General features: G+C 38.7%; 1 protein-coding gene across 1 annotated transcript; it reads right to left on the reverse strand.

Moving 5' to 3' along the window:
* Window positions 1-33,819: 33,819 nt before the first annotated feature.
* On the reverse strand, window positions 33,820-116,148 carry LOC131197488 (collagen alpha-6(VI) chain-like). Its single transcript, XM_058181607.1, has 36 exons — window positions 116,082-116,148; window positions 114,164-114,772; window positions 112,723-113,337; window positions 110,898-111,461; window positions 107,271-107,828; window positions 103,700-104,275; window positions 102,421-102,987; window positions 100,892-101,235; window positions 100,717-100,795; window positions 97,913-98,058; window positions 85,781-85,873; window positions 85,599-85,652; window positions 84,594-84,665; window positions 84,461-84,487; window positions 82,270-82,314; window positions 82,079-82,132; window positions 78,255-78,317; window positions 74,456-74,521; window positions 73,592-73,645; window positions 72,074-72,109; window positions 68,155-68,217; window positions 67,333-67,395; window positions 66,476-66,538; window positions 56,281-56,343; window positions 55,545-55,595; window positions 54,505-54,540; window positions 53,629-53,691; window positions 53,077-53,139; window positions 51,534-51,569; window positions 49,815-49,851; window positions 45,787-45,798; window positions 42,911-43,404; window positions 41,097-41,193; window positions 35,199-35,873; window positions 34,373-34,469; window positions 33,820-33,953 (listed from the first exon to the last, which is right to left on the reverse strand). Exons 1-36 carry the CDS (start codon window positions 116,140-116,142, stop codon window positions 33,950-33,952), a joined length of 6,600 nt encoding a protein of 2,199 aa, XP_058037590.1. The 5' UTR covers window positions 116,143-116,148; the 3' UTR covers window positions 33,820-33,949.
* Between the last annotated feature and the right edge of the window lie 5,748 nt (window positions 116,149-121,896).

Below are 121,896 nucleotides of genomic sequence, written 5' to 3' on the forward strand. Positions count from 1 at the left end.
AGGAGCAACCCTATCCCTGGCCCTCCAGAGATCATCCACCAACGCGACCAAAGCCGTCTCAGTGCTGTAACCGGGCCGGAAACCGGACTGGAACGGGTCTAGATAGACAGTTTCATCCAGGTGCAGGGGAAACTGATATGCCACCATATTCTCTACAACCTTCGCCGCGGCGGGTTGGAGACCGGACGATAATTACCTAAAACAGCCGGGTCCAGGGAAGGCTTCTTGAGGAGGGGCCTCACCACCGCCTCTTTCAAGGCGGCCGGAAAGACTCCCTCCAACAAGAAAGCGCTCGTAATCGCCTGGAGCCAGCCTCGTGTCACCTCCTGAGTGGCCAGCACCAACCAGGAGGGGCACGGGTCCAGTAAACACGTGGTGGCATTCAATCTACCCAGCAGCCTGTCCATGTCCTCGGGAGCCACAGGGTCAAACTCATCCCAGACAATATCACCAAGACCGCCCTCAGACGCCCCGTCTGAATCGCCGCAATTTTGGTCCAGACCGTCCCGAAGCTGAACGATTTTATCATATAGATAACCGTTAAACTCCTCAGCACGTCCCTGCAACGGGTCATCCCGCTCCCCCTGATGAAGGAGGGAACGGGTCAACCGAAACAGGGCAGCTGGGTGGTTATCTGCCGACGCAATGAGGGAGGAGGTGTAGCAACGCCTCGTTTCCCTCAGTGCCACTAGGTAGGTCCTAGTATAGGATCTAACTAGTGTCCGATCAGCCTCTGAACGGCTGGACCTCCAGGAACTCTCTAGGTGTCTTCTCCGGCGTTTCATCCCCCTCAGCTCCTCGGAGAACCAAGGAGCCGGTTGGGATCTGCGCTGGGTCAGAGGCCGCAGAGGCACGACACGGTCTAAAGCCCCAGCCGCAGCCCGTTCCCAGGCTGCGGCTAGTTCCTCAGCCGTGCCGTGAGTCAGACCCTCAGGAAATGGCCCAAGCTCCGTCCGGAACCTCTCCGGGTCCATCAGGCGCCTGGGACGGTACCAACGTAATGGTTCCGTCTCCCTGCGGTGTTGGGTAGCGGTCAGAAAGTCTAGGCGAAGGAGAGAGTGATTTGACCATGACAAAGGTTCTGTGACTATATCTCTCAAGTCCAGATCCTTCAACCACTGACCAGAGATAAAAATCAGGTCCAGTGTGCCTCCCCCGATGTGAGTGGGGCCATCCACTACTTGAGTCAGGTCCAAGGCCATCATGGAAGCCATGAACTCCCGAGCCACTGTTGATGACGAGCCGGCAGATGGCAAGTTAAAGTCCCCCATGACTAAAAGTCTGGGGGTCTCCACTGCTACCCCAGCAAGCACCTCCAGGAGCTCGGGCAGGGCAGCTGTCACGCAGCAAGGAGCCAGGTACGCGACCAGCAAGCCCATCTGACACCTATGACCCCATCTCACAAAGAGGGATTCACACCCGGCAATCTGAGGTACCGTGGTCTCCCTCGGCTCTAGACTCTCTTTAATAACAACCGCCACCCCGCCACCTCTACCCTGGGCCCTCGGCTGATGAAATGCACGGAAGCCCGGTGGGCACATTTCGACCAGGGGCACGCCCCCTTCAGTGCCCAACCAGGTCTCCGTAACGCCTATAAGGTCCGCGGCGCCCCCCTGAATAAGATCATATATTAGGGGGCCTTATTTGCCACGGACCGTGCGTTGCATAACATAAGCCGAAGGCCCAGGCTCTGAGGGTCTTGACCATCCGGGGAACGGGAGAAGTCAGAGGGATCGGGGCACGCGATCGCCTGCAAACATCGAGCGCGTGCCCCCCTAAACCGATACGATCCCCCCCTTCCGCCATATCTGCCCCTCCCACTTACCGTGCAAATAGAACCACCCTCACAGAAAGGAACGCATTCTCCCCCCTTAATCTTCGAACCCATTAAATAGTCGCCACGAGCACGCGCAGGAACTGGTCTCCCTCCCGACGGGCTACCCCCAACCCTCCCCCCCCGCCCCCAACCCAAACCCGTCGGTTTCCCTCCCCCCCTTAGAATTTCCATTAAAACTCCCACTTAAAAACCGGTTAAAACAATTAATTAAAAATCCCCTAAGCCTCCTAGATTTAGCATGCCAACTCTCGGGGTTCCAAAACCCGTCCTCAAGGTGGGCCCTCGATAGTGAGGAGGGCCAAACCTGCGAGAGAGGGGAGTCTCACAGGGCAAGAAGGTCCACAGTAGAAAATCTCCGCATAATAAAATTATGGTGCGATTAGCAGCCCATCCAGCCGGTCCAGATGTCATTACAGCAGAAGTTCCACGACTAGCAGAGTAGGCCATGGCTCCAGATAAGCTAGCCACTCTCCTCCTAGCCAGTCCGTTCAGCCTAGATGTTAAAAAAGTTAATGTAGGCCTTGATGTCGAAAGACGATATGGACCAAAAACTCCATACCGAGCTACTCTGGTTCTTCAGGATTTAGTCATAGTCTTAGTCTCAGTCTTAATGAGGGCCACCGCTATAATTGATTTAAGGAGGAAGAATACCATTGTACATAAATGGTGAGGAGGTGGAGGAGGTTAGTAGTTTAAAATTTCTGGGCATTTATATCTCGGAGGACCTCTCATGGACTATGAATGCTAACATGCTTGTGAAGAAGGCACAGAAGAGGCTGTACTTCCTGAGAATGCTCAAGAAGAGAAATCTCAGCATCTACTTCTGTCCTACTATTGCAGCACTATCGCAGCACATACAGCATTCTTGCATGGTATGGGAGCAGCTCTGCAGCGGACATAAAAGCTCTACAGAGAATTATTAAAATGCCCAGAATATCATCGGGCTCCAGCTACCAGTCCTGGATGACATCTTTGCATCTCACAGTTTGAGGAAGTTGCATAACATTCTCAGAAATTCTTCCCATCCTGCTTACAGTCTTTTTGGACTATTGCCTTTTGGCAGAAGATACAGAACAATTAAAACTCAGACCACACATTTTCTGAATTGTTTTTATCCCAGAGCTATAATTGCATTCAACAATGAACTAAAGGGCCACCATCAGTGAGCTGTTGGACAGCATTACTTGGTCTGTTGTGTGGATGCTTGGCTGGTTTTAGAGGTGGGGAATTTTTGGTGGGTAGGAGTGTGTCTGGAGATTGTCATGTGAATTGGGTCTCTGGGTGTTATGTGAATATTGTTGTATGGATATACTGGGTATACACAAACAATGACAATAAAAATCATCATCATCATCATCATCATCATCATCATCATCATAATTATTATTATTATTATATTTACACAAAATGACAGTATACACAGCAAACAAGATAACTATGCTGGATTTCGTATCACAGATCACTAGTCGAACACTTCCCAAGTGTTTAGAACTGCGTGAAGTATCGGCAAATTATGTGAGCAGATCCCAGTAAGGTGGCCTTCTGCAGCTGACCAATGGTGATCTTGTCAGCGCCAATTGCTTTTAAGTGCTTGCCTAGGTCTTTAGGCACAGCTTCCAGTGTGGCGAGTACCATTGGAACCACCTGCACTGGTTTATGCCAGAGTCGCTGCAATTCGATTCTCAAATCTTGATATCTGGTGATTTTTTCAAGTTGTTTCTCATCAATTCTGCTTTCACCAGGTATAGCAATGTCGACTATCCACACTTATTTCTTTTCCACAATCGTGATATCCGGTGTATTGTGTTCCAAAACTTTATCAATCTGTATTCAGAAATCCCACAGTAGTTTTGCATGCTCATTTTCAATCACTTTTTCAGGCTTATGATCCCACCAGTTCTTTGCTACAGGCAGATGGTAGTTGTGACACAAGTTCCAGTGGACCATCTGAGCGACTGTGTTGTGACGTTGTTGGTAGTCGGTCTGAGCTATTGTCTTACAACAGCTCAGTATGTGATCAATGGATTCATCTGCTTCTTTGCAGAGTCTGCATTTGGGATCATCAGCAGATTTTTCTATTCTGACTTTGATTACATTTGTTCTAATGGTTTGTTCTTGGGCCACAAGAATTAGGCCTTCTGTTTCTTTCTTCAGTGTTCTGTTGGTCAGCCATAACCAGGTCTTTTCCTTAGCTACTTTTCTTTGGATCTTTTCAAGGAACTGTCCATGTAGTGCTTTGTTATACTAGTTGTCAGCTCGAGCTTGCATCGCTGTTTTCCTATATTGATACTTGGTTTGCTGTACTTTTAGCAGCTTCCTCTTGTTGATCTCCATCATCAGTGCTTGGAATACTTTACCTGACTCTGTGGTCTCTTCCCATAATCCTAAAAGCTTTAACCAAAAACTTTCTACTATTGACCTCACCCCATTCCTAAGAGGACCATAAGGGGCATGCATAAGCGCACAAATGTGCCTACGGTTCCTGTCCTATTGTTTTTCTTTTCTTCTTCCTATATATATATATGCTTATACCTCCTAATATTTACTCATATATATGTTTATATACTATATAATCTTTTTGTATGATACTTACATATATTGCTGTGACAAAATAAATAAATAAATAATAAAAAAAATAAAGCTGGTTCAACACTGTCTTTCACATAATCTGCCAGAGCATGTTTCTCTTCTTCAACTGTCTGCTTCACTTGCAAAAATCCTCTGCTGCCTACCTTTCTGGGCAAATATAGCCTGTCAATATCACTACGTGGGTGCAGTGCATAGTGTATGGTCATCAGTTTTCTTGTTTTCCTATCCAGGCTGTCCAGCTCTGCCTGTGTCCAGTTTACAATTCCAGCAGTATATCTGAAAACGCGTATGGCCCAGCTGTTAATAGCCTTGATGGTGTTACCGCCATTCACTTTACTTTTTAGAAGTTTCCTGACCCTTCGCATGTATTCTTTGCTGACCACATTTTTCACTTGCCCATGTTTGATATTGTCCAGCTGCAGTATGCCCAGGTATTTGTAGGCTTCGGGTTGGTTCCATTTGATGGTTTGTCCATTGGGCATTTCAATTCCATCATTTTCTATTTATTTATTTATTTATTTTTGTCACAATATTATATACAAGCACATATAACGAAAGAAAACAATAGGACAGGAATGGTAGGCACTTTTGTGCACTTATGCATGCCCTTTATAGTCCTCTTAGGAATGGGGTGAGGTCAATGGTAGACAGTTTTTGGTTAGAGCTTTTGGGAGTTTGCGAAAAGACCACAGAGTCAGATAGTGTGTTCCAAGCGTTAACAACTCTGTTACAAAAGTCATATTTTCTGCAATCAAGACTGAAGCGGTTAACATTAAGTTTGAATCTATTGTTTGCTCTTGTATTATTGTGATTGAAGCTAAAGTAGTCTTTAACAGATGTAGTCTTTGCAATAGATGATTCTGTGTGTTAAACACAGGTCATGTCGGAGTTAGCGGAGTTCTAAATTTTCTAATCCCAGGATTTCAAGTCTGGAGGTATAAGGTATTTTGTTGTTTACAGAGGAGTGGAGAACTCTTCTTGTAAAGTATTTCTGGACTCGTTCAATTGTATTAATGTCAGAGATGTGGTATGGGTTCCAGACAAGTGAGCTGTATTCAAGAATGGGTCTTGCAAATGTTTTGTATGCTCTGGTTAGTAGTGTAGTGTTTTTGGAAAAGAAGCTACACAAAATTAGGTTTACAACTCTTTTTTTTTGAGCCTTCTTTGCTATGTAGTTGCAATGGGCTTTGGCACTTAGATCATTTGATATGAAAACTCCAAGATCTTTTACAGGGTAAGGGTCATCAGTAAGATAATGTCCATCAAGTTTGTACTTAGTGTTTGGGTTCTTTTTTCCAATATGTAAGACTGAGCATTTGCTGGTTGAAATTTGGAGTTGCCAAGTTGTAGACCAATCAGATACAAAGTCAAGGTCTTTTTGAAGGGTAGTAGTATTGTTAGTGGTGTTAAATAGTTTAACATCGACAGCAAAGAGAACACAATAACTTGAGATGTGGTCACAGAGATAATTTATGTATAGTATGAAGAGTGTTGGTTTGAGAACGCTGCCTTGAGGAACGCCACTTTTGACAGGAACAGGATATGATAGAGCATTGCCAATTTTGACCACTTGCTGTCTGTTTGATAGGAAAGCAGTTATCCAATTGTGAAGAGGTCCTAAAATGCCATAGGATTTTAGTTTTAGGACAAGTTTATTGTGTACTACTGAGTCAAAAGCTTTGCAGAAGTCTATGTAGATTGCATCTATTGCTTTGCCTTGATCAAGATTAGTAGTCCATATGTTTTTTCAGTGGATAAGTTGTAAGTTACATGATAATTTTTTTCTGAAACCAAATTGTTTATTAGAGAGTAGGTTGTTTGTTTCAAGGTGGAGGGTAATGGATTGGTTGATGATAGATTCCATTATTTTGCAGGTGACGCAGCATAGAGAGATTGGTCTATAGTTTTCAACTAGTTCGGGATCTCCTTTTTTGAAGATAGGGATGACTGTGGCTAGAGACCAAAGTTTGGGAAGGGAACCAGTCGTGAAAGCTTTATCAAAGATTATGCTTAGGGGTTTTGCTATATTAATTGAAAGTTTTTTTAAGAAGTATGCACATAGTCTATCAGGCCCAATAGATAATGATAATTTCAGTTTGCAAAGAGCTTTTGCAACATTATCTTCTGTGAAGTCTATATGTGTTAAGTCATTGTAATCATTGTTGGTACGATTGGGGAATGTCGGATATGTGCCATCACTGTTAACGAAGACTGAGCCAAAGAATGTGTTAAAGAGGTTTGCTTTAACAGGTTTGCTGTTTCATCGTTACATTCTTTGCCGTTAGATTCTTTTAGTGGTGGGATGGAGCTTGATTCTTTAAGTTTATTGTTCACAAAATTATAAAAAGCACGATTGGAATTTGTGCACAGAAGGACTTCTTCTTGCTTTGTGTGGTAAATGGTGCATTCAGTTTTTATTTGGTTGCAAATATTTCTGTAGGGGTTTTTGAAGTTTGCTACATGGCCCTTTTTGTTTTTTCTCCAGAGGGATTTCTTTTTTGGATTGAAGTTTTTTTATTGATATGGGTAATTTGTTTTTTTTATTTTGTTGGTGATTTGTGATATGTATAGTTTGATGATTCTGTTGATTTCAAGTAGGAAAACTCTGTAGTGGTCTTCGGCAGTGATACAGGTTGAGAATAGATTTTTCCAGTCAAGAGATGAGAGGTCGATGTTTATAAGGTCATAGTTGGCTTTTTTGAAATTGTAGTTAGGAGTACTATTATTATGATGATTTATGTGAGGGCGTATATTGAGACAAAATTTATCATTTTGCAGTGGTCACTATTGGAAAAGGGTTCTTTTATTTGTAATCCATAAATTGAGTTTGTGTTATTGCAAAAGATGAGGTCAAGGCAGTTGTTGAGGCTTGTATTGTTAGTTACTAGTTGTTCAAGACCTAGGTCTGTAATGGCCTTGTATAGAGTAGTATGGATTGGTTCAGTTGTACATTCATTTGTTATCCAGTTAATAAAAGGAAGATTTAGGTCACCCAGGAAGATGAGAGGATATGGGCAAGAGGTGGCCCATGTTAGCAGTGTGGTTAACATATTTGCGTGAGCGATGTCGTAGTCAGGGGCTCTGTAGCATAGTAAGAATTGAAGTGTGGTATTAATGGACAGGTCACATCTATGATCTTCCCTTTCTTCAGTGCCACTGTGGTGCATTTGTCCAGGCCGAACTCCATGCTGACGTCAGTGCTGAAAACTCGAACTGTATTGGTCAGTGACTGGATTTCAATTTCTGATTTTCCGTATAGCTTCAGGTCATCCATGTACAAGAGATTTTCTGTGAATTTTTAGCAGTTTGATAACCCAGGTTAGTTTTCTGTAAAATTGTTGACGGGAATCATAGCAATGATGAACAGCAGAGGTGACAAAGATAATCATCATTATCATCTCCCGTGGTAATCTGTATCTCCTAGCATAGTTTGTTTGCACCCTGTATACTTCATCAGTGTTGTTTCTAAATTCACTTTTATCCATTTGTAGCACGTCAGCTAGAATATCTGTCATCAATTTGTATAAATCTTCTTCTCTTGTCTCTGTGATATTTTGAAACCTCAGGTAGAAGGCAGATCTTAAAAAAATTTTTTCCAGTGTTGGTGCATTCACAACTTCTGCAGGCAAGTCGTTCCACTTATTAATTGTTCTAACTGTCAGGAAATTTCTCCTTAGTTCTAAGTTGCTTCTTTCCTTGATCAGTTTCCACCCATTGCTTCTTGTTCTACCCTCAGGTGCTTTGGAGAACAGCCCGACTCCCTCTTCTTTGTGGCAACCCCTGAGATATTGGAACGCTGCTATCATGTCTCCCCTAGTCCTTCTTTTTATTAAACTAAACATACTGAGTTCCTGCAACCGTTCTTCATATGTTTTAGCCTCCAGTCCCCTAATCATCTTTGTTGCTCTTCTCTGCACTCTTTCGAGAGTTTCAGCATCTTTTTTACATCGTGGTGACCAAAACTGAATGCAGTATTCCAAGTGTGGTGTTATCAAGGCATTATAAAGTGGCATTAACACTTCACGTGATCTTGATTCTATCCCTCTGTTTATGCAGCCCAGAACTTGTTGGCTTTTTTAGCAGCTGCTGCACACTGCTGGCTCATATCTAAATGGTTGTCCAATAGGACTCCAAGATCCCTTTTACAGGTACTCTCACAGGTACTACTATTGAGCAAGGTACCACATATACGGTACCTGTATTAGACCTCTCTAATTCAAAGTGGGTAAGTCTCTGTTTGCTGCTACCAATCTCTCTTCAGTTTCTTCTAATTTCTTTTTGGTTTGTTCTGTTCTTACTGCTATCTCTTTTATGTTCTGTTCATTTTTCGCTATTGTATCTTGAATTTTTCCCATTCTATTGTCCAATTTCTTTGTCTTCTTTTACTTCTCCTAATTCACCCTTCATTTCCTTATGATTGTTTGTTATTGATTCCTACAATTTTATCATGAACTCCTGAATCATATTTAGTGAAGATTGTAGACTTTGCAGGGTTGGTGTCGGCCCTGGTTTTTTTTACTGCATGCCATATCTGTAATTAACTTTTTCCCTGCTGGAGAGGCTATCATTGGCATTGGTCTTTTTTTGCCACTTTAGTTACTGTGGATGTATTTGAAATTTTTAAATTTTTGAAAAAATTATTCCACAATACCATCAATTGTCACCTTTTTTACTCTAGACCTTCCTTACAATAATTATACAGTGTTAACATCCAATTTCTTAAACTATTATATACATATAAATCTCAGTTATAGCTTCTTATATTCTTATTGTTAACTATATTGAATATGAAAGAAAACAGTATCTTAAATATACAAAGTTTGAAGATGGAAGAATCAATATGTTTCTATGAATTGTTAAAGTTTGAAGCTAGTAATTCCATGTAAATATCTCAGTAATAAGTCTCTTTGGGATTTATCTAAGTATTTAAAGTAGACAATAAAGTATACCCTGAAATATCTAGGGTAATCACAATATACAACTGTTTAAAAGTAGATCTCCATCGAAGTTGTTTAAATTACCACAGTTCTTTGTCTTCGGTCTCTCTGCTCACCACGCAGCTTCCTTGTCCTCTGCTTTCTGAATGGCAGCTACCTTCAATTTGCACCGTCACTGTCATTGTCTTCCTCTTCACTTTCTTTACTTTCTTCCACTTCTATCACCACTGTCCCAGAAAGGTAGCATTTTCTTTCTTTCTGTCACATTCCTCCACAGAATTTTGTCTCTCGAAACACTGTTTCCAATATATGAACTGTTCAATCCACACTCACAATCACTTTCCCTCCTCGCCAATCTACAATGATTCTGTCTTCTTCCTTCTCCACTCCCACTGCTAAGACATCGCCACCTCCACCTCGGAGACTCACTTTTATTCAGTAGTTTTTGAAAAATAGTTAAAGAGATAGTTCTATGTCATATGCCTTTTTTTCTTTTCCTATCTGCCAATACTTCTGCCACTTCTTACTTTCTGCTTCCTCTTATATCTTTGTGGGGCTACCACATCTCCAGACCTCGCCTTGATAGCTGGTCTCTTCTGCACCAGTTTTCAGGGCTCTCACCCTTCGTAATGGGGGATTGCTCCTCTCCCTGTCACCCCTAGATGTTCCCCTCATTATAGCTGTCCCTTCCAAGGACCTGCTTTGCCATTACTGGCTTCCAAAATGCAGAAAATCAGGCAGGGAGAATGGCATCACCTAGAAGTCCATTTTCTAATATTTAAACCAACTTCTTATCTGGTGGTAGAGACCCAGATCCATGTGATCAGCTCACCAGACTGATAATCAGAATCATCCAAGAATGAAGCCAATGTTTATTACAATAGTGGTGTGGGTGTAGGAATTATGTACTGTTCAGCCAAAATCTGAAAATTAACTAATTTTGATGTATGTCTCTTTTGTATGATGATCTTTGTCTCGTAAAAGTGTTGTTCCTAATGTTTTAACATTATGTAAAGCTTTTTGTGCAAATGTAAGCTGCTTCTCTGCTGAAATGTTTCTCACTGTAAGAACAAGATCCACATTTAATGTTTTGGGTTGAGATTGAACAGCTGGCCATTATCATTCTGGCTCAAAGTTCTCATTCTGTTTGTTTTAGTTTATAGGCAGCTGGTTTTTTTTATTATTATTTATGTCTCTTATAGTTTTACTGTCAATCCTGACAGAAGACACAGCTGTAATAAGTCAAACTTGTCAGCAAAGGGAAGGAATTGGATTCAGAATTCAGAATTATCCCAAATGTTCTTCTGACTTGGACACAAGATCTTGAGCAGCATCACAATAAGGAAGTTCTCTCACAATTTAAATCTTTCAACTGTGTAAAATGCTGAGAAAACTCATGCCATGAGGAGGCTCTTATGGAACTCTTCATAGGTTTTTTTCATCCAAGAGTTCATTTGGAACATCACATATTAAATAGCCTTTTTGTCAGTGGCAAATGGTTCCTGCATGAAGAAGGATGTTTTTGGATCAGAAAATGGAAACTGTATCTTTCAAAATTCAAGACTTTTCAGATGATCATAATGTTACAGAAGGTTTCTAGGCATTTGATGCCACTAACTAGTAGAGGCAAACAACATTTTGGTGGTTAAGAGCATACATGTACCATTTCCAGCTCACACAAAGTTGTAATGAATTGAAGAAATGTAACAAAATTGTCATAACTATGTGATGTGTGTTGATAGAAGCAGGATTCTCTATTTTCATTTTGACTAAAAAAGGATTTTGAAGAAATAGTGACCCTTTTATATTAAAAAAAATGTTACTCTTGTTACTCATGGATGGATGAATGGACGCATGGAAACTCTCCCAATAATTTCCCACAGTTTTAAGCATATAGGCCTATCCAATGTGAAGTGTAGTCAATTCTTTTGTCTGGGTAACTCTCCCTTCTTTTCTTCAGTCATATTTGTATAACCACACAAACTGCACATTTCAATTCTTTTACTCTCTTGATGATATTGTATACTTTTGTTTGTTCTCTAATCCATGTGCAGGTCTTTCTATCTTGTCTTGTAATACTGAGCATGTATTTTTCCATGGCTCTTTGCCAGTGGTGAAATCTGAACCAGTTTGCTACTAGTTTGGTGGCCGTGCATGCATGCCGTGTGCCAAATGTGTGCAGTCTGTGCATGTGCAGTGCGCACCAAACATGCGCAATATGTGCCAAAAAGAGGCTTGGGAAGGTAAGTAGAAATGAGGGGGGAGAATCAGCTGTGGCGCACAATTTAGCTTCGCTAGAAAGCAGAATTTCCTGCTTTCTAGCAAAGCTAAATCACGCGCCACAGTTGATCCCCCCCTCGCTATTTTACTTACCTTCCCAAGCCTCCTTTTGGCACATACTGTGCATGTATGCATGTGCAGTATGCACCAAAAGGATGCTCGGGAAGGTAAGTAGAAAGCAAGGAGGGGATCAGCTATGGCACATGATTTAGCTTTGCTAGAAGGCAGGATTTCCTGCTTTCTAGTGTAAGGTTTACTTATTAATATGTCTAAGTTCATAACTGCCAATCAAGAGACTTAAACAGAGGCTTGAGTAAAATAGCATTTAATCCTGATCAGGTTCAAATGGATAGTCGTTCCAGACACATAGATGTACATACATGCAAGGAAGGAGCAACAAAGTCATGAGAGAAAGCAATGTTCTCTTATACCCAAAAGGTCATAAATCCTCAACTCTGGCATCTGCGTAATCAGGAATCTGGTTTGTGTATTCCCATAGTAAAAGTCAGTGAATGTAATCTAACTCTGGATTTACATCGGGTCACACAATAGTAAAGGTCAGTGAATGTAATCTAACATCTTTCTGTAATGTTCTCTTTCCCCCCTTTTGTCTTCTTAATTACCACTTGATTTCCTGGAGGATGACATACACATTCTCAGCCAGAGTGGGGTGGAGAGAGATCAAATGATGGGCTCTGATCAAATGATGGGTTATCCTGACGATTGCCAGAGACTGTCATTGGGGTGAGGTCCCAATAACAATTCAGGAATTTACTCAATGTGACCTCAACACTCTAGGACACCAGCATGTCTGTCTTACAGCTTCAAAGGCATAATACATATATCAGTGTGGCATGTTTGTCCTATGTCAGTGCCACAGGAAACATATATTTACACCATGCAGGTATATCTCTTCCCTTACATTCCTAATTCTAGTATTTCAGTAATATATACTGAATATATCCCTTCACTAGCAAAGCTGTACCCCACTCCACAGCTGATTGCCGGAAATACTGGTTTGCCTAAACTGGTAGCTATTTAAACTACCAGTTCACCTGAATGGGTAGCTTTTTTTTACTACCGGTTCACCCAAACCAGTAGTTTTTATCACTACCGGTTCACCTGAACCAGAGCAAACCGGTAGCATTTCACCCCTGTACTACACGTAGCTTTTGTATCAATTGTGAGGTTAGTGTACATGTTTCACTGACATATGTTGAAGCAGACAGACCACACTGATCAAAAACTCTTCTCTTGAGACATAAAATTATGCTTAGCTTGCCAAATGCTTGTCAACCACATTTAACACACAATTCAATTTCTTTTATTCTATCACCTTCCACTGAAATCCACTGGCCAAGGTATATGTAGTGGTTTAATATGTCTAGTTCTTCTCCAGACATATATTTTTTTCTTTCTTTGGTGAATTTATTAAACATAACCTGGCTCTTTTCAGGTTTATTGTAAGCTAAATCCTTCTGTTTTGTACAGCTCTTTTATGTGTCTTTGCAGCTCTTCTGGGTCTTGTGAGAAGACAACAACATCATCTGCAAATCTTAAGGGATTTAAATAGGCACCATTGATTTTTACTCCACCTTTTGCCCTTTCTAGTTTGTAAAATACTTCTTTAAGACAGATTGAGAAAAGGATAGGTTATGTTAACTTGTCGTACACTTCGTTCTATGTTGATTTCCATTTTAAGATCATTAAGACAAATGGTGGCCATTGTTTTTTCATATATTGATTGTAATAATTTTATGTAAGCCTTGGTTGAGCAATGCTTTAGAATAGAATAGAATAGAATAGAATTTTATTGGCCAAGTGTGATTGGACACACAAGGAATTTGTCTTGGTGCATATGCTCTCAGTGTACATAAAAGAAAAGATACGTTCATCAAGGTACAACATTTACAACACAATTGATGATCAATATATCAATATAAATCATAAGGATTGCCAGCAACAAGTTATAGTCATACAGTCATAAGTGGAAAGAGATTGGTGATGGGAACTATGAAACGATTAATAGTAGTGCAGATTCAGTAAATAGTCTGACAGTGTTGAGGGAATTATTTGTTTAGCAGAGTGATGGCCTTCGGGAAAAAACTAGGGGCGAGTCATTGGCCCTGATGGAGAGGGTGCGCAACTTGGGCGTTCTCCTGGATGGGCGGTTGTCCTTTGAAGAACATCTGATGACTGTCTCCAGGAGAGCTTTTTATCAAGTACGCCTGATTTGCCAGTTGCGCCCCTTTCTAGACCGGGATTCCCTATGCACAGTCACTCATGCTCTCGTCACTTCTTGCCTGGACTACTGCAATGCTCTCTACATGGGGCTCCCCTTGAAGAGCACCCGGAGGTTTCAGTTGGTCCAGAATGCGGCTGCGCGGGTGATAGAGGGAGCCACTCGTGGCTCCCATATAACACCTATCCTGCGCAAGCTGCACTGGCTGCCTGTGGTCTTCCGGGTGCACTTCAAGGTTTTGGTTACCACCTTTAAAGCGCTCCATGGCTTAGGACCGGGTTATCTACGGGATCGCCTTCTGCCACCATTTGCCTCCCACCAACCCGTGCACTCCCATAGGGAGGGCCTCCTCAGGGTACTGTCAGCCAAACAATGTTGGCTGGCGACCCCCAGGGGGAGGGCCTTCTCTGTGGGGGCTCCTACCCTCTGGAACGAGCTTCCCCCAGGACTTCATCAACTTCCTGATCTCCGGACTTTTCGCCGCGAGCTGAAGACATATTTATTCTTCCGCGCAGGACTGGCATAGAATTAGTATTAGTATTTGTAATTTTAAATGGGATTTTATGGTTTATGTATTTTAATTTAGGGGCCAAATTTAATAAGTTTTTTAGCATTGTTTTTATTTGTATTGTATCCGTGGATTGTTGATTTTATCTGGCTGTGCACCGCCCTGAGTCCTTCGGGAGAAGGGCGGTATACAAATTATATTATTATTATTATTATTATTATTATTATTATTATTATTATTATTATTAAAAAAGCATAAAAGAAATCAAATCTACTCAGTTGAATAGAAAGAATTGCTCAGCTTTGAGCAATTATTTGTTTAGCTTTCAATAGTAAGTATAAAATCATTTCTTGCTTTGCAATTTAGATGTTGATCAACAAATGTATAATAAAAATAAACTCAAATATTCAATCTTTTGTTTAACCATGAGACTTATATTATCATTTTTTTAAAAGCTTTACATATGCCTACTGAAGATTAAGAAGTGTTACTTTCTGTTCACATTCTTGCACAAACTTTTTTAAATATATATGTGGCACATATGCTATTCTTGCAATATCTTGAGGTTTAATTGTCACTGAATCTGAAAGAATCATATTTAGCAATTGTACACTATCATCCAGATGCTTACACACACACACACACACACACGCACACACACACACATACACACACACACACAGAGACATACTGATAATGTATTGTAGAAACTATGGCTTTTCAGCAGCTTTAGTGTCAGACCTGTCTCAGTCAGATGCCTTATGGAATAAAACTCTCAACTCCATTTAATTGTAGTGAAAAGGCACTTTTACTATGAGATGCAGATTGCAATAGAATGAAGTAGAATCTAAAATTCCCACATACAAATACAGAACTAAAACTTCTGGTTTCCCCTAGCCTTCCCCCTGTGGTCCATCCATGTGCAACCAATCCAGCACCACCAAGATGTTATGGCAAACATTTGTCTGAAATGGTATAGGGTTTCCTGCCTGAGCAGATCTGGACAACAAGACCTCCAAGATCCCTTCCAACTCTGTTATTCTATTCTATTCTATTCTATTCTATTCTATTCTATTCTATTCTATTCTATTCTATTCTATTCTATTCTATTCTAAATCTGAGGTGTTGGGCTGGTAAAATTCCATACTCAGGGCTAAGGGCCTTGAAGATGCCGGTGGCTGACGTGAACCAGATTCCAAGATGCTCTGTTCTTCCTCAACTGTCAATTCCTCCCTCTCACTTTCCCATTATAAAGGTATACAACTTTATTGACTATTTGTTCTCCTCTTCTTTCCACAACTAATGACTGAACATTGGCAAGGCCCCGAGCTGAAGCTGATAAATCTGCATGTATTCAACATGATAGTATTTCTCAATCTCAACAATGTTAAGATATGTGGAATTCAATTCCCATAATTTCCCATCTAGCATGAAAAACACTGGCCTTAACAATTAACAAATAATTCAGCAACATCTTAATAATTACATATTCACAGTCCCATTTAATTGTTTTTTTGATTTAATCCATCCCAGACAGACTTAAGAAGAGTGGGATTTATGAAATTTCTATTTCTTTATAAAAGAATGTCTTTTAATGTATTTTCTTCAGTGCATTTCGATATGGTTATTCTACACCAGGGGTGTCCAAAGTTTTTTGAGTGAGGGCCAAATACAGAAAAATAAGCAAAGGCCCGGGCCACGGGGGGGGGGGGGGCTAAAAATTTTTGTACCAGTTCTGTGGGCGTGGCTTATTTTGGGGTGTGGCTTGGTGGTCATATGACTGGTGGGCGTGGCTAACTCCTCATGTGACTGAGTGGATGTGGCTATGGGCATAGAAACCTAAATACATAGAGACCTAAATACTGACAGCGGCTACCAGTAATCCTTGGCTTGCAACCACTCATTTAGCGACCAATACAACAGCACTGAAAAAAGTGACTTACCACCAGTCTTTGCATTTATGACCTTCGCAGCATCCCCAGTTACATCAAAAGTCAAGCTTTTGGCAACCAGCATGTATTTACTGGGGATTTTCCGCCGTCCGTCGCGAACTCTCTTCCCACTGAGGGAGACACAGCAGCCAATGGAGGGACTCCGGGGAGGCCCAGGCAAGGCCCGCACCGCTTCCTCGCAGCCACTCAGGTGTGCCACGTGGCTCCCACCCAGGCCAGAAAGGGACGGGGCTAACTAGGGGGCGAGAGTGGGCGGGCACCGGCCCCTCCTCCGAACGCCGAGTGGCAGCGCGGCGCGGAGCAGCAGGCGCGGCGGCCAATGGGAGCGGGCGAGCTCGGCCGCGTCACGGGCTGGCACACGGGCCCGCGGCTGAGGTAAAGCGGAGCGTGTGGCGGGGTGCCGCGACGGCTGCTTCGGCGGCGCATGGAGGCGATGCCTTGCCGCGACCAGCGCGTGGTGGGCCCGGCGGGGCAGAGGCGGGATGCGGCGGCGAGGGCGGGCCTCGGCAGCTGCGCTTTGCCGACCCCGGCCCGGGCAGCGGTGACAGCCTGAGCCCGGACAGCAGCAGCAGCAGCGCCGACGGCAGCCGATGCTGCTGCGCTGGCGGGAACGGCTGCTGTGCGGGCGACGGGGGCACCGAGGAGGCCACGGCCACGTCGGCGACGGCGACGCATCACGACTGGCTGGGATCGGCGGCGGCCCAGCTCAAACTCCTGCCCATGAACGACCAGATCCGGGAGCTGCAGACCATCATCCGCGACAAGTAAGCGCCCCCTGAGCGCATGCAGAGCGCCGCGCCCGGAGAGGATCCCGCGCGGGGCTGGGAAGCAGAGCGCCTCGCCCGCCTGGCTTCCGGGGCTGCAGCCCCGCGTGGGGACGATGGGTGTCGCCGCCCGCCCGCCTCTTCCTCTGTCTGGTGGGCCGGGCTGGAGCCATGGGCGTCCTGGGCGCCCCCTACAGCCCAGTGGCGGAATGGCCGGCCCGCAGCCCCGGGTGGGCGGGGATCGCCTCAGCGGAGCCACTCCGCATCTGCAACCGGGCGAGCGGCGGCTTCCTTGGGGGCCAGGACGGGGGCCGCACCCCACTGTCCACCGAGAATTTGCTGCGGGCCAATAAAAACTGACCCGCGGGCCGCAGTTGGCCCACGGGCCGTAGTTTGGACACCCCTGTTCTACACAGATAGAACAGAATAATCATACAATCAGATTGAACATGCACGAGAAATAAGCAATAAAGCCATTTATAGATTCAAGTGTGCAATCAGTTATCTGAAACCAATAACCTAATAACCAATAAACATAAGCATAATTGATAAAAATGTGCTTTTCTAACACAAAAGAGATTATAGGCCAATTAAGAGAACTATCCTCACACAATTTGGTGTTATGTAACTGTGGCTATTTATGAGCAGGTAATGATGAGTAGCCGAAATGTAATTGGAATGAAGACATTAGAAAGGAATTCTACTGTGTGATCTTTTGCTACAAGTGCAGTTCCAATTAAATAAAACATTCTCTACACCGAATAGTTACAATGCCAGAAAACTTCTGTGATGTAGATTAAGTGGATAGGGAACTGATTTTCATTAGAAGTGTAGCAGGAACAAATGGTTAATCCTTTGGTTCTACACATGACCCCAATTTGGCTTAAGTGTTCTTCTTTACATAAACAATTCAACACTGAGATACACATATTCTCTTCTGTTGGAAAGAGAAAATGAGACAACCATCAATTCAGACCCAGAGCCTTGAGTAACTCTCAAAAACAAGGAATATATTAATGCATGTTTGCAGTGGCAAAGGGGCTGTATTTTTAACCTCTACAATGCAGAAACATACAGTGTGATCACATCCTGGACATAAACTGTTTCAACTCCTACCCTCAAAACGACGCTATAGAGCACTGCACATAGAACAACTAGACACAAGAACAGTTTTTTCCTGAAGGCCATCACTCTGCTAAACAAATAATTCCTTCAACACTGTCAAACTATTTACTAAATCTACATTAAATTATAAATCAAAAATTGCTTTGATAAAAATCAACATTTGGTTTTATTCTTCCTTTCTAAATTTCAGCCCTGTATTCGTTTTTTCACCAAAGAATAATGATTTAAAGGTGAGAATTTATATCATTAATTGGGCAAGGAATATAAGAATGCTGGTCAATCATATTACTAATTTTGGGGGGTAAGGAGTAATTTAAAGCATAATTTGATCATTTGTTTTGAGGAATTTTGCAAATAACTTTTCTACAAAAAGTTATTTTGCAGAAACCGAAGTGAGGTGAGTAAAGAGGCAAATGGACTATTTTCAGCAAAGCCAATTGGTGGAGAATAAAGAGCCAAGCCTGTAAGCAAGTGGGGCCAGCTGCAGAACAGGAAAATATAGCTGTGGGGCAGAGAGTCCAAGAACAAAGATGCAAGCCAGTGAGAGAGCAGAGCAGAGAGGAGGAGAAGAGAAGAGACACTTGCTGTGGTCCATCCAGCAAGTGAGAGGACAGAGCAGGGAGGAAGGGAAGAGAGGAGAGACAAGCTTGCTGGGGACCATCCAGAAAATCCTGTTTGTTGGTGGAAGTAATGTCCCTGGTGTGATGGACAAGCAAACAGAAGCCACGTGGCTCCAGAGCAAAAAGCAGCAGGGAGGAGACAGAGCCAGCAGCAGCATGGGGCACTGCAGAGAGCACCGGGGAAAGAGACGATGGAACTGAGCGGAGGACTGAGAGGAGCAGATAAGACAGCGGAGATGAACTGACGGAAAGCTGAATGGCAGGCTGAGACAGCTGACCAGAGTAGGGATGAGGCTGAAAAGACTCAAGCACCAAAGGACAGAAGGGAACTGGCAGAGAAAACAAGACGCCAGAACAGCAAACAACAGAAGTAAAGGTAAGCAAATTAAGTCTGAGGTTCCAATAAGCACGGAGAGAAGATCCTAGCAGAGAATAAAAATAAATACAGGACCAGGGCAGAAAATAAAAGATAAATAAATAGGCAAATAATAAGGACAAGAGTGGAAAATTAGAAATCAAGGAAGAATAGGATTAATAAAGACCAATCAAATAAATAGGCAATTTTAAATAATAAGATGAGAGGAACTGGAGCTCAATATAAAAAAATATATAGGGAAGAAAGGGATAAATAAAACTAACATAATAGTAAGCAAATAGTAAGCACGCCTTACGCACGGTCATTCATGCCCTCGTCACTTCCTGCCTCGACTATTGCAATGCTCTCTACTTGGGGCTCCCCTTGAAGAGCACCTGGAGGCTCCAGTTAGTCCAGAATGCGGCCGCGCGGGTGATAGAGGGAGCACCGCGTTGCTCCCATATAACACCCATCCTGCGTGGTCTATACTGGCTACTGGTAGCCTTCCGGGTGCAATTCAAAGTTTTGGTTACCATCTTTAAAGCGCTCCATGGCTTAGGACCAGGATACCTTCGAGACCGCCTTCTGCCGCCGATTGCCTCCCAATGACCCGTGCGCTCCCACAGAGTGGGCCTCCTCAGGATGCCATCAACCAAACAATGTAGCTTGGTGACCCCCGGGGGAGGGCCTTCTCTGTGGCGGCACCAGCCCTGTGGAACGAGCTTCCTCCGGGATTACGACAACTCCCCGACCTCCGGACCTTCAGATGTGAACTGAAGACTTTATTATTTCAGCGCGCTGGACTAGCCTAAGAATAAAATGTTTTAGTTAAATTTTAATGGGGTTTTTAACCGGTTTTTATCGTTTTTAGTGATTTGGCTATGATAATATTTAGTTTTAATTGGGTTTTTAATGCTTATTTATTATATTGTCTTTTAATATGCCTGTGAACCGCCCTGAGTCCTATGGGAGATGGTGCGGTATAAAAGTATGATTAATAAATAAAATAAAAATAAGTAAAATAAAAAAACAAGGTATAAAAACAAGCACAAAAAGGCAGAAAAAAGGATAGGAAAAAAGATACAAAACTTTTTACCCTTAAAAGAACCAGCAAAAATAAATAAACTCATGGAATAGGTGACTGATACTATTGTGGTATGCAATACATGTTCCATGTATGTGCTTATGCCTAAAGAACACCCAAATTAGCTTGGCTATGTGAACTAGTAGAGGAAAAAGTAAGAGATCTAGAGGCAGCTCTAGAGAGGGGTGTGGACCTGATGGGCATTTCGGAGACCTGGTTGGGCACAGAAGGGGGGGTTCCCCTTACTGAGATGTGCCCACCAGGCTTCCGAGCATTCCATCAGCCGAGGGTCCAAGGTAGGGGTAGGGTGGGGTAACGGTTGTTGTCAACGAGAGTCTGGAACCGAGGGAGGTCGCTGTCCCGCAGATAGCCGGTTGTGAAATCCTCCTTGTGAAGTGGGGCCAAGGGGTGCAGGTGGGCTTGCTGATCATGTACCTGGCTCCCTGCTATGTGACAAGAGCCCTGCCCGAGCTGTTGGAGATGATAGCCGGGACGGCGGTTGAGACCCCCAGACTTATGGTTATGGGGGATTTCAACTTGTCGTCGGCAGGCGAATCATCAACGGCAGCTCGGGAGTTCATGGCTTCCATGACAGCCTTGGACCTGACCCAGGTAGTTAATGGTCCCACCTACGCTGGGGGAAACACGCTGGACCTGATTTTTGTCTTGGGACAGTAGCTAAATGATCTGGAGCTAGGGGAGTTAATATCTAAACCCCTGTCATGGTCAGATCATTTACTCCTTCAGCTAGACTTTCGAACCGCTACACCGCACCGCGGGGAGACAGAACAGGTTCGATGGTTCTGTCCCAGGTGCCTGATGGACCCAGAGAGGTTTCTGACGGAGCTTGGGCCATTTCTGAGGGACTTAGCCCACTAGCTCAGCTGAAGAACTGGTCGCCGCCTGGGAGGAGGCAGCGGCCGGGGCTTTGGACCGCGTCGTGCCTTTGCAGCCTCTGACCCAGTGACAAATTTGACCAGCTCCTTGGTATAACGAGGAGCTGAGAGAGATGAAGCACCGGAAAAGATGCCTAGAGAGTGCTTGGAGGTCCAGCCACTCCGAACCCGACCGAACACTAGTGAGGTCACATATTCAGACCTACCTAGTGATGATGAGAGCGGCAAAACATAATTATTTTCCCACTCTTATCGCATCGGCAGATAATCGCCCAGCCACCCTGTTTAGGGTGACCTGCTCCCTGCTTATGCAGGAGGCTCGGGAGGACCCCTTGTAGGGGCGTGCTGAGGATTTTGTACAGTATTTGTCCGATAAAATCGCTCGGATCCAGGACAGACTGGACACTGATTGGATAGATCCGGGTGGGATGGCGGGGACAGATCTTGAGGATATTATCTGGGCTGAGTTCGATCCTGTGACTCCCGATGACATGGACAGGTTGTTGGGTAGGCTGAATTCCACCATATGTTTATGGGACCCGTGTCCCTCCTGGATGGTACTGGCCACACGGGAGGTTACACAAGGCTGGCTCCTGGGAGTTACCAATGCTTCTTTGTTGGAGGGCATTTTCCCCACCACCTTGAAAGAGGTGGTGGTGAGGCCCCTCCTCAAGAAGCCCTCCCTGGACCCAGCTGTGTTAGCGAACTATCGTCCAGTCTCCAACCTTCGCTTTTTGGCGAAGGTTGTTGAGAGTGTGGTGGCATATCAGCTTCCTCAATACCTGGAGGAAACTGTCTATCTGGACCCGTTCCAGTCCGGTTTCGGACCCGGATACAGCACCGAGACGGCTTTGGTCGCGTTGGTGGATGACCTCTGGAGGGCTCGGGATAGGGGATGTTCCTCTGTCCTGGTCCTGTTAGATCTCTCAGCGGCTTTTGATACCATTGACCATGGTATCCTGTTGCGGCGGTTGGAGGGATTGGGGGTGGGAGGCACTGTTTATCGGTGCTTCTCCTCCTATCTCTCTGACCGTACACAGATGGTGTTGGCAGGGGGGGCAGAGATCGACCTCAAGGTGCCTCACTTGTGGGGTGCCTCAGGGGTTGGTTCTCTTGCCTCTCGTGTTCAACATCTACATGAAGCCGCTGGGTGAGATTATCCATGGTTTTGGGGTGAATTACCATCTGTACACTGATGATACTCAGCTGTACATTTCCATCCCAAATCACCCCAACGAAGCCGTCGAGGTGATGGGCCGGTGTTTAGAAGCCTTGCAAGTCTGGATGGGGAGGAACAGGCTCCAGCTCAACCCCTCCAAGACAGAGTGGCTGTGGGTTCCGGCATCCTGGTACAATCAGCTTACGCCATCGCTGACTGTTGGGGGGGAAGTATTGACCCCCAGGGGAAGAGTGCACAACTTAGGCATTCTCCTGGACGATCGGCTGTCTTTAGAAGAACACTTGATGGCCGTCGCCAGGGGAGCATTTTATCAGGTTCGCCTGATTCGCCAGTTGTGCCCCTTCCTTGACCGGGACTCCTTACACACGGTCACTCACGCCCTCGTTACTTCCTGCCTGGACTATTGCAATGCTCTCTATATAAGGCTCCCCTTGAAGAGCACCAGGAGGCTCCAGCTAGTCCAGAATGCGGCCGCGCGGGTGATAGAGGGAGCACCACCTATCCTGCGCGGCCTGCACTGGCTGCCGGTAACCTTCCAGGTGCACTTCAAGGTGTTGGTCACCACCTTTAAAGCGCTCCATGGCTTAGGACCGGGCTATCTACGAGACCGCCTTCTGCCGCCGATTGCCTCCCAACGACCTGTGCACTCCCACAGAGCGGACTTCCTCAGGGTGCCATCGACCAAACAATGTCAGTTGGCGACCCCCAGGGGGAGGGCCTTCTCTGTGGCAGCACCGGCCCTATGGAACGAGCTGCCTCCGGGGTTACGACAACTCCCCGACCTCTGGGCCTTCAAATGTGAACTGAAGACTTTACTATTTCATCATGCGGGACTAGCCTAAGAAATATTTTATTGTAATTTTAAATGGGTTTTAAATCGGTCTTTGACCGTTTTAGTGTTTCGGCAGTTAAATATTTGGTTTTAATTTGTTTTTAAATATTGCTATTTATATTTGTATTTTAATATGGCTGTAAACCGCCCTGAGTCCTTCGGGAGAAGGGCGGGATAGAAATCTAATTATAAATAAAAATAATAAATAAATAAATAAATAAATAAAATAAGCTCTAGCCAAACTCCAATCTACACAAGAAAGTTATGCCCAAATTGAACCAAATAATGAACAAATAACTCCCAGAGGATTTTACCCTACTAATAAACCCTTAAAGGAAGACAAATGGAGGTATGTCACACATAGAAGGAAACACAATAATCAAATAAGAAACAGCACACATTGCCCAATTTAATCCAATCAGAAGCAGCCCCATTAAAACTGAGCAACCAATTTCTCCCCTTAGTTCAAAATACTCAGATCCACAATCTTCCCTCAAAGAAAACATGCTGCAGTTAGAAAAGAGACATCATCAAATATCCCTAAAAAAGTCACAACAAACTCACCTGGGATAAACAGAAAAGCACCCCAGACTGCACCCTCTAAAAAAGGAAGATGACTGTTGGTGATAGGAGATGCTGTTATAAAAGGAACAGAACTAGCCATCTGCAGCCTGGACATATAACCTTGCAGACAACTTTGGAGGGAACTTGAGGGGCAGCCGTAATGGACTTAATTCTTACTGTAATGTATTTGAATTTTAGGAGGGAAATTTGGGCGGGAAATTGCACGTTACTGATTGGTTGATGCCTCAGCCAAATTACTATTTAAAGAGGGTTTTTTGCCTGTCGTTCTCTGGTGAGATCACAATAAACTAAAGAGCTGTTGTCACTTGTATCGTCTCCTGCCTCTTCATTGCCCGAACTTAACATTGGCGACGAAGGTGGGATATTGAAGGCAGTGAGACTAGGAAAAGAGCTGAAGGAGCAACTTAGTTTCAAACCCAGCCAGCGATCCAGAGCGGATACATAGCAATGTCGAGCTATACACCGCCAGCGCCATTCGACCCAGCCAAGGAGAAATGGGGGTCGTATATGGCTATCTTCGAGTGTTTCCTCGAAGCGAATGAACTGCAAGGAGTATTGGATAATCGGAAGCGCGCTTACTTCCTGAGCCACTGTGGACCAGAAGTCTTTGATACCGCCAAATCGCTGTCGGAACCAACGCCTGTACAGTCGGTGTCATGGCCAGCGCTACAGACGATGCTACGAGCACACTATGCGCCGGTGCCGTCGAAGTTTGTGCAACGGTTTGAGTTAAGGCAAAGAGTTCAGCGAGAGGGCGAATCGATAAGCGTGTACATGGCCGCATTAAGGAAAGCCGCAACCCACTGTGAGTAGACTTGGAGGACACTTTATTAGAACAACTCATTTGTGGGGTCAGGGACATCCGACTACAGAGACGGCTGCTGTCGAAAAGCAACCTAACCCTGGCGATAGCCCTGGATGAGGCCAGGGCACATGAGATGTCTACCAAAGCGGCGGAAACCTTACAGAAGCCGAATGCACAAAGTCCCTCAGCGAAAGCAACGCCGGTCCACAGCGAAGAGATCCAGGCAGATTGGGAAGAGGAAGAAGAAGAAGAGGTTTTCCACACCGGGAGGCCGGAAAGAGGCGCCCGCGACGAGTGCGTAAGTTGCGGAGGCCAGCACCAATGATAGAATTGCAGGTTCAAGGACGCAATTTGTCAGCGGTGTGAAAAGAAAGGACATATAGCTCAGGCCTGCCGAGCCCCCAACCTGCCCTAGGAATGGGCATAACCGGGATCCACAGCAATGGAGTCAAACTGAAGGACGAATTGTTGAAGGAATTCGAGGACGTTTTCCAAGACAGCCTGGGCAAGTACGTGGGGACCCCAATCTCATTCAACTTAGACCCCCAGGTAGCTCCCATGAGATTAAAAGCTAGGAGAGTTCCGTTCGCTCTCAAACCCAAGATAGACAGGGAATTAGACAAACTAGTAAACCAGGGAATACTAGTCCCCATCGACCATGCAAAATGGGAAACACCAATAGTGACCCCAGTCAAACTGGACGGATCGGTCCAGATTTGTGCTGACTATAAGGCAACACTTAACAGGGCATTGCAGAAGAGCGCTTACCCCATCCCCATAGTCCAACATTTGTTGCACTCGTTAGGACAGGGACAGATTTTTGCCAAACTAGACCTGGCTCAAGCCTACCAACAACTACCAGTTGATAACGAAACGGTCGAAGCACAGACGATTGTTACACACTGGGGCGCTTTTAAATGCACTCGACTTCAGTTCGGAGTTAGTGTAGCCCCCGGGTTATTCCAAAACCTAATGGAATGGCTCCTACAAGGTCTTCCGGGAGTAGTTCCATATTTCAATGATGTACTGGTGTCAGCAGAGAACTTGGAAGAATTAGGGGTCAAATTGCGGAAGGTTTTGGGCATTTTCAGGTCTGCGGGGCTTAAGGTTAAACTCAGCAAATGTCAGATAGGAATTGAATCTGTAGAATTTTTGGGTTACTGGATCGATAAGGAAGGCATCCACCCAACGGAGAGCAAGGTGCGAGCCATTAGAAAGGCCCCACCCCCAAAAAACAAAACAGAATTACAAGCATTTTTGGGGCTTGTAAACTTCTATGCGGTATTTTTTTAAAATAAGGCAACGGTACCCGAACCGCTACATAAACTGCTAGCGAAAAAATCTGTTTGGACTCGGGGCAGGGTTGAGGCTAAGGCATTCGAAGGCGTTAAGAATCTTCTATCCAGTGACAGCCTTTTAATTCAGTACAATGTGACGTTGCCACTAGTACTAGTTTGTGATGCGTCACCCTATGGGGTAGGAGCTGTCCTCAGCCACAGATTACCGAACGGGTCAGAAGCCCCTATTGCATATTTTTCCCGCACAATGTCCGCAGCAGAAAGGAACTATAGCCAACTAGACCGGGAAGCCCTTGCTATAGTCTCGGGAGTTAAAAAATTCCACGAGTACCTGTTTGGGCGGCAGTTTGAAATAGTCACAGACCACATACCCTTATTGGGACTCTTGGCGGGGGACCGTCCAACACCGGTTGCGTTATCACCCAGGCTGACCCGTTGGACTATTTTCCTGGCAGCATATTCGTACCAACTGTCTCACCGACTGGGCAAGGATTTGGGACATGCGGACGCTTTAAGTAGATGCCCGTTGCCAGAGACTATTGAAGACCTGACCCCAGGGATGCCTGTCTTGTTAATTGACTCTTTGGACTCTGGCCCATTCACATCCACGGAAGTGACTAGGGCATCTTACAAAGACATTATTGTAAGAACTGTGATTGGTTGGGTGCAGAGGGGATGGCCTGCTGCATCGGGGGATCGTTTCAAAGAGTTTACAAAGAAGCGTTCGGAACTGTTGGTACAAGGGAGTTGTCTTTTATGGGGGGACAGAGTGGTTATTCCAGAGAAATTACGAGGGCATGTGTTGGAGCTATTGCATGTGGGCCACCCAGGGATTGTGAGGATGAAAAGCCTAGCGAGAAGTTATGTGTGGTGGCCACAAATGAATAAAGACATTAGTGACCGGGTAGGGAAATGCCAAGCTTGTCAGGAATCAAGGCCACTACCCCCAACAGCCCCCATCAGGGAATGGGAGAAACCCCAGGGTCCTTGGTCCAGGATCAACATAGATTTTGCCAGGCCGTTCCATGGGCAGACCTTCTTAATTGTGGTAGATGCCTACTCGAAGTGGTTAGAAATTTTACTCATGAAAACCACAACAGCGGAAGCTGTAATCACAGTTCTGAGGCATCTATTTGTGACACACGGGTTGCCCGACACCATAGTGTCCGATAACGGCCCACAATTCACAGCCACTCAGTTTGAGGGGTACTTGGCAGGAGAGGGCATCCGACATGTCCTCTCGGCACCTTTCCACCCGGTGACGAATGGACTTGCAGAACGTTTCATACGCAGTGCCAAGGAAGCGCTATCTAGAATTAGCCCAGGAGATTGGCAATTCAAAATTGATACCTTCCTGGCAGCCCAACATAGAACTTCCTGTGTGACCACCGATCGCAGCCCATCGGAGTTATTAATGGGTAGAAGACTCCGGTGCCCCCTAGATAGGTTAAACCCAACATACTCCCCTGATGGGTACCAAAGCACGAAGGGAAAAACCAGAGCAATGACAACAGGTGACCCGGTATGGGCACATAACTATAGTGAGGGGCCAGCATGGCTAAGGGGAACAATTGTAGGAGTGACAGGCCCAAAGTCGTACTTAGTGGACATGGGGGATGGCCGAGTGTGGAGACGCCACATAGATCAATTACGAAAAAGAATACAAAACGATCCAGAAACCAAACAGCCAGACCCTGACTACCAAATATTTGAACCAACAGCTAACTCAACCCCGAGGCGATCAGAGGACTTAGCAGAGTCTGAGGAAGTCCAGCGATGCCAACCGGCTCCTCCAGAGGACTGCAGGGACGACTCTGCCAATAATCCAGGGCCGGAGGGCCCAGAGGAGGAGCTGGGAGGAACAAACAGTCCCTCCGACCAGCTCGACTCACTTCCAGGGAATGAATTGCGCAGGTCAGAAAGAGTTAGGAGACGCCCTGTCTACCTGCGTGACTACGTGGAAAAATAACATGTTATGCAAAAATTATGTAAATATGGTAAAATGTGTTCTGGGAGGGGAGGAGTGTAATGTATTTGAATTTTAGGAGGGAAATTTGGGCGGGAAAATGCACGTTGCTGATTGGTTGATGCCTCAGCCAAATTACTATTTAAAGAGGGGTTTTTGCCTGTCGTTCTCCGCTGGGATCACAATAAACTAAAGAGCTGTTGTCACTTGTATCGTCTCCTGCCTCTTCATTGCCCGAACTTAACACTTACAATCAGAGAAGAAGTGATAGAGGGAGTTGAAACTACAGGAACCTTGGGTGAGAGTGACCATGTCATACTAGAATTCAACATAACGCAAACACAAGCAATAGAACACAACAATACCAGAGTCCTAGAATTTAAATGAGCTGATTTTAACAAACTCAGAGATAACTTGGGAAAGATTCCTTGGATGAAAATCCTTAAGGGGAAAACAACTCAAGAAGCTTAGGAAATGGAAAAATATGATCATAAAAACCCAGTCCAGCACAATACGACTGAAAAAGAAAAAAAATCCAAGGAGAAACCAGCATGGCTGCACAAAGATCTCCTTGACAAATTGAAAGACAAAAAGAACAAGTACAAAAAATGGAAAGAAGGACACATAACTAAGGCAGAATATTAGCAAATAGCCAAAATTTGCAAATACGAAGTCAGGAAAGCAAAGGCTTAGAATGAACAAAGACTTGCAACAAAAGTAAAAGATAATTTTAAAAAAGTTTCTTCCAACATATAAATAACAAGGAAAAAAATCAAGGAAGCAGTTGGTTCACTAAAGAGAGAAGACAGCAAAAAAGTAACAGGCAACAGAGAGAAAGCAGAGCTGCTTAACTCATTCTTTGCATCTTCACACAGAAAGAAACCTACCAAAAACATAACTGTAAAAGACAGACTAGGAAAAAAAAAGTTAAAATAAGCACCTGTCTGATCTTGATAAATAAAAATCACCGGGACCTGATGAATTATATCCCAGAGTTCCGAAGGAGCTGGCAGATGGTATTTCAGAACCATAGTACCATATCTTTCAAAAATCCTGGAGCACTGAGGAAGTATCAGAGGATTGGAAAAGGGCTGTAGTTCCCATCTTCAAGAAAGGGAAAAAACAGATCCAGGAAACTGCAGACCAATCAGCCTAACATCAATACCTGGGAAGATTCTGGAAAAGATAATCAAAAAACAGATCTGCAAACAATTAGAAGCAAATAAAGATATAACTAGTAGCCAGCATGGGTTTGTTAAAAAGAGATCATGTCAAACCAATCTTATCTCATTCTTTGATAAAGTCACTAAATTAGTAGACCAGTGAAATGCTGTGGACATAGTATTCTTAGATTTCTATAAAGCATTTGATGAAGTAGACCACAACTTACTTCTTGGTAAACTAGAAAAATGTGGAATAGACAACATCACCACCAGATGGATTTGTAGCTGGCTGACAATCCATACTCAATGAGTACTCCTTAATGGTACTACATCCACATGGAGAGAAGTAAGTAGTGGGGTACCACAAGGCTCCTTCTTAGGCCCCAGTACTCTTCAATATCTTCATAAATGACTTAGATGAGGGAATAGAAGGGGAACTCATCAAATTTGCAGATGACACTAAGCTGGCAGAAATAGCCAACAGAAGACAAACTCAGGATCCAAAAAGACCTTGACAGACTTGAACCAACAAAATGCCCTATCCAACAAAATGAATTTTAATGTGGAGAAAAGCAAAGTTTTACATTTAGGTAGGAAAAATCAAAGGTATAAGTACAGATTAGGTGAGACCTGGCTCAAAAAGAGTATCTGTGAAAGGGACCTTGGTGGATGATCACTTGAATATGAACCAGCAGCAGCCAAAAAAGCTAATACAATCCTGGGTTATATAAACAGAGGCATAGACTCAAGATCATGTGAAGTTATAAAACCCTTGTAAGGCCACACCTGGAATACTGCAACCAATTTTGGTCACATACTACAAAAAAGATGTTGAGACTCTGGAAAAAGTTCAGAGAAGAGCAACTAAGATGATCAAAGCCCTGGAAATGAAAACATATGAAGAATTGCTGCAGGATTTGGATTTGGCTAGTCTAAAGAAAAGAAGGGGTGACATGATAGCAGTATTGCAGTACTTGAGGGGCTGCAACAAAGAAGTGGGGGTCAAATTATTCTCCAAAACACTGGAGGACACTTAATAATGGAGGAGAAACAATGGTTGGAAACTAATCAAAGAGAGAAGCACCCTAACAATGAAGAAGAAACTTCCTAACAGTAAGGACAATTAATCAATAGGACAGCTTGCCTCCAGAAATCGTGTGCACTCCATCACTGGATGTTTTTAAGAGTCTAGACAATCACTTATCTGAAATAGTATAGGTTTTTTCGGCTTGAGTGGGAGGGCTGGACTAAAAGACTTCCAAGGTCCCTTCCAGTTCTGTTCTGTTCTGTTCTGTTCTGTTCTGTTCTGTTCTGTTCTGTTCTGTTCTATTATAATAAGAGAACAATTAAAATTGGAAATTAGACCACATGCCATACATTCAGTAATATTGCCAATATGTTAACATAGGAATGTCTTTTTATGGGATTTAGCTTTCTGTATTTTCCAATGTCTCCAAGCAACCTTGATGTGCTTATGTTATAAGTAATTTCCATTACATCTGCCAGCTAAATATTTTATATGAAGATTCATTTCTTTCTGTTAGAAAAAGATGGACATAAAAATCAATCATCTAAAAAAGAGAAATTTTAAAATAACATATGCAAACCAATCTCCATTTTTGTGATCACTTAATTATTGCCATGTTTTAAAAATAGCTGATTTACAAGTAGTAACAGTAAGACATATCCTGGCATTCAACCTATGGCACATTACAAATTGATGGGAAATGAAGAATGAAAAACCTACTCTGGCACTAATTCTTAATCTTACAGAAATATCACTGGAAGTTGTTTGTCTTTTGAGAATGATTTATATTCAGGAGAACAAATTGAATATTTTTACCTTCTCTTTCCTGAAGTATTTCATTATGATTACTTTTCAGATATTTTAAATTAATAAATGCTAAAAGTACAACAATCAGGCAGTTTCTCAAAAAAGGAAAAAAAGAGAAATACAAACTCAATATATCAGATAGATTTTTACCCAAATTGCTTTTCTATTTTTGTTATCTCCATCATAAATACATATACATACATCAATATATATTGGCTATCTGTAGCTGAGAACGCTATTGTTTCTCAGTGTTTCTGTTTTTGTGAAAACTGTTGTTAATCAAGAATTATCTCTGCTCTTTAAATAGGAATATTCCATAAAGTAATATTAGATTTCCTGTTCCTTTTCTTCTTTATCTAAACCTTGTTTTCCAGAGTCTATACTTGAATATTCTGTGGGAAGAACCATATGATCTGATTGTCTGTTATTCTTATTTTTGTCATGTCTTCTGCAGACAGCTGAATACAGTACTTACCTTTAGAGATGTCATATGATGATTTTTGGAGGGACAGAGAATATGCATGAGGAATTCTGAGGAGCCTTAACACTGATATATAAAAAGTAAATAATTACAATAATTAGCCATTAATTAACAACAATATAATATTATGTACAGTATTTGATGAATTATCCTAGGCTTATGTTAGCTTGGTATCCAAATTATTTCTTCAAGGTTGATATGACAAGTTTGGCAGCAAAACAGCAAGTTTGGAAAAAATTATAGGCTGTTTAGAATTCAACCCGTTACAGTTAATTTCATAAAGATTTATTTGTAGAACCATTCTATTGATTTTGGAACAGTGGTGGGATTCAAGTAATTTAACAACCGGTTCTCTGCCCTAATGATTTCTCCCAACAACCAGTTTGCCAAATTGCTCAGAAAGTTAACAACCGGTTCTCCCGAAGTGGTGCGAACCGGCTGAATCCCACCACTGTTTTGGAATACTTATAGCATAACAAAATAGGCTCCCTCTTTAAACTGAAAAGATTTGAAGGCGCATGTGACATGAATTTCCTCAACTTTTTCCTTACTAAAAAAACGTTTTTCCTTTTTTCTCCCTTTTTCTCTTTTTTCTTTCATCAATGTCATCAGCTTAGATCTCAGCCTAAATCTTCAAATGATCTTGAATATTAAAAAAAGTTAAAAGTTTTATGAAGTCAACAACAAGAAAAGGAGAATATTAGTAGCTCAGGATTGAAATGAGAGGTCTTTGGTGTTTTTTGAGATTCTTTTGAAGAGGTTTCATTACCCAAACTAGGTAACATCAGTGCTCAGAGCGCATTAAAAAACCCTCATTGTCAACAACTGTTGAAGAATATGCCTAACAAGCTGTGAACAGGCATTGTTGGCTATGCAGTCTGATATGGTCATTTTCCCTCCTAAGTAGTTTTCTGACTAGGATTTATTATATGTTTCTTCTTCGGTATAATCCCAAATAAAAGATCCTCCATACCAGTCTGCTACTCAGCCCAGGCAAAATCAAGGACAATAAATATATTAAATATAAACAGATGAATTGACTCATCTGTATCAATCTTGCTTGTTAATTTTTATTTATTATGTCTGGGGATGTGTCTTTGGTTTTGCACTATTCCGTTACATTTTTAAATTTTAGACTCATATTTAAATTTTGATCTAATTGTGTTAACCATTGTATATAAACATTTGCAATGTTGTCATTATGCCTTTCTTGTGCACTGTAAAAACATGTAGCTATATTTCAAGTTGATATCAATCTGAAATTAAAAGTAATCTCTCAACATGTAAAACATACACTAATGACTCTTTAAAGAAATAACCAGAACCAGAAATTAAAGAATAACAAGGAAAGTTAAATAGAAACTAATAGCTATTGAGAGCTCTTTATTATCAAAATAAAGGAGAATCCATTTATTTCCAAATTGGACATTTAGAAACACAGCAGAGGAAGCAGAATGAAATAAATCAGTTGTGTTGCTGAAAACAGGCTGAAAAAGAGACAAAATGTGAAAGGGAAAAAGAAGTAAAGAAAATAAAAATGTAACATTTTGTTGAATGCATTGCCAGAATGCATAATGTGGGATGCATAGTAAATATGTCATTGTTGTATTAGGAAACTTAATATATTGGTATGAGTATTGCTCATTATAACATTTCAAGTATAGAATGCAAATATTATCTAAACTTACTATTACACTGGAAAAGCCACTGAATGTCTTGCTGTAATAGAAAGGTCATTGAGAATCCAAAGCTTTTCTTAAAGAATGGCTATTTCTTCAAGATATTCCTGGATTAATAATACTGCTTCTCCAAAAATTATTTTACTTATAAAATGATTTGACGTCCATTAATGAGAATTACTTCCAAAGCTAATCAAAAAGTGATAACTAACTTGTCCTACATTTAACTGTGACTGAAAAGTCTGGCAATCCTTGCTTGATCATAGCTTTTAGTGAGTGAATCCCCAAATCTATTTTTGAATAAGGTCTAAAAATTCATTTCTTTAATTGTTACAGTAAACCATTTTAATGTATTTTATCATATGTAATATTATTATACTAGTTGTGAGGCACACATTCCTCAATCATATTCCATTCACATGTTCAAAAGCAAGGCTAGAATAGCATATAAATGGACATTGACCTATTCAACTATACCAGGGGTGCAGTAGTGGGTTGCTCCCAGTTCTGTCTGGTTCTTGAGAACCGGTAGTAAAATCGGCAGGAGGCTTCGCCCATCCACCCTGATGTCATATTTGACATCAGAGCAAGTGGGCAGAGCCTCCCACCGATTTTACTATTGGTTTTCAAGAACCAGACAGGAGCAACCCATCACTAAACTATACCTCTGAACAATGAAGGTAAGAACAATGTTCACAAGACATGGCTATGTTAATCTTGAAAAAGAAAGTTTTTCTTTAAAAAAGTGACAAGATTCACAATCATTCCATAGATTTTATATATTACATCTTGTTTTTTCTATACATCATCGAAAAAGACAAGTTGACACTATTATAAACATACTATAAACATTAATATTTCCTTCTATCAATTTACAGAAGAAAAGTTGTGTTTTATTGCTTCTGTGGATGTGCAGGTTCATATCATCTTCTGTCAATCATCTGAAAAATATTAAAGCACTTTTGAGTGCATTCAGCAGGCTAATAAAAATAATCCTACAAACTTTCCACATACTCAAGAACAAAGTTCAAGCTAGCCATGACAATAACAGATTAATGACTGAAGTGTCCTTCAGCAGATTCAGTAGAATATATCATGTTGTAACCGCTTAGCTCTTTTAAATAAATGTACATTTTATTTGTTTTCAAATCGCTGTGTTTGTGATTTGTATATGTTCTCTTTTGTTCCCTTGGTTTATTTCAAGTGATAATCAGAATGCTCTTAAGAAGATTTCAGTTAAATAGTTTTTATGAATATAAGTAAGTGAATTGAGCAGAAAATAATTCAGCTCTATAATGAATGGTTGATCATATAAACATTAAAGGAAACTAATTTATAATGAATAAGTAGCTTGACTTACTTATGACCGTGATGCTTCAAAACATGTCTTGATTTTTTAGTGCTGATCTTGTGACATTTTGAGCTAAGTTCAGATGGTGGATAGCTGTTGAATCCATCTATTTTGACCCCAAAAAAACACAAAGGTAAACATTTAGAATATTATAAATAGTATTCTTCTTTTCAGCATTATAAACACAGAAAACATTTATATATGAACTGGGTCACCTTTTTTATATTTAAGGTGCAAGAATTGTTTAAAATTCCAATTTTGTTATTTTGGAAAGAATTTTGGCCTTCCTTGAAAATTCTGCTTGAGTCAATAAATGAGCTAGCGGAAAGATAAGTATTTACTCCATTTATTAATTATGGTGTACCTATTCCTTCTAATATTAAAATATTAAAAAATAATATTTGATATTAATAATATCAATCTGAGTTGATCTTTCATCCATAGGTGGATGAAAGGTGGGAGAATTTGACAAAATTCCCATTGCAACTTTTGAAAAATTATACACAGCAACTATTCATGAACAGAAGTGTTCTGTATTCCAGCGGAGGATAATTCATTACCAGTTGTTCATATGTTTTCTTCCAGATTGTCGTTGCTGTATGATTCAAAATGCCAATTTTGGAAAGTTTGGCTTAAGTACTTTTTTTTAAAAAATCCCAAGTTTACATATTCCTCTATATAAAATGAAGACATAAAGAAGACGATTTGAAAAAGATTAATGCTATTAGTTTGAGTGCCATTACATATTAAAACAATAATGAAGAAAAAAACATTTGTGATAGGGAAGGCTTTGCATAGATAAAAAACAAAAACCACACTCATTACAAACACTTACTCTGAAGAAAATATAGAAAAGGTTTCAGGAACATAATGGCATAGTTTAGTTCAGGCTTGTGAATTCTGCCAAGCTGAATCAGGTGCTGCTCCAGGGGGTAACTTGCTAGTTCTTGAAGTTCTGTGCTATTATAGCTCTGTCCCACAGAAACTACCAACAAGGTATAGCCTTGGCACTTGGCTCTCAGAGACACTTTCTTTAACAGTGCTTTATCCCATTGACTTGTTCCACCCACAGATATAATAATGATAACCTTGTATTTCCTTGGGTTTGGAATGTATGAGAAAATGTGGTTAATTGTCCACTGTATAGCATGGCCAACAGCAGTTTGACCATCCAATTGTTGAACATATTCCTGGATATATTTTTTCATGAGCTGTGTTGTATTGAAAGCCACTAAATCAAATTCTTTCTTCACAGGTATCACTTGGGTTTGTGGTTTCAATGCTGGTACAGCATGGCTCACCAAAGCTATTCTGTCACCAACAGAAGAAGTTGCAGGTTGAGAGGAAATATCAAAATGGTTCAGAGCTCTGCTTAGAAATTCCTTCAGTTTCTCAAATTCTTCAGGATTTATTTTGCTTGAGCTATCCAAAATGAAAGCAGCATCCACATATTCCCATGGTGGTCTGGTTCTTCTGTTACGTTCACAGGCAGCATCTGGTTTGCATTTATCTGGAAAAAGACAGAAAATTAGCTTTCTCTTTACAAAGAACAAGATTATGCTCCAGGGACTGGTTTTATTACATACTTAGGAACAGTAGTTTCAACAGAATTGTTTTTGACCAGATGATTTGCACATATTTGCAGAATTGTGCTTGTTTTATTTTTATACCATGGTATTTTGACAAAGAACTAATTGAAGAATTCATGTGAGCCTTTTTTCTATTTTATATTCAAATGAAAGTTGACAAAAGGAATTTTCTCCAGTTCTCCTGGCAGAAGAACTACATAGAAAATTAATGTGATTATTTATTAAGATGTTGGACTGGAACTATGTAAACCTGGCTGAACTACTTCTATGGAGCTCAGTTGGTGAGTCTCCCATATATACTGCCTTGAAAAGGAAGGATACATATATAAAAAGAGTATATAATTTGGTACAAAAATAGCCCTCATTTAAATTCATTTAATTAGTATTTTAAAAAATAAAATAAGCTGGACATATATTCAGAAAACAGCTCCTCAGAAACCCAGAGATGCTGAAGATGGGCGTGGCTAGCAGCACGGCGGTATGGCATAGATTCCGGGGCTCCGGGAAAACACTGATATCTCAGCCAAACTGGGGATCCCTAGTGGATCATAGCTGTCCCATAGAGACAGTGAGGAACAGAGGTGCAGACTGGTGCAAACAGGGAAGTTGTAAGTTCCCTGGAGTACCGGCATTAGCCTCCGACCCAGCGGCATGAAAAAACAGCCATTAGGAACTGTCAAAAGTGGGGCGGCCACACAGAAGAAGAAAAGAAAAGAGAGTGAGGTGATCACCTGGGTGAGAACTGAAGTCTTGGAAACAAGATTCCTTTTATATTTTCATCTCCTAAACTTTTTTTTTTAAAAAGTTTCTTGAAAGTTATGGCAAAGAGGAGAGAGGAGGCAGAGGAATTAGACTATCTCCCCACTTCTGGAATAGCGGTGAAAAATAAAGGCTAAATTACAGAAAATTGAAAAATTAACTTAATGAATTGAAAGCAGATTGGATAAAGAGATCTTGCATGGCTAATGAATTACTTTCTGAAAATTAGGATTTTGGAGTCAGAAGCCTAAAGTGGAAAGAAGAAAAGTTTATTGTTATATTTAAAGCTATTTTAAGTAAATTGTAGTGCAATCTAGTGGTGACAGAGAAAATTAAACAGACATATTGAATAGGAGAAGATGAAAGCTGAATGACCTTGGACAATGCTTTGGAAAATGGCAATAACTTTTTGATAAGAAGTGATCATGTGATTCTGTAACAGGAGGAGCGGAAAAAGAAGAACAAACATTTTTGAAACCATTTGGATTGAGCTGTCTGCTTTGTTTTTTCACTTTTTACTCTCATTTGAGGAATTCATAAACGTTAGAAGACTTTGGAATAGTGATATTTTGTTTCTTTTCTTTTTTTCCTTTTGGCTTTTTCCTCCTGGACTAAAATTTTTGTGATTGGTATAGTTTCTATTTTTTCTTTTGGTCCTTTTTTTCTTTTTCCATTTTTGTAATTTTTCTTGGGAGAAGATATTTTATACTTTTTCTATTTTTATTGAGTGATTGGATATCTCAAAACTTTTTAATTGGTGAATTTTTATTTTTGTCTTGATTTGGCTTTTTCTTTTTTCCTTTTTGAATTTTCTTTTTCCCCTCTTTGGCCTTTTGGGTGGTTGTTAGTTTGCTTTGGATATCTTGTTTTTTCTCTGATTTAGATGTCCTAACTTTTTAAAAAATGGATTAAACATAAGTGGATTAAGGTATCAAGTACCTGAAGAATTGGATGGTTTTGAGAGTAGATTTGGAATTTGAATTTGGAATTTGAATAAAGAAATAGTTGAAATTTGAGAATTGGACTATTTGGATTACAAATTGGGTAGTGTGATTTGAAGAGACAAGATCGACAAGGGAAAAAAGCAACACAACACCTATCATCACCATCAATATCTACAAAGACAACAGAAACTATATTACAGCAAGAGAAAATTAATACAGATTTAAAAAACATGTTACAGAACATACATGAAGATCTTAAGACAACATTAGATAAGGTAGATGGAAGAATGTAAAAAATGGAACAAAACATGGAAAAAATGGAAGGAGAATTGAAAGAAGTTAAAGAGATGATAGGGAAAAATGAACAACAATTGCAACTAATGGAAGAAAAAGGGGCAACGGAGAAAAAAGTTGAAGAGTTGGACTATAGACTTACAACTACTGATAAAAATCAGGAAAAAACAATTATATCATTCAAAATGGATAAAGCTGACTATTACTTAAGATTCCAAAATATTGAGGAGGAAAAGGGAGAAAACCTACCAGAGAAGATATTAGCAGTAGTAATGGAAGAAAGTAAGGAAATAATTTTAAATGAAATTGATTAGATATATAAAGTGCATACAAGATATGCGATGAAAAATAATTTACCCAGAAAAATTCATGTCAGATTCACTAAAAAAAAACTTTGAGAACAGAGATATCGCAAATGATGATAAATACAATGATAAAGCACAAAGGGAGAGAAGTGGTGGCACTAAAACAAATTACAAGAAGAGTGAGAGACCTGAGAAAAGAATATCAATTTCTTACAAAATATTTGATAAAAAGAGGGATAAATTTTAGGTGTAAAATTTAAATTTACATTTCACCATTTAGATAATAAATGGTGAAATGACAGAAAAAGTAGATATCAGAAAAGGAACTAGACAAGGATGTCTGTTATCTCCATTGTTATTCATTTGACGCTAGAAGTTTTAAATAGAAAAATAAGACAAGATAAAAGGAATGAAAATTAAAAGAGAAGAATATAAGCTACAAGCATTTGCGGATAATTTAGTATTCATTATGGAAGAACCAATGGAAACGGGCCTAAAGTTAATGCAACAAATAGAGGAATATGGAGAAGTAGCTGGATTGAAAATAAATAAAGACAAAACCAAAATTATAGTTAAAAATATGAGAGAAAAACAAAAGAAGCAACTAATGCAGAATCTAGATATTCAAATAGTGAAGAAAGTGAAGTATCTGGGCATTCATCTAACTTCAAGATGTATTACAATGAAGGAAGATAACTAATACAAACTGAGGAACCAAATTGAAATAGGTTTGGAAAAATGGAAAAGTCTGCAATTATCGTTAATGGGAAGAATAGCATTAATTAAAATGAAAGTACTGCCAAGAATCTTGTTTTTCTTTCAAACAATTCCAATAAAATTGGAGAAGAAATATTTTGAGAGTTTGAACAAAATGATGTGGAAATATATATGGCAAGGAAAAAAAGCAAGAATTAGTATCAAATTGCTTCAACACTCTAAGACTAGAGGAGAATTTGATCAAACTGGGAACTTTATCATCAAGCAGCAGTGCTATCCTGGGTTAAAGAATGGATTTTATTGAGAAATACAAGGAATTGGAAGGACATGATTTGCAATTAGGTTGGCACGCTTTCTTATGGAATGGCAAAAATAGGATACATGGATATTTCCAGACACATTGTGTAAGAAATGGCTTGTCAACAGTATGGGAGAGAGTGAAAGAAAAATATTATATGGAAACACCAATGTGGCTTTCAACAATAAAAGCGTTGACACATCTGAATATGATTAACATGATCACAATTGTATATTTTAACTGAGAAGGGAGAGTTAAAACAAAAGCAAGATTTAGAAAAACAAGGGATTGAGACTGACTGGTACACAAGATTGCAAATACAATCAAGATTTGATAAAGATTTGAAACAATATGGTTTTAATTTGGGGGAATCAGAGTTGGATCAGATATTGACTGGAAAGGATGAAAAACTGATTAAAAGATTGTATAATTACTTATTGCAAGTTAGATCAGAAGATGAAGAAGTAAAAGAGGCAATGATAACATGGGTGAAAAAAATTGGTTATGCAGTAGAATTAGAGAAATGGCATCAACTATGGGAAATAAATTATAGATTGAAATTGGCAACTGCATATAAAGAAAATTTATATCAAATGTTTTATAGATGGCATATGCCACCAGAAAGGCTAGCAAAAATGTTTAAAGATAAATCAGCTAAATGTTGGAAATGCTTGCATTTGCCAGGATCATATTACCATATGTGGTGGATATGTACAGAAGCAATAAGCTGTTGGTTCAGAATACAGACATGGTTAAAGGAAATGCTACAAAAATATATAGAATTAAAGCCAGAGATTTTCCTATTGGGTATTTTGCCAGAGAGAGATAGTAAAGAAGATATGTATTTAATTATACACGTAATAACAGCAGCAAGAATTGTATTTACGTAAAATTGGAAGATAGAGAGAATCCCGTCAGAAGGTGAAGTAATAAAAAAGATTTTAGACTGTGCAGAAATGAATAGATTAACTTTAAGAATAAAAGATAAAGAGGAATTGGTGTATTTCAAGACATGGGAAAGATTCTATGTATGTTTAGAAAAGAGATATGAATAAAAGATGATAGATAAACATTGTTAACAATGGAAAATTAAATGAGGGAAACAACAAATAAGAAATAGCAATCCAGATATTGCCAGAGTACATGTAAAAGGGGAATGGGTGGGGGGAGGAAAGAAGATTATAAATATAAATGTACAATTATGAAATGATAGATTGGTTAAAATAGAAAAGAAACTGAAAAGAAAGCATATAATAGTAGAAAATTAGAGTTGCTTGGATACTAAAAAAGGGAAATATTATACAACAAAGAAGAAAGAAAGAAGAGAGGAATAGAGGGTAAGATAGACAAGGTGAAGGAGAGAGAGGGATGGAGGGAAGGGGAAGGAGAGGAAGATAGGATAGGGGAGAAGAGTAGAGGAGAAGGTGAGAAAGGAGGGAAAGAGAAGAGGAGTAGGGGAGAGGAAGGGGAAGGGGAAGTAGGAGGAAGGAGGAAGAGGAGGAGGAAGGGAGGACAGGCGATGAGGGAGGGAGGGAAAAGAGGAGAAGAAGGCTTGTTGTGAAATGAAGGGAAAGAAAGAGCAACCCCAAATGTAATTAAAGTGTTTTATCCTTGTGCTTTCTTCAGAAAATGTATGATTATTTATGGACAAGAGAATGTACATTTACAATATGTATATAAGAAAAGAAAAAATTAAAAAAAACTTTTAAAAAAAGAAAAGAAACCCAGAGTTGCTAAACTCTTTCAGGTGCTAAACTCTTTTCAATAAAAAATAATAATAACCATTATCTATTTCAAATATATGTGTAATATTACCATTCTTCATACCATAGCAAAGTGTGCATAGTTGGAATCTTTTCAAAAATGGTGAGTAATCTCCCCCAGTGGGAATGGTGATGACTTGAAATTGTCCAGAATCGTCCATCTAAAAATTTAAAAAGTATAAATTTGCTAGATAATAATTATTTATTTATTAAAATTAAATCATTTTGCATCAGGAGCTCCACATAATTTGCATAATTTATCTTCTCTTAAGATTTAATAATAAATAAAAAATAATAATTTATCTTCTCCTAAGATTTAAAGGGTTACTTATATTTTTCACCAGCATACCTGAGAATATATGCATATATTTTCAGCAATTTTAAAAAAAGTTTTAGATAAATGTATATTTCAATCTGAAAATTGTCTTGATAGGAGATTCCAGGTTCCTATGGAGAAACAATCTTTACAGCATCGGACTTTCCTTTCACCACCAGATGCATCCACAGCTTCACTCTTTCTGGCATTACTAGTTTAGCCCTCTGTTCTTCCCCAGTAGCATATTGGACACCTTCCAACCTGAGGGGCTCATCTTCCAGCATCATATCTTTTTTCCTTTTGGTACTGTCCATGGGGTCTTCATGGCAAAGATACCATTGCCATTTCCTTCTCCAGTGGATCATGTTTTGTCAGAACTCTCTGCTATGGCCTGTCCGTCTTGGGTGTCCCTGCACGGCTTAGATCATAGCTTCATTGAGCTACGCAAGCCCCTTCGCCACAATAAGCAGTATTCCATGAAAGAGTTATTTATTTATAGCCCACCTTTATTATTTTTAAAAAAGAACTGACGGCAGAAAACAAGTCTAATACACCTTCCTCCTCCAATTTTACATGCAGCACTGTGAAATGGGTTGGGCTAAAAGAGTGATATTGGCCTAAACCCATTTGGTTTCCATGCGTAAAGTGAACTAGGATTAGTTCTGGTTTCTAGCCTAGTGCCTTAACCTAATGCCAGAGACCAAACCGGTTTTCTGGTGTTATACTAACTAGTACTGTTTGTACCAAACTGTATGCAGGTTATAAAGACTACTTTGTAGAGGCATAAAGGCAGAGATATTAGCATGGGGCTAACTGAAAAATCACACTAAGATGGCATGCAGTCTTTCTGGATACTTATGCTTCAATTAAAGTCCAGAGACAGATATCCAATAGTTGCCTTTTGTTTTTAACAAGAGGATAGACAGCCTGGAAGGATGAAAAGCCTTGAAAGCTATGCACTGGAAAGGATCAAAATGAATAGTAAGCATAGACAAAAAATACAGACAACAAAATTTTAAATACTTGGAGAATAAAGAAGTGGTTTGGCAAGCAAGAAATGGTCTGAGTGCTGATAGTGATTGGACAGCAGCTATTTGATAGCTCTAACATGAGATAAAGAAACAATGACTCACAATCAAGGTTGATTCAGCCTTCCATCCTTTTGAGATTGGTAAAATGAGGACCCAGATTGTTGGGGGCAATTTGCTGACTCTGTAAACCGCTTAGAGAGGGTTGTAAAACACTACGAAGCAGTATATAGCTCTGTGCTATTACTATTGCTATAATTCTAATATTATATATTCTGTAACTTGTTTTATTGAGTGCACATATATAATGCCTTCACACATTTTTGATCATGCATAATATTTGTGCTCTCTTTATGATTCAAAACTAAAATTCATAGAACAAAAGAATTTCATCTCTACATAACTTATTTCCTTATTTATTTAACTTATTTGTGTTAGAAAACATCCACATGTGCAAAGTTATAGTGTCAGAAAGGCAGAACACACTTTATTACTGGATGCAAAGGAAATGAAAGGTTATAATTTTAATCTCACCAGAAAAGCACGATTGATCTCAGGTACATTATTAAAAGCTAAGATGACTGGGACAATCTCTAATGCACTGTATTCAAGGAGTGCTGTGTTGACAGAACTTGGATGGTCAGACTCTCCATTGCTGAAGAAAACAGCAATTTTCCTCACATTAGCACCTTGGATAGTTCTCTTGAAGAGATGCCTGGCAACAAACCTCATGGATCCACCAATGTCTGGTCTGCTGATTGTTCTCTGCAAAGAAAGCCTATTGAGCTCCTGCAACAACTTCTTCTTATTCTGGAAATCTACAAAACGGATCAGATAGTTGGTGTTGGAGCTGTAGGACACAACAGCCACTCTGGCTCCCACAGGACAATTGCTTTCTCTGATGTTTGTTTGGTTCACAGTCTCTGTGACAATCTTTTTCATCTGTTCAAACATCTGGACTGTGGTATCCTGGGATATATCCAAAGCAAATACTAGTTCCGTAGCATATGCTGGGCATTCTGCTGTTCCTACGACAGTAGCACAGAGTGATCATTGAACCAGACTTTTAAATAAATACACACACACACACACACACACACTTTTTTATTTTTTTTTATCTTTGACATAGATAGGTGCTTAGTGAACAATGTATTGTCTGGGTCAACTTACTTTATACATTGGGTCTCCAACCTTGGCAACTTTAGGACTTGTGGATTTCACTCCTCAGCTGGCTGAGAAACTCTGGGAGTTGAAGTCCACAAGTCTTAAAGTTGCCAAGGTTGGAGATCCCTGTTATACATGATAATACTAATAATTTTTACATGTACATAATAATAATCTTTCAACTTCTAATACTTATGTATACATAGTAATAATAATATATTATATTATATAGCAGTATACCTAATAATATTTTTCCAATCTCTAATTTCTACCTCTATTCTCTAGCCACTAATAGAAAAAGTTGCATATTAGAAGGTATTCTGTATCTAACCATCATCTCTTGCCTTTTTTAATATTTCAACTCTTGTTGATTTTTTCCACAAATCTCACATGTTCCTCCCTTGGGACCTTATTTCTCCTTACATCACTCATACTTAATCTAAGTATTTCATCTGCCTCTACTTCTACCTCTCACTTTCCAGTTTCTAAAGTAACCACCAATAACTCTTTCATCACTTCTGGGAGAGGAGATCTCCCTCTTTATCCTCTTCTATATTTTGACCTCTTAAATAGTAAATTTCCTTCTCTGTTTCAAGAGTTATTACTATCTCTCCCAGATCTTTATCTGCTTGTGTCAGTTGTTGATTTCCGTCTTCTATTCTTTCCTCTGCTCATTCTAATTTCTCCTCTATTTTCTGGATTTTTTTGTTCATTTTCCTGTCATTTGCTAATAATTTTCTAATCGCATATCTATCTCATGCATCTGTTTTTTCACTCTCTTATGATTCTTTGTCATAGTTTCCTGAATATATTGAAATATAAATTTAATTTCTTTTTGAAATGTATTTGCTTTTCCTTAATGTAACAACTTGCTTTGATTTAATGAGCTGAAAGTTGCTCAATAATAAAATCCCAATGTCCCAATTGTCCAAAACACCAAAAAGTCAACAAGAGAAGAGTTTGCTCAATCCTGGAACTGTTTTTCATAAACTATATTTATCTTTCTCAGAGTCAGTCCATTTACTTCCTCTAAATTGTCCAAATTTATAGAACTTATTTAACTTTTCTTTTTTTTCTTCATAGGATGTTCTATCGAACAGTATTTATAATCCAGAGCAGCCAATTGTTCAGACTCAAGAGCAGTTCAAAGCAATTCCAAAAAAGAGCATGTTGTTTACCATCCACACTACTTTGAAAGTCTTCAAAAGGCTCACCATTTACTCCCAAACTGCCACACAACAAATCTTATAGCTACCATTTTTATCTTGTCCATCAGTAGATATCCTCCCTGCTCTTTTCTGTTGTACTATTAATAAATAAATAAATAATACTAAGTTCTATTTAAAATAATCCATTGTTCCAGGTGTTATTTGCCTTTCTTTTCTTTGTTTCTCTTCTTTTATCAATCCTGGTCTTTCCCAACTATTTGTCTTTTTTCACCAGTAGGTGTTATCCCAGCTCTAGCTTCCAGTATTGAAACAAAGCAAAGCTGATTGTCAAATAGTCAAAAAGATTATTTTTCTTCCAGTAGTCAAAAAATATTATCTGCAAGTTTAAATCACTTTTCAGAATACTATAAATTCAAGTCTGGTCTTTCTTATAGTCTAAAACTTACTAGTCTCCCAGTACAGTTCCATTTCTCTTTTGGGTCTGTGATCTATCTCTGCATGTTAATTCATGGCTTCCTCTAAACTTTGAAGAATCTTTCTTTCAGTAATTATTTTATTTAGGGAAAGGTCTCTAAAATAGAAATTGAAAGTTGTCTCACCTAGTTCCAATATTCCGTTCACGAACAGCTCATTAGTGCTTCTTTCTTCAGTTGCCCCAGCTTTGGTCTCTCTTCTTCATTGGTCAGGAGAGTGCCTTGGATCAAGCAGGAGAGCCGCCCCTCTCCCACAATCAACAATAAAGGGTCCCTCCTTCTTCATCATCCCTCCAGGGTGATTTAAGCCCCTTGGGGCCTCCCAAACAAAGAGGAATCAGGCATGATTCACAGAGCCCCGCTATCCTCGACTGTCTCGTTGTGACACCAAACTGGAAATCCAGCCTTTTTTTAAAAAGGGGGGGGCGGGAGGTTTCAAAACATAACTAATTATCTTCAGGCTCCCTATCCTATTTTCTTTATAGCCTGCCACCTAAGTGACCACAAGCAATGCTAGATGGTATTTCTCTTGCAAACTGTTCACAATGCAATGCCACATGGTAAGTCAATACTTGAATACATTTAAATGGAGAATGAAGCTTACCTTGGTAGCAAGCTAAAGAAAAGAGAGAAAATAATATGGTATTATTGTTTAGTAAGTAGCTAGATATTTCTACTACATAAATTATTAAATATAATTTTGAGCTCTCACTTTACAGTCACACTTGGATATCAATAGCCTGAGGACTGTTTTTAAATGCATAGGTCATTCATATAAAGCAAAAATTTGTTTGATTTGAATGAATCTGATAATGACTGTAATTTTCCCCTTCCTAATGCTGTCTTATTAAAATGATTCTATTTCTTTTTTGTTTCATTATGAATGTTGCTAGCCATGAGCACTATTCAAATTATTGCTTTGTTATTCAATGTATTTGACTTTATTTTTCATTGTATTGTTCCTAATGTGCTAATTTTTAGATTGTGCAGCAATTTTTCCATTGTGTGAGGGTTGCTTTGAGATTTATTAAACAAACAACACAGGACAGCTTAGTAAAATAGTATGAAAAATAAGCCAAAAGTGATGGAAATGGATGAATTAAAAGATGATATAGTTTTAAGGAAAAATCTGAATGTTTTAAAATATCTATAATATTTATCTACTGAAAGTTTGTGCTGAAAAGTCTGATTCACTAGAAAAAATATAGTTGATGGAAGTTCAGAATGAATAAATGTATTATTTGTCAAGTGTCTAAGTCTGATTAAGTAATTTTAAATCTGATTATATTTACATCTTATTACTAAATAAATTTCATAGGATTATGTCACATACATTTATTAATTTCCCTCTTCTTTTCCAATTATAAGTTGGTAACAACTTTAAGAGCAGATACTTAAAGTATTACTCAAAGCTTTACTTGGGCTAATTTGGTTTTGAAGCCATAGTTAGTGCAGTCCTAATACAGAAAAAGAGAACCAAATTATCCATGTTGTCCAGCAAAATTCAACCAGAAAAAGGCACAAGTAGCTCTGATAACTGACTTTGAAACAAATCTGATATGAGTAAATGTTTTATCTGTAAATCCGGCAGAATTGTCATAATGTGCTATCAAAGATTTAGCTTTTTCAAGAAATTGGCATGTATATTCAGTTAGTGTGGGAACATGTAACCACACAGGAAAAAAAATGTGTAAAAACAACAGTAGCAGAAAAAAGGCATGGTGGGTTGTTTTTGGTGTTTTGATTTTTGTTTTTGCTCCTATTATTCCATCATACTGGAATAATTCACAACACCATAAAATTTTGAAGTCACACCATATAATAATAATAATAATAATAATAATAATAATAATAATAATAATAATAATAATAATAATAATAATAATAATAATAATAGTAGTAGTAGTAGTAGTAGTAGTAGTAGTAGTAATAGTAATAGTAATAATATGATACTTATTGTCATTGGGGCACTTAGTACCATGTCCAATAATTTTATAAGATACATCAACAAATTGCAGCTTCCTGCAATAATACCAGCAGAACTGCAAAAAACTGCGCTACTTGGAACATCATACATCTTAAGAAGGTACTTGGTTGATACCTAGGACGCTGGCAGCAACCCGTATCAACCATCAGCACCAGTCAATTTGTGATGTATTTTTGAATGTTCAGTTGACTGAGTTTCATTTTTAATGAATAAAGTAAATTTAATAATAATAATAATAATAATAATAATAATAATAATAATAATAATAATAATAATAATAATAATAATAATAATAATAATAATAATAATAGTTAAATAAAACTGTTAAAGCCAATCTCTTTAACATGTTCTTCAACAACAACATACACCCAATATTTCCCAATTACAATGATTACAGTGATCTTATACATATTGATTTTACAGAAGACAACGTTGAAAAGGCACTACACAATCTAAAACCATCTCTATCTATTGGACCTGATGGACTATGTGCATACTTCTTAAGAAAGCTTTCCACTGCAATTGCTGAACCTCTAAGCATAATTTTTGAAAAATCTTTCAGTACCAGCACCTTGCCCTACCAATGGTCACAAGCCAAGGTCATACCTATCTTCAAAAAGGGAGACCCTAGCCTAGTTGAAAATTACGGACCAATCTCTTTATGTTGCATCACTTGCAAAGTCATGGAATCAATCATTAACCCTCCACCCAGAGACAAACAACCTACTTTCTATCAAATAATTTGGTTTCAGAACAAAATTATCCTGTAATCTACAACTACTACATTGCAAAAACATATGGACGACACATCTTGATCAGGACAAAGCAAAAAGAGTTTACATAGACTTCTGTAAAGCTTTTGATTCAATGATACACGACAAATTACTTCTAAAACTAAAATCCTATGGCATTTCTGGATTCCTACATAAATGGATAGCTGCCTTCCTGTCAAACAGACAACAAGTGGTCAAAATAAGAAGCGCTCTATCAAATTCTGTACATGTTAATAGTGGTGTTCCCCAAGGCAGTGTTTTAGGTCCAACAACTCTTCATACTTTACATAAATGACCTTTGCGATCATATTAAAAGCAACTGTGTTCTCTTTGCTGACGATGTTCAACTATTCAATATTACAGACAATGCAACTACCCTTCAAAAAGACCTTGACTATGTGTCAGATTGGTCTAACAAGTGGCAACATCAAATCTCAACCAACAAATGCTCTGTCTTGCACATTGGCAAAAAAAATCAAAACATAAAATACAAATTAGATGGACATGACCTTATAGATGACTCTCACTCTGTCAAGGACCTTGGAGTACTCATTTCTAAAGATCTAAGTGCCAGAGCCCACTGTAACAACATTGTGAAAAAGATACTAAGAGTTGATAACCTAATCTTGCATAGCTTCTTCTCTGGTAATATTGTACTACTAACTAGAGCATACAAAACATTTGCTAGACCAATTCTTGAATACAGCTCATCTGTCTGGAACCCGCACTGCATATCGGATATAAATACAATCAAGAGAGTCCAGAGATATTTCACAAGAAGAGTCCTCCACTCCTCTGCTCGCAATAAAATACCTTATGCCACCAGACTCCAAATTTTGGGCTTAGACAACTCAGAACTATGCAGACTTCAGTCAGACCTAAGCATAGTACATAAAATTATCTACCACAATGTCCCACCTGTCAATGACTACTTCAGTTTCAACCACAACAATACACGAGCAAATAATAGATACAAACTCAAGGTAAACCGCTCCAAACTTAATTGCAGAAAATATGACTTCAGTAACAGTCAATGCCTGGAATGCACTACCTGATTCTGTAGTTTCTTCCCCAAACCCCCAAAACTTTAAGCTTAAACTGTCTATTGTTGACCTCACCCCATTCCTAAGAGGTCTGAAAGGGGCATGCATAAATGCACCTGCATGCCTACCGTCCCTGTCCTAATATTCCTTTTTACTTACTCTTTTCATGTATCCATATTATGTTTATACTTTTACCTGTTATCTTATATATGATAGACAAATAAATAAATAAAAATAAAAATAGCCCCTTTGAGTGTGGATGTCTACAGCATTGAGAAACTCTAGTTGCTTTCAATTTAAAGCTGCTCACTCATATGGAACCCAACTGTATTTATTAGAATGGAAAACACTCCAGCTAATTGAATGTCTGCCCAAGACAATTATTTATTTTATTTATTTTATTTATTTTTATTTATTTTGTCATACAGTATATATAAGCATAAGCATAAAATAACTATACAATATATAAGTATATATATAAGCATAAGTATGTGATATCTATATTAATTGGATATAACGAATGGAAACAATAGGACAGGAACCGTAGCCACGCTTGTGCTCTTATGCACGCCCCTTACAGACCTCTTAGGAATGGGGTGAGGTCAATAGTAGACAGTTTTTGGTTAAAGCTTTGGGGATTTGGGGAAGAGACCACAGAGTCAGGTAGTGAGTTCCAAGCATTAACAACTCTATTACTGAAGTCATATATTCTGCAATCAAGATTGGAGCAGTTAACATTAAGCTTAAATCTATTATGTCCTCGTGTATTGTTGCAATTGAAGCTGAAGTAGTCTTCAACAGGATTATTATGTTACAAATTGATACTTACAACTATGCTTCCGAATATAAGCAATGAGCTCACAGGGCTGTAAAATGAAAAAAGGAGAAATTAAAGACTATGTATGATCTGAATAAATGTTTCTGTATATAGTTTTTAATAAACTGCTCAAAAAAATAAAGGGAACACTTAAACAACACAATGTAACTCCAAGTCAATCACACTTCTGTGAAATCAAACTGTCCACTTAGGTAGCAACACTGATTGACAATCAATTCCACATGCTATTGTGCACATGGACTAGACAACAGGTGAAAAGCATAGGCAGTTAGCAAGACATCCCCAATAAAGGAGTGGTTCTGCAGTTGGTGATCACACACCACTTCTCAGTTCTATGCTTTCTGGCTGATGGTGTGGTCACTTTTGAATGCTGGTGGTACTGTCACTCTAGTGGTAGCATGAGACGGAGTCTACAACCCACACAAGTGGCTCAGGTAGTGCAGCTCATCCAGGATGGCACATCAACGCGAGTTGTGGCAAGAAGGTTTGCTGTGTCTGTCAGCATAGTGTCCAGAGCATGGAGGCCAGTACATCAGGAGACATGGAGGAGGCCGTAGGAGGGCAACAACCCAGCAGCAGGACTGCTTCCTCTACCTTTGTGCAAGGAGGGACAGGAGGAGCACTGCCAGAGCCCTGCAAAATGACCTCCAGCAGGCCACAAATGTGCATGTGGCTGCTCAAATGGTCAGAAATAGACTCCACGAGGGTGGTATGAGGGCCTGACGTCCACAGATGGGGGTTGTGCTTACAGCCCAAAACCGTGCAGGATGTTTGGCATTTGCCAGAGAACACCAAGATTGGCAACTTCACCACTGGCACCCTGTGCTCTTCACAGATGAGCACAGGGCACTGTGACAGACATGACACACTGAGCACATGTGACAGACATGATAGGGTCTGGAGACGCCATGGAGAACGTTCTGCTGCCTGCAACATCCTCCAGCATGACCAGTTTGGCAGTAGGTTAGTAATGGTGTAGGGTGGCATTTCTTTAGAGAGCCGCACAGCCCTCCATGTGCTCGCCAGAGGTAGCCTGACTGCCATTAGGTACCAGGATGAGATCCTCAGACCCCTTGTGAGACCATATGCTGGTGCGGTTGGCCCTGGGTTCCTCCTAATGCAAGACAATGCTAGACCTCATGTGGCTGGAGTGTGTCAGCAGTTCTTGCAAGACAAAGGCATTGATGCTATGGATTGGCACGCCCGTTCCCCAGACCTGAATCCAATTGAGCACATCTGGGACATCATGTCTCGCTCCATCCACCAACGCCACATTGCACCACAGACTGTCCAGGAGTTGGGGGATGCTTTAGTCCAGGTGTGGAAGAAGATCCCTCAGGAGACCATCCGCCTCCTCATCAGGAGCATGCCCAGGCATTGTAGGGAGCTCATACAGGCACGTGGAGGCCACACGCACTACTGAGCCTCATTTTGACTTGTTTTAAGGACATTACATCAAAGTTGGATCAGCCTGTAGTGTTGTTTTCCACTTTAATTTTGAGTTTAACTCCAAATCCAGACCTCCATGGGTTGCTCAATTTGATTTCCATTTATAATTTTTGTGTGATTGTGTTGTCAGTGCATTCAATTATGTAACGAATAAAGTATTTAGTAAGAATATTTCACTCATTCAGATCTAGGATGTCTTATTTTTGTGTTCCCTTTATTTTTTTGAGCAGTATATATAAGTTAGCTATAGTAAATGCTTACTGAAAAGGAAGCCATGCCTTTGAATCCTTTGTTACCCTGAAGGGAGAGGCAGAAACATAATATATTTGAATAGAATATTTAAAAATGTCTTTGCATGCATAAGAACAATGGATAATGAAGATGACAGGGGTATAGTTATCAGAGATAACTATAGGAAAATTCTGATTTAGCCTGGTTATTTGTTACTGTTTCTATAACTTAAAATTATGAAATGCCCCATTTAGGAACTATAAACACAACATACTTCAAAGCCAAGCAATTATATTAAACTAGCACATAACAAACATGCCCAATCTACTTTAGCATTCACATTCACTGTATGAACATCTGAGATTAATAACAACAAGATCCAAAAACATAGTGCATATGTTTAGAAGCACCACCCAAATGTACTAAATAGGAACTAAAACAACCATGAATATAGAATTGCAATCAATGTAAGAGTCATTTATAACAGTTCTTGTGAGTGAGACCTTAATATACTTTTTAATGTAATTTTTAATTCATGATTAATATTCATGTTTAATTTTATTTATTTATTTATTTATTTATTTGATTTGATTTTTATACCGCCCTTCTCCCGAAGGACTCAGGGCGGTGTACAGGCATAATAAAACCGACAATACAATATACAAGTTTAAAATACGATTTTAAATTTTCTGATTTTGAGGGAATGGTGAATTGCCAATTGAGTTCAACAGTCAGTGCTTGATTAAATGTTGAATAATGTTAAATAAAATCAATATATCTATCTCCTTAATCTTATCTCAAGCTCTTTAATGTGATGCTCTTATATACGGCTTCAGGTCCTATCATCCAAAGCCAATATGCTGAATTATTCCTTTTCTTCTGATAATAAAAATCACATCACAGATTCAAAGCATAATAAAAAGTATGATACATGCAAGGATAAAAATATTTCATTAAGCCTACCACTCTCCCATTATGTTGTATAAGACTACAAGATAACGGTAATCACCAAATAAATCTGTGATTTAAACCAACCTAAGATATACAGAAGAAAAATTAATTTTAAGACAGCAGTAAGTGATCTTTGAAAGGGCAGATTAATAGAAATAAAAATAATAACAATAACAATAGGAAATTATGGACTGGCCTGGGAGGTTTTGTTTTTTTTATTTTTATTTTGCAGGGAGATTAGGATTTGTTTTAATGTAATAAATTTAAAAACCTATTCTATAGCATAAAGAACTGTTCTTGTCTATTCCTCACTAAAACATTAGGGAAGTTGCTTCATTGGTTTTCAGTAGAAAACTGTACAGTGTGACTGGAGGAGCTCAGCTACCCAAACTAAATAGCTCCAGTGATACATACCACAAGGGCATCAGCCATCCTAGGCCTAAGAAAAAGTCCATCTCCATGAGCACAGACAATCAGAAAAGAGTAGATGCACTTGCCATAGTAACATAAAAAAGGAAAGTTACAGAGGTCACTTACTTTACAAACTACTATTGCATTTTTCTGAAATACATATTTCCCTGAAAATAAAGTTAATTACAGAAAATTGTATAAATTTGCATACCTGCCGACCTGGAGGACCATGGTTTCCTAATGCTCCTTTTTGGCCGGTGGCACCTGCAGAACCCTGAAAACAATGACATTGGGGAATCTACCATTAAAAAAAAAATTCAGCAACCCATTTTGGAAACTACAAGTGAGTGATGCTAATGAAAGCCATTAAGTGATTTGAAGTGATAAGTTAAAGTTACTATATAACATCAACAAATAATTCTGATTCTTTATGGCTATCATTTAAAGAGATATACAATTAATTCTATGAATCCAAGGGAATTTAGATTTGTATCTAATATTTACCAGACTCTCTCCATTTTGTAAGCCATTTTTGCAAAAGGGGCATCTTAAAAAGTAGTTTTCAAAAAAGTTCTACAAAGTGCATGGAAGCCCTAAATCCTTTAAATATTATTTTTTGCTTGTTTAACAGTTTTATATGTCATATTGCAACAGAATTTCCTTTGAAAATAGCATTTATAGATATAGTTGGATTTATTATTAATCATATCTTCTTGACTATGAATTACTTTTATATAATTTAGATTATATATTGATTACTTGCCTTTTGCCCTTGCATCCCACTTAATCCAATTTCTCCTGGAATTCCAGGATTGCCAATATCACCCTAAATTAAATAAGTTTAAAAAACAAAATATAAATTTGAAAATGAAATTATTATAAGACATTTCTGATTGTTTGATTTGTAAAAGATACCTTAACAGAGCAAACATATTTTAATTTATCTGGAAACTTATTAAAGCTCAGTGAAATATATTTCTAAATAGACAAAGTTATAAGAATTTTTAAAAATACAAAATATTTATTAAAATGTTAAATCCAAAACTAGCACAAAATCTATGCCACTACCAGAATCAAACTGCTATTATACTAACTGCACTACCAGGATATCTCACACACCCCACACACCCCGCAAAAAAAACCACCTCATGCTGCTTTGCTCAAATATGATGAAAAGTGTTCTCTGTAATGCAAAGATTCATCAACCAGTTCATCTGAGGGCTGTTTGATCTGGCACCTGATATAAAAAATACTTTTGTTTTTAGTTGTTTCAGTTTTAATGGATTATTATGAACCATCTAGAATCAAAGTATAAATAGGTAGCCATGTAAACTCTGTAAATATGCATTAAAAATGCAGATCAGGGCTAGATGGGAGCAGGAAGAGAAGCTACATTCAGGTATTGATGAGCTAATACTTGGTCATAGATCTAAATAAGTTGACAACCAAGCTGAATCACTGAATTACTTTGTTAAGATTTGTCTACTCTTCTTAACAAGCTTTAGCCTGTGGGACTAAATAATTTATTGTCCACCACAAAGAGACTCTTCATTGTTGTCCAATTTTATTTGTAATCTATGCAGTTACACTATATAATCAAAACAGTCTTTTTTATTTTCATTGTTGGAACATTCATTACCTCCTGCCCTACATCTCCAGGAAATCCTTTTTGCCCCTATAACACACAAATGGAAAAAGAAATTTTATTCTTGAATAAAGAATGCAACAAATATTTTAAAAACCCAAGATCTCAATGGAAAAATGCTTATCAGATATTTCTGGTCTCCGAATTCAATTCATCTAAATATCTCTTCACTTGAATATATAAATTTTTTCCTTATTGTGCCAGACAATCCTATTGTTTATTTTTTATTCAAGATTTTATTCAATATGAAACATGACTTTTTTTACACTGTAAGAAGTTAGAAAAAAAGAAGAGGGGGAAAAAAAGAACCTACTTTCCCTTCCACAAACTCCTGCTAATTCTGAGACAGATCTGGGGAATGTGTTATGGTCTTCATACAACAGCTGATTATGGGATTTTTCCTTAAAATAAGTAAATAAATAACCATTTCTTTGTCTCTTCTTTTAAAGTTTTCTACAATCTAATTCTGAAAGTCTATGGTTTCTTATCTGATTAAAAATTATCCTTCAATTTATTTTAACATTATATTATTTTTTAACTTGAACAATTGAAACTATTATGTAGCTCCATAATTTCTTGGTTTAAAATTGCCACAAATCCTGATACAGTTTCCCAGTAATCTGAGACAAAAGAGCCATCCCAAAATGGATTTTGAGTCCTAAAATAAAAATTGTTTAAAAACTGCAATATTTTCTCTCCCTAAACATCTCATCATATCTGGATGAACAAAGTTGTGCCCAAATTGCATTATTTGTGTTGGCCCTCAACACTTCCCCAAACCCTAAATTTGGTTTGAACCATTGAAATGTTTTTCACTATGCTGGAATGCTTGACAATTAAGCATGCAAATGTACCAAAATTACTACACAATTTTTTGCCCAGTTTTCCAAAGTGAAAAGATGATAAAGTATCACAATTGGTGCACAAAAATATATTATATTTTGTTCTTATCTCTAAAATGAAACATGTTTTATTTCTATTCAATCCAATAATTGAAAGTCTGGTTTTCATTTAAGAGTCCTTACTGTACTTACCTTTATTCCTTTATTTCCTAGCTTACCATATCCAATTGCACCACTATCCCCCTAAAATAAAATTTTAACATATATTATTTAGGATTTTTGTGTTCACCACAACTACACAGTAATAAAAGGTAGATTTGACTGCTTAACTTTATTGCACTTATTTTGTTAACAATAGGCAATGGGTAGTGTGAATATCCCACCTTTCATAGTCATCATCCAATAGCTGCAGGTTCTTAAACTTTTCACTCCTCTAATGCATTTATTTTTATTTAATTATTAAATTTATATGTCATTCCTCTTATTCTGCAAAGTAACTCTGGGAGAATTATATTGCATGTAAAGATAATATAAGGAAAACCATGGTTATTCCTGGGGCACAGTAAATAAAAAAAAAGGAAGAATGTGGTCTACAACTGCATGTACAATAGATATCTGTTGTTATATGCTATCTTGACTGTTCTCACAGACATACAAAATGGTGATAAAGCACAGGAATTTTTATGAGTGTTGTTTATATCATCATTAGAGGGGGAATACTATCCCTGAGAAAATATTGAAGAATTTTTCCTGGACTAATTTAGAGAAGCCACTTAATTTCTCTGTCCATGAATCTGATGGAGACTTTCAAAAGATATTTTATGTCCGAATCTAATGCTACTGCAACCCAGTCTTGCTTTTAACTGAGAATTATGAAAACAGCAGATCAGCAAGAATTTAAAATAGTAGCAGGGAGATAAATACAAACCCTTAACCCCCGTAGTCCGGGTAATCCTCTCTCACCCTGCATTCCAGCATCACCAAACTCTCCCTATAAAATGATATAAAACTGATATATTTAAGTTGAATCTAATTTCAATACCATAATATACTATGAAAGTACTGTAGCAGTGTATTTAATTATAACTGTACACTAAACACCAAAGCTATCCAGAAGTTCACATAAATTACATAAGAAATAAGATCTGTAGAGCAACCCTGTAGAGCAGCGGTACCCAACCTTTCCACCTTGGCAGCTCAGCCCAATGTGGTGTGTGTGTGCAGGTGGCAGCACACCTGTGGGCACACAGCTCCATTAGTATGAGTGGAGGGTGTGTGTACTCTCCACTCGCACTAATGGAGCTTCATGTGTGAGTGGAGGATGCTTGCGTGGAGTGGGTGGAGTGGAGTGGAATGGAGTAGAATACAATACTTTATTTGATATATAAGGAATTTGTGTCCAGATATAAGCTCACAGTGTACATACAAACAATAAAGAATATAACAGAAAAGATGAGAAGGATAATAGTAATAGAGCCATATTACATGGGTAAATATCTTTAGACATAATTTATTATTTATTTATTTATTATTTAGATTTTTATACCGCCCTTCTCCCGAAGGACTCAGGGCGGTGTACAGCCAGATTAAAACAGTACAATATACAAATTAAAACCACATTTAAAATAACCTATTCTATAAATGGCTGAAAATTAAAACCGTCAAATTTGACCCATAAATAAAATACCCCAATTAAAATTATTAAAATTTGAAAAATTTAAAAAATTAAGCCAGTCCCGCTTGGATAAACAAGTACGTTTTCAATTCACGGTGAAAGGTCCGAAGGTCAGGTAATTGACGCAAACCAGGGGGAAGTACATTCCAGAGGGTAGGTGCTCAAACAGAGAAGGCCCTTCCCCTGGGGGCCGCCAGCTGACATTGCTTGGCAGATGGCACCCTAAGAAGACTCTCTCTGTGTGAGCGTACGGGTTGGTGGGAGGCATAAGGTAACAGCAGGCGGTCCCGTAAGTACCCGGGCCCTAAGCCATGGAGCGCTTTAAAGGTGGTAACCAACACCTTGAAGCGCACCCGAAAGACCACAGGTAGCCAGTGCAGACTGCGCAGGAGTGGTGTTACCCGGGAGCAACGTGTGGCTCCCTCAATCACCCGTGCAGCTGCATTCTGGACTAACTGAAGCCTCCGAGTGCACTTCAGGGGTAGCCCCATGTAGAGAGCATTGCAATAATCCAGACGAGAAGTGACAAGAGCATGAGTGACCGTGCATAAGGCATCCCGGTTAAGGAAGGGGCGCAACTGGTGAACCCGGCAAACCTGGTAAAAAGCTCTCCTGGAGACTGCTGCCAACTGGTCTTCAAACGACAGCCGTCCATCCAGGAGAACGCCCAAGTTGCACACCCTTTCTGTGGGGGCCAATGACTCGCCCCCAACAGTCAGCCGCGGTTGCAGCTGACTGTACCGGGGTGCCGGGATCCACAGCCATTCCGTCTTGGATGGATTGAGCCTGAGTCTGTTTCTCCCCATCCAGACCCGTACGGCTTCCAGGCACCGGGACAGCACTTCGATGGCTTCGTTGGGGTGGCCCGGGGTGGAAAAGTACAGCTGAGTATCATCAGCGTACAGCTGGTAACTCACCCCAAAGCCACTGATGACATCACCCAAAGGCTTCATATAGATGTTGAACAGGAGAGGTGAGAGAATCGACCCCTGAGGCACCCCTCAAGTAAGGCGCCTCGCGGTTGATCTCTGCCCTCCTGTCAACACCGTCTGCGACTAGTCAGAGAGATAGGAGGAGAACCACCTAAGACTGTAGTATTATGGTAATTAGGTGTTCAACAGAGTGATGGCACAAAGGAAAAAAAAATTCTTTGTGTCTAGTTGTTTTGTCCTATAGCAGCATCCTGAGAAGAGGAGATGAAACAGTTTATGTCCAAGATATGAGGGGTTTATAGATATTTTCTCAGTCCTCTTTCTAACCCATGTAGTATACAGGTCCTCAACAGAAGGCAGACTGGTTGCAATTGTTTTTTCTGCAGTCCTAACTATCCATTGAAGTCTGTACCTATCCTGTTTGGTTGCTGTGCCAAACCAGACAGTTAGTGAAGCACAAATGACAGATTCAATAATTCCTTTACAGAACTGTATCAGCAACTCCTTGGGTAGTCTGAGCTTTCTTAGTTAACAGGAACAATATTCTTTGTTGTGCCTTTTTAATGATAGTTCTAATGTTAGGTGTCCATTTCAAATCCTTGGAGATTATAGAACACAGAAACTTTTTTTTGTTTCAAGTTTTTAATTTTATACATATACATATCAATGTGTGAACAGTGTGGCACCTGGGTGTCATACATTCTAATATAAATAAAACTAGTAAAATTAATCATAGTTATTACATTCAACCAATTTATATATTTCTAATAATAATACACATTTATATTAGGTTGTAGTTTATCATTATTTAATTATTTGATGGTTTAATATATTGCTCTAATGTCACTCACCATATTATTTGATCATACATAATAATATGGCCATTCAATTTCTAAGCTTCCCTCTTGTTATTGTTTTTATTTTACTATGTAAAAATATATACACTATTATTCCCCCTTTCTTTTATTTCTATCTCTATTCTAACTTTTAATCATATCATCCTTTTATTAAAAGATGTTTTCTTTCTATCCAACATCTCTTGCCCATTTTGGTGCTTTGAATCCTGTTCATTCACTCTTTATTTGTATTGTTATACAATCATTCATTATTTCATTATTCAATGTTTCAATACACAATTCTAATATCAATCCCAATATTATTTAGACATACAAAATTATTCTAATCATGTTCTTTACAATCATCAAAACTATATAATTCTGATAGTAATACACGTTTTTATTAAAGTATGTTCTTTCATTATTTAATTGCCCAATGTTTCAATATATTATTCCAATGCCAATCACAATATTATTAAAACATACTTAATAATACCATCTGTCGAGCTCAGTCCACAGACTCACCACACCTGGGGAGGGAGTGCAACGTGGCAAGGGTAGCGACTGGGCTGGCAGGACAGTGGCAGACAGTGCAGGACAGTGGTGGGTGCAAAATTTTGCCACTCACAGGCATGACACAGATTAGCCTGGGCCACGACAACCTCCTCCTGCATCTCCCAGCTGCGACAAACTCCTTCTCTGCCTCTCAGCTGATGATGCCCTGTACCCACTGAGCCGCCGTTTCACAGCTAATGCAGGGAGGTGCGGTTTCTGGTGGCTCCATGCAAATGGGCTGTTGCAACCTCCATGGACATGGGACTGGCCAGATCCTAGCAGGCAGAGCCAGATCCTGGCTGCTGGGTATATGTGGCCGCTGGGTGATTGGAGGTGGGGTGCACAGTTAAAAAGCAGTGCTGGAAGGCAGATGCTTCCAGTGCTGACTTTACATGGACTTTCAATGCCAATTCACCTTGTTCTGAGGCTAAGCATGTTAATAGGGATTAAACTCACAGTTTTGCTGCAGTTGTGGTTACTTTGTGTTTGCCTCATTTGTTCCCTGCCAGGCCTGCCCTGACAGGCTGAGAGAAAGTCAGCCCTGCTTTTCCTTTTGTCTCTACCCTTTGGTTCCTTCTCCATACTTGGTGAAGTGGCTGGCTTCGGTGATGGCAGAAGGAATTGTGTTGGAGGTACCAGAGGTGGAGGCCATGGCATCAGATGAATGCACTCAGCCAGTTGAGGCTAAAGATACAAGAGGACCACGCCAGGGTGCAGCAGGTGGATGCCTACGTGGGCTCTGGGACTGGACAGGGAGAGGGTAGCACAGTTCGATAGTCACTGGTGCTTCTGGACCAAGACCTCCCATGCCTCTGCTCCCAGGGGCCCCATTGCATGAATGGAGGGAGAGGTGCCTAATGGGGGATGAAGACAGAGAGTGGAGCTACTTTATCACCCCAGGTAGCAGCACTATGGATGTGCTGCATGAGTGGTTCGGGGAGGCTAATTCCCAGGATGCTCCATCTTGGCAACCATGGGAAGTGGACCCAGAGCAGGTTATGTCATGCAGACTCGGTAGACAGGGACTCAAACAGAGACTTGATTCTATCTGGCCAGCCCAAAATTACTTCTCGACCATGCTTCTAGACGGGCCATCCCAATCCTTCTTGGCTGACCTCATGCAACCTTCTAATTGTGCATGGTGTGCCCGCAACAGGGTCTACAGGTCCTGGGGCTTCCATCAGCTCTACAACAACCAGTCCCTCCTGTGCTGGCCCCAGAGCACTAACTAGTGGGGCCGGGACCGGCAGTATGGGGGCCCCCACCCCTGCAAGTCTCCTTTGACGGCAACTCCGACCAGGTGGCTCTGTTACTTAGCCAAGCCATTAGCCACCTGTATGGCTGTACCTGTCTCAATGAGCGATGGTGGTTGCAGTAATAGCTGTTTTGGAGGGTGAAGCTGTGCAGTGAGTGGCTGACTTCTACACCGAACATGCCAGGGAGCTGGCAGATATAGGCCTCTTTCTGGAGGCATTGAGGGCCCACTTTGAGGATGGGTCCCATACGCAACAAGTGGAGGGGGAGCTGATGTCCATAAAACAATGTGACTGGCTGGCCAAAGAGTATGTCCATGACTTCTGCCAACGTGCTGGTAGTCTGAGGGCCTGGCTAGAACACCTCCTGGTTCACCAGTTCTGAGCAAGACTGGACCGCGAAATCCACCAGGCCATCTGCCAGGGGTCTTCCACCTCGACTCCAAGAATGGTTCAGAGTGGCTGTCGAGTTGGACAACGGGTTAAGGGAATTCCATCTATGGGGGGAGATGGCTCCGGGGCCCCAGAAAGCCACTGACAACAAGTGGAAACCGACCCAATAATACTCTGCTGGGCTCCAAGGTCCAGCCCAGCCAGCCGTCTCTGTGCTGTTTCCGGTGCAACGTCCTAGGACACCAGGCAGCGGAGTTTACGATGCCAGGCCCACTACCATTGCTGGCTGCTATCCCCAGAAAGACCACAGGTTGAGCTTATCAGACCCCTGAATGATCTGGTGAGCCCGGCGGAAGGAGGTTCTCTCATGACAGCGAGGGTGCTGATGGTTTACTATGATAGCGAGGATGAGGGAGTGAGGACCCGATGATAAGTCACCCCATTCAGCCGTTTGTCATCCTGGTCACGATTAGGAGGCCTCAAACAGGTGAAGGGTCCCAATACAGTGCATTGATTGACTCTGGTTATACCCGGTGCTTCATCAACATGAAGGTGGTTAGCGAGCTAGGCATAAGAGTTAGAATGATGGCCAAGCCCATTAGGTTTGAGCAAGTGGATGGCTCAGTCCTTGTGGGGGGGGGCACATGTTACCCATATTATGGAGCTGGTGTAACTTGAGATGGGGGAGCATTGGGAGCTCATTAGATTCGTAGCGGTAGCAACAATGAATGAATCCCTGATTATTGGGCTAGCATGGGGACCCACAGTCTGGTGGGAGGGGATTTCCTGAAAAATAAGGATAGTGACCAGCCCCAGTTCACCACCACAAGAACAGGGTGTAGCTGGGTAGGTGGCTGACTTTAATAAGAGAGGTTGTTAGGCTGCGGATGAGCCCGCATTCCCCCAGGTCTGTTCTGACCTGGTGGAGGTATTTAGTGAGGCAGAATTTGAGGTGCTACACCCCCGGCCCCCAGACTGCACCATCGATCTAATACATGGGGCAAAATTACCTAAACCCTGGATGTATTCGATTACACCAACCGAGATGACAGAATTACGTAGATATATTGACAAGAACCTGGCTAGGGGTTCTATCTGGCCGAGTAAGTCTCATCTGGCAGCACCTGTTCTGTTCCAGGAGAAAAAGGATGGGTCATTATGTCTATGTGTTGACTTCCACGGCCTGAATGGTGTTTGCATGGAGCATCTCTACCTTTTACGCCTGATGAAAGATATGTTAGCGACCCCGGCGAAGGGCCGATTTTTCATCAGGCTGGATTTATGGGAGGCATACTATCAGATCTGGATCTGACTGGGGGATGAATGGAAGATCACGTTCAACTGCCCATTGGGGAGCTACCAGTTTCAGGTAGCTATTCGGGTTTCAAGAGGCCCCGGCGATGTTCATGCAGCTCACCAATGAGGTGCTGCATGAACACCTGTACCAGGAGGACCTTGTTTACCTGATGACATCCTAATGTACAACACCACCGTGGTGGAACACACCCAGTTGGTGCGGCAGGTGCTCCAGAAACTCTTGGCAGCTAAGTTGTATGTGAAGCTTTCCAAGGGTGAGTTTCACCAAACCCGGCTGGATTATTTAGGCTACTGTATATCCAGTTACAGGGTGGAGATGGATTCATGCTAGGTCCAGACAGTATTGTAATGGCAGGCCCCCTGGACGAGGAAACAAATACAAAGCTTCTTGGATTTCACCAACTTTTACTGGCAATTCATCCCGTCATTCGCACGGGTCACTTTGCCGTTGACTGACCTGCTGTGGAGAAAACATACAAATATCAAATGCCAACTGGGACAGCTCCTTTCCTGGATGGCAGAGTGTCAACAGGCGTTTGAGGCCTTGAAATCTCTCTTTGCGAGGGAGCCCGTATTGAAGCACCTGGACCCTGGACAACCATTTGTCATACAGGCCGACGCCAGTGACATTGCCGTGTGGGCGGTGTTACTGCAAAAGAACACAGATGGCCGTTTGCAGCCCTGTGCCTATACCTCCTGGAAGCTTACGCCAACGGAACGGGGTTGGGCTATCTGGGAAAAGGAAGCCTTTGTGGTGTGGTAGGCGCTGCTTATGTTGTTGGAGGAACTCAACCGGTATTCAAGGTGTGGACAGACTACAGAAATCTTGAGGCCCTACAAACATCACAGCAATTGTTGCCAAAGCAGGTCAGCATTTTCAACAGTTCTGTGTTGTGTCTTGCCCGCCCTCAGAGCAGTCGGGGCCTTCTTACCTGCTCCCGAACACTGAGGAATGTATGCCTCCCGGCCCAAGTCCTGGCTCCATGCCCACACAAACTGCAGAAGAAGGAGCATCTCCCTCCCCCAGCCCTGACTCCATGCCCAGGCAAACGGAGCAGCTAGACCCCTCCCCCTCCTCCACAGCAGGTGAGCCTGAGGAGGGTTTACTCCCAACAACAGCTGATTGGAGTGACCCTCGCATCAGAAGATTGGAGAGGCGGAGGCAACAGAAGGAAGGGAGGGGCAGGCCTTAATGAGTGCTGAGTCATGGAGCCACACCCCATGGCCTATATAAAGGATCTACTTTCTGGCAGTCTCTGAGTCAGGCAAAAGTCGAACTTATCTTGCTGAAGTCACTTACTGGTCTCCTGCCTGCTCTGAGGACTTTGCTAGGACTTTGGGCAGAGCTGCAGAGGCAAGCCTGATTCGGATTTCCCTGACCCAGCCGTCAGCGGAGGAGTGGGACACGACATTCTGTTTCACCCTTAAGTATGTCACCCACCAGCAGGAACTTCTTAGCTAGCGCCCTGTCATGTATGCCCCAGTACCATAGCCACCAGGAGAACATGGTGCTCATTCAATCTCTAGTTTTCCCATTTTATTGTTACTTTTATTCCATTATATAAATAAAGGTATATATAAAGGTATGTATATACAAATATTTTGTCCTTCTCTTATTTCTACCTAACTTTTAATCATGCCACCATTCTAAAAATGAAGGGAAAGAAACAGATCAAAACATAAAAAAAGATAGAGAAACCCTTTCCTTTCTATCCATCATTTCTTGCCTGCTTCAGTACTTTAGTTGCTATGCTTTTTTTGACGCATGCCCTAAAATGAATTTCTGGTTTCCAATGCGTGCATGCGTGCCAACCATCTATTCTTTTGGGTTTCTGATGAGCCTGTATGCACAACAATCAACTGGCTGCTGCACATGCTCATTCAAGAAAATGGAAGACCAGCTCTTCCAGTTTCTGGCACTGCCACATGCAAAAAGGACAGCTGATAGTCACATGCACATGCATACCAGAAACCCAGAAGAGGAACAGGTGATGCCACACATGCCAGGCAACATAGCTCCACGTCAGAGGTGGTATTCAGCCAGTTTGCACCAGTTCATGCAAACCCTTGGTGGAAATTTGGTCAAGGTCACCGAACTTGTAGCAATGGCCAGGTGGCCACACCGCTAAACTGGTCCCCTGGTCGCCGCTTGTTCACCCCATCTGCCATGTTCACTGCCACCATGTTCTTTGCACATGCATATCCCATTGCCTTGCAAGTCCAATGGGATGCACATGCAGGAAGAACATGGTGGTGACAGCAGCAGCATTTTCCATGACCTCTGGTACTTTTCGGCAGCCTGCGGCCAGCCACTGCCCCTTTGAGAGCTGCTTTGTGGCTGTGGTGGCTGGCTGGGGGCTGCCAAAAACTCAGGTCAGCTTGCCTTCCGGACTCTGAACCAGACGCCCTGGAAGGTAAGCAGCCTGATCAAAGAGGCAGTGGTAAGGGAGGAAGCAGGGATAGGGCTGGGGGCTACTAAAGGAGGGGAAGTGGGGTGACTGGCAAAAGGAGGGCAGGGGTAGATAGGTGGAAATTCCAAAAATTTTCCTACCTTTTCCTTTGGGTGTGGCTAAGGGGGGGAGGGTCATATGACTGAGTGGGCATAGGCATGAGTGATGTCAAGTTGGCCATGCCCACTCAGTCACATGCCCCCCCCCCAGCTAGCCAAGCCCACCAAATCAGTAGTGAAAATTTTTGAAACCCACCCCTGCTCCATGTGCCACTTTGGGCATGAATGCCATAGGCTCTCCATCAGGGCCATAGAAAATCAGTCAGTTCCATTTAAATAGTCCTAGAAGTTATCAAAAGCCTCTTTACATCCCCTTTATAGATTCAATCTTCTAGTATAACATTCAGGGGTCACTTTAATTAAATAACTTCCTTGCTCTCATATTTGAATCTCAGGGTCGTGGGATAGTTAGATATAACCCAGTAAATATTTTCACAATCCTTCATATAAGTATTTGCAGACTTGTATATTTTCCTTTCATCAGCAGGTGGCAGTCTCAACTTAAATTTCAGTGTTGCCACTAGTCAGTCTAATTTTAGTAATTTTGACCACAATTTTAATTGTAATTCAATTATAGAAGCAGGATAAGTTTTTTAAGTAACTAATTCCAGCATTTTAAAATGCTTTCCCATTACCATGTCTTCCCAGTTTAAGAGTCCAATTTTCTATATTTTTAGAATTTTATTGTTTTTCTCTCTTTAGGTCTTTTTCCTCCCAGTCTGGTATTTTTCTCAGAATGCTTAATCATCTCTTTAACAAACAATTCTGAGCAGATAGTTCTAAATTGTTCCTTGGGGTTAGGTTTTAAGTAAAAACGAATCCTCTCCCCCAGTTCCAGTCACTGTTCTCCTACTTTGCTCCAGGACCAGTCTTAGTTGTTCCTTGGTTGTCCCAACTTCGTGGCAGCCAACTTTCGGCTGCCTCTTCTCCTCACCATGGATGAGAGGGAAAAAGAATCCTGGGTTAGACAGGAGAGTTCCGCTACCTTACAGGGCACCCCTCTTCGCTTCACCACCCCTACAGGGTGGCTTGGGCTCCTTTCAGAGCCCACAAATGGAGAGAACTTGGCACTGGAGTGCAGAAACTCGCTTCTCATGTCCAATCTTGCCACAATAAAAAACGGGAAGCCCTCAGAACTCAGAAACCTGAAGATCTCTTACTGTCTTCACTATGATTAATAAAAAGAAATTGGTAAAGTTAAAGCTAAATCTAACTTAAATTTAATAGTCTCACTACCTAACCAATCTTGGCAAATCTTAGATGCTAAACAAGGTCAGCCATGAACATGCTTGGATGTACAACAATTTAAAAATTCCAGAGCTTGGAAGTTAAACTTAATTCTTAGAAAAAGGCAATGGCAATCAACATCCATACCACTGGCCAATGACCAAGAAAACTGTATATAATATTATTTTTCCGTGTACTATATTTTATTACATTTTCCTGCCATCACATTAAATTTCACAGTTTGAGAACAATTGCTACATGTTTCCAAATGTTTGGAAGGCAATGATGTTATATTTGGGAACAATCTTCTGTTGACAGCTTTCTTTTTAGACAGATGACAATATCAAAGTAAATATGAACATATCCTAAAAGGAGAAGAAATATAGAGATACTCTGTTGTTTCTAAGGACAAGTAAGATTTGATACCTTATTCCCTCTAGCTCCTGATTTCCCAGGAACACCTACTGGACCTATTCTTCCTGGAACACCCTAAAATGAAATAAGGAGATTAACTCATCTGGAGTTGATTAAATAAGACAGTGCTTCACATAAAATTCTTCCAAAATCTGCTGCCATTATAAGAATTACAATCTTAAAATCATTCAGTGGAATTTAATAAAACTATTTCTCCATGCTGGGGCAAGGTCTAAATGTCAAATGGGGGATATGTTGTTCTGCAAAATAAGTCTCCCTTGTTTTTTTCTTCCACTTCTCATTCCACTTGAAGAAAGAGGCTTTGCTTTGAAAATTTATTTCCATGGGAATAATAATTTTATTGAAATTATCCTGGATGGAGAGAAGTGATCTTCTCTAATTTCTGAATGGCCAAAAACTATGTATGGAGAGAGGGGAATGTTCCTCCATGGATGCAAGAACTTTTCCAGAGACCTGCAGCCTTCCTGAGTTTACCTGATGAGGTCAGTCCTAAGAGAAGACCTCATCAGAAAACTCCTTTCAGAAGACTTTTGCAGATTGGGATGGATGAACAGGTATTAAGTCTTCAGAGTGACAGGAGACATATAAGAGAAATACATAATACCATGACTAGTACTACTAGCACTCTATTATTTCCAATAAATAAATAAGCTCAAAAGATTCACAAGCTTCCCAAAAACAGAGTAAAAGACCAACAAATTCTGCAGGAATAATTTCTGAAAAATTATTCAGTGGATTTTGACCCAGCATTACCTGAAACAGATAAAAACAAAAACAAAAACCTTATGAGGGGACAACCCACTCCCCTGTGAAACAATCTAAAAAAATTATATTGTATTGAGACATACTGGGAATCCTTCCCTTCCTGGATTTCCTTTCATTCCTTTCACTCCCTGAAGTCCTTTTTCACCCTAGAAACGTTTGGGGGGGGAAAAACACTATTAACTTCAAACAGTACACACAAAGGATACAGACATAAGTCTTATTTCTACTTATTCATTAAAACAATTCAGATACTAAGCAACAGTTTCTTGGAAATCCATTATTATTATCATTTTGACAATTGTTGATAAAAACAATGACTGAAAATAAGTAAATGAAATCATTATAAAGAAATGTTGAGTCAATTAATTGGGGATATTCTGTTTCTTCCTGTTTACATTTCTTTATCCGAAACATACTCCCTCTTATGACTGTGTTAGTCAATTGCTCTTTTCAAATAGTATCTTTAAAAACTCTGTCTTATCTCAGGAAAAGCTAAGCAGGCTTAGATCTAATTAGCAATTGGATGTAGGACTACCAGAAAATCACAGGACTATAGACTGAATTGAGAACATGAAAAAACATCATCAAAGAACCAAATGACAAGTTATTCTAAAGAAAATTACATGGATTTATTCAAGAAGATTTAACCTCAACTTCAACTCAGCTACATTAATCATTGTTCAGTCAAGAAGTTGTATTTTTTCCTTAGAAGACATGTTGTGTGCATTTGAAGAGGATTAGATGTTAGAGATTTGGAAGAAATCCAACATCTTCTGATTTCTTTACTTTGGAAAAAGTAACAAGTCATGAAAGTAGATCAAGTCCTTTTTTGGACAGTTGTGCTTCAATTTTGCACTTTGAATTTTTATTTACAAGTAAAAAAAGTAAGCAACTCAAAAGTTCACCTGTGGGCCCTTAAATCCTTGATCTCCGGGAAAACCCCTTGGTCCCTGGGCTCCGTTTCTTCCCTGTAATAACAGAAATTACTGCTTAAAAATTGGATCCATTAAAAAAATCAATTAGAAAGCTAACTCATAGTCAAGCTAAACATAATAATATTATTTTGTTATTATTTTGAATATTACAGAATATTTAAATCTTTTGCAACTTGGACCACCAGGAGGCACAAATCTTTGAGTTATGACCACAATTGAGCCCAAAATTTATGTTGCTAGTGAAACATTTGTTAAATGAGTTTATCCCAATTTATTATTTATTTATTTATTTATTTATTATTTAAATTTTTATACCGCCCTTCTCCCGAAGGACTCAGGGCGGTTTACAGCCAGATAAAATAAACAGTACTATTACAAAATAAATACTATTAAAATACCACTAAAAAACTTATTCAATTTGGCCGCAATTAAAATTTAGCAAATAATAAAACCCATTAAAAACCCATTAAAAACCCATTTAAAACCCCTTAAAAACCCACGAATTTAAAAACTAATCCAGTCCTGCGCAGATGAATAAATGTGTTTTAAGCTCGCGACGGAAGGTTCGGAGGTCCGGAAGTTGACGAAGTCCTGGGGGGAGTTCGTTCCAGAGGGTGGGGCCCCCACAGAAGGCCCTTCCTGGGTGTCACCAGACGACACTGTCTCGCTGACGGCACCCTGAGGAGTCCCTCTCTGTGAGCGCGCAGGTCGGTGAGAGGTATCCGGTAGCAGTAGGCGGTCCCATAAGTAACCCGGCCCTATGCCATGGGCGCTTTGAAGATGTTCACCAAAACCTTGAAGCGCACCGGAAGGCCACAGGCAGCCAGTGCAGTCTGCGCAGGATAGGTGTCACACAGGAGCCATGAGGGCTCCCTCTATCACCGCGCAGCTGCATTCTGGACTAACTGAAGCCTCGGATGCCCTTCAAGGGAGCCCCATGTAGAGCATTGCAGTAATCCAGGCGAGGCGTCACGAGGCGTGGTGACCGTGCACAGGGCATCCCGGTCTAGAAAGGGGCGCAACTGGCGCACCAGGCGAACCTGGTAAAAAGCTCTCCTGGAGACGGCCGTCAAGTGATCTTCAAAAGACAGCCGTTCATCCAGGAGGACGCCCAGGTTGCGCACCCGTTCCATCGGGGCCAATGACTCGCCCCCGACAGTCAGCCGAAGACTCAGCTGACTGTACCGAGATGCCGGCATCCACAGCCACTCTGTCTTGGAGGGATTGAGCCTGGGCCTGTTTCTCCCCATCCAGACCCGTACGGCTTCCAAGCACCGGGACAACACTTCGATAGCTTCGTTGGGGTGGCCCGGTGTGGAAAAGTACAGCTGGGTGTCATCAGCGTACAGCTGGTACCTCACACCGAAGCCACTGATGATCTCACCCAGCGGCTTCATATAGATATATATGACTTTTCTTGGCACAGTTGTTAAGTGAATCATTGCATTTCTTAATTTCTTAGTAGCATGGTTGTTAAGTGGATCTGGATTCCCCATTAACTTTGCTGATTGGAAGGTCAGAAAAGAGGATCATGGGACACTGCAACCATCATAAATGAGTTAGTTGCCAAGTGCCTGGATTTGGATCACATGACCATGGGTATACTGCAATGGTGGTTAGTGTGAAAAACAGTCATAAGTCACTTTTTTCAGTGCCATTGTAACTTTGAATGGTCACTAAATAAACTGTTGTAAGTCGAGGACTACTTGTACATGTAATCAATGGGGTTCAAAGTCTCGATTGGGAATTGAACTCACAAAGCTTTGCACTTTAAATGACTGTGTGCAGAGCATTAGTTTTAACAGCCATCCACATCCTAGTGCTTGGAATTACACAAAGACATATCTTCTGTACTTTTGCATTTTTTTGAAGAGTAGATAGATTAATTGATAAATATGAGAATAAGTAGGCAGGTGAGTAGAACTTAAAACTATACAATCCTGGATTTGTCCCCTCTCTCTGTATTGCACCACCAAATCCAGAAACAAATGATATGCAAATACATATTTTTATCTGTCATGAATTTCCTGTTACATAAATATATCTTTTAAATCTTTATGTCTACTGTTATGATACACTATCCAGGTTTTTTCACAAGACATGTTTCAAGTAATTCAAGAGTTTTCTTTAAATTAAACCTTTTAAAATAAGCTCTCATAATATATTTCTTTATACAGAAAGTCCTCCAGCCAGAACCCTATAATTTTAATCACCCTTTTCTGTATTTTCTCCAGCTGAAAGAAATTATTTCTGACATGAGATAGTAAAGTATTTTAAGTGAGGTTTCATAATAAACTTATGTGGTATCATGATACTGGCTGTGCTTTTCTCCACAAGGTTTCAGAAGTATCATTCTCTAATGAAAAATGAAATTTTATTTTATTATGTTATTTTTATTGAGTTTACCCAACTTTTCTGTTTTTATAAACACTCAAGGTATAAACACTCAAAGTTTACAAAGAGAGAGAGAAAGAGGGCACCAAGGTTAGTTAGGCTGAGAATAGTGCTACTTTTTGTCAGGAAAACTACATATAGTCAAGAAAACAATGTGTCCTTGAAATTACTACAGTTTTATAATATTAAAATATATTTAAGAAAAAGATAGATAGATAGATAGATAGATAGATAGATAGATAGATAGATAGATAGATAGATGGATGGATGGATGGATGGATGGATGGATGGATGGATGGATGGATGGATGGATGGATGGATGGATGGATGGATGGATGGATGGATAGACAGACAGACAGACAGATAGACAGACAGACAGATAGATAGATAGATAGAGGAGAGGGGGGTGAGAGAGGAAGGGAGGGATGGAGAGAGAGAACACTTTTGTTCCTTTTCCCTGAATTATGTTAATCCTCCTGATTTATTATTATAATTGGTCACACAGTCAGTCAGATGTTTAGACTGCATTTATTATTTCTACACACCTATTAACTCCTTTCCAATGACCTGAGAATAGGGGATGTTTGATGGTATTAAAGATTACCATTGCAGAATGTAAGCTATTCAAAATAAAGTTGACTTCTGCAATTGACTGGGGGTAATTTTGTCAATGCTAATGGGATTCAGGTTGTTTTGAGTTTTAATACAAGACATTACTTGTATTACTATTACCTTTCCTTTCTTTTGCCACAGTGTAAAATAAAATTATTTTATTTTATTTTGTGGTACCACCAGTTTTTGCTTGCAAATCAATGGTATTTCTTGAAGATATTCCAATGCACAATGTTGTTACTTTATCATGCCATTGCTTGCAATCAGACTATGTGATCTTTAGCTAAGCAGGTGGTCCATTGCCAGGTGTTGTTTGCTTTGCTTTATTAATGTACTAGCCATGTAATATTTTGTTTTACCATGTCTGTCTATCTGTCTGTTGTTTTGCTTATCATCTATCATCTATCTATCTATCTATCTATCATGTATCATATATCTATCTATCTGTTTATATTTCACATTTCTGAATTGCCCATCTCAAAGAGGGATTCTGGCAGTGTACAATACAGCATCAAAACATGAAACAGTATATAAAAAATAAAATGTTAAAATTAAAAATTTAGAATTAAAATATTAAAAATTATTTAAAAATTTCAAGAAGGCAATTTTATCCCAAGTAAAATTAGTTGACAAAGGCAAAGGGCAGCTTCTTGTGGCACCAATCAACTTCACAACTGCATGTTCCTTTGGACTCCATATGTGGGGCCACAATGGAAAGCCCAAGAGTCTGTTCTTCCTTTCTTCTTTATTACTATTAAACTGTAATATTTGCATTATTATCAGTATTAATATCAGTAGCTTTATTTTGCAAGAGCGGCTAGCATATTGTCATGAAAGAAGAGTGTATCAGTTTTCACTTAAACATTTTAAAAGGTATGCTTACCTGGAAGCCTTGGTGACCTCTTTTACCTTGGTATCCCTGAGATAAGAAAATTAAGGGAAGTTAGAAACTGTTCAATATTTACACAACTTATACTATGGTACAGTTATTTATGCACAGGATGGCATTCAGGAGATTTCCTTCTCAATCTGTTTCAAGGCACTACACTGAATGGTGCAAAGGTGGGGGAAAAAACCCTTAAGAGATTGTGCAAAGAGACAGGAGCAGTCAGGTAAGACATAATATAGAGCCTGCACTGGAGACTAGGTGGAGCAAGAGGTGGCAGGGATGAAGATTATGCTCTCAGACTTACAAAATCCTGTCAATCTAGCTTTATAATAAAGTAGAATTAGCTCATCTGATTGTGATTCCTCTTGGTTTATCCTATGACACCGCCAATGGTCTATCCAAACATCTGAGACAGAGGTAAGCTGGTCCAAATGATAAAAATGATCATATGGTGTAAAAATTTCTTTAAATAATTTATAAGAATTCAGATCATTTAAGGCAGGAATAAAGTACCAATGCAGTGTGTAGGCTACAACTTACTTCTTCATTCATCATTGGCCATATTGCAGCATTACTGACAGTATGGTTACATCTGAAGAGCTTCAGATTCTTCAGTCCTGATTTAATAAATTAACTATGAATGCTAGAAATATGAACTGAGCTAAGGAACAATTTGCAGTCTGTGAATTTCACTGCATTATATTTAGCCATGGTTTGTTTCACCATACTTACTGAGTACACAACACTTCCCAAACATATAAAACATACTAAACAAACTGATCACATTATAGTTAGTATCACATGTGAGTCTTAGTATTGCACGCCTCTAATACAACTATACAGTACTTATCTCAAAAGCCTTGGCAAGCTTTGCCCCAGAGGTGCAATATTCCTACGGGCTCCCACTATGGTGATCTCTGACCTTATTTCCAGGTTAGCTCATCACCATTGTTAGCAACAGCCACAACACTGGCAATCTCCAGCAAATATGGAGATAAAAGCAGGGATAGTTATGGTGAAGGATTTGATGGGGGTGAAGAGGTGATAGAAGCAATAACATTTTGAACATCGTGAATCACCTCACTTGTTCCTCTGTCTAATAAAAGCCCTCAGTCTCATGTAAATGCAACATTTTTTCTAGCCTCATTTTTGAGGTGCAACAACATTTTTGAGTACAACATTTTTGAGGTGCTCTGGACTTTTGTTTTGCCACTTTCAATGCTGTGGGAAAGAGTTCCTATGTTCATACTTCCTATGTTCATACTTCCTATGTTCATACTTCCTATTTCCATAATATTAAAAGTAAGTAATTGCTAATTCATATGGGTATAATTTTCACACAATTAAAATTTAAATATTTTTCAACTGAATTATATTCAGGGGAAAAAAACTGAGTTAGCAATTTCTTTCTGTCTAATACTATGAACAAATTTGGAAATGGCCTTTGATACGCTATCATTAGGATCATTCATAAGGACAATCAGTATAAAATCTTCTGTCTTTAGTTCTTACTTTGGTTCCTTTGGATCCTGGAACTCCTGTAGGTCCTAAGGGTCCCCTTTCACCCTATGAACAAAACATTGTGTTTTATTTTGAATTAATAAAATGACTTTTTTCCTAAATTCCATACCTTAATCTATAACCACTCCATTAAGCTTCTGCAATCATGCAGCCACCATTTGTGAACTACATGTCCCATTTTCAGCCTGATGGGAGATTTATAAATAATCTGCAGTATAAAAATGCTTTGAGAAATGCAACAGATGATAGATGATGATGGATGGATGGATGGATGGATGGATGGATGGATAGATAGATAGATAGATAGATAGATAGATAGATAGATAGATAGATAGATAAACAGACAGACAGATACACAGATAAATAGAGAGACAGATAGATACTAGCAGATAGATGACAGACAGACAGACAGACAGACAGACAGACAGACTGACTGACTGACTGACCGACTGACCGAGCGACTGACCTGATGGGAGTGAAGATAATGGCTGCTACTACACGTTCAAAGTCCCATGCCATATTTGTGTGTGTGTCACACTTGTGCATAAAAAAGTGGTAGAGCTTCAATTGCCCAGTCATCATTGTAACTTTTTGCCCTGCCACTTGGATGCTACTATATGGATATATAGTTGTATTATTTTATGTAATCTGAGTGCTCCTCTACTTAAACAATTTACAACCAAGACACCAAGGAGCAAACTGTGGCTCCCACTTAGAAAATGTGTTTGTTTTGAACAGGGCAAGTTCAAATCTATCTATATGAGTCTTCCCTTATATCATTCTACATTTTTATGAAAGCAACTTTCAACTAACATTCCAGTCATCAAGTTACATATTATAAAAATAGCTGATTACCTGTCTTCCATTTCTTCCTTTAAAACCTTTTGGTCCTGCTGTGTTACTATTTATTCCAGGAGTACCCTGGATACATTGTGAGAAAAATGTTTATGTTATTTTGTCATTAGGCATGTTTTAGAAGTACTAACTGAACAGTACATAAACATAATTAGTACAAGATTAGATTGATATACTTTTGTAAATCCTTTTGAAGGCTATATAGCAGCACAATTGAATCAGCATTTTGAAACTTCCCTATAAGCCAAAAGGATTATATAAATTAAATAAATCTATCAACATCTAGAAGAAGAATACTGATACCTCTTGCATGATAGAAATAGAAGGACCATATAATTTACATTTGGAACAAATATTCACAGCAGTTCTCTCCCTAGGTACCAATGAAGAAGAAAAATAACATCTCTCAAAAGAAACCAAGAATGGCTGCATAAAAATCTCTCTGATAAATTGAAAGACAAAAAGGACAAGTATAAAAAGTGGAAAGGGGGGCACATAACTAAGGCAGAATATCAGCACGTAGCCCAAGCCTGCAAAGATGAAATGAGGAAAACTGCTGATTCAGTTCTACAGAGGAATTATTGAGTCTGTCATTTGCACCTCTATAACTGTCTGGTTCGGTTCTGCAACCCAACAAGAAAGACACAGACTTCAGAGGATAATTAGAACTGCAGAAAAAATAATTGCTACCAACTTGCCTTCCATTGAGGACCTGTATACTGCACGAATCAAGAAGAGGGCCGTGAAAATACTTACAGATCCCTCACATCCAGGACATAAACGGTTTCAACTCCTACCCTCAAAACGACGCTATAGAGCACTGCACACCAGAACAACTAGACACAAGAACAGTTTTTCCCCAAAGGCCATCACTCTGCCAAACAAATAATTCCTTCAACACTATCAAACTATTTACTAAATCTGCACTACTATTAATCTTCTCATCGTTCCCATCATCAATCTCTTTCCACTTATGACTGTATGACTGTAACCTTGTTGCTGGCAATCCTAATGATTTATATTGATATATTGACCATCAATTGTGTTGTAAATGTTGTACCTTGATGAACGTATCTTTTCTTTTATGTACACTGAGAGCATATGCACCAAGACAAATTCCTTGTGTGTCCAATCACACTTGGCCAATAAAAACTTCTATTCTATTCTATTCTATTCTATTCTATTCTATTCTATTCTATTCTATTCTATTCTATTCTAAGGCTCAAAATGAATTAAGACTTGCGACAAAAATAACAAAAAAAGCTTCTTTCAAACATGTAAAAAACAAGAAAAAAGTCAAGGAAATAATTGGTCACTAGCTGGAGAAAATGGCAAGAAGTTGAACAAGTAACATGGAGAAAGCAGACCTATTTAACTCATTTTTTCCACAAAGGTAAAAAAACAGTCCAGCCTATCAAAAACAGTACCATAAAAAACAGATTAGAAACATGAGTTAAAATAGACAAGAAAATGGTAAGTGAACACCTGTCCATCTTAGACGAGTTTAAATCACCGGGACCAGATGGATTACAACCCAAAGTTCTGAAGGAACTGGCAGATGTGATCTCAGAACTACTGAACTATATCTTCCAAAGATCATGGAGCACTGGGGAACTACCAGAGGACTGGAAAAGAGCTGATGTGGTTTCCATCTTCAAAAAAGGGGAGGGGAATAGATCCAGGAAACTACAGACCTACCAGCCTGACCTCAATACCTGGGAAGATTATGAAAAGATTACAAAGCAATGAATAAGTGAACACCTAGAGGCAAACAAAGTCATAGCCAAAAGCCAACATGGCTTTGTCAAAAACAGACCATGCCAGACAAATCTTATCGCATTCCTTGACAAGATGATAAAATTAGTGGACCAGAGGAATGCTGTGGATATAATTTATTTGGATTTCAGCAAGATATTTGACAAAGTAGACCACAATCTACCACTTGATAAGATAGAAAAATATGGGTTAGACAACATCACCACCAGATGGATTTGTAACTGGCTGACCAATCACACTCAATGAGTAGTCCTCAATGGAACTGCATCCACATGGAGGGAAGTATGCAGTAGAGTACCCCAAGGCTCTGTTTTAGTCCCAGTACTCTTCAACATCTTCATCAATGATTTGGACAAGGGGGTAGATGGGAAGCTCATTAAATTTGCAGATGATACCAAGCTGTCAGGAATAGCCAACACTCCAGAAGATAGGCTTAAGATTCAGAAGGATCTTGACAGATGAACATTGGGTGCTATCTAACAAAATGAAATCCAATGGTAAGAAAAGTAAGGTTCTACATTTAGGCAAGAAAAATCAAATGCACAGGTACAGTATAGGTGGTAACTTGCTCAATAGTTGTTCTGTGAGAGAGATCTTGGAGTCCTAGTAGACAATTGCATAAATATGAGCCCGTAGTGTGCTACAGCTGCCAAAAAAGCCAACACAGTTCTGGGCTGCATAAACAGAGGGATAGAATCAAAATCATGTGAAGTATTAATACCACTTTATAATGCCTTGGAAGGCCACACTTGGAATACTGCATCCAGTTTTGGTTGTCACAATGTAAAAAAGATGTTGAGACTAGAAAAGTGCAGAGAAGTGCAACAAAGATGATTAGGGGACTGGAGGCTAAAACATAAAGAACAGTTGCTGGTATGTCTAGTTTAATGAAAAGAAAGACTAAGGGTGACATGATAGCAGTGTTCCGATATCTCAGGGGTTGCCACAAAGAAGAGGGAGTTGGGCTGCTCTCCAAAGCACCTGAGGGCAGGACAAGAAGCAATGGATAGAAACTAACCAAGCAGAAAAGCAACCGAGAACGAAGAAGAAATTTCCTGACAGTTAGAACAATTAACCAGTGGAACAACTTGCCTCCAGAAGTTATGAATTCTCCAACAGTGAAAGTTTCAAAGAAGAGATTGGACAACCATTTGTCTGAAATGTGTAAGGGTTTCCTGCCTGAGCAGGGGGTTGGACTAGAAGACCTCCAAGGTCCCTTCCAACTCTGTTGTTCTCTTCTTTTCTCTTCTCTTCTCTTCTCTTCTCTTCTCTTCTATTCTATTCTAAATATATATTATATTTAATATATTCTAAATATATATTAGGGACAAGGTGGCTCAGGGGCTTGGACGTTGAGCTTGTAGATCGAAAGGTCGGCAGCTCAGCAGTTCAAATCCCTAGTGCTGCTGTGTAACGGGGTGATCTCCTGTTATTTGTCCCAGCTTCTGCCAACCTAGCAGTTTCGAAAGCACGTAAAAATGCAAGTAGAAAAAATAGGGACCATCTTTGGTGGGAAGGTAACAGTGTTCCGTGCGCCTTTGGTGTCTAGTCATGCCAGCCACATGACCATGGAGACAGCGCTGGCTCTTCGGCTTTGAAATGGAGATGAGTACTGCCCCTAGAGTCGGCAACGACTAGCATGTTATGTGCGAGGGGAACCTTTACCTTTTACCTAAATATATATTATATTTAAAATTGCAGTATGAGTGTGTAATATTACTGGCATACTCTCTTTTATAAAGAGAGTATATGCATTAACATTGTGGACCTAAATTAACAGTGGTTCTCTGTTAATTCTAACACAATTCCAATCTCTAATATATCTATAATATACACATGCGCATAACCAGACAGAATAAGTAAGACCAAAAATTTAGTGCATGCCCTCAATTGTCTCTTATCAATAGCTTTTAAAAAGAATCATTACTATATGCAAAAGGACTCATCTTTCCCCAATACTTTTAACCATAGAACAACACATGGCTTTTATTTCCATTTTTTTTTTTAAAAAAACAAACTTTACCAGATCTCCTTGGAAACCATTTTGGCCACATTCACCATGAATTCCCTTGACTCCTGGGCTGCCCTTTAAAAAACAAAATGCATGAGAGATGTATTGAGCAATAACATGTAACTGAGTCTTAATTCATAAAAAACAATATATCAGTAACCTTTTTTGTAATACAAAAATGCTATGGTAGTACTGGGGGAGGGGGGTGACATTAATGCTAGATTGGACCTCAATAATTATACACTTTATACTATAAATTGAATTTTTACTCTTATTGTAAGATTTGGAAAATGTTTGTTTGAGAAATGTGGTCTCATTCCCCTCATTCAGTATTTATGCTCTGAGTGTCATTGTTCTTATAGCTGAAACCACCCTGGCAGAAAAGAGAGGTAGCAGCAAGTTTGAAGTGCCATAAATTCTAGAAATCCAAAAATGGTTGATAGAAATAAATGCTATTATTTCATATTATAATGAAAATAAGGACACCCTGGCCCTATGGGGATTGATGAAGTATAATTCCTCGTTAATAATTGTTAAGTTATTTAGTCAATACTGCCTACGAGACAACAGCGCTCCCTGGCTGACAGAGCTCCTTTTATATAAAACTGATCATCCATACAACCAATTAGGAGAGAGTATTTTCCTGCTTCAACAGTGGACCAGAATGAGAACTTCAACTGGCAACTATACACTATCCGCTATTGGACCATCCGCTCAGGCTAGCAGGATGGAATGGTGCAATCAGGGCATGATGAATGCCATGACTTTCCAGGAACAATGCGAACTGGCTTGATGTGAGCTGTAGCCTGTTGTCTGAAATGAGGACATCTGGCAGTCACAAACAGCCTTTTAAGAGTCGTGAACATGGTGTCCCAGGTGGTTGATGTCATGAGTACCACCTTAAGCCATTTTGAGTAGGCATTCACAACCACCATAAAGGTCTGTCCATGGAAAGGCCCCGCAAAGTCAATAGACCAAGGTGTCCAAGGTGCTGCCCACTAATGTGCTGGAGCAGATGTTGGGTTTTTGGCAAGGCTGACAAGATGCGACTCAATCAGTGATTGCCTTGTCTAAGTTGGCCCACCAACTGTGGGTGAGTGCCTTCATCTGCATGATGCCTGGGTGGCCTACATGAAGAGATTCCAGAACTGGCTGTCGAAGCCTCTGGGGTACCACCACACGTCTTTCCCAGAGTAGGCATCCCCATTGAGTGGACAGCTCATGTTACCAGGTGTGGAAGGAAGGGGTTCTGTGCTGACTGGCCCCTTCAGCCACCCCCTCCACACCCAGCTGAGCACTTGGGCGATTATATGGTCCTTGGCAGAGTGTGCAGTGATCTCCAATGCTGTAATGGGGCTGGATGGCAGATCTTCAATCAATAAAATAGACGGTGCTGTAGCCAGATCCTCCACAACAGTTAGGAGAAGACATCTGCTGAGGGTATTGGCATGACTAAATGTCTTAACCAGCTGATGCAAGAGGCGATAGCTTTATGCAGCTAGGAACACAGTCCAGCACAGCATGTGAAGGGACAAAACTTGTGGGGTTTGGTAGTCCCTGGTGAGCAGGCCTAGTAGCGGTTTGTGAAATGATTTGCTGTAGAGATATTCATGGAAGCATTTGACTCCTGTGATCGCAGCCAAAGCTTCCTTGTCCAGCTGGCTGTAGTTTCGTTCAGCCGATGACAAGGTCTGTGAGAAGAAAGCCTCTCTTCTATTTGGGAATTGGTGGCTTAAAATGGCACTGAAGCTGAATGGAGAGGCATTGCAGGTGAGAACCAAGGGAAGATTTTCATTGTACTGCACCAGGATGCTGTTTGAAGATAGTAGTTCCTTGACAGCTGAGAAGGCAGCAGCTTCTTTTTGGCCCTAGGACCAATATACATCTTCTTGTTGAGCAAGCAATGGAGAGGCTCAGTTATGGAAGCTTTGTGCCACAAGAAGACACTGTAAAAATTTAGGAGTCCCAAGAATGCCTGGAGTTCAGTCTTGTTCTTGGGAATGGGAGATTCCTGGATGGCTTCGACCTTTGCCTGTGTAGGGTGTAACCCAGAGGCATCAATAAGGTAGCTGATGAACTCTACCTGGGGAAAAGCGATCTTGCACTTTTCGGTTTTTAACTTTGAGGCCAATTTCCTGAAAACGGGTGAGTACCACTCACAGACGGTTGAGGAGTTTGGCATCATTGACTGAAGACACTAAGATGTCATCAAAATAGGGAACAACACCTGGGATGCCTTGCAAGAGATACTCCGTCAGGCTCTAAAAAAGTCCCGGTGCCATGCTTACCCCAAATTGCAGCCAATGACATCTAAAAGCTCCTCAACATGTTACAATCAGCTGTGGCATCGTCAGCTGGTAGCTGTTGGTAAGCTTGGCCAACTTTCAGTTTAAGGTGTTCAGCAAAGACCTTACTCGCACCCAGGGAGTGCAGCAGATATTGGACTATGGGCACTGGGTATGCATTTTGTTGTACGTTTTATTTAATGTACATTTATAGTCTGCGCAGATGTGGATCTGGCTTCACAAAGGTCACAATTGGTATCTCCCATTTTGCGTAGTTGACAGGTTTCAGGATTCCATGGCTGATGAGCCTGTTGAGTTGCTCATAAACCTTTGAGTGCAAGGCGAATGGTACTCTTTGCAGCTTCATTCGGATCAAGGTTGAATGAGATGGGTGTGCCCATATACCTGCCCAGGTTTCCATCAAAGACATTTGCAAAATCAGCGATTAAGGCCTTGTTATCAGAATCAGTGATGGAGTTGATGCCAGTGATTGCCAGACCCAGGGAGGAGAACCAGTCCAATCCTAGGAGACTCGGTAGGGAGCTGTTCACTATGAGCAGTTGCACTGGCCCCGAGAAGTCCTTGAAATATACTCTAAAAGTGCCAGCTCTGATGACAGGAATGCTGTTCCCCTGGTAGTCTTGGAGGTGAATATGGTTGAAGTCCAACTGTCTTTTTGATATTTTTGGCACCAATCTCTTTAGTGTGCTCCAGGAGACGAAGGTAATTGAAGATCCCCTGTCCACCTCCATGCAACAAGGAGACCTCTCAATTGGGGCAAAAGGCAGTAATGCAGCCAACTGTAGATCAGCTCTGGTGATTCAGCTCTGAGTGGGTCAGCTCACAATGATCAGCTCTTTGCAGCCTCAATTTCCATTCGATCCCACCCTTATCACCAATATCTTTATTCAATACTATCTGTGAGACAATAGCGCTCCCTGGCTGATAGAGCTCCTTTTATATAAAACTGATCAGCCAGACAACCAATTAGGAGAGAGTATTTTCCCGCTTCAACAGTGGACCAGAATAAGAACTTCAACTGACAACTATACATTATATACAATACATAACAATAATAATAAGGGAAGACATTCAGCAAAATAAATCCAAAAGTAAAAGTTCAATGTATTAAGGTGCCTAAATATCACTTATCTTGTAATGTAAATATAGCAATCTAATAAAAGTAATATAATTAAGGGGAGGAGCTTTGACCATAAGGCTACCATCACTATCTTGACTTAAATCCTAAAATTTTATGGGTCAATACAACATAATTTATTAAGTTCCTTTCAATCTGTTATTTCAACCAGAGGTCTTATCCAATTATGATAATTTTTCTTTGTGGTAATTGTTTGCTAGGTTGCAAAAATCACATGAGCAAAGCTCCACCTCTTTTCCATGATATCAAATGATTATACAAAGGTGGCGCTTTGATTGTGCAGTGTGACTGCTGTCTTAACCTCAGCTAGAAAGGAATTAAAATGGATTGTCTGGAGTTTGGAATACCAGCACTTTGCATTTCAAATAAGTAAACCAAATAAATCCAAGTACCTGGTTGCCAGGGTCACCTTTTTCTCCTTTAAATCCTGGAAGACCAGTGGAGCCCTTGGAGACAAAAAATCTTTTGTCATTAAATGTATTGATTTAAATTATTTTTTTAATCAAATTTAATTAACTAAATAAAATAAGCACCATTAATACATATGGAACACTAATACGAAAAAAAGAGAAACAGATCTTACTAGCTCTCCATTAATGCCATCAAATCCTTTTTCTCCATTGCTTCCCTGAAAAAATAATGCAAGTGGTATTATCAGGCAAAGTTCATCGCAAGATCAAGCACATATTACTGTTCTATGATTTGATACCAAGCACAAAAAATATACAACATCCAAACTACTTTCTATTTTAGTTGTTCTCGGGTTTTAGTTTCTGACAAGAACAGAACACAGTCAAATATGCCAAGCAAATGATTTTAAAAATTTGGAAAAGTTTGCAAGACAAAATTACTCCCATTTGTGGTAATTATTCATTGTTATACTATTTTCAGCCACTTGTGCAGTTGTTAAGACACTAAGTTGGAAATTAGGAGACTGGGAGTTCTAGTCCTGCCTTAAGCATGAAGCTACCTGGGTGACCTTGGGCCATTTTCTTTTTCTTGGCCCTATAAAGAAGACAAAAACAAACCACTTCTGAAAACATTGCCAAAAAACTTCAAGGATTTGTCCAGGTAGTTGTCAGAAATCACAATTTTTTTGAAGATACAAATTACACTATAGTGGAATCCTAACATATATACCACAGATCCTATGGTAATCGGCCAATAAATTTGATAGATAAAATAAAAATAAAATAAAATAAAATATTTTTAATTACATATCAGGGATTTGCTATATGTTGGACCATTCCAGAACACTTTGATCTAGCGTTCACATAGTCTGCATGACAATTCTGAGTGTTATCATACCAACTCTTCCAGAAGGCACATAGTATGGAAATCTGGAATTTAGAATTGCAGCTATTGACTAGTGTGACTTTTAGATTCCCATAATTGTTCCAAAATTGTAAGGACCATATTTACAGCTGGTACCTAATAACAAAATGCCTTTAAAGCCATACTTCAAGACTAAAATCAGATAATTGAGAAATCTGTTGGCCTCAGAGGGAACACAAAATGACATACATTTTCATCACTAGAAATAGTTGTCATTTATATATTCATTTTGGTCCAGGATTTTTTTGAGTTAAAAGAATTAATAATAATAATAATAGGCAATTAACTCTTGAATATATTATATAATTTATAATTTTTATCAAAAGTTGCATTTTTTAAAACAAAGAATCATGTTGGTTAGCTGCCAGATTCATTGCAGCAATACATTGGAAAATTAAAGTACTTGTCATCATTCTTTGGAACAACTGTGGAAACAGATGTAACTGAAAAAAGAACACATCAGCAAAAACTCCTGCGGAAATAATTCATTCAAATGCTGTATCAATGAGTCAATTACTAAGTGATTGCTTCATCTATCCAATTGTTTTTCTGGGGGAAATGCAGTATTAGTTTACAGTGTAAGTGGTAATATCTACTTACTCCTGATTGAAAATTAAACATAATATAAACTTCTTGTGTTTGGATGGAAGAGCATCAGAAAATCCCTAAAATGTGAGTTAGATTGGGAAATAAATTTTAAAAACTAAACAAACAAAATTTGGAGGAAGACAATGGCTAACCTGTTTCCATAATGTTGCCAAGAAAACCATGCAGATGATTTCATGAGATCACCAAGATTAACCTTGGCCCTAACAGACTATAATATTATCTTTCTTGAAGCTTTAATTGTATTTAGATTAGCTTCCAAGCATTTTTCCTATTTTTTTATTTGTCCTTATCTTCTGCAAATCCCAACAAGTCTTCTTCAGAAACTTTAAATGAGCCTACACAATTTTACCAGCTTTTCAGTTAAAACCTTGGTGAAACTGTAGTGGGAAGGCAAAAAATAAGTTTAAAAAAGAAATTAAAGAAAAATAAAGGTGAAAAAAACCCTTTTTATTTTTCATCCAGTGCTGCTGACCTCCCTGTGATATAGGGCATCACCTCCATCATTTTATAATACTTGGATTCAAAAGGAAGACACCCTTTCTCCAAACCCAAGTTTTTGCCTACTTTGGCTTTCTATAACAAAGTAAGATCACATGCTTTTTATCTTTTGACATCGTGTTGCTAGATTCTGATTTATTATTTTCTTGGGTGAGTGAATATTAAAATCCTCCCCTGCCTCCACAAATATCAGTAAGAATATCAAGGATATTGCAATTTCCAGAAATGGGAAGAAAGGGGGGAAATAGCTAGTACTCATTTGGAGATGATCTCTAATTTGAGCATACAGTCCTTTTTTTTTTAGTCCATGCTTTTAAATCAAGTTTTTGTACCTTCTCACCAATTAGTCCTCTTTGTCCCTGAAAAAGAAGAGAGATATCAACAAAATAATCTTAATTCAGCCAGTTACATAAAGAACTTTTTGTGAAAACTTTAAAGGTATTGGATAAATATTGTACTTCCTACCTTAGGGCCCCTTTTGCCTCGGCAACCACTGTATCCTTTATCACCATCTGATCCTGGCAGCCCTCTTGGACCCTAACAATAGTGAAAATTAAGAAAGTTTATTTTACAGAATTTGTATCAATTCCATGTCACGAACAGAGAATATATTGGCTTTCACATGTATTTATGGATATGTACACATGCCCCATCACACAATTCTCTTTGGGGATGAACAGCATTATGCAGAGCACAGGAAAAGAAAAAGGAGCATTAAATTAGCAATAGCACTTAGACTTATATACTACTTTACAGTGCTTTTCAGCCCTCTCTAAAAAGTTTACAGAGTCAGCATTTTGCCCCCAACAATCTGGGTCCTCATTTTACCCACCACTGAAGGATGGAAGGCTGAGTCAACCTTGAACCTGGTGAGATTTGAACTGCCAAATTGCAAGCAGCTGGCAGTCAGCAGAAGTAGCCTGCAGTACTGCACTCTAATCACTGCGCCATCATGGCTCATTGTAGAAATTATAATCATGGTTCTTTAAACTTGGACATCTTTTTCAGGAATACTCATGATAAGTCTCACACATTTTTCATTACTTCTATAAAGCTATCTAGCAAATCACAGAGTTTTCTGATATCTGGGTCTCATTAAGACCAATATAATAATTTTTTAAAATATGTCTTTGCTGGACCAAATTCTGTGGGCAATCTGGGTAGCCATAAACAAAGATAATTAAAAAAAAAATACACAGCAGTTTCAGGAAATTTAAAACTAACACCAAAAATTATCCAAAAGGCTTAGACACAGTCTACTCTAAACTGTGTCAAGCATGTCAGAAAAACAGAAACATATTTAATGAAAATGGAAAACTTTGAGAGAATTAGTAAACAGAAGTAACATAATGTGGAAGTAATGCTAGATGGTATAGAATCACTGCATGTTGTTTTGATTCTTGTCATGATTTTTAAAATTTAAAGTATTTACTTTTTTGTAAACACATGAAATCTAATTTAATAACTTACAGGTGCCCCTTCATCTCCTAAGTGTCCTGGACTTCCTTCAAAACCTCGAGGTCCCTGAAATTATGATGAGAATAACTGAAATCAAATATTATTTGAAGAATACATGATGATCCTACCTTGAACAAAGATTAATTAATTAATTATAAAGTATCTAAACAAATTGGTATTTTTTTCTCCTTTACCTCCATTCCGTATCTTCCTTGTTCACCTGGTTCTCCTTCTTCACCAATGCATTTGCAGTACATGCAGCAACAAGTCCGTTCAGCAATGTTACTCTTGCAAAAAGGAGATTGGTCACAGTAATAAGAATTACCAATCAAAATAAAATGTATCCTTTTATCAAGCTATAACATCAAGAAAATAATGTAACAAGTTCTTTTAGTATCTCAAACAAGCATCACTCTCAAATTGCGATTTTTCTCAGTTCACAACTTTGTCTCCCAGTCTTAAGAAAAGATTATCACTCAATTGATTCAAGGAGCTAGGCTCTTTTTCTAAGTATTTATTCAGCAGTTTTTGTTTTGTTTTGTTTAAGTGGAAGATTTTTGGCAAATAAATTTTTGCAATTTCAAAATGTTTATGTTGTTTTACAGTAATTTCAAATATGATTTTTGGTTAGTGGGCAGAAGCTACAAAATGCACTTTCCAGTCATAGTAGTCTATCTATTGGGAGAAGAAATATTTTTCTAGACTTCACAAGTTGAACCTAAAGCAGGCTATTGCTCTTCTTTTCAATACCCTTTTGTTTCATAGGAGAAAGCTAGATTAATTTAGTAAGGTTTTATTTTTGCTTTTCATTGGGTCATTCCATCTTTGTTTTCTTATATACCAAATGCTACAGTAGAATACAAAAGGAGAACTTATAAGTGGAAGTTGAAGTAAAACTTATGTCTGAGTGGGTATCAAAAGAAGAGACAAGCCATGTAGATGAACAATGCCAAACAATATAATAATACAGTTATGCCATACTAAAGTGGTTTATTCAGTTTATCACTTACATTTTCTTTGAATCAGTTCACTGGTTTTTCATGAACTCAGTCTATGGCTGTGTTATCAAGCTATATTAAACACTAACTCTGGCTTCATTCAGTTTGCAAAGACAGTCAATATTAAAAACTGTGTATCTTATCTGCCTTCATATGCAGCTTATGATGGAAAACAGTGCAAAAAGCTTTACAGGTTATCATTAATTAACAATGCAATCTTCTCAGATAGGATGAAACCAAGGTTGAAGATTTTCATTTTTCTCTGTAATGTGAATTTATAGTGGCGGGGCAGTAAGATGGAAATATTGTCCTTTACTATAACTTTTTGCAATCTTCTATTTGTCCATACCTATAGAATTGAATCTACAGAATTTAGAAAGAGAGGAAATCCATAACATCCTTGACAATCCCAGCATGCATTGGAACTTTCTGGACAGCTAGTCTAATGGCAGACCTTTCTTTCACTTCTCAAAGGATGGCAGCTAAATTTCTTAGCTCTCAAGTAACAATAATTCACCTTTGTCCCATAGATTTAAATATTTCATTTGTACCATAGGTGAAATTCAGCTGGTTCTTGCCGGTTCGCCCAAACTGTTAGTAAATTAATATAACAATAGAGTTGGAAGGGACCTTGGAGGCCTTCTAGTCCAACCCCCTGCCCAGGCAGGAAACCCTACACAATCTCAGTCAGACGGTCATCCAACATTTTCTTAAAAATTTCCAGTGTTGGAGCATTCACAACTTCTGCAGGCAAGTCATTCTACTTATTAATTGTTCTAACTGTCAGGAAATTTCTCCTTAGTTCTAAGTTGCTTCTTTCTTTGATCAGTTTCCACCCATTGCTTCTTGTTCTACCCTCAGATGCTTTGGAGAACAGCCTGACTCCCTCTTCTTTGTGGCAACCCCTGAGATATTGGAACACTGCTATCATGTCTCCCCTAGTCCTCCTTTTCATTAAACTAGGCATACTGAGTTCTTGCAACCGTTCTTCATATGTTTTAGCCTCCAGTCCCCTAATCATCTTTGTTGCTCTTCTCTGCACTCTTTCTAGAGTCTCAACATCTTTTTTACATTGTGGCGACCAAAACTTACGAAGGCATTATAAAGTGGCACCAACATTTCACGTGATCTTGATTCTGTCCCTCTGTTTATGCAGCCCAGAACTGTGTTGGCTTTTTTAGCAGCTGCTGCACACTGCTGGCTTATATCTAAATGGTTATCCACTAGGACTCCAAGATCCCTCTCACAGGTACTACTATTGAGCAAGGTACCACATATACGGTACCTGTGCATTTTTTTTTTTTGCCTAAATGTAGAACCTTACTTTTTTCACTGTTGAATTTCATTTTGTTAGATAGTGCCCAATGTTCAAGTCTGTCAAGATCTTTCTGTAACTTGAGCCTATCTTCTGGAGTGTTGGCTATTCATGCCAGCTTGGTGTCATCTGCAAATTTGATGAGTTCCCCATCTATCCCCTCATCCAAGTCATTGATGAAGATGTTGAAGAGTACTGGGCCTAAATTAGAGAGTACTGGGCCTAAATTAGTTAGGCAGTTTGGAGAACCAGTTAAAAATAAAGTGCAAGAGAAGTTTCTCTCTCTCTCTCTCTCTCTCTCTCTCTCTCTTTTTCCATCCCTCCCTTCAGTTAATAGCTCCACTTAACTGTTGCAGCTGGATTGCAGCCGATAATCAAGTCAATAAACAACAGAAACTGACAGAATTCGGGCAGGGAAACCCATCAATCACCTATTTAGGGATGGGATTAACCTCTTGCCTTCAGGAAGAAGGACAAGATTACAAACATTTTCATTATAAAGAATACAAAGTGACATTTCCCTGATCAGATAATACCCCTGGAGTTTCCCAAGACCTTTTATAGCTGCTGCAGTGTTGGCTACTTCTTGTTTGTTCCTACAGGTAAAAATACAGGAGGGGACAAAGATGCAACTTGATCATACAGACCGTGAATTTAATGCTTGTGTGGTCCAGCTACCTGTATTGTTTCTGCTGTGAAGCACCCAATTTAGAATATAGAGCACATAGAATAATAGAGTTGGAAGGGTTAATGGCTTTTGGCAGCATGTCCAGGCTTTTAATTAGACTGAGCAGCTGCCCTTAGTTTCCCTCTCAGCTGCTGCTTTTGCTTTGGGGTTGATTTTTTTTAAAGGGGGAGTGGCTGTTTTAAGTTTTCTGCATTGTTTTAGTGGTTCCTGGCACTGTTCTTTTGGGTGTACTTCCCTCACTCTTTTTGAAAGCCTCTAGTGATGGAGCACCCACAATTTCTGAAGGCAAGCTATTCCATTGGTTAATTGGTCTCACCTATAGGAAATTTCTCCTTAGTCCTAAATTGCTTCCAGTGGTGAAATCTGAACTGGTTTACTACTGATTCACTGGCTGCACATGCATGCTGTGCACAAAATGCACACTGCATGCATGCATGTGCAGTATGTACCAAATGTGAGGTGCGCACATGCAGTGCACACCAATATACCCACGAAGTAGGTAAAACAGCATGATCAGCTGTGCGCACAATCTTTTTTTTACTTTTAAAGTGTTTTTTTACAACCTATTCAGCTGAATAGGTTGTTAAAAAATAATTTAAAAGTAAAAAAAAGACTTCCGGCGGTGACGTCATCATGGTGCAGGGCGAAGGAACGGATCTCTGTTCCTAAATCCTGAAAAATCTTTGCTAAGAGCCCACTTTAGAGCATTACCAATCCTGGAGAGATTGATAATTAAAGAGGAAGCTCCGTAGGTGTTGGGGGTAGAAAGCAACCACCCGAGTAGTCAGGAGCAGCACTCTTAAACTGGCAGAGAGGAAGTTGGTCTTTATGGCCAGCCTGGAGCGATGACAGCCGCATAAGTGGGAAGCAAAGAGTGAAAAGCAGCAGCAAAGTTTGACAGATGAAAAACCCCAGAAGAAGGTGAGAAGTGTGTGGCAAAGAGAAGGCACAGAAGAGAAAAGGCAGAGAGAAAGTGACACAGCATGTCCAGGAAGGCAGCTAAAATGGAGTAGACTGGAGATCGGAGTGATAGAATAGAGCAAGAACAGCACAGAGAAGTTTGGAGCCCAAATTGAAATCCACAAATTGCAACGATTGATGAGTGAGAGATTTAAAGAAAAACAAGCTGAGATAATAAAAAGTGATGAGAGAGTTTGAAAACCTAAATAAGGACTGATTAGAATTAAAGATTAAAATTAGAACCAGAAAATAGAGACTAAAATATTGGTTAATGAAATACAATTTGGCAAGACAAAGGCTTTGTGAAATTTGAACTTTGATGGACATATACTTGTGCAAAGTGGAATAGTGGATTTATTGGACTTATAGAAAAGGAGGGGTATAAAAAGAAGAGAATAAGAAGAAGAAGTAAGAGATGCCTCTTTTAAAAAAGGTACAGATGATAAACTAAACGAAACTGAATGAATTAATGAATTGAATTAAGTTGATTATTGGAATAACTGGAATAATATTGGATTTATATTGATAACTATATATATATATATATATATCAAAGAAATATAGTTAAAGGTAATTTAAGAAATTAAGGGGAGTATTAAAAAATAGAGAGCTGTATAAATATATGTATTGTGTATTGTGATTAAGAATTATAAATATATATATAAGTATAATATATATACGAATGTGTTAAGAACAATATACAGTATATTAGACAATTGTGGGAGAAGAAAAGGAAAAATTTCATAAAGAAACAATAGAGATACAAAGACACTGTCTTTGTGTCTTTGTATATTGTATCTAATATAAATTAGATATATTTGTGTATTTGTGTATTTAAATATAGAATATTCTGTGTGAAAAATATTTAAAAAGAGAATATCTAGCTATATTTTGTCATATGCGAAGGTGGGAGAATTTTGCCCAAACGATAAAGATGACAACTACAGTGTTAGGTTAAAAAATAGTGACAATCCCTTCACCTATTACAGCTTCACCTACAAGTCAAAAAATCGACAACGACTGTATTCGGCAAAGATAAACCAGAACCGGCAATGAACCCACAAAACATGCAAATAATGTTACAAATGATAGAGGAAACAATGAATAAGACTCAAGAAGCAATAGCAAACAATCATGAAGAAACAAAAATGCTACACAAAGAAATAAAGACTGAAATTGGTGAAATGAAGGAGGAAATTAAGAACATGAAGGACAAAATTGGTGATATTCAACAAGTAATGCTAGAAAATGAAAAAGAATTCAAAAAGTGGAATCTAAAATAGATCAAGTCGATAACAAAATAGAAAAGATTGACCAGAAGGCCCTACAATTAAATAAAGAGTTAAGTGAGTCAATTGCACATCTGGAAATGGAAAAAGCTTCGTTCTTTTTAAGATTTCAAAACATCCCAGAAGAAAAAGATGAAGACTTGGAAGAGAAAATGGTGACAAAATTAGTAGAAGCATTGGAAAACGATAAACTAGAAATAAGAAAATGGACGAAGTTTACTGAGTATACACAAACTATGCAAGAAGACTACTGCAATGCTCGCTACATGGGGCTCCCCTTGAAGAGCACCCAAAGGCTCCAGTTAGTCCAGAATGCAGCTGCGCAGGTGATAGAGGGGGCCGTCCGTGGCTCCCATGTAACACCACTCCTGCGCAAGCTGCACTGGCTGCCTGTGGTCTATCAGGTGCACTTCAAGGTATTGGTTACCACCTTTAAAGCGCTCCATGGCTTAGGACCAGGCTATTTATGGGACCGCCTTCTGCCACCATTTGCCTCCCACTGACCCGTATGCTCTCACAGAGAGGGACTCCTCAGGGTGCCCTCGGCCAAGCAATGCCGGCTGGCGATCCCCAGGGGAAGGGCCTTCTCTGTGGGGGCTCCTACCCTCTGGAACGAACTTCCCCTGGGACTTCATCAACTTCCTGATCTTCGGACCTTTTGCCGTGAGCTGAAGATGTACCTATTTCTTCGCGCAGGACTGGAATAGAATTTTAGAATTTTAATATTTTATTATTGGGGTTGTAAAATTTAACTGGGTTTTATTGTTTTATATGTATTTTAAATTGGGCCATATTTGATAGGCTTTTTAATTATTGTTTTTATTTTATTTTATTATTGTGGTTTTATTTGGCTGTGATCCGCCTGAGTCCTTCGGGAGAAGGGCAGTATAAAAATTTAAATAAATAAATAAATAAACAGAAAGGTGAGAGAGGTACACATAAGGTTTACTAAAAGAGCAATGAGAGATGAAATATACAAACAAACAAGAGAGGAACCGATAATACACAAAGCTGAAGAAATTATAGTATTACAACAAATACCATACAGAATAAGAGACCAGAGACAACAATACTAATTTCTCACAGCACAATTAATGAGATATAAGGTCAGGTTTAGATGGTTAGTACCGGAAGGCATATTCATAACATGGCAGGCAAAAAAATATAAGGTAGACACAATTGAAAAAGTGCAGGATTTCTATGAACAATGCTTTGCACAGGAAGAAGAACAGGAAAGTAAGAAGGAACTTGAGAGCAGAAATCAAGAGGAAGAGATATTAGTGGAAATAGAACAAGAAAAGAAACATAAAAGAGACAAGAAAAGAGCAGATAGAAAGAGAAGAAAAAGATGAAGACTTGGAAGAGAAAATGGTGACAAAATTAGTAGAAGCATTGGAAAACGATAAACTAGAAATAAGAAAATGGACGAAGTTTACTGAGTATACACAAACTATGCAAGAAGACTACTGCAATGCTCGCTACATGGGGCTCCCCTTGAAGAGCACCCAAAGGCTCCAGTTAGTCCAGAATGCAGCTGCGCAGGTGATAGAGGGGGCCGTCCGTGGCTCCCATGTAACACCACTCCTGCGCAAGCTGCACTGGCTGCCTGTGGTCTATCAGGTGCACTTCAAGGTATTGGTTACCACCTTTAAAGCGCTCCATGGCTTAGGACCAGGCTATTTATGGGACCGCCTTCTGCCACCATTTGCCTCCCACTGACCCGTATGCTCTCACAGAGAGGGACTCCTCAGGGTGCCCTCGGCCAAGCAATGCCGGCTGGCGATCCCCAGGGGAAGGGCCTTCTCTGTGGGGGCTCCTACCCTCTGGAACGAACTTCCCCTGGGACTTCATCAACTTCCTGATCTTCGGACCTTTTGCCGTGAGCTGAAGATGTACCTATTTCTTCGCGCAGGACTGGAATAGAATTTTAGAATTTTAATATTTTATTATTGGGGTTGTAAAATTTAACTGGGTTTTATTGTTTTATATGTATTTTAAATTGGGCCATATTTGATAGGCTTTTTAATTATTGTTTTTATTATATTTATTATTGTGGTTTTATTTGGCTGTGATCCGCCCTGAGTCCTTCGGGAGAAGGGCAGTATAAAAATTTAAATAAATAAATAAATAAACAGAAAGGTGAGAGAGGTACACATAAGGTTTACTAAAAGAGCAATGAGAGATGAAATATACAAACAAACAAGAGAGGAACCGATAATACACAAAGCTGAAGAAATTATAGTATTACAACAAATACCATACAGAATAAGAGACCAGAGACAACAATACTAATTTCTCACAGCACAATTAATGAGATATAAGGTCAGGTTTAGATGGTTAGTACCGGAAGGCATATTCATAACATGGCAGGCAAAAAAATATAAGGTAGACACAATTGAAAAAGTGCAGGATTTCTATGAACAATGCTTTGCACAGGAAGAAGAACAGGAAAGTAAGAAGGAACTTGAGAGCAGAAATCAAGAGGAAGAGATATTAGTGGAAATAGAACAAGAAAAAGAAACATAAAAGAGACAAGAAAAAGAGCAGATAGAAAGAGAAGAAAAAGGAGGAAGGGTAGTAAGAGAGACAAGAAGCACAAAAAAGACAGAACAATAAAAAATGGGAGAGGCACTTAAGGTGTTTTTGGTAAATATTGACGGTTTAAACATACCAAGAAAGAGAGCTCAAACCTTCAATAAATTAAAAAAAACACAGATGCAGATGTGATATGTTTACAGGAGGTCCACATCAAAAAGGATTACAGAAAATTGTTAGAAAATGCAAATTTAGGGACATTGTACACAACACTAGCACAGAAAAAGAAAAGCGGAATCGCAATATATGTCAAACACAGAATAAAATCAAAGTTAGTACATTCAGATGAGGTGGGTAGAATATTAATGATAGAATTAGAATTGGAACATAAACAAATTTTACCTACAGTAATATATGCCCCAAATAGAAATCAGCATGAATATTTTCAAAAGGTACACAACAAAATGGTAGATTTGGATTATGAAAACATTTGTTTGATTGGAGATTTTAATGCAATTGTTGAAGTCAAGAAAGACTATGAAAATAGCAAAAAGAATAAAAAGAAGAAGAATATATTACCAAAATCATTTTTTAGATATGATGGCAGAATTAAGTCTCCAAGAGGTTTAGAGACAGACACACAAGCTAGACAAACAGTATACATTTTACTCATATCCACATCAATCCTGGTCAAGGATTGACATGGCCTGGATGACACTGGAGCTACAAAACTGCAATGAAGTTGAAATTGGAATTAGTGATTGGGCAGACCATAATCCAATAATAATAAAATGGAAAGGCCAAAAACAGAAAAAAAGATGGATGATGAACCAAAATTTATGTAATAACAAAGAATGATGTTGGAGACGGAATTGATAGTATTTTTTCACAGAAACAAAAAAGATGACAACTCAACACAGAATTTATGGGATACAACAAAAGCCTATTTCCGGGATTAACGATCACATATAATTCTAGGAAAAATAAAGAAAGGTAAATACAACACCAAAAACTACAAGAAAAATTGCAGAAAACAGAATATGATTTACGGAAAGATCCACAAAATAAAAGAATAAAAGAAAAATGGAACATTCTAAAACATAAGAGCAATTTGATAATACAAAAAGAATTGGCACAAAAGATTAGGATGACAAAACAAAATTATTTTGAAAATAAAACTGGCTGATCGTTAGCGTACAAATTAAAAAAAGAAAAAGTAAAAAGAACAATACATCAACTCCCGGATGACAGTGGAACAATACAGTATAGATGGAAGAAAAAAAGAAAAGTATACAATTTTTTTCCCAAAATTATATAATCAGGAATATATAGCAGAAGATAATGTCAAACAATACATAGAGGCAACAAAAATGGATAAAATCACAAAAGAACAAAAAGAAATGTTAAATGGCCCAATAACAGCAATAGAATTGGAAGCATATTATTGACAAAAATCAGAGATGATCAGGAAATAAAAGGCTTAAAATCCAAAAAGGAAGAATACAAGGTTCAAGCTTTCGCTGGTGATATGGTATTTATTTTGGAAGATCCATTAGAAACCAGCCCCAAACTGATTTAAAAAATTGAGGAATTTGGTGAAGTAGTGGGGCTCAAGATAAACAAAAATAAATCTAAATTAATAACAAAAAAATCTCACCAAAAGTCAAAAAAATGAATTGGAACACAAAATCAAAACTAATGTAACCAAGAAAATAAAATATTTAGGGATTTGGCTTACAGCGAAGTGTTCGTCAATTAAGGAGAACAATTATGATAAAAATACTAAATAATATAAAAAAAGATTTGGATAATTGGAAAAATTTACAAATTTCATTATTGGGCAGAACTGCTACAATTAAAATGAATATTTTGCCAAAAATTTTATTTCTGTTCCAAGTCATTCCAATAAAATTAGGAAAAACATTCTTTCAAGAGTTGAACAAATTAATTACTAAATTTATATGACAAGGGAAAAAATCTAGGATTAAATTAAAATTATTGCAAGATACAAAAGATAAAGGGGGTCTGGCTTTACCAGATTGGGAATTATACTTCCAAGCATCAATTATCACATGGCTAAAATATTGGATGGAATTGAAAAATAAAAGAATTCTAGCAATAGAAGGTCACGATTTGCAAGTAGAGTGGCATGCATTCCTTTGGGACAACAAATACAAAACACATAAATATTTTCAAACACACATAATTAGGAATGCTCTGATACAGATTTGGAAAAAAATAAAACAAAAACATTATACAAGAATCCCAATGTGGCTATCTCCAACAGAAATAATGAAACACCCAAATTTATTAGATGTAGACAAGATAATTAGATACAAGAAATTAGTAAATGTACAGGGAAATTTGAGAGCAAAACACAAATTGGAAAAAGCGATAGGTAGGGAGGTAAATTGGTGGACATACACACAAATACAATCAAGATGCACAGAAGATAAAAAAATCATATGAAATACAAAGGGAGCAGCAAGAACTGGAAAAAGTTGTACATGGAACAGAGTTAAAATTAATCAGTAAAATATATGAATACCTATTGTGATATAAAATGGAAGATGAGGTGGTTTTAGAAACAATGATCAAATGGGCAAAAAACTTTGGATACAATATAGAATTGGAGAAATGGGAAAAAATGTGTAGAACAAATATAAAAATAATGTCAGTATCATTCAAAGAAAACCAGCTGAAAATGTTTTATAGATGGCACTTCCATCTGCAAGACTTGCTAAGATGTACCCGAATTGTTCCACATTATGTTGGATATAGGGAACATATTACCATATATGGTGGACATGCCCAATAGCGAAAAAATTCTGGGTTAAAATTAAAAAGTGGCTGGAACAAAATAATTAATCAACATATAGACTGGAGACCAGAGACCTTCCTGCTGGGAATACTCAACATGAAATACAATAAAGAAATAGGATACCTAATTCTACATATAATAACAGCTGCCAGAAGAGCATATGCACAGAAGTGGAAAAAAGAGTATATACCAACGGAGGAGGAAGTAATAAAGAAAATGTTGGACTGTGCTGAGATGGATAAACTAACAAAGGAGTTAAAAGAAAAAGAAGAGTCAGAATATTACAAAATATGGAACAAATTGTATAATTGGCTCGAGACTAAAAATATTAGATGATGAAAAAAGGTGAAAAGTATATAAAATGGCAATGTATGAAAGAAAATGAATAGAAGAATAGATAGGATAGAAGAAACAAGGGAGAATGGGACAAAAAAGAAAAGTATAAATGAAACGAGAGGGAGAATAAGAATGTAAATATGAGAAGAACAAGGGAACGAAGCTGATGTAAAGAAGGAATATAAGTTTTATGTCAATGTATGTTATGTATTGTTGCTTTTTTGTTTGTTCTTTTTTGCTAAAAAATAAAAAATATATTAAAAAATTTTTTAAAAAATGCAAAAAGACAAAACTAAAAAAAAGTTTAAAAAGGCTCTGACGATCGCGCGGCTCCGCTGTGATTGTCAGAGCTTTTTTTAACCTTTTAAAAGCATTTTTTACAACCTATTCCTACCATTCAGACAGAAAAAGTGAGCCAGCCGGAAAGAAGCAGCAAATGGGCAAGCGGAAAAGTGGGCGACCAGGTGATTGGGTGGGCATGGGTGGGGTGGGTCCAGGGATTTTTTGCTACTGGTTCTCTGAACCACCTGCTGCCATCACTACCGGGTTGGCCGATCCTGTCCGAACTGGGAGTATTTCATACCTGGTTGCTTCTCTCTTTGGTTAGTTTCCATCCATTGTTTCTTGTTGTGCCTTTTGGTGCTTTGGAAAATAGATTGACCCCCTCATTTTTGTAGGAGCCCCTCAAATTTCCTGACAGAACAATTAATCAGTGGAACAACTTGCCTCCAAAAGTTGTAAATGTTCCAACACTGGACATTTTAAAGAAGAGACTGAATAATCATTTGTCTGAAGTGCTGTAGAGTTTCCTGCCTAAGCAGGGGGTTGGACTAGAAGATCTCCAAGGTCCTTTCCAACTCTGTTATTCTATTCTAAATATTGGAACAGTGCTATTTTATTGTGCTATTTTATTATGAGTTGGACCAAGGAGAAATTTCCTAAGGGTGAGACCAATCAGAATGGCCATGCTCACTCAGTCACATGACCCATTTCCGACAGAAAAAAACTGGAAACCACAAAACCTGGGTAGGTGTGGGGGGGTGTCATGTGATTGGGTGGGAGTGACATTGAGTTGGCCATGCCCAGCCACTCACATGACCACCCAGCTATGCCCAGCCACTCACATGACCACCAAGCCACACCCACCAAGCCATGCCCACAGAACTGGGAGTAAAAAAAATTAATTTCTCCACTGCCACCAAGCCACGCCCACCAAGCTATGCCCACAGAACCGGTAGAGAAAATTTTTGGATTTCACCACTAACCTGTACCAATTTATCTAGATGTCAACCTCTAAATTTGCAATCCTAACATCTTCCCCCAAAGTAGGATCAACTGGATTTGGAAGGATTTACTTATGCCTTCACTTTTCTGAATTGCTTACCATGTATTTGAACAATTGACTGGCAATATCTCTCATGCCAATATTCAGCTGGATCTTGTAGCCATAGCCTTTTCCAAATTCAATGAATTGCAGGTCATTAAAATTTGAAGCTCCTTCCAAAACCACAGTTATTAATGCATCCAATCCTAGTTAAAATATTTATGGTTATTTGTAAGTATTCAACTAGTTCATTATTTTTAAGTATTCAACTTTGTAACAAAAATGTAATGCCTGCAGTTCATTCTAATAAAGGGTTTAGGTTTTAATGTCCATGCAAAGATATTTTAATTTTTATAATGAGGTACTGCAGAAACAATGTACTAAAAACTTTGATGAGGAAAAAAATCCAATGATAGGTTTTATTAATCATCTAAAGTCCACACAAAAAAAGCCCCCAGTTTTTCACATTTAAGGAATTTATCTCCAGGTCTGTTTCTGAGGACAGTTCTGGAATAATAAAAGGTATGTTATAGAAATCTGCAATAGATAGAAGGTTACAGGGAAGATTAAACTAAGAGTTTAGTGAAAATGGAACTGGGCCTTAAGAAAATGGTTTAAGGATTGGGTCTTAAGCAAACATTAGCTTTGTCCTGCTTTTGTCATAGTTTAATACAAATAAAATACTTAAGAGTTGCAGAATCTTTTATGAAAAATATTGCAAGACATGAACTATGACTAGTTAAGAAATATTAGAGCTGAAGGCAATAGCTAAAGTGCTTAACTTTTTGGTTAATAATAATAATAATAGAAAAAATAATATGAAATAAATACATTCTTAATTGTAATTACAGTAAATGCTTTTGCAATTGCAAATCTGTGAGCCATACAGCATTTGTCAAGCTTCTGTTGGCCAACTGATACACACCACCTCAACAACTTGAGAAATATATTGTATAAAAGTTAAGAAACCATTATGAAAGAATTCTGGCATCTATTGCATATCAAATATAAGGTTTGTTGATTTATTTATTAAATTTGTTTGCCACCATCTTGCCTCAAAGCAATTCTGGGCAGCTTACAACCTATAAACACAATAAAACCATAAAAATAAATATTTCTAATAATAAAAATAAAAATTGTAAGTAAACAATGGGGAAGGCAGGATGGCGGGAGGAAGAGGAGGGATCTTCTATTGGTTTGTTTATCACCTCCATTTATAGTGAAATTGGTTTTCAGATTCTTGGGCCATTCTCCCACCAAGCCTATGAGATGGGTAAGAAACCCATTTCCATTCTGATATCAGATTATTTTCCTCTGACCAATAGGAAAACTATCACATCACCTCAGTGCTGAAGAAGTTTACTGCAGCAGCCATGTATTGCCACATACTGACCAAGCTTAGAACTGTATTAAAAATACAATACGTAAACCTGATTTGTCAATATAATATTTATAATATATAATATATAATATAATATATTATATTATATTATATTATATATATAATATATATATAATAATATATTATATATATATAATATTATATATATATATTATATATATAATATATAATATATATAATAATATAATATATATATAATATAATATATATAATAATATAATATAAATTATTATACATATATATATATATAAATATATGATATATATATATATATAAATTTGTTTTCTGAGGTTTTCGCGGGTGTTAGTATGTAGGTCTTTGGTCACCACCACCACACATCCACCCAGAAAGCAGACCCAAACCCACACTGATCAGGAAGCACGACCAAGGACCAGAAGCCAGACCGCAGCTGCAACATTAGCCATTTCAAACCCCTCCAATCCATACATACAGCAGACAGACACCCACTATGAAAATGTAGCACGACCACAAACACGAAGCCAAACAACAGCAATGCAGCTCACCAGCTCAAATCCCCCTGCAACACAGACTAATCTGAGCACAACCAAGCCCCCACCAACACAGGACACACCCCCAGCCAATCAGAGCACAGAAAAAACCCCATCCAATCAGAGCACAGCCAAGCTCCCACCCAATCAGTTCAAACCCCCACTAGCAGTTAAAAGGAAGAAACAGCTGCGATCACACATTGCTCCCAGAAGCACGAAGCTGAAGCCTGAAGATGAATGAGACTTGTCGAAGCGTCGCCAAGACACTTCCAATTTTACGGGAGAAAACCGAACAACCAAAGACATATATATATATATATATATATATATATATATATATATATATATATATATATATATATATATATATATATATGTCTTTGATTGTTCGGGTTTTCTCCCGTGTAAAATTGGAAGTGTCTTGGCGACGTTTCGACGAAGTCTCATTCGTCATCTTCAGGCTTATATTATATAATATATAATCCTTATGATTTATATTGATATATTGACCATCAATTGTGTTGTAAATGTTGTACCTTGATGAACGTATCTTTTCTTTTATGTACACTGAGAGCATATGCACCAAGACAAATTCCTTGTGTGTCCAATCACACTTGGCCAATAAAAATTCTATTCTATTCTATTCTATTCTTATTAGTACAATTTGTACTTTTCCTTATCATAGCTGATGATGTGTCTTTCTGGGAAATTAACATTTAACATGAAATCTTTATTTTAAACATCAGATAATTGGGTTTCATTTTTTCTTATAAACTTTTGAGGCCAATAGCTATGACCATAACAACTTGCCAATTTGTAGTGTCCAATAATTCTTTGTCCCAGATTAATAGCTCCATTTTTTTCTTCTGGCTTTTGCATGGAAAGGGATTATTTTACTCAGAAATATGGGAATAGGGAATGGTTACATGAACTGAATAAAACTCATGACATACCTTTTTTTTTCAGTTCTTCTGATTTGTCTTTCAGGATTTCTATTCTATCATCCAAGCCATCTGAAAAGATTAGTAGTACCTAATATGAAAGTAAAAATAATAATGTGCGGACTGCCTAAAATTATATTATATAGAATTGATTTTGAGTACAAAGGAATAAAAGCAGAAAACTCACTTTCCTTCTGTTTGCAGATTTAATTTGGAATGTTTCCCAAAGTGAATCCAAGAACTCTGCAGTAAGATGAGATGCATTGGTGATGGTAGTACCCACAAGACTGTTTATAAGTTTTTCACTATCAATTTGGAACTTTGATGCCACCGATGGATCTGTGTTTTTAATTTTCAGTGCCACACTGGTTTGTGTTTGTGATCCTGCGTTACAGCTTAGGCTAGTTAAAGATGTGAGAGCACTTATAATTTGAGGAAGATAGAATTCCAGCTGGGGCTGTCCAAGGAATACATGATCACCTTGATTTTGTGAAGAGACCTCTATTCCCACAACAATATCCACGAAGCATGCTATTGTTTGTTACAAAGGAGGAGGAGATAGCATCAATTACAGTAAATTACTATCAGAGGAAAAAGAAATCAAAAAACAAAAGAAGAATGAATGCAGGGAATGGAGGAAATATGTTTTTATGATCACTAACCATGTCACAATATTAAAAGGAGGACCATAAGACAATTAATCCAAAGACCTGACTCTGTTTGAATAATTTAAATATCTATTACTCTAAACCAGGGGTGTCAAACTCAAGGCCAAATCAAGTGCTTAAATCTGACCCGAGGTACCAATCTGGAAACAGTGAAGAACCAGACCACTGTTCCTCTGCCAGCAAAAACAGAGCTCAATAGGGCCAAGTGCGGTGCTCCTGTGCTCCGTTTTTGCTGGCAGAGGGTTGCAGGAGGCTGTTGCAGCCCAAAATGGAGCTTGGGAGCCCGTTTTCTATGGCAGAGCGCTCAGGCCACCCCCAACACAAGTGATGTCGTGCTGGCCATGCTCACCCTGGCCCCCTGAGGTCAAACACAATCCTGATGATGCCCTCAATGAAATCGAGTTTGACACCTCTACTCTAAACCAATTAGAAATTTATCTGGTTTATTGTGAAAATGCCTAATATGTACCTTCTGAACTTATATCTAATTCAAAATGCACTCGTATTCATATTTTTCATTAATTTGTGATGGAATATATCAATCCAAATTCACCATACGAAAATATTTATTGTATACTATGAAAATGAAAACAATTAGGGGCATATTGAACAAACTGCACATAAACATGAATTAATGTATGTGTTTAAAGGGGTATATAAACACAATATCTCTAATTAAATTTGGGGGGGAAATTAATAATAGACTTGATAGATTTGTCCATCGCGAAACTAAATCTATTTAATATAAATCTATTTTATAGATTTAATCTATTTTGTTAAGTTTTGCAATTGTTTAACATGCACTTTAACAACTATTTTTAGTTTATTTTAACTAAAAGTAGAAGAAAATCATCCTTGTTCTTTTTCCCCCAATTTAAGATAATTATTGGTGGCGCACTTTGAACATTCACCAAGATTCATCTTTATAATATAAGAGATCAGATCTTTGTAACCTTATGATTAGATGGAACAAAAGACATGTAACACATTTTTTTTTCCAAAAGGGAAAATTTTGAACTACTAAAGTGCTTGAAGTGAGAATACTTACATGTTTTATCTTCTTGCTCACAAATATCATCAACTAGTCTTTTTTTAATTACCTTCAGTTCACTGAAATTATCAACTGTGTATTTTCTGTCTGAGGAGCCAGCTATCTGACTAAGCTGCAAATGGTCAATTCTCCCTACTCCTATGGCATATATGTCAACGCCTTTCTTTCTCAGATCTTCTGCTGCTTGAACAACTCTATCATGTGACCTTCCATCAGTGATCACCAGCAAAATCTGCTGGATCTTTTCATTTATTCTGCTGCCACCTTCTGGAGTAAAGTAGAGCTTCACTTTTTTAAGGGCAGCACCAATATATGTCTGAAGTCCTTCCATCTGTCGAATGTGTCTGATTTGATTTTCAAGTTCTGATTTGCGTGGGAAAATATTGAGGCTGAATTCTTCCTGGTATCTGTCACTATACTGAGCAATACCAACTTGCACATTGTGGGTGGTATCAAACGGATGAATGACATCTTGTAAAAAATTCTTCATCTTAGTGAAATCACTGTCACTTATACTATTAGAACCATCAATCAGGAATACCAGATCTGCTGGAATTCCACATTCTGCAATAGAGGAGAAAGAAAATTAAATATAATAAAGTATGAAAATAAGATGATAGAAGATTAACCAATAATGGATCCTAAAAAATAACCAGATGCTACAGTCAACCAGTGTAAGTTCTGCTTGTATTTCAGTTCTTACTTATTATATTTACTTTATGCTAAAGCTTTAATTAGGAAGGAAATTTCCAGTTCATAAAGAAATCATAACCTACCAGTCAGAGATTTCAGAATACCCTAGGAATTTTTTTGCTCAATCGTCTTACTTCTGGCTGGATGGTATTAACTCATCAATTTATTTTGACTGAGCCCTGGAGTCCAACATATACATATTTCAGCTGAACTCTGTAAATTAGCTTTGTTGTCATGCATAAATGCAGATGGTAAATTATATTTTCCCATAGAGATAAAGGCCATGATCCAGAAAAGTGTTAAATGCCCTATAATATTATTTCGCATTGGGTCTAATGTAGTTTATTTTCTGGGTAGACGCTTACAGAATTTCATTGCAAGAGTATTACTCCAATATACACGGGTTTAGAATTAAGCCCCAATAAACATTGTGAGTAACAATCACTTTGAAACCAGTTTCTGGTTTTAGACTGATTTTGTGTGTATTTACTGCTCAGTAAGTCACAATAGCATTCCATTGTGATTCTTCCTTTTTCAGAAATATTCCATTACTTTTTTCTAAAAAAAATATATAACCACCTACCTGGCTTTGAAACACCACAAATACTATCAGATAATCTGGGATAGAGATTTTTCAGACCTTCAAATGTATTTACATAGAAATATCTATCTTCAGATCCTGCCATGGTCAAGAGTTCATCTGGCTTGGCTCTTTCTATCCCAATAGCATAGATCACAATCCCATGAGCCCTGAGGTTCTTCGATACTTCCTCAAGCTCTGCTGAATCATGGGAATCCCCATCAGTTATCACTATGATAACTTGAGGAATGTTCTGGTGTTTGCGGCTCCCGTGCTTCTTGGAGAAAAGACTTTCTGAATGATGCAATGCCTTTGCTGTATATGTTGTTTCTCCTATTGATTTATCATTCTGAATAGCCTCAATGATTGCTGATTTGGTATTGAACTGGTTGAGATAGAAAAATGTTTCTGGCTCTGCAGAATATTTGACTGCTCCAAATTGAACTCGATCGTAGCCAACATCAGATTTTTTCACCAAGCTTATCATGAAATCTTTCATAATATCATATTCTTTGGGATCTATACTTCCAGAACCATCAATGACAAAAACAATATCTAGACGTTCTATTCTTCGGCATTCTACAATAAGAATAGGATGAACAGGTTACATGAAAGCACACCAGAATATTTGAAAACAGAATAACAGAGTTGGAAGGAACCTTAGGGATCTTCTAGTCAACCCTCTGCTTAGGCAGGAAACCCTACACCATTTCAGACAAACGTTATCCAATTTGCAATATAAATAGTCTAAATTTCTTTTTGAGTAAAAAAAATATTTATTTATTAAATGTATATGCCACCCATCTCATTTAAATGCGACTGTAAGTGGCTTAGAAATCAATAAAAACAATAGAATAAAACATTAAAACAAATCAATATTAAAATTAAAATTGATTTAAAATTCATGGAAATTCAATTTACTGTGTCTCTAGGAGAACAATGCCTATTACAAACCCATTTCTTTAGAAGTCTTTAGAGTGTTAAAAATGTAGGTCTAATGGCACTATCATGTTTTCTTATTATAATTTTAGCTCACAGGACTATTTGTACAGATCAACATTTTAGGGGGGGGGGGAAATAGTGTTTCAGCAGTGGAATGATCTGTTCCTATCTATTTTCTTCATTTTAGTGTAAACCAAAATTTTTGCTAAGGCTTATAATAAAAGGCTATTTCCATTCTAACCTTTTTTTCCTGAAGAAATCAAAACTATATTTAAAAACCTATTCCATGCCAATATTTAAAACTAGATCACCTCAAACTGAGTTAATGTCTTAATAGACAGCCATAATTATTTTCATCTACTAAAAATTACAATAGCCTGGTTACATATCACATACATATTATATTTTGAGTTAAGACAGCGAGTTCCAAGTTTCTATACTTAAAGAATGGCTAACAGCCTATGAAAGGTGAACTGCATATAGCTCCAGACTCATTTGTGTGAACCCAGTACTCACCTAAGCATGGTAATAAAGTTCTGCAACAAAATGTTAATAGTTTTATTTTATGATGGTTTAATTGTTCTGAATGAGTAGTTCATGTTTCCTTCCTTAACCAAGTAGATTAGCTTCACTGTGAATTTGTTTCAGAATCAAACAATTTCCTAACCATCTTGCTTGCAACTCAGGCAACACTTCTTGACTTTGTTCATCAAACTAAAGTAAGTCAAGTGCGAATTATAACAGTTGAAATTTATAACTGTCATACCTTTGATCACTACATTTGAAATAACTAAGTAACTATTGCAGGTAAGCATCAAGAATACTAATGAAAAATGCTTGAAAACTTCCAACAGTGCAGAATGCAACAACTGGACTTTTGACTAAAATCATGGGGGAGATGGCGAAGAAGGAGGTGTACTTAGTCATGTGATTGCATGTCAGGTCCTTGACAACCAGCTCACATTTACAACCAGTAGCAGCCTCCCATGGTCATTTGATACAATTACAATGTTTTTTGCCATTTTCTAGCAGAAAATACTAAAAATCCCCATTGGATCTGTTGAGTTCACTTAACAACCAGATGGTTTATTTAACAACCATGTGATTTGCTTAACAACTACAGGGAGTCACTTTACAACTATCATAAAAACATGCAACCACAACTTGCAACCACAACAATTTATGAGCCAAATAACTGGTTCCATTGTGAGCTGAGGACTACTCGTAGAACACTCAGGAATAAACAGCTAAACAGATTAGTCATATTTACAGATGCATTTACATAAATATGGAAGCAGCTGTGCTGAGCTTCCAAAATGACCTTTTTGATTTTGGACCGCAAAATATTATAAATGTGGCCACACTGCCCAGTGAACTAGCTCAACCAACCAACACCTTCAGAAGTCAAATGATTGCAATAGACCTCCCTGGTTAAACCAGTCCTGGCTAAGAATAGACTTCAGGCAAACAACAGTATAACTAGTAGGAGGCAGATTTAAGAGATGTGGTAGTGGTAGCCAGTCTTCTGAGGAAATGAAAGGCCTTCTACCAGATGGCATTCACACTAGCACAGCATTTTTATCATGAGATGTAAGCGCTCAGCATCTTTGCCTCCTGCCTGCATCTCATTTTGCTGACCAATACCTAGGATGGCTATACACTGAACCTGAAACTTGGCATATTTTGGAACTTGATACATCAGTGTTCCTTATATTCTATTTGATTTCATTTGTTCCTTGAACTTATCTATGTGTTCTATTTAGGTTTGGTTATAGTACTGAATTAAGTAAGTTTCTTAAGATTAATTGGTATGTTCCACTGCCTAATCTTGCCATAAAAGGGAAAGCAAATTTTGGAGAGTTGGGTCTATTTTCAGGAACTTCAGTGAAATTAGAGAAATGTATTCATTTAATTAGCAGTGTGAGAAAAAGCGATTTAACATAATAAATCAGAAAGTTAAGCTGCAATGAGCCTCACTAGTGATACTGCATTAGGAAATTACTCTTAGCAAAGACTTTTGAACAGAGAGTCACAACAAGTCAGACTGAACAAAACAAAGGGATTGATCTAGTACAGGGGTGTCAAACTCAAGGCCCCGGGGGCCAGATCCAACCCATGGAGTGCTTAGATCTGGAAACAGAGAAAGACTGGCCTGTGGTGCCTCTGCCAGCAAAAATGGAGCTCAGGAGGTGCCTCTGCCAGTGAAAACGGAGCTCCATTTTCCCTGGCAGAGAGTTGCAGGAGGCCATGGCAGCTGAAAATGGAGCTGGGAGCCTGTTTTTGCTGACAGAGCACTGGAGCCACCACAGCCGCCCCCAACTTGAGTGATGTTGAGCTGGTTACGCCCACCCTGGCCATGCCCACCCTGGCCCCCCAAGGTCAAACACAACCTTGATGTGGCCCTCAATGAAATCGAGTTTGACACCCCTGATCTAGTACTTTGGAGTTCAGTGTGATTCTGCTCATATATCAGCACAGGGGTGACCATCTTGGCTCTATTCCACACCCTTTTTTTAATGGGGATTGATTAATCTTAGGTTGTCTTTTCTGCAGGCAAATTACTGCAGACTGAAGCCATATTCCCAGATATGTAGAGACTTGTATTCCCAGCAAACTACCCAGGTATACTCACCATCAGAAGAACTACATATTTCAAAGACAATCTCATTTTTGAAATACTTTAGAACCTCAAAATCTTCTACATAATACACCATCTCAGGCTTCCCACTGATCTCCATTAGCTGCATTTTGCTAGCCTGGAACAGCCCTACTGAGTAGATTATTATATTTTCCTCTCTCAAAGCTTCTGCATGGTTTTTCACCTCATCCTGTGCTTCTCCATTAGTTATCAGAATAAGAACTTTCTTGACATATAGCCGTGCTCCTTTGGCAGGTTTGAAATAATTGGATACAAATTGTAGTGCATCTCCAGTGAGTGTGCTCTGTCCCATAAGAGACATTCTTCCAATAGCATTGTTGATATCTGATTTTGTGAAGTGTTGATTTAGCTGAAATTCTTCTTGGCATTTATCACTGAATTGGACAACTCCAATGTGCACTGTCTCTGGACCAACATCAGATTTGTCCACCAGCAACCTCATGAAGTTCTTCATTTTTTCAAAGTCCTCAGTCCCACTGCTTCTAGAGCTATCCACCAGAAACACAATATCTGTTTTCTTTTCTTTGCAGACTGTTAGAAGAGAAATAAAATAAATATTGTAATATTTATCTCTTTTATATTTACACTAGACAAATATTTTAATATTTACACTAGCCATTAAATAAAAAATATTGGAAATGGATATACTCATGGTTGTTAAAATGATGGCATCTATAGCTTTAAATATCATTTTTCAGTTGTTAAATTATCTATAAATTTTAGCTTATTATTATTTGGCAGCTCGTATCTATGTAATACCTCAACCCTGGTATATATTCTACTTATTGCTAATTACAGATAGTCCTCAACATGACCACAGTTGAGTCCAAAATTTATGTAACTGAGAAATCTGTTAAGTGAGTTTTGCCCCATGTTATGACTTTTCTTTCCACATTTGTTAAGTGAGTTGTTCAATTAATAACACAGTTGTTAAATCAATCTGGCTTCCCCATTGACTTTGCTTGTGAAAAGGTCACAAAAGATGATCACATGATACTGGTACACTGCAACCATCATACATTCACACATATTCACGTCAGTTGTCAAGCATCCGAATATAAATCACGTGATCATAGGGATGCTGCAACAGTCATAAGTGTGAAAAATGGTCATAAGTCACTTTTTTCAGTGCCTTTGTAAAGTCGAATGGTCACTAAACGAACTGTTGTAAGGCTAGGACTACCTGTATAAGTCTTATTTCCCAGACTTTTCCCCCCCAAAATAATGCAACTTTTTCACAGTTCAATCACATATGAAGAAATGTATCCTTGACCTTATAACTATTGAAAAATATCATGTATATAATTTGAATGTTAAATGGACAGAGAACTGAATCACAATTTAGTCAAATTTAGAATGCTTATATAATCCTCAATTAACAACAATAATTAGATCACCTGGTTCGCCTGGCCTGCCAGTTGCGCCCCTTTCTCGACCGGGATGCCTTATGCACGGTCACTCATGCTCTCGTCACTTCTCGCCTGGATTATTGCAATGCTCTCTACATGGGGCTACCCCTGAAGTGCACTCGGAGACTACAGTTAGTCCAGAATGCAGCTGCGCGGGTGATTGAGGGAGCACCACGTTGCTCCTGGGTAACACCACTCCTGCGCAGTCTGCACTGGCTACCTGTAGTCTTCCGGGTGTGCTTCAAGGTTTTAGTTACCACCTTCAAAGCGCTCCATGGCTTAGGGCCCGGGTACTTACGGGACCGCCTGCTGTTTCCACATGCCTCCCACCAACCCGTACGCTCTCACAGAGAGGGTCTTCTCAGGGTGCCATCCGCCAAGCAGTGTCGGCTGGCGGCCCCCAGGGGAAGGTCCTTCTCTGTGGGAGCACCTACTCTCTGGAACGAACTTCCCCCCGGTTTACGCCAATTGCCTGACCTTCGGACCTTTCGCCAGGAACTGAAAACTTATCTATTTATTCAAGCGGGACTGGCCTAATTTTTAAATTCTAAATTTTAAATTTTTATTTGTAATTTTATTGGGTATTTCATACGGTCAATTGGACGGTTTTAATTTCGGCCTTTTATGGAATAAGTTTTTTAATTGTTATTTTAATATGTATATTAATTGTTTTAAATGAAGGCTGTACACCGCCCTGAGTCCTTCGGGAGAAGGGCGGTATAAAAGTTTAATTAAATAAATAAATAATAAATAAATAAATAAATCACTAACAATTCCATCACTAAGCAAAATAGTTATAAAGCAAAAAAAATCATTTGACTGAACCAAGCTAGGGCAGCAGTTCTTGCAGTTCTGGTTGCAATTGTTAAATGAATCACACATGACACTGCAATTATCATAATTGCATGCTCATTACAAAGCACCCAAATCATGATCACATGACCACAAGAATGTTCAACAGCCACTTCTTCAAGGATCAGTTTGTAAGTCTCCTCATTCAGCTTTGCCATACCTTCAAATGGTCACTGATGAGTAGCTGCTAAATTACCTGTACTATGTAATTAAAAGATGTACAACATTGTGGTAATGAAATATTCTAAATATTATAATCTTGTAATCTTTTGAAGCAATACTGTATATTAATAAAGTAAAAAAAGAAAAAAGAAACAATAATAATTAAAATATAAAAAATATTGGAAATATTTTTTTGGAAAAAAAGAAAACTAAGATAGCTTTCCCAAACTTTGTTTAAAATTTATGATGACCACTGTATCATCTCTGTATCACTGTATCATCTCGTGGACCACCAGTGGAAAATATTGGTGATCTGCGGTGCACCCGGGTCAAGGAACTGCTCTGGGATAAGCAATGGCCAGTCCTGTGACTGGAGCTCTTTGCCAGGCAGTTTATTTATTTTATTTTATTTATTAATTCAATTTGTATACCGCCCTTCTCCCGAAGGACTCAGGGTGGTTCACAGCCATATAAAACACACATCATAAAAGTTAAAAACATTATAAAAAACTAATTCAATTATGGCCTAAAAAGACTAAAACAATAATATAATAAAAAAACCCGTTTAAAACTACTTTCATGGTGTTCATGCTGGGGCTGTAAATCTCCGCTGTTGTGGGAGGTTCAGGCAATTTGTAACTTTGCAGCACAGTCCTCGCCGGCTGGAATGAGGTAATGATGCAAAGGAGGGAGGAATGGCAGTGCAGGTGGGCCGAAGCAACGGGTGGCGGGAACCCCGGGCTGTTTCTTCCCCCAGCTTTAGCTTCCTGTCAGTTGAATCCACCAGTGGCTGTCCCCACCCCTCGCCTTCCCTTCCCAGTCACTCCTCACTTGGCAAGGGAAGGGGGAATGGAGATTCGCTCCATATTCCAGAGCGGGAGCTGGATCTCATGGCTGTTTCTTCCAGCCTTTGTTGGTGCTTCTGCACCTCGGTCTCTCAGGGAGACGCTTGACTTCCTCTCAGCCCCAAGACACTGGCTGGCCCATGAGAAAGAGTGGGGGAGAGAGAGAAAGATGAAGCTTTGCTCCCATTCTGGAATATGGAGTGAATCTCCATTTCCCCCCCTCCCTTCCCTTTTACTTGATTTATTTTGGCTAATGACCAGCTTGTGTCAAAATATATCTGCTGGTCATTGGCCAACTTAATAAAATATAAAGCAAAACTATAATCCTTTACCTTCTGTAGCACATATCTCCCGAACAACATCATTCTTTATGTACTTCAAAGAGGCAAAATCATTCACAAAATAAGCTCGGTTATTTGAATCTGCAATTGTGTAGATCTGAGATGCATTTGTATGCCTTACACCAATGGCATAAAGATTTATTTTCTCATTCCTCAATTTCCTGGCAGGTTCCTCTACATGGTCTTTTGATATCTGGTCTAAAAACACAATCAGATGGCAGGGCACTGTCCTGGAATGCTGACTTCGCAATTTCCTGAACAAGGACTGAATGATTGTCAAAGCTGCTCCAGTGTGGGGGGGAGTCCCACCAATTTGACGAATGTTATCAATGGCTTTCAATATATCATTTGTTTTGCCATATTCCTCAAGATCAAATTCCACTTCACTGGTTTCTGCATACTGTACAACTCCAATACGGACTTTATTTGGACCGATGGTAAACAATCTAATCACTTCTTTCAAAAATAATTTAAGATCCACAAAGTCAAAATAATCCAGGTTTGATGAACCATCAATGAGAAAATAAATATCAGCTTCTTCCATATCCACACATCCTATAAGGGACAGAATGTTGGTGCATGATTAATATATAGCCATTGAATAAAAGAATCTTTTTGTTGACTTCTGTTTTTCCCTGAGCACTATGATTATGAGGCAACTATTGACTTGTCCATTACAGTCTTGGAGCAAGCCATTGAAACTGGGTAAACCAGGAAAGCAATATTTATCAGTTCTATCGAATACATAGATAAATGTAAAAGGTATAAATAACATAGGTTATTTATACATAGATAAATGTAAAACATGCATAGGTTTTTTATAGAAAAATAATTGACCCATGGCTACAAATTAATCAGAGAAGGACAAACTTTTAGTGATCAAAGCAGAATTTCATGTTTAATATGATTGGCAAAGTGATTATGCAAAGCAGCTGAGACTGCATTACACATATTAACAAGTCTGAGATATTTTCCCTTTTTGTGGACTGTTGAATAGAGTTCTTTTAGTGAAATAGGAATTCATTTAAAAGTTTTGTTGAGTTTTTAAACAATTCACATAACAGCAATTCAGAACAAAATTTATTGCAATTTCACTATAAATTTTATATTAAAACTATATACCTATTTAAAAAGCTAAAGAATTCACATTAGAAAAAAGAAAACAGACAATGATATTATTATAACTCACTTTGATATCTGTTATATCAAAGTAATAATAAGATATGATTCTATTCTATTATAATAAATTATGGTATATCATTAGACAATGATAATATTAAAATTATTTAAATTAGTTCTTAAAAAAGAAGTGAAACCTTGTATCCTGTTGTCGGTTTTGCCTTAATGCTGATACAAAGGTTGTTCACAGGTGGAGAGTTTATTCATTTATTAAGCCAATCTTTATTTGTGGCTCCTAGGCTGTTGCAAATATAGGCTCCATCTTTTAAATAAAAAAAAACTGATATCGTCTCCAAATATGCAGCCCCTAATACACCATGTAAAGCCTAGTGCAACTTTTCACTTTCAGAAATTCATATTACTATTTTAGAATAATGAAGAATTTCTATAAATTTCGTGTGTTCTTTAATCTTTGGATTGATTTCATAAATATATTCTCCTATAGATTTTGTAACATTTCTTACAGCTACTTAATAAAAAACTACTTTTTTATATACATTTGAGTGCTCAGTTTCTAGAATGTTCTCACACTGATTTTTGGCAATAAAATAGTTCTTCTAGAACATATTTACATACTTTCCTCTTGATTTTGCCTGTTAAGAGCCCACACGTGCAAAATTTGTTCAGAAGAAATTACCTCTTTTCAGAAGTTCTGTTCTTTTTGTATCCATGTAGAGTTTCTCCTGTATTTGAGTCATAATTTTCTTCTGAAAATCCAGAGATTTATTAAGCAACTGAGAAAACGTACTTAGCTGAGTAACATACTGTGGTGGTGGGTAAGCAACAATCTGGGTTAGTTGGGTAATATTGGCCTCTTTAATACCAATGGCAAATACAGTTACACCAGCTCTTCTAAGTAATTTAGCTGCATCTCTCACATCCTCTTCTGAAGGTCTATGACTAATCAGAAGAGCTATTTGTTCTACCCCTTGAGCCTTCCTACTTCCAGAACTGGCACTGAAGACTTTCTGTCTTGTAAAATTAATGGCGGTACCTATGTTAGCTTTTCCTGGCTTAGGTGATAGGCCCCGGATGTATTGCAGAACACGAATTCCATCAGTTGTCATCTGCAGTGAAGATATCACCTGGGGCTTAGTGCTGAAAGTCACTAGGCCTATTCTTATGCATTTCTCCTTCACATCCAAAGAAGACACCAGGTTTTCTAAAAAGAGCTGCATCTTTTCGAAGTTTGTTTGTGACGAGCCTGCATCCACTATAAATACTAAATCAGCAACTCCATCACTATGACATTCTATAATAAGAAGGAAACAACATTGCATTTTTGATTCTATATAGCTTTTTCAAGCATCTCTATTAGTGTATCAACATTTCTACATTTATCATCCAAAGTACCTACTTTCTGTTTTGCTTTTGCTCTAACCCATCTTTTCCAAATAGTGCCTTTCAGAGATGCTGAACTATAACTCCTACCCTCACTTGCCAACAAGGCCTTGGCCAGGCTGGAAAATATGGGCACATCTGGAGTTCACAAGGTTACTGGGAGGAGACTGTTCTAGGTCCATAGCATTCAATCTTTTGGCAAGTGGAAATTACGGTGGGTGGTCAGAAAAGATGATTATATTAAGAGTGGAGGTCCTAATTTTGAGGAGTGGGGAGTTCAAATTTATCATCATAAAGATTTAACATGCCTATTTTCTAACTGTTGTTGTTTTGCCTGAAAACTGCCAACTTTTTGGAGAAATTAAGATTTAGCTCCAAGAGCCAGAGAATAAAAAAGAACTATTGGTAAGTCAAGTGCATTCCCCACCTGCAGGAAATATTTGTATAGTAGATCAGGATGCATGTATTTAGGTGTCTTTTTTATTAAATGTTTCTTGAACAGAGATCTCATAATACCTCCATTAGCACAAAGCAATATATCTAGCACTGTCTCTCCTACTTTTCTACCCAATAGTATCCAGAGTTGCATTGTTGAGATGGAATTGAAATAAATAAATAAAACTCATTTTGACAAGTGGATATGCTAAGTTTCCAATTACATTTCAAATTTTATACTTTTGTGACTACTGCTAATTTCTTTCTAATAAATCTAATAAATAAGTCATGTAATGTCTTACCTTCTATTACTGTTTTGTAATATCTGTTTACAGCTGCCATATTTAAAAGGTTTATATCAGTATTACCTACGTGAATAGCTTCAGTCACAATCCTAGAAATATTTTGAGCAAATAAACTAAGATCTTCTATTCTAGGAAAGAAGAAATAAAATGGCTTTGTAGCCAACAGACGTAGTTCATCAATAGAGGCCTTTTCCACGCCAATTGAAATGATCTTTATTCCAGCTTTCTGCAGCAGCCAACCAGCTTCTTTTATATCATCTTTAGATTGTTGAGATGTGATCACTATCAAAATCTTGGACCTTTCTTCTCCAAGAATTGGTTTCCAGTAATCAATCTCATGTACCCTGTAGAGAGCACTGCCAGTTTTTAATAAGCCAGTTCTAAGCACCATTTTCTTTTTGATATGATTTAACATTGGATTTTTCTCTTTGTAGGTATCCAGTTGGAATTCACTATATACTTGATCAGAATATTGAGCAAGTGCAATGCGATATTCATTAGGGCCAACAGGTAAAAACTTGACTGCTGTACTAATAAATGTTTTGATATGCAGAAAAGACGTATTACTACTGGAAACCAAAAATATAATATCAACAGGCCTGGGAACTGAAAAAGAAGAAAAGATGTAATCACATAATGTTTAAGCATTATGGCTAGAAAACAAAACATTCAAGTACTTCAGTACTTTTCAAAGTTACTACTAAAGTGAAACCAGGAAGCTAAAAGCCTAAAACTACTTTTCAAAGCTTTGTGGGACAGATCATAAGATCATAAGAAAAGGCCTGTCAAGGTCCAGGACCCTGAAGTACAGCCCTTTGAGTCCTCCAGAATTTATCGCTAATTAGAGGCTGTTAAGCTGACGAAGGCAAAACATAGTTTAAAATATGATTGGAGATTAAAATTAAATTATGTTTAATCTGAGTTATTTTTAGTGAGAGGGTTGGCTATGTAAGTGTGATAAGTACATATTTAATTTTAATTAGAGTATTGAATTTAATATTGGACTTCATGTTAGCCTATGACCAAAGAGAGCTGGATTCATGGTGGTCACATGTAAAGGCTAATGTGGAATCTTGGGCCAGAGATTAGTAGTAAAGCCCCACCTACCGCACAACAGAAAAGTTCTGGTTATGGAGGAAATAGCAGGAGGGAGGTTTATGAAAGCCTCTTCAACCTCCCAAAGATGCTTTCCTTTAAAAGGCAACTGTACTTCCTTGTTTTGCTAGAAGAGTCTAACAACCACATGACTGAAAAGAATAGAAATCTTTCCATTCTCCACCATTCAGTCAGAACTGAAGAAGTTTGTTGAATGAGAAGCAAAACATCTTCTATCAAAACAAGAAAATCCAGTTGCCTTTTGAAAGAAAGCATCTTTGGGACAACCATGACTTAGACAGCTGAGAATCTACATAGACATTAAGCCTCTTTAATTTCTTTCCAGAGGACAATAGATGGCATTTTGTTTAAAATGCCTTCATAGCACCATATTCTGTTTTTTAAAAATTGCAAAAGCACTGAAAAAATATTTTAAAAGTTCTCCAGATGGAAGATTGAAATAAGTAGATCATTGATTGATCATTAAAAAAATATAAGATTGAATACTATTCTCCTTCTCAATCAGTCAAAACATCTTCTACCTCTTGTGTCACTTGCCAGCCTTTTCAACTCCCTCCTTTAAGGAAACTGAGCTCTGATTTGCATGTACTTTTTGAATTCTAAGAACTATAAGTTCCAAAGTCCTGGAGGCTACTGGGTTGAAAAGAATTGCTGATAGCAATCCTTTGTTATAAGCTAAGTATTATATACATTTTTCTTTACATGTTTCTGTCTTCACATTTTTCTCAGGATTCAAACGTCTTTCTTTTGATGTTTCTAGATAAATCTTACCATTAGGGAATAAAAAAATCTATTGTACCTGGTTTCTGAGCCATGAAAGTCTGTGTCCCAGTAATTATGAAAATTAATATCAACAGCATTTTCAAATTTTGAGCAATGTTCCAATCCTTAGCTGTAAAAGAAAAATTAAAAATGCCATTTATATTTATTTCATATGTAATTGCAATTAATCTTGAATGGTTTGACAAGAGAATATGATCTAAAGATGAGCCAGAGCTTACCAAAGACATCTCAATGCCTGATAATATCTGCACATGCAGATTAACATATTTGACATACATAAGCCATACCACACATATCAGGATATTATCCTCCAGTAATATCCATAGGGATGTCAGAACAAGCGATATTCACAGCATGATGACTTAATCCAATCTCCTACTTGTACATGTATTGATGCACATACAGAGGAATGAAGGCAACAGACTAGCTTAGAAAATGGTAAGCAGATCTTGCAGTGGGTTTAATTTTTTCCCTCACCAAGATTACAGTTGGGAAATAATAGTCAGGACAAAATGCTAAGGGAACTGGAACTGATGTCTCCACCATATCTGTTGTATTAGATGGCTAGTTGAACATTTCCCTTTTAAAACTGTTATCAGAACCAGTTATTTCATTTTACATTTTGGCAAGAGCTTGTCTACATACCTGTAGATTTAACAAATTATGTGAAAACAAGTTTAACTATTTTATTTTTATTTATTTATTTTTGTCACACGGTTTATATAAGCATAAGCGTGAAAAATTATACAATATATAAGCATATATATGAGTATAAGTATTATATTATTAATATAATAACTATATTAATTGGATATAATGAAAGAAAACAAGAGGACAGGAACAGTAGGCATATTTGTGCTCTTATGCATGCCCCTTACTATGGCTAGACATGGCTTATTCCTCCATAAAGGTAAGCAAGCATTCACAACCGATGCCTTGCATGATATACTTGTGAGCCGTGCATACAATCCTTCCTTAGAGATTCCAAAACTTGCCAGCAAATTCCAATTTAATATGTTTGAAGAAAAAATAATAAGCAAATAGAGAATTCTAAAATTCACTGTAATTGGCCTGAATGAGGAACTTTATTTTGACCTTGGAGTCCTTTACTTTTCAAATCAGTTAAGTAAAGGCCTCAGCCTAAAACCAAGTGTGAATCCCTGTTGTAGATAATTGTTTTCAGTTCATATCAACTAAATTCACACAACCTCTAAAAGTGAACCAGATCTCTGCATCTGAGAGGTAGTAATTTCTATGCTCTTAAATTATTGTATTTGGGCCTTGAGACCAGCTGATTAAAAAAAATCTATCCCAAATACTATGCACAACATTCATATATGTAAGCCAGGGCTGTCAAACTCTTGGTCCATGGGCTGAATGTATCATGCACTGGCCACACCCCACCCATTTTACCGAAGGGGGGGAAGGCCTGATATATCATGTGACACTGCCGTGACGTGAATTTAACACTCCTGTTGTAAGCTTGGTCAACCTTTTGAGGGCTTTTTAAAAGTCAGCCCCTAATTTTGTTGCAATCAATATGATGTAATGGTTAAGGCATCAGGCTAAAATATGGGAGGTTATAAGTACTAGTCTGTCTTAGACACAAAGCCACCTGGGTAACCCTTGGGCCAATCATTCTCTCTCAGCCCTAGGAAGGAGGCAATACTAAATCACTTCCAAAATCTTGTCAGAAAATCCATGCAAGGTGTTAAGTTTGGGCAATGAAGAGGCAGGAGACGATGCAAGTGACAACAGCTCTTTAGTTTATTGTGAGACCCAGCAAAAGACAACAAGCAAACACCTCTCTTTATATAGTATTTGGCTGAGGCACCAGCCAATCAGCAACGTGTATTTTCCCGCCCAAATTTCCCTCCAAAATTTCAAATACATTACACAAGGATTGTCCAGACAGTTGGAAGGAGTCACTACTGACTTGAAGGCATTAAAAACGTTTCATTTTAAAAACAACATTGCATTCATCCTTTAATTTCACTACTATCTTTTACATTCTTATCACATGACCACTTTATAAACAATCAATCCCTAGTGGAAAAATAGTTCCACTCATAGTAAATTAGTAATAGTGTCAGAAATTTGATTTTCAGATAAAGCTTCTAGCAAGTTTCCAAAATGAAGATGCTTTGCCTCCAGAAGGCACTGTTGGTTATACTCTGTGTTGCTCAGATTTTTTGAGACAATAGAATGCTCAGAATGTTTGCTATGTGAACATTCAAAGATGTGGTAATGTCTGAACAAGTGCTATATTTGTAGCCTGATCGTCCATCAGATGAGGCCTCATTTTTTCCCATTCTTTGATATAAATGTATAATTTCTTACACAGGACAGCAGAATGCATGCTAAAAGCCAAATGCCTTGGCAAGGCTTTAATTTGCTTTGCATATGGTATTAATCTTCAAAAGCCAAACTTGTCCCTGAACATCAAAATGGACTTTAGAAAATATATTTATGTTTGTAAACTAAGTAAAATGTAGAATAAAGATTAATGATTTTCCTTAATTGTGGTTTGCCTTTTCTTCACCAATTCAAAAGGTGTTCTACCTCATTGTTTTTAGCAACACCAAAGAAGTCCATTATTGTTGAGACAAATAAGAAGGCTAAAATATTTCTCCATAGTGATAAATCAGTGTTTCAGTCTACTATAATCTATACATTTTTTTTAAAAAAAAGGTGTTTTTCATTCTAACATTGGATTTGAAACTAGCTATTATGGATCTCTATTGTCTAAAATCACTGTCAAATACACATTGTTAGCAAATTAAGTAATCCTAATATTTGCATTATTATGCAAAGATGCTATACTACAATAAGGAAATTTTATCCCTTATTGAAATTTCAAAGAGTTTACCAAATTATTGAACCAACTGATCCATATCTGCTTTAGATTACTCTTACATGATGAAATCTCCAGTGGAGACTGCTAAAAAGCAATTTGCCCTTTAGCAGATGTCAAAATGAAGCTCCAAACAATGGAATCTTAGTATCAAAATATAATTCAGAATCTACAAAATAAGTCCTATCTCCCAGATGAGATCTGTAGTGTGTGACTAGCCATTTGCTAGAAAATCACAGATTACAAAAAAGGTTGTTACCATTCAACTCTCATGATTCTAACAAAAAATCACTATTGTTTAGGCCCAAAATATTTTCCTGTTTGAGTCAGAGAACAAACCTGTCCCCAATAAAAGCTAAACCAAACAGTCATCTGAAGCAAATAAAAAGCCCATTAATGTCTTCTCTTATAATAATAAAAAATGATTAATAGTGAAAGGACGTATTGACATGAATCAATCTAACCTTTGCTCTCTGCTTCTTTTAAAGAAGTTGCTTGTACTATTTTTTGCTATGGTTAGAAATCATTTGTTAGAAATTCATTCTGTTAGAGAATTGTATCCTTTTCTATCTAGTTTCTCGCTTCTGTAATTTGTTTCAGAGCTAGGCACATCTTTGGAGACAGTTCCTAGGAACATGCTGCTGCATAGATAAGCGGGTGATGGTGGTGGTAGGGACTGCCTAGGAACAGTGAAAAAAGGAAGAATCACATCTTTGAATATTAGAGTGTTGGGGGGGGAAAGGTTAAAATAGAGGTAGAAATAAGAGGAGAATAATAGTAAAAATAGACACTAAAATGTTACAATATATGGAAGAACTATGAGAAGGTTTAGAACTGAAGGACGATAGTAAAGATTATGTGTCAACAAAATGAAAAATGAAAATGAAATGTAATTATTAGGAATAATAATGTTATGTTTATTTATTTATATTGAATTGTATGATACCCAGATACCACACCTTGTTGGGTACTTTCTACTTGTTCGCCCCACAAACCAGTAGTGGCAGCGGCGGGAGACTCCGCCCTCCCGCCCGAATATCATCACGGATGCTCTGCACATGTGCAGAAGGTTCTGTGCATGCACAGAAGCACAGTGCACGCTCCTGGTTCTGAACCAGTAACAAAGATGTATAAAATAAAATAAAAACTTGAGGGGGGGGGAACTACAATGAAGAATGTACTTTCTGTGCCAACTCAGAAAGCTCAAACTGCTCAAAGAGCTGCTGATCCAGTTCTACAGAGGAATTATTGAGTCTGTCATCTGCACCTCTATAACTGTCTGGTTTGGTTCTGCAACCCAACTAGACAGACACAGACTTCAGAAGGTAATTAGAACTGCAGAAAAAACAATTGCTACCAACCTGCCTTCCATTGAGGACCTGTATACTGCACGAGTCAAAAGGAGGGCTGAGAAAATATCTTCAGACCCCTCGCATCCTGGACATAAACTGTTTCAACTTCTACCCTCAAAACGACGCTATAGGGCACTGCACACCAGAACAACTAGACACAAGGACAGTTTTTTTCTCAAATGCCATCACTCAGCTAAACAACTAATTCCCACAACACTGTCAAACTATTTACTAAGACTGTATTACTATTATTCTTCTCATCCTTCATATTCATAGAGCACCAGCGTGCCTACCGTTCCTGTCCTAATGTTCCCTTTGATTATACCCAATTCGTATGGTTATTTCATGCTTATACTTATATATACTGTTGTGTTTGACAAATAAATAAATTAATTAAAAAAGATTACCTATCTCCACCCACTTATGACTATAACTATGTTGCTTGTATATTTATGATTTATATAGTTCTGTTTGTTTCCTAGTATGATTTGATTGCTTATTAGTAACCTATGACTATCACTGTGTTGTATCTTATGATTCTGGATGAATGTATTTTTTTCTTTTTTTCCCCTTTTATGTAGTGAGAGCATATGCACCAAAGACAAATTCCCTGTGTGTCCAATCATACTTAGCCAATAAAGAATTCTATTCTATTTGCAGAATTACCATGTTTCCCCAAAAATAAGCCTTCCCCAAAAAATAAACCCTCCCTTGAAAATAAGCCCTCCCCCAAAAACAAGCCCTCCAGGAAAATATTTAAACACATATGCAGCCAGTCCCCACCATTTCCTCTAGTTAGGAGACAGAGCTGAAAATCAGGTAAGATGGCAAGAGGAGCACCATCTTGCTCCATGCGCCCCAAAATAATAAGACCTCCCCGAAAATAAGGCCAAGCACTTATTTCAGGGTTCAAAAAAATATAAGACAGGGTCTTATTTTTGGGAAAACACAGTATTTGTAATACAAATTATACAGGTTTATTGTTTTTCTAGTTTCACAAATATAACTTTCTAATCTGCCACTTAGGATATCCATTTGCTGTTCAATGTTTATTCCAGGAGAATAGTCTCCTAATTTTTCCCAAAGCTTTCTTTAATAGTACCAATAAGCTTATGAGTCTGCCAGGCACAACCCTGTGTTATGAATCAATGTATATGAAGAGTAGAGTACAATATTTAATATCAATGAAACAAAATACAGTATTAAACATTCAACATTTCATGTCAGTTTTTCAAGTTTAGCTCTGTGATATAGATAACAGATTAACAGAGTTAGAAGGTACCTTGTAGGTCATCTAGTCTAACCCCCCACCCAAGCAGAAGACCCTACACCATTTCTGACAGATGGCACTTCAGTCTCTTCCTGAAAGCTTCCAGTGATAAAACTCCCACAACTTCTGAAGTCAAGCTGGTTGATTGATCTCACTGTTAGAAAATTTCTCCTTATTTCCAGGTTGAATCTTTCCTTATTCAGTTTCCATCCATTATTCCTTGTCTGGTCTTCAGGTGCTTTGGAAACAGCTTGACCCCCTCCTCTCTGTGACAGCCACTCAAATATTGGAGCACTGTTATCATGTCAGCCCTGGTCCTTTTCTTCACTAGACTAGCCATGACCATGTAACTGTT

Source organism: Ahaetulla prasina, chromosome 4, assembly GCF_028640845.1.
Source record: "Ahaetulla prasina isolate Xishuangbanna chromosome 4, ASM2864084v1, whole genome shotgun sequence".
Taxonomy (NCBI): domain Eukaryota; kingdom Metazoa; phylum Chordata; class Lepidosauria; order Squamata; family Colubridae; genus Ahaetulla; species Ahaetulla prasina.

Bases quoted from the DNA above. Each gene is read 5' to 3' on its own strand.
- LOC131197488 (XM_058181607.1), bottom strand. From the start codon at position 116,142: ATGCTGTTGATATTAATTTTCATAATTACTGGGACACAGACTTTCATG. The intron at 101,236-102,420 runs GTAAGTATTCTC...AACAAACAATAG, and splicing joins TGAGCAAGAAGATAAAACAT to CATGCTTCGTGGATATTGTT. The intron at 54,541-55,544 runs GTAAGTACAGTA...TGTGTGTTATAG, and splicing joins TAGGAAATAAAGGAATAAAG to GGGCAAAAAGGATTTCCTGG.